This window comes from Netta rufina, assembly GCF_964035555.1.
Source record: "Netta rufina genome assembly, chromosome: 20".
Classification (NCBI taxonomy): Eukaryota; Metazoa; Chordata; class Aves; order Anseriformes; family Anatidae; genus Netta; species Netta rufina.
Genome location: NC_140144.1, coordinates 9,316,104 through 9,443,836, shown reverse-complemented (window position 1 = coordinate 9,443,836; position 127,733 = coordinate 9,316,104). Strand labels below are relative to the sequence as shown.

Genomic DNA, 127,733 nt, shown 5'->3' with positions numbered 1-127,733 from the left:
GGTTATAAAGGAGCCCGGCTGTAATTCCCTCCTCCCTGTGCTCTCCAGCAGGTTACCTGGAGTGATGCAAACGGAACATTTAGCATTAGTCTGCAGCTCAAGGAAGGGGAGTGATTTCTGATGCCAGATTAGAAGGCAGACACGGGCCTGCACGTCAGCCAGCAGAGCTGTCCCTCTGGGTTATTTCATAAGGAAGGTGGTTGCGCTGACAGATGACGACAGCCCGTGTATGAACATTATCGTGCCAAGCTGCTTTACGGAGCAGGGCCCGCACACCCCAGTGCCACAGGGGTTGTGTCAGCAGCCCCGAGCCGTGGCCGACCCTGGGCAGAGGCAGCAGCAACCCCTCCCTGCCCGCTCTCGCTTCAGCAGCCAGAAGAAAGCAATTCCAAATGCTTATTAAAGAAAAAATCAGCTTACTAGATTGCGCTGCATGTTTTGCATATTTAAACTACCAACTGAATTATTTAGATGCATTGCAAGCGTACCCTGCAGGTAGTCTAGCTGAGCAGGGTCCAGAAACGCTGGCAGAAACGAGCACCCAGCCAGCGCTGAGCACACCACAAACTCTCAGCAGCAGGCGCTGCCTGTTCAGGTTGCGTGCAGTGCCCGGTGCCCTCGAGCATCCGCAGCAGCAGCCTGAAAAAGCTGCCTGAGATGAGAGTGCTCACAGCAGAGCACGGTGCTGGGACCTACATGAGCAGCAGGGTCCATGCAGCATCACCGACGATGGGGTTTCTGTGGCTGGGTCTGCGAAACACCACAAAGCCCAGAGCGTCACTGGTTGGCTTCGGTCGTCTGATGCCTTGTAGTAACCTGGCGCTGTTTTTTTAACTCTTATTTGACTAAATGTATTGCTTCCCATGGAAACAGCGTGTGTGACCTCACTTGTGATGACTAGCTCCTGCCTGGAGAAGAAACGGAGCCGGTGAGAACGTCTCCCACGCAGGCAGCGCGACGAGCAGAGAAGGGCAGAGAGGGAAAGCACTTGGGAAGGAAGGAAGGAAGGGAGAAAGGAGAGACGTGTCCCTCGTTGGTTCCCGAGTGCCTGCCCTTGGCTTCTCCCAGTGCCTTTGGCAGCGCTGCCCAGCAGCCCGTTTCTCCTCGCCTCCTGCCAAGGGACGTGCTGAAAACAGCAGCTGGTTTTGGTGACATTAAAAGCAGAGGGGGAGGGAGGAAGCGACCTGCTGAGCTTTGTTCTCAACCCTGTCAAGGCACACGCCGGTGACCTTGGCCTGGGAGCCCTGTGAGGAAGGACTGATAGCGTGGGCAGCACGGAGCCCTGGGGTGCTGAAGTACCCAGACAGCAACCTCCTGCTGCTGAGGGATGCAAAATAACCTCACCTGCCAGAGACCTGGGAACCGTAAGGTGATCCATGCATCTGATCTAACCTCTTCTGGACCTCTGTCAGCCTATCCATCCACGCACGGAGCCATCCTCTTCCCTCTTTTATTGCCTGTCTCAATAGCAGCTAGCTGAGGTGCCTCCCAGAGCCTGCTGTGGCTTAGTGTCACCTCTGCGTGGCTCAGGCAGGGGACATAAATTGCACAGCATCATGATATTGATGTACTGACTCTGCTAGAGCTTGCTCCATGAAGGTATGGGTACAGATGGGTAACCTGGGCCATCTTTACCTCAATAAACAAGGCTGCCCTAAGGCTGACACTGCCTGCTACGGGCTGCTCTGCCAGGCAAGGACGGCGGCTGAGAGCCGTTTGTGCAAAGGATGTGGGTTCATCCCCTTTCCGTCCCGCTCGCTCAGCCTAAACGGGCTCTGGGGCACCCGAGGCAAAGCTCACCCTGCCGTGGGGATGCTGTGGCGGTGTCCCTGGGCTGCACCCACGCTCACAGCCTTCCCTTTCCCTCCCCAGCTCTCAGGATGGCCGGGCAGAGCTTCAGGCTGACCTCCAGCTGCCTCACGAGCTCCCGGTGCCCCGTGGCTGTGCTCCCTGTAGCTGCTGGGCTTTTAGGTAGTCACACGTCAGCGCTCTCATGACAACAGCGTAAGCACTCGGGGAGGAATTAGGATGTTGACTCAGTGTGGTTTAAATGCGAGCGCTGCAGTCACCCACCGGGCTACGAAGCAGGCGGGTTGCACAAGAAGCTGAAGGCTGGGACTGCCAAAATGCCCTGGCAGCGGGGCAGTGGATGTGCAGCCTCCCCTGCTCTCTGGAGAAAGAGAGCATACAGGAGGTTGTCTGTAAGAACGAGCAATTAAAAAGAAAAAAAAAAAGAAAAAAAAATGCAAAAGTATGTTAGGTAACTGGTTTTCTTCACATAACCTTTACCCAGCTAGAGATAACTATTGGGAAAGTGACTTCTTTATCTTCTCGGATGTTAGCTGCGGCCAGATGTGGTTTTATGGTCTCTTGTGTCAGGGGACCCAAGCACTTTGCACGTCTCACACCACAGGCTCCATGGCGGCTCCATGGCAGCTCCGTGGCAGAGACCTGCAGAGAACAGCCCCGTGTCCTTTGGACACCCGGAGCTGCAGAGGTGGAGGTCTTAGAGCACAGCAGGACCAAAAAGGGCCAAGGGGAGCAGCAACCCCCTGCTGGTGTTTGCCGTTTGCTCCCCAGAGATGCCAGCCTCCCCACCTTGTCCCTAAACACTCCTTGCCAGGCTTCTGCTCCTGGCAGACAGCGCAGAAAACAGCAGACAGAAAAAATATAAGGCTGCAAGAGCTGCCTGTTGCATTTGCATTTGCACACTGAGGCCGGAGAAGCTCCCTGCTCCCGATGCTCTGCAGGACCTTGCACCACGTGCAGCAGGCGGGGTGCTGGGTGAAACGTGAGTGCCCTGCACGCGGGGCACAGCCTCGGAAACAGAGCTGAAAGGTTGGGACCTTTTCTTTTTTATTTTTTTTTCCCCAGTTGCAATAGGATTAGGCATGTGTAAAAAAATGAAATCAAACTGACCGTTTCTGATGAATTTTGTGCCGATGGAAGTGAGGGGGTGGTTGACCCAGCTGCGCAGGGAGGGCAAAGTCACTGGCCCAAGGTTTCTCCTGATGGCCAACGTGGGACCGAAGAGGGGATTGCTCTATCTCCGTGTCAGAGACTCTCGTGTCAGGGAGCCACCAGACAGCAGCAGAACTCCCCCCAGCAGGGCTGGATTCAGGTGACAGCGCTGAGCAAACCTGCAGCTGGTCCTGCAAACAGGGATGGGAGAGGGCAAAGATTTAGGGACGGGAATGGGTGGCTTCCTACGTGCAGTGCCAGGTGGCCAGCGGTGGCTCCTGCTATGGCCAGGAGCACCCCGAATGGAGGGGAATGCGAGTGTTTGTGGGTGTGTGAGTGTGAGAGCAGGGCTGAGGCTGTGCTGGCTCCTTACAGCTTGTGTGATCCTCCGAGTGTGCCTGCTGCTGGGAGGGCAGGTCCCCATTGCTGCTTCCCCTGCTCCCTTTGAGCCCTTTGCCGTGGATGTGCGGCTGTAATTACAGCACAGATGAAGATCCCATTTCCCCGGGGAGCTGCAGTAATTACCACAGCGTAACGGCCCAGGAGAGCTGGAGCAGCGGGCCACGGGGGTTTGGGAGTGGAAGCGAGGCGTGTACGGAGAGGAAAGGGAAGCTCTCTCCTCCAGGATCTCCATCCCCTCCTCCAGAAGAGCTTTCCCCTTGCTCTGAAGCATCCCTCGGTACGTACACCCTTTGGACTGAGTCCACAAGTGCATTCAGGCACCAGCCCAGCTTCGGAGCCCTGGGGGCCGGTCCTCAGGCCGCATGCAGGAGGCTGCAGCTCCATCCACAGCCAGAGCCCGTCCCTGCAACAGCACACACCTCTTGCAGCCAGCCAGGAGGGCAGGGGACCACAGCAACTCCCCGCAGCCCCCTCCAAAATCCAACCTGTCCTCCTGCTCCTGTGCAGAGGGCACCCAGCTGCACTTGCCGAGCTCCAGCTCTCCAAGATGGGCTCCAGCACTGCCACAGGCACTTGCTGGGGCTGAGCGCAGGAGCTGATTAAGAAGAAAAACGGGCACACAAATACCTTGAGGGCAGGGAGGAGGGAGCGGTGCAGCCCGGGGCACTTTGAGCACAAAGAGCTTTCCTTGCAGACAGCCCCAGGCTCCCCGCAGGGCCCCGGAGGCTGAGCCACCCTGCATGGGACGAGCCCAGGCTGGGCGAGGGCTGGGACACCTCACACTGCTGCCAGGCTGCACCGGATTTAGCAAAAGCATGATGTGAAATCAATACCCAGCAAGCGGGGCTTGTGAAACCAGAGCCCAGCTCCTCCTGGGGCACCCGCGTGGGATCAGGGCTGGGTGACACCGGGGTTGGGTACCTGGGGTCGGGTGTCACCAGCTCCCAAGCTGGACCCCGCTCTTTGCACGGCCTGGACGGAGCTGCTGGGTGCTGCAACCAGCTTGGGATCTCCTCCAAGTGCCGGAGTCCAAAGCAAGGTGAACTTTTCCTGGCAGCCCTCCCTGGCTGGCTGCTGGAAACGAACCAGGCGCACCTCGGGAGGCTAAAATCCACACGGGGAACACAGCCGCGTGAAGTGAGCAGCTTGGCTCTCCGTGTTTCCCCTGTTATTGATTAATGCCTCTTAATGACTCCAGCTACTAAAAAAAGAAATAAAAATCTCGTCGTTGCCGCCTGTCACAGAAGATCAATGGAGCAGCATTAGCGAGAGACAGAGAGGCAAACTGTCCCGGGCGAGTTCTCTGCAGGAGCCGTCTCTGGGAGCAGCACGGCCGCCTGCTCGATCAATAGTTCATCACCACCTCTCCCCTTTGCTTGCTTTTTTTCCTCTGTGAGCTAACTGGGCTGCAAAGCCCGCTCCCAGCTTTCCCAAGGACTGGATTATAACCGTCCCCATTGATCTGATATCCGCGGAGTGAAAGGGCCCCTTAAGCCAGCTGTCTGCGTCGGGAAAACTCAAGTGGCTGCGCAGCCGGGGTCAGGCCCTCATTAACGCCTGGGTGATCGGGAACCCTGCTCACACCGCAGGTGAAACCTGCACCGCGGCACTGGGGGGAGCCAATTAGGGCCAATTAGCCCTGATGAGCCCAGCCAAACCCGTTCCTAGAGGTCTGCCAGGCAGCTGCATGCACCACCAGCACCTCATCGTGAGCCTGTGGCCACCGGAGCCACCGCAGCCTGTTCTGGGCAGCCCTTGGAGCACCCCATTTGTGCTGCCTCCTCGTTTCTCCTGTGTCCCTTTCTCTGGAAATCACAGTGCTCAGGGTGCAGGGAGGACAGGATGCCCACCAGCAGCTGGCTGTGGGCAGGGGGTAAAGGGATCTCCCCAGCTTCTTAAAAACCCTTCCCTTCTGCACATGGAGCCTCCGGGCTGGAGCCTTCTCCTGCAGGCAGGTGAGATTAATAAACAAGCAGCACCTGGAAGAGGAAGGCTGATTTGTAATCCCAGGATCTCCATCCATCTTCTCCCAGCACTGCACCCCTTAGAGGTGCTGTCGTATTTCTCAGCCATGCCCAGGGCTGGGCTCAGGATAAAATCCACATTTTGCTCCGTGTCAGCTCACTCCTTGCCACCACATCACCCAAAGGGGTTTCAATAGCACCACGGGGTGAGGTCTGCCAGCCTCTGCCCTGCTCTGGATGCTCGTGGTGCTGGGGACAAGGCAATGTCCTGGCTCTTGTGGCCACAGGATCCCAGCTCCCAGGAGGCAGGGATGTGGGGATTGCCTGCGGGCACCAGCGAGCCAGGGATCCCCCGGGCTGTGCCTCCGAGCACAAGGCATGACGACGAATCGCTCCTCCACCAGCTCAGCCCGGGCAGGGATCTGCTTGCTCAGCCTCCTTGTCCATGCTCCTTTGCAAGCTCGTTTTTCTCCTCGGCTGGGAAGAGCCAGCACTTGGCGCATGACGGAAATCCTAATGAGAGCAGCTCCCCTTCCACAGCCAGCGGGCACACCGAGCTCCTCGGGTCTGCCCACAGCCACAGCCACAGCCACCACCCTTCACCTCTGTCCCTCTGCCCCTGCCCACCCCAGACAGGGTCAGGGATGTCCCCAGGGTGTCCCTGGTTAAGGAACTGGTGGTGACTGGGAGCTCCCCCTCTCCCCAGCTCTGTAGGGCTGGGTTACAAAGAGCAGGAATGTGGAGAGGAAGCGGAGGGGGCGAGCACAGGACAGATGGGAGGGAAGACTGTGCTGGGGGTGGCAGGGCTGTCAGGCTAGAAGCACCAGAGCTGATTAGCATTTCTAATTATAACTGCCGTGCTCAGCCGCATCAGGGCCTGCCAGGCAGGCGGAGGCAGCTGTGGATGGCGTGCAGGGTGCGGGTGAGCAGCCCCAAACCTTTACGGGGTGCACGGGAAGGAGCACTGGGGCCCCGATCCATCATCTCCCGAGCTGTGGCAGGGCTGGGACTGCCGGGGGAATCGCAGCCCCCGGGGGAAATCGTGGCCGTGGGCAGCAGGGCTGGGGCTGAAGGCAGCACTTGGAGAGGAGGGGACGTGGGCAGGGGGTGAGCCCGTGTCCCTCGGGCACTAGAGGGGCAAAATTCGGAGCTCCTGTTTTGGTGCTGGGTGCCTCCCCGCCCTGCCCAGCAGTAGCATTTGGACGGGCTGTCCTTGGGCTGTCAACCAGAGCGGACACCCACAGCCAGGGGGTGCTGTAATTAATTAATTGAACAATGTCCTAGCACAGTCGGGTGCATGGTAAGGGGCAGCAAAGGATTGTTATGGGGCCGTGGGTGCCCAGAGAGCTCCCGTGTCCCCGTGACGTGGCTCCAGGACATCCCCAGAGAGCCACTGTGAGGCAATCCCAGGTGATTGTGCCACACAGGATGGGTTTAGCAGACATCAGCAGAGTTTTCGTGGGCTGAGTGACCCAGGAGAAACCAGAGCAAATTAATCCAGGGTGCAAGGGAGAGATTCCCATGGAGGAGATCAGCATCGATGGCTTTTGGCCTCCTCCGGATGCCGATGGATGAGGGGGGACAACATCCTCCCACCTCCGTGCCACACGGAGCAGCTCCACACGTCTGCCCCAGGGATTTTGGGGAAGGGGACAGAGCCCCTAGCCCAGGGCTGGGGGCAGCCCAAGCCGTGGGAGCTTGCAGCAAAGCCAACAGCTCCGGGTGGTGCCCAGCTCACCACGTGCCTGGGATGCGAGCGGGGAGACCCCCGCTGCCCTCGCTCCCCGCCTGGCAGATCAGCTCACATCACACCTGCAGAATTTGTATTACCCCTCTGATTGGATTAATTAATCATTTGGCAATAACTGCTCATTAAGCATTCCAACGATCAATACTAATCACCCAATTACTCGGCGTATTACAGCTCGGGAAGGTCTGCTCACTCCTAATTAGATTCTTTGGACAATCCACCCCCGAGCGTTGCAGAGCCCCGCAGCAGAGATCCTCCCCGGCACTTGGAGCCTCGCAGCTTTGGCCCAGACGTGGCATTTCTCATCTTAAACCCCGAGGACTCCAAGGAGGGTCTCGTCCTGCCCGTGTGCACCACGCTCGGCCCCAGAAATGAGGGAAATTAGGAGTTTGTTTGGCTACAGGGCACCGGAGCGCTCTGCCAGCAGCCCAAGGGTTTGCTCGGCCACATGTTGCGTGCTGCAGGAGGCACCTGGAGCAAAGGGGGGAAAGAGCCAAAGGAGTAAAAGAGCAATTTCCCCGTGGCTGCGAGGGAAAGCAGCACGTTGCAGCCCCAAGACCCCCAGGACCCTCCTCGTCCTCACAGCTGGCTCAGCACCAAGCCCCCTTGGGGTGTCCGACACTGGGGTAAGTGTGAGCCCATGGGAACGGGCTTGGGGCTGGGCTGGGGGCTCTGCCAGACCCTGATTCTCGAAGGCATCATGGGGAGATCCCACAGCTGGGCACCCCCATCCCACCCAACGTCTCCCCCCGACACCCAGCGAGGCACCTCCTCATCCCCCTTATTTTCCAAATAAAATAAAATAAAATGAAATCACTGCAGCTCACTGTTACTGGGCTAATTAACACCAAAAATAAGCCGTGTAAACTCCAGAGAACCATCCTGGCTCTAGCAGAACACAAAAGCCTGCGGGACGTGGGAGGACGTGATGCTGACCCGGCCCTGGCACTGAAGCAACGCCACTGGCAGCGGTGGCACCGCACAGGGTGAGAGCAGCGGGGACGTCCTCGGGGCTAAAGGGGGCTGCAAACAAGCTGCAGCGTTCAGGGGCTGTGTGAAGCAAGCAGCCTGATTTCAGAGGTCATTGTGAGCCAAATTCAGACGGAAGGGAGCAATCTGAAGCAAGGAAAAGGGGACGAATGGATAACCTGAAGAGCTGTTAATAGCAAAGCGAGGAATTATCTGAAAAACGGCCTTGTGAGGAGTCTTCCCTGAGCGTTTCCCATCATATTTCTGCCTCTTTCTGCTGAGGCTGGCCCTGGCCTGTCTGCTCGGGGCCTGACACAAAGCAGCCCCTGTCTTGCCTGGAGCTTTCCCTGCCCAAACCCAACACAACCAGGGAGGGCGGCCGCTGCTGCTGCTGCTGCTTCTACTGCTGCTTCTACTGCTGCCTCTGCTGCTGCCGGGCTTTCAGGAGGAAGAAACGCAAGGAGCGAGCGCAGCAGCAGCGATGGCTGCTCCTGGCCCTGGCAGGAGAATGCAGCCCCTGCGTTTAAATAAAAAATAAAAATAAAAATAAAAATAAAAATAAAAATAAAAATAAAAATAAAAATAAAAATAAAAATAAAAATAAAAATAAAAGACCAGAGTAGCGCTGATGCTGCCCAAGGGGAGGCACCGCCGGGACCCCCCCGGCTGCCCAGGGCTGGGGGACCGCGGGGACATCCCCGCCTGGGGACCCCCGGGGGCGGCTGAAGGGGGGGCCGGGCTGATGCTGCCCGCTGCGGGGCCGGGCTCAGCCGTGCCGTACCGAGCCGTACCGAGCCATACCGAGCCGTACCGAGCCGTACCGAGCCGTACCGAGCCGGGTCTCAGCCCCCCGCCTCCCCGAGCTGCTGCGGAGCTGCGTGCGCCGCCCCGCGCCGAGCCGGGCGGAGCCGCGCCGAGCCGAGCCGGGCCGGGCCGGGCCGAGCCGTGCCAAGCCGGCTGCGCTGCGGAGGGCAGAGCGGGCGGCTCGGCTCGGCCCCCCTCATCCCCCCCCAAACCCGCTTCCCCTCCGCTTTTTCCTCCCGGTGGCCGGAGGAGAGGAGGGGGCCGCGGTCTCCCCGGCCATGCCCCCCGGTGCTTGAGGCCCGCGGCCGCCCGCAGCATGCGGAGGATCCGGCGGCTGGTGCACCTGGTGCTGTTCTGCCCCCTCTCCAAGGGCCTGCAGGTACAGCACGGGGATGAGCAGGGCTCGGGGGGACGGAGCCCGAGCCCGGGGGGACGGGAGGGGAGGGATGGAGGGGGTGAGCACGGCGCTGGGGGGGATGCTCGGAGGTGCCCGTGCCCGCATCCCGGCACCGGCAGCGCACAAAGGGGAGCAGGGAGCGGGGGGCGCTGCTGGCAGCGGGATGGGGACCGGCACTAAGGGACAAGGGGGTGGCATCGGGACACCCGGAGCGGCATCGGGATGTGGGGTCCGGGGAGCGGCACCGAGGGGGTTGCATAACCCGCGGCTCTGTGGGGCTATGGGGTGAGATGCTCCACCAGGCAGCCCCAGCCATCTGGCCGTCCTTCCTTCCATCCGTCTGTCCGTCTGTCCATCAGGCAGCCCCATCCATCCATCCTTCCTTCCATCCATCCATCCGTCTGTCTGTCCGTCCATCCGCCCACCCACCCCGCATAAATAACCGAGCCGGCCAACGCAGCAGTTGTAGCAGCACAGCCGACTCCTTCCCCTCGCTTTATTTCTGTTCCTTCTTCTTTATTAATTAATGAATTAATTAATTTTCCCCCTCCTCAGCCACTGGCAGGAGCGCCCTAGCCGTGATGGGGCCGGGTGTTCCCCCTGCAGCGTTGGGATGGGAAAGGTCCCGGAGCAGTGGGGTTACCCCTGAGGAATAGGGAAGGGGGCAGAGGATGCTGGCAGGGGTGGGAGCAGAACCGAGAGCCCTCGGGGAGGGGGTTGTGTGGCCAAGGGGGGCATTTTGGGAGCTGGCACTAGCCGAGAGCCGGCTGTCACCTTCCCAGCCCTGCAGCCTGAGCAGCGGCTGCGTGGAGCCGTGCCAGCGGGCAGGGGCCGGGCACTGGGACTGCCAGGGGTGGCCGAGCCCGTGGTGTCAGAGCTGTGCTGCTCCGTCTGGTTTGCCTTTCAAGGCAGCTCTGGCCCCAAATCACTTCTACGCCTCCTGGAGTCACCCTAAATCTAAACACAGAGGCTCAAGCAAGCGGAGGGCAGCGGCCGCTGGTTTGTGCTCCCGGCCCAGGCGGCAGGCAGGGAGCCCCGGGCCTCAAGCCTCAGCCCCCACAGGAACTGTAACATCAGCCACGAATGCAAAATGTTGCCCAAACCCCGTGGAACCTCCCGTTGCAAAACATCCCAAACCTTCCTGCTGCCTTCCACCCTCTGAGGGGCAATGTGCCACGCTCAGGTTTCAGTCCCGACCTCCCTCCTGCCTGGGAAAGGGATGGGTTCTTGGTCTGAGGAAGCCAACGGGGATATTTGGGCTGTTCCAGGGCTTTATCACCCCAAAATGGGGGAAGTCCATCAACAGGTCCCTTTGCTGAGGGTTTTGTGGGTCACACCCCTGCTGCTGGGCAGTTTCGGGGGGGTCTCCTAGGCCCCAGGGACTCGTCTGACTGCAGCCACCAGAGCTGCCCTCAGCCCCTGGGTGCAGCCCTGTAGGAAAATGCCGCCGTCCTTTATGTTTGCCAAGTCCTCGCTGTGGCTGGGTTCTCTTCTGACAGGCGTTAATTAGCGGAGCACTTGCTCAACAGGCAAAAAGGGCACCACGGGCCGGCTCACACTTGGGTATTGCCAATTAACCGTGCAAGGTGTCGTGATCTCGTCTCACACCCGGGCGGTTTCACGCTCCCGTTCACCCCGGCTGCGCTGCTGGCTGCAGCCTGGCACAGGAGCAAGGCAGTGGATGTGCTAGGAGGTGTTTTGGAGCTGGGAGCAGTTTTGGAGGACAGGATCTGGACGTTTGGAGGACAGGGTCAGGACGCGGAGCCCTGCAGGCTGTAGCGGTGCCGCATCCCCTCGGATCCAGCCCCAGCAGGCGTGCAGCACGGTGTGGTCTCACGACCTGTGTGTGCGAGGAGGGCTTGGAGGCAGCCACCAGCCAAGAGCTCTGTTGGCCTGGCACGAAGCAGGGACTTTGCACAGACCCCAGGAGAAATGGGGTCAGTCCCCTGCGCTGAGGAGCCACAAGGGACAGCACCGTGTGGTGCTGTACGGGCCACCAAACAGAGGGCAGCGGTGCTGCTGCAAGGTCAGACGGGAAGAGTCAAAGCCAGGAGGACAAAGTCATGCTGCAAGCCTCTGTTTCGTTAGCACAGGGCATCACCCGGGCACTTACAGGTTCGTTACCCAGGTGGGAGGACAAGCAGGGTCCCCGTGGGCAGGAGGGGGCCGCTCACTGCCCTGGCAGCGACCCTTTGCGGAGGGCAGCGGCTCCCAGGCGCGTGGACGCATGGCAGGAGGCTCCTCTCAGCACTGTAATCTCCCTGCTCGTAGGGAATTTTAAGTGACCTACTTGCAGCAGGAGTTGCATAATAGGCTGCTGAATATACATAAAAAATGCTGAAGGTTTCATCGGCGCTTAGCTTGGTTTGTGGGGAAAAGTTGGGGCTCGGCCTGCGCCCGGGTTGGGTGGCACCGATGGGCACCCGCAGCCGCCGACCTTTCCCCGCGCTTTCTTTCCCTTCCAGAGTCGCCTGCCGGGCATCAAGGTGAAATACCTGCTGGTGGTGTGGCTGGGCATCTTCGTGGGCAGCTGGGTGGCCTACATGCACTACTCCTCCTACTCCGAGCTCTGCCGCGGCCACGTCTGCCGGATGATAATTGTGAGTGCCCGCAGCAGCACCGGGCACGGGGGTCCCGCTACGGGGAGCCGGGGGGAGCTGGGGAGCTGCTGGCTGGAGCAGGGATGGGAGTGGGATGGGATGGGGGAGGTCGTAGGAAGGAGGGAGGATGGGGAAAGGGAGCTCTGAGCTCGGTGCCGTGCTCTGCGCCATCGTGCCCAAACGCCGTGCCAAAGAGCTCTCCTGGCAGCTGCTCCCCCAGCTCCATCCCCGGCGGCACAGTGAGCTTTGTGGGCTGAGGAGGTGACCTTCTCCTGCCAGGGCGGTGGCAGAAGCTTTTAATGGGATGTTAGGAGGGAAGCAAGCCAGGCTCTGGCAGGTTGATGCCTGAGAGGGGAAGCTGCAGTGAGGGGGGAGCTGCGGGCGGGCAGAGCATCGCGCCGGGGCGCTCTGCAGAAGGAGAAAGGGAGCAGGCAGGCTGTGGGTGCACCTCTGTAACTGCTGTGCCCTACAGAAAGCAGCAGCCCGCATGAAGGGGAGACCCCGTGTGGGTTCTTGGTCAGCTGGGGCTGGTGGGGGGCTGGTGGCCAAGTGGGGACCCCCCCGGGTCCGCTGCGGGTGTCCCGTGGCAGGGCTACAGGTCCCAGCGAGGAGCAGGACGCCGAGGCTCTGGCTGCAAACGCCTCATTCATCAGTCCTTCAGCAGCGAAGGGAGGCAGGAATTGCCATAACAACAGCAACGATCGTTTAATTTGATTTTCTGCATGACTCCGACCACGGGGTCTCGGGTGCTAATTCCCGCTCTGAGCTTGGGATTTCAGACACCGTGTCCAGCCGTGGCCCGTGTGAGCAGGTCCATGGGTTAATTCCCATCCACGCTAAAAAAAAAGGGAAAAAAAAAGGAAAAAAAGATGCTGTGAATTTCTGCAGCTCCTGTTTGCAGCCCCGAGGCTGTTGAGCCCTCGCTGCTGACTGCAGAGCTGCAGCCTCTCCTGCCTGCGGCTCGCCGACCGAGCTGCCCTGCGCGTGGATCACAGCCACCGTCTGGCCCTGGCCCTGCTGCCGCCTGGATCGGGGCCAGCGCATCTCACAGCACGGGCTGCTGCTCTCCGAGAGCGTCCTGAGCCCCTGCAGCCTCATCTTCCCCCAGCCCCAGCCCCACTGGGTTTGCAGCAGCAAATCCCCTCCAGCAGCACCTCGCCGACAGCAGCTAGGATTTGACCCAGCGATCCGCAGAGCCTGCTTGCTGGAGCCAGGAAGCCAAAAACCTCCTTTCCCCAGTTTCCCCAGGACAGGACAGCCCCTTGGATTGCTCCCTGCCTGCTGGGAGCAGCCGGTGTCAGCCCAGCCTCGTTTTTCCAGAGGCACCAAACCCTCCCCAAAGGGTCCTTCCTGCAACTGCTGCGGGTTTTGCAGGGGCTCAGCCCCAGGTGCCCCCACACACCCAGCTCACATCTCCCCCATTAAAAGCCTTGTTCTGGGGCCAGCAGGACTCCTTCGGTATCGAAAGTGAGAAGATTTTGGGTGGGATTTCTTCGGGAGGCACAGAGCAGGGAGGCCGGGGGGCACTGCAAGGGGCTGGACTCAGAGCAACGAGCACTGCAGCTCCCTGACAAACCCACGCTGTCGTTCATCGGTGCTGGGCATTTTACCTCCTCAGCCTTGCCACCCCCTGGGCTGTGAGGGTGTTAGAGGGGAAACTGAGGCACGGAGCCATCCCAGCACCCGCTCTGTGGTGTACCAACACAGCCTGGGGGGACGCTGTGGTCCCTGGCACCGCATCCTGGTGCTGAACCCAAGGCTGGGGTGATGCTGGGCTGGAAATGAAAACTGGAAAAACCCCAACTTCTGTATTTGGGATGCCCCAGGTGTCACGGGACACCCCCTTGGTTCCGAGGTGGATGGGGGAGCTGCACTGCACAGCCCCTGCTGAGCTCCTCTCTCTGCCTTCCCTCCCCAGTGCGACCAGTACAAGAAGGGAATCATTTCTGGCTCCACGTGCAAAGAGCTGTGCGAGGAGCACAGCCTCCTCTTCCAGCGCTGCCTCTCCTCCTCTCCCACCCAGCAGGTAGGTCTCTGCCCCGCTCCTGGGGCCACCGAGCGGCTGGGGGTGGGTGCAAGTGCCAAAAAACGGGACCTGGGGGGTGTCCTCCTCCACCCAGCCACGCTTCTGCTCCTTGCCCATCACCGTTCCCCGTCAGGGTCTGGCTGCTGCTTTCCTCCCGCCTTTTTCTCCCCTCTCCTCTGCTGCAGGTTTACAGCGGGCTGTGGAAGGAGAAGGAGGTGATCATCAAATGTGGCATCGAAGAGGCCCTGAAGGCAGACAGCAACCCGGCCTCGGTGCCCAGGAGGGATGTGGTGCTCTTTGACAAACCCACTCGGGGCACATCGATGGACGAGTTCAAAGAAATGCTCCTGAACTTCCTGAAGGTGAGCCAGGGTCCCTGCGGAGCCTGCCTCCTTCCACTTGCTGCATGGAGGGCTGGAGGAGCTGAGAAATCCCCTCACTCCCACACAGGAATTGCTATTTGCAAGATTTCGGTGTCACAGCCCTGGAGGAGGCTGTACCAGGGGTGCCACCAGGGGTGCCTGAACCCTGAGCTCGTCCTCTCCCAAGCCTGGGCGCTCAGCTCTGCCCTTCCCCAGCTCAGACTCACAATACTGAAGCTGAACGCAGAGCTGCACGGCTCTGATGACAATTCTCTCGTTCTCTTGCAGTCCAACCTAGGAGACCAGCCCTCTCTGGCAGCCTTGGTGAGCCAAATCATCACCATGGCCGACGTGAACCGGGACGGGAAGGTGTCCTTGGCGGAGGCCAAATCCATCTGGGCGCTGCTGCAGCTCAACGAGTTTCTCCTCCTGCTCTCCTTGCACGAGAAGGAGCACACGGCCAAGCTGCTGGGGCACTGCGGGGACCTCTACGTCACGGAGAAGATCCCTCACAGCTCCCTGTACGGGACGGACGTGCCACCTTTCCTTCAGCCCCTGCTGCCCGCGGCCGTGCAGCGCGTCCTCCATCAGTGGGTGGCTCCGGCCTGGCCCCGGCGCGCCAAGATCTCCATCGGGCTGCTGGAGTTTGTGGAGGAGATCTTCCACGGGACCTACGGCAACTTCTACATCTGCGAGACCAGCGTCAGCAACGTGGGCTACAACGAGAAGTACGACTTCAAGATGGTCAACCTGCGGAAGGTGGCGACGGAGATGGCCATCAGGGGGTTCCTGAAGGGCCGCCACTGCGAGCAGAACGTGGACTGCACCTACGGGAAGGACTGCACGGCCACCTGCGACAAGCTCCTGAAGCAGTGCAAAGGCGACGTGGTGCAGCCCAACCTGGCCAAGGTGTGCGGGCTGCTGCAGGACTACCTGCTGTACGGGGCCCCGCCGGAGCTGAAGGACGAGCTGCAGAAGCAGCTCCGAACTTGCATGACCCTCAGCGGCCTGGCCAGCCAGATGGAAGTGCACCACTCCCTCGTGCTCAACAACCTCAAGACCTTGCTTTGGAAGAAGATCTCCAACACCAAATATTCCTAACGGAGGGGTGGGGAGGGGGAAGCACAGCCCTGGGATTTAGATTTCGGATTTGAGATCTCGGAGCAAAGCCCAGCCAAGAGTCAAGGGCCTGCTTCTCCATCCTCTTCTCCCCCGCAGGAAGCAACCCGCGCTCTCCGCCTGGAGTTCAGCGTAGCTGCAGCCCCGTCGCCTTCATGGAAAACCAAATCCCGACGTCCACCACCATGGAGCCAGTCTGCAAGAGCATGCTGCGGAGCTGGGGGACCAGGAGCTGGGCTGAGGAACGGGCTGGGGGGAAAAAACAACGACACAGGAGGAGAGAAGGGAGCGGAGCCCAGCTGGGTGCCTCTCACTGTTCCTTGATTAAGAGGAAAACAGTGCCGAAAGCCGAGAATGAATCATTCATGCTGTACTTGTCGCATCTTATTTTGATGAACATCTCTGATGTAAATAAATAGCTTTTCTGTGAATCACGCCAGTACATCAATAGTGCAACAGCAGCCTTCTGAGCACCAGCTTGCTTGCGAGCTAAAAAGGCGAAAAAGGTAGATTTTTCCTATTCAGAAGCATCTCCCTAAGTATCTGAGTCAGCTACCATGAGATCCAGCTGCAACTTAGGCAGCGGATAAGCTGTCTTTTCCAGGGCAGAGAACCCTGGCAATTGTTTTGCTGCTTTTTTAAGTGCCTGACCCCATGACAGTGATGCAAGTGCTTGCGTGAGGCTCTCCACCCAGCTGCTTCTGCCTGTGGGCCCAAAGTGGCTGCCGGGAAGCCCAGGCCATTCCCCAGCGTGCCAGGTTTTGGGGCATGTAAGGCCAGGACAGCTTAAAGGGAACGTAAGGGCTACCCCGTGCTCAGTTTGGACCAGCTACCACTAATTTGTCCTTCGTTACTGCCCACCATCCTCAGCCACCTGTGCAAGGATGAGGCAACCTTTCCCTTTAATCCTCTAAGCCAGGCTTGCACTGCAGAGGTTAAAGATTAATGCCAGAATAATCCAGTGCTTCTCCCATCATCAGAATGAATTTGCAGAGACTCTTTTCGGCGGCGACCATTTGTTTGTCTGTGCAAATAGCACCAGGTCTCTTCGCCACAGGCTGTTTCCTTTAAACACTCGGCTTTATACAATCAAGGGTAGCGAGGAAGAGTTTCTGTGAGCCACCCTGAGCCCGCTCTGCTCCCAGGATAATCGTATCGCTGCCGCTGGAGCACATATGCTGGTGCTCTTGCCAACAATTGCTCAGTGAAGTGGAGCGTCTATCTGAAGTACAATCATCGAGGGAAAAAAATACATCTGGCAGTATATATAGCCCGCAAAGGCAACGGGTAACGTCATGGCTGCAAATTTATGAGCCCTTTGGAGGAGAGATATCAGTATTTCCTTCTATTAGTTCCATAGGATCATCATTACCTCTCACTGTTATTTATGGAGGAAATGTTTCAGTGTCAACAGTGCTCTAAATCTAGCGCAGAGCCAGCCGAGCTTGCTCCCTGCAGAGGAGTCGGCTTCGCAGCATAATTCATCTGGGGTAAGGTTGAGCATTTGTAAGGTTTCTTCACTTGAAGGGTTGCGAGTTCCTCAGCCCACTGGAGGTGCCCTTAATTCAATATCAACATCACACAGCGAGGACTCCACCTCCAGGCACCGCACCAAGCACAGGTACAGGTCCCTGCACAGCACAGAGCCTTTGGGGGAAGGCAAGGACTGGAACCCTTTTAACGAGGCTCCACCAAGCTACCCCAGCTCCTCGTCTATTGTCCTGTATTCCCATGGCAACTAGCTCCACTGACAGATTAATTTTCTTCTGCCATTAGGAAAAGAAACCTAACAACCATGCCAAATCCTCTCATTTTCAGGACAGCCGTTTTTCACCCTCCCATCTGTTTGAAATCTTAAAAGTAAGTTTGGTCCTGATAAATGGCACTCCCACAACACTTCATCCCCACTGCTCCCTTCCCCAAAAGCCGCATTAGATAAAGCAGCAGGTAAAACAAAAGAAAACAAATGCATTCTGTACTTATCCACATCATCCCAAGCATCAGAACCTCTTTATGCATTTATGACGAGTTGTTCAGGAGAAAGACAGCCCGTGTATTTAAGAGGACTAGCTAAGACACTTCATTCAAATAAAGACTTTTGACAAAAATACCACATTACCATGTTATTCATCTGCAAACCCCAGGAACAGGGCTGGACACTCATTATGACACAGACCCCAAGAACCCAGTTTTGTTCATCACTAATACAACACACAAGTGTTTCCAAACAACTGATTATTGTTTGCAAGTTATGGTACAATGTGAAGTATGACTAAAGGCAAAGCTATTTTACCCTCGTAAAGCCTCCTTCCAACTTCCCACAGCAGTTGGAAAAGGAGGAAGAGCTGGAACAGTGAAAGGCTGACAAATGGATCTCAACAGATGCTGCTGCTTGAGCAGCACGGTAGATTTAGGACTGCTAGAAGAAAAACTTGCTTCTTAACTCAGTCCTATGTTTCATTCTTCAAGGTTGAAAAAATATTAGTTCTCATCTGCACAGGTAAGTCCTAAATCACAATAGTTTACGGTATTACTTTGGGTTGTACTATTACACAAGCATAATTCAGACTTGTAGGTAGCATTTTTATAGTAGTTTTATTTTAAGCCTCTTCAACCATATGGAGAAAACACATCAAGACAACAGTGCTTCAAAACAGGGGCGTGAATATTTTCACATTGTGTGCGAGCCAAGATTACTGGCAGAAATTGAAGCCTACAGCCTTTAAGGCTCTTCATCAAGAGTACATGAAAAGGACACTTGGAGCTATACATTTGAGTTCACACGTTACAGCAAACATTCAGAGCTACATTTAAGCAGCACTGCATGAGCTTTCGCTGGCTGTAGTTTGCTTGAACCATGTAAGAAAAGATGAAGCTTTAGGAATCTTCAAATGCAGGCACTTCTAAACCATTTCTTCTGCTGTAGCCAGGTTTGTGAGCAATTTTAAAATTCAAGGCATGATCTGCAAATAAAAAAAATACCCAAGATGTTAGACAAGAACTTCAAATAAATACAGCCAGCAAAAGTTACCAATAAATGTTAATCCTAAAAAGATAACTAATCCATACCATTGAGACTCCTGCTCCTCACTATGGTGTAGTATCTAAGCTCAAAAATTATACTTCAGTCCAGAAAAAAAACACACATGAACTCTGCAATTCACTGGCTGAAACCACTGCAGTCAGTGGAAGCTGAGCGCCTGGAAACTTGCATGGATCAGACCTAAAGCAGTGACAGAAGGCACTAATAAATTAGACTACTTTAGGAGGTTCTATGCCACTGCATCAGGAAGGTTTTGAAGCACTTTGGTTGCCCTTCAGCTCCCTAAAACTCAAAGGGGAGCTTGCCAACCCCAGTGCAGAGGCAAGCTATTAATAATGCAAAGGAAGAAAAGCTGGGCTTCTTCCAGTGCTCAAAGCCATGAAACAGTTATAAGCAGTGATGGTAATATACTTTTTTTTTTTTTTTTTTTTTTTAAATCAGAACCACTTTGATACAAAATATTGATCTTTTCCAAAGCCAAAAGCTAGGTAATTCTTTCGATAAAGAAATACTCATAGCCCAGGATTGCTGCTCAGTCTTGGGAAGATGGTTAGCAGCAAATGCCATTGGGAAAATTTTAATAGATGTTCTTTCTATGCCTCACAGTAAAGGTCTAAAGAGAGCCTCATTAGGTACTCGCTACCCCTACAGGACCCTTGATGTGAGTGAAGTCTAATGAAAAAAAATCCATTACGTATTTCAGCGTTAGAAGAAGTCAGGAAATTTAAATGGAAGAGTCGCATCTTAAGGCATGCCTCCCTGCATACCCATATCCCCAACAACCTTATTAGCATTCTTTTCCAACACCACTGCTGGTAGGCAGTGACTTTTCCCAATTAAATGGCTCATTTTGCAGCCAGCAGCTACCCGCTTGGTTAATGGCACCTTTGGCCCTCATAATGCCCATTTAATGAGGACATTTTCCAACATTTAGCACTGCCAGATTTTGTCAAGCTATTAGTCACTGCAAAGCCTCAAGAGTTTCACAAAGCTACATGTAGCCAAAGCTTCTCTCACTTCCAGCATGCTAACATACAAACACAGCAGAAAACAAGTAAAAAGTTGCATTGTTCCCAATGATATTTTTGCTTTTTGTCTAATATGTTACCAGTTAGACCACCATAAACAAGGAAGCTGCGCCCTGTCTCAGGAAGTACTCTCTTCTACATTTACTGAAAGGCATTGTAATCTTTTTATTTCTACAGAACATCTAAGACATCATCTCGTCACTTGCGGATCTGTGACATTTTTTCCAGTAGCGTTGTGTCAGATTGCAGCAGGAGATCCTGTTTTGATCATTTCTGACACTTTACAACACAGAGCATGTTCTCAGCAAAGTGTCTTTGATTAAACAGCACTTCACTGTACAGACTCTTACAAGAAGTGCTGTGCTGTACTGCTGTTATTTCTGTAACCTTTATTAACATCAGCAATCTGAAATTGCATAGCTCTTATCTGTGCCAATGACAAAGTAATTTTCATCTGTTGAACTTCTGGTTTCTCAAATACCTAAAAAAAGATTTCTACATCTAGATTTCTACACCTCCCCCAACCAACTCTTACATGCACAACCACTTTACCAACCCAAAACACCTACCCTGACGCTGCTTTAGTAACACGCTGATGTTTGTGTATGTTTCCAAGAGATAATACTTACCTTCAATATTTGATGCAAACTGCAGAACAACTCAGACCCGTTCTCAAATGCAACTGTAAGAAGAAAAAACATCTTAAGTTGTTTTTGTTTTTTTTTAACTCACCAAAGCAAGCGTGATTTTATAGCCACACTTCAGAAGATTGCCAAAGGTGCTGATTGCATCTTTTGGTCAAGCTGATTAGCACCCTTGCTAGTCAAGAAGTTGTTGGCTGAGAGTTCAACAAATGTTAGGGGAAGGTTACCATTTTCTCCATATCCTGAATCCACACCCAACTGCTTCTAGGCCATGCCAATACTTTGAAAACAAACTCAAGTGCCTGCTTCCCTCATCTACTCCACTCCCAGGTAGAGTGGATTCTCAATATCCACATGCTAAAACCCTGCAAAACTCAAGAGCTGCATTATGTTGCTATCCTCCCTTTCCAGATGGAACAGACATCAAAGCAAGGATGTCTCACAGGCCACAAAGGACTGCGTTCAAGGCAAAAATAGAACTCAAGGATAGAGCTGTCACTTCTGTTTGTCCTTGCAAAAAAAGCAAAAGGACCTTCCTCCCCGATGTGATTAAAACTGACATCATCCTAACTATCTTTCCAAGGAAATTTGCTCCATCTTCCGCTGATTCTCTCTCGAGAGGTACACATGTGAACAATGTCAAGTTAAAATCTCTGAGCAGTTGCAAGTTTCAGGCACAGGAAGCCCATTCATCTCCGCCCCCTAATGATATTAAGATGTCATGACATCAAACTCTCCAAGGAGTCAGGACTATTAGAATAAATACTGGAGTTGGCCATCTCTTCATGCCAATAAAAGACATGACATACAAGAAACCTGAATTAGCTTTCAACACAGAACATGTTAGCAAAATTTAAGTTCGGTTCTAGCTAAAACCAAAATTCAGTTGCTTTTTATCACAGATTCCAAAGCCTCACCTTTGTTCCGTGGAAGTGTCTTCTCAAACAACTGCCTTCAGAATTTCCTATTAAAGAAAAGACGGTAATTAGATTCATAGCGAAAGAGATCAAAAGCAAGAAAAATGGATGTAAGCCACAAGTTAAACGACTCTAAGGAATTTTAAAGACACAGTAGCTAACTTGGAATTCAGGCTCAGTGTCCTCCCTCTGCCTCATTCTTAGACAATGCAGCAGAAAAAAGCAGCCTGGAAAGAAAAATACTCTTTGCAGCCCGTTATTTCCATGGAAGCAGAGCGAGACACCAAGGAAGCTACTGAATTTTCAAGACTGCAGCTCAGCATAATGAGCACACAGGACTGCTGACATTTGGTAGTAGATAAGTCAGTCACATCTCTCATCTGCTACACAAACAAGGTGCTTATTGACAATGACTGTCACACCAACAGATAGGGCTAGCTTCCGTACCCTGTCCCTACACAGCTGTCCAAATTGCAAGATTTAAGATTAACATTAAAAAAGAGCCAGCTAGAAAGAAGTGTCAGGTTGCTCGCCATTTCTGAGTGCTCACAGGTTTCAGAGCACTAGCAAAGACGTCGCCTTTTCCTTTCTGCCACCTAATGACACAAACATGGCACTACAGCCACATCTGCAACACGACTGGGGCAGGGCATGGAGCCTCTCAAGCACATGAACTCCCATCTGCAACTGCTCACCTCAGGTCTTGGAGAAGACCTCCCGTCTTGGATAAGACCTCCTCGGTCTGCCACTTCACACACCTTTCTCTGGAAAAGGAGAAAATACACGAAGAATTTATGATAGCTATTTAGGCATTCTTCAAAGCCTGGTTATATGGTTATTTTCACTAAGAAATTGAAAGGCCCAGCAAAAGAAAGGAACTAGAGAACTAAATGCATAGTGCGGGCATATTTTAGACAGCATTAGGGTTGGGGCTGCCAGCATGCAACCCCCAAGACTTGCACATTTAATACAGCACATACAGAACAGCTTTCTGTTATATTACATAGAGCTCTCACACTTCAGGCAATTAGAAAAAACAACAAAAACAGGAGAGATTTAGTTTCTCAGAAGCCTCCTAACGTAACCAGCCTATCTGCAGTGTCAGGCTATCAATCACTCGAGTGCTCACGGGTTTCAGAACAAGCGAGCGTAGAACATAGCCTGTCTCTCTCTGCCACCTAATGACGCGGAGGTGCCACAGCAGCCACCTTCGCAACGCCTGTGGCAGGAAGCAATTTCAAAAAAAAACAAGCACACAAAGACTGCAGGGCAGCATTACGGGTATTTATAACAAGATTCTATTGCTTACTCCTAAAGTTGTATTAGAAAGGTTATTTGGTGCAGATAGTGACACTAAATGTAGCTCAGCACTTATATAAGTTTATGAGGTGCCTGAAACTCGTTTGCCAGCAGCAACCAGCTTTTCCTCACAGCTTAGGATCTGGAGAGGCCTCGTGTTCAGCGTTACTTACCCTTGGTGTTTCATGCCGAAAGATCTTCCTCATGCTGAAAAATCTCGCTCATTTCACCCTCTGCCTTCTGCAAGAGAAAAGGAAGAGGAATAAAAAACGAGGAAGAATGTGATGCTTTGTTAATCACACAACAAGCTTCTTTCTGAGCTATACCACTTCACAGCATCTCAGGAAAAAAAGATTAAAACCAAAAAATGTAACTTGCTAAGCAGATCCCCTTAAAATTACTCGAATCTTTAACGTTTAAATCCCGAGGAGGCCACAGGCCTCCACAGCACACCCCAACCACGCTCCCTGTCCCCCCCGATCCCGGTCCCCCCTCATCGCCCACGGCGGCTCCCGACCTTCATCTCCCGGCTCCTTTCTCCTCCTCCTCCTCCCGCCCGGGCCCCCTCAGCGCCCATCCGCGGGGCCCCGTGGCGGAGCTGAGGCGCCTCTGCAGCTCGGTGCCGGCTCCCAGCACCATGGCGGTGCCTCCCCGGAGCCCCCTCATCCCTGCCCGGCCCCGTTCCCTCTCCTCTCCCCGCTCCCCACTCCGAAAGGCCGAGCCCGTGCCCGCCTCCCGCTTATAAAGGGCGGGCGGCGGGGACGCCCCGTGAGGGACGCGGCCGCCGCCTGCCGGGCCGGAGGGCGAGAGGCGTCCCCTAAAGGACACGGGGAGATGGAGGCACGCGTTGTAGGGCTGCAAAAGGCCTCCAGGATCTGCTGGTCCTGCCACCAGTACCACCACTAAACCCTGTCCCCAAGCACCGCGTCCAACCTCTCCTTGAACACCGCCAGGGATAGTGACTCCACCACCTCCCTGGGCAACCCATCCTGACGCCTGACTACTCTTTCTGAGGAGAAATGCCTCCTCATTTCCCACCTGAACCTCTCCTGGCACAACCTGAGGCCATTCCCTCTGGTCCTGTCGCTGGTTATCTGTGAGAAGAGGCTGCCCCCAGCTCCCCACAGCTTGCAGAGAGCAGTACATCTCCAGAAGGAAGGCAGGAGAGCACAGGAAAACTACATGCTTGGTTTAGCTTTCTCCACTCCTCACAAATTGTCACATATTTTTAAAGTTTGGCACTATAAAAAGGTAAAAGAATTCATAAAAAAAACACCTGAGTGGGAGAAAAGCATGTTTAGGTAATTATACAAATTAACCTCCGCTTTGGGTAGGTGAAAGAGCTACAAATTGTCACCTTCTTCTGGAAAGAGAGAAAAGAGGCATCCGAAAGGTCAGGTTCCCACTCAGCAGGGTCACAAAATCAGGAGCTTTATTGCTGTCATTGCTCTCATGGGGACACTGGGACACCTTCCCCAGGGGCTCTTCCCCTCCCTGTGCCTGACACCCACGCTGTGGGGCTGCCCTAAGGCCTCCATAGAGGCACAGGGCATGTTAGGGGCTGGGTTTCCCTTTTCTTTGGGAAAAAGGGAAACCTTTTATTTCTTTTCATCAGCCTGTTGTGGTGGATGCTCAACCCTAAGGGGCCCGGCATCCCCGTGATGCACAGGCCGGCCTTGCACAGCCCCCTGCCCCCTGAGGGTCCCCAGGATGGAGCACCAGCAGCCCATTTTTCCCCTCATCTTGTGAGCATGAACGTTTGCCAGAGATTTCCCCACCATCACATGTAACAGGAAGAAAGAAAAAGGATCAAAGCCCTTTATTTGTCACATAAAGAGGTGCATGATACGCATGGTTTCATGCCAGACCATTAGCTCGGGAACAGGACGGCCTCAGGACAGAGGTGCCTCATTGCAACAGGGCCAAACAAGGACAGAGCTGAGACTGGCCCTGCTCCATCTCCCCTCAGAACGCTCCAGCCAAACTATTTCTGAGCTGGAGATGTCCCTCAGCACTGCTCTGCTGAAAGCTGGTGCTCTGGGTGCAGGACCAAAGCAATGCTGTGGGTGCAGCACCCATGGGAGCAGAGCAGGACACCCATTTCCAGCTGCTGGGCACAGTCACGTCTGTCCCTCAGCCAACACGAAGCGGCTCTAATTGTCCTCTTCTTTGCTCTGGAGCTTGTGGAAGACCTCCCTCTGCTTCCTGTAGTCCTTTGCACGAATGATGGTCATCTTGAAGAGCTTGCAGTAGAGCTCCATGGCGCTGGGGCTGTCGTCGTTCCCCGGGATGGGGTAGGTGATGAGGCAGGGGTTACAGTTCGTGTCCACCACCCCCACCGTGGGGATGTTCATCTTGGCGGCATCCCGGATGGCCACGTGGGGCTCAAAGACGTTGTTGAGGCTGTTGAGGAAGATTATGAGGTCGGGCAGGCGGACGCCGGACCCGAATTGGATGTGGGCGTTGGTGAGCAGGCCGCCCTGCCAGTAGCGCGTGTGCGCGTACTCCCCGCACTCCCTTGCCGTGCTCTCGACCAGGTGGCAGAACTGGCGGTTGCGGCTGATGAAGAGGATGATGCCCTTGCGGTAGGCAATGTGGGCGGTGAAGTTGAGGGCCAGCTGGAGATGATCCATCGTCTGGTCCAAGTCGATGATGTCCTGATCCAGGCGGCAGCCGAAGATGTAGGGCTCCATGAACCTGCGGGGGCAGAGGGCGGGCGACACACGGGGCCGTGGGGCTACATCGAGCAGAAATTCCTGGCCCCACACCCCAACTCCCAGCCAACACCAGGGCTGCTCTCTGCATCCATCCGTGTCTGTCCCACCTGGGTGCAAAGGGGCTGTGGGTCTGACACCTTGCTCAGCTCGGGGTCCCTGCGCTTTTGTAGGGCACGAAACGGGGAAATGGATGGAAGCGGGGGGCTGTGTGAGCTGCCCCAACCCCTGCCTGGCTCAATGCCACCTCCAAAGGCTTGTGTAGACTGCGGACACGCTCCTGATGTGAACAAGTGCCGGATGACGAAGACGGGCAGCACTCACCTATGCCGACAGCCCTTTTTGTGCCCCAGGTGCACCCGGGCGTTGAAGAGATCCTTCATGGAGAAGAGCTCCTTCACGTTGAAGAAGTCGGGGTGGGCGAGAGGCTCGCTCAGCAGCCCGTCACCCGCAGCTGCGACAAGGACAAAAACCCCAACCATCGCTCCCAACCTCCCGAGCTGGCAGGGGCAGGAGCAAAGCCCTGGGACAGGGGGAAGGGGCCGGGGCTCGGCAGCACTCACCGGGACCGGGGGACCGGGCGGCTGGGGCCGGGGCTGGGACCGGCACCGGGGCTGGGAGGCTGCTGTAGAGCCGGGGGGCGGCTGCGGGGAGAGAAGGACAGCGGTCATACTGCCGGACACGGCTCGGTTTAGCCCAGTTTAGCTCAGTTTAGCCCAGTTTAGCTCGGTTTAGCACTGCCCGAGTCCTCACCTGCCCGCAGGATCCGCGGCAGCGCCATGATCCGAGCCCGTGGGAGGAAGAGGAAGAGGAGCGGAGCCTTCCGCTTCCACCGCCCCACGACCCCTCCGTGCTGCTGCCCCCCTCCGGTCCCTCCCGGTCCCCCCGAACCCCTCCGGTCCCCCCAGGTCCCTCCAGGTCCCCCCCGGTCCCCATGTCCCGTCCGGATGCCCCGGGAGTCCCCGGCTCCCGGTACCCGGTACCCCCGCACCCCGCCGGCTCCCGGTGAGCTCAGCCCCGGCTCCCCCCGACTCCAAACCCTCCCCGGTTCCCCCCCCGTTTTGATGCTCTGTGTCCTCCCCCCCGCAGGCAGCAGCACCCCCTGTACCGGACCAGCAACCAGGCTTACGGCAGCAGAGCCCCCACGGTGCACGAGGTGCCGGTAGGTGCCAGCCCGAGCCGTTCCCCGGGGTCCCGGTGACTCCAACGGGTCCCGGCCACCCCCTTGGGGCTCCTGGGGGGCTTTTTGCCACCGTCCCAAGGCAGAGGGGCACGGACATAAGAAATGGTGCCCTGCTACGACTCGGGAAGCCCCCCCCAGTTCACAAAGCCCCCCAGTTTGGTAGAAGGGAGAGCTGGTGCTGGCACACTGAGCTGGAGCATCCCGAGGGTTTGTGGTCAATGACACCACACTGCCAGTGCTGGGTTCATTTTCTTCTTCCCAGGTCCATGTCCTCCATAAAAGCTTCCAGGCCAAGGCAGAGCAAACCTCCCTCCTGCCCCAAAGCCACCAGGCTAGGAGGTTTTGGTGGCCACATCTCAGAGATGGCATCCAGCAGCTCTGAGCCATCTCAGACCCCCATCCCGTGACAATGAACTCCTTGAGATGAAGAACCCTTACAGCTTTGCCCAGACTTGTGCAAACTGCAGGTGCTGCTGGTGTTGGCGTGTAAATCATCTCCTTTCTCCCGTTTCTCCTTCCCACAGACCACCTTGCACGTCACCTCGCACGCGTTTTCGAACACTCTGGCGCAGTGCGGCATGTACAGGGACAACGGGCTCAACACCTACCTGGAGAAGAGCCACGTCACCGGCCCAGACAACTTCATCACCCCCTATGACACCCTCAACTTCCACCCCAGCTACAACGCCAGCGGGCCGTCGCACTGTTAGAGCTGCAGCACCAGCAGCTACAATGCCAAGCCACTTCAATTTAGTGCTGGCTGCATAGGTAAAAATAAATATTCCCCCCGCAAAAAAACAAGCAGGCAAACAACAGCACCGACCTTACCCTAGATCTGTTGTCACAGCAGAAATGTAGGCTGTGCGCAGGGAAGTAAGTGTGTAAGCAAGCTGTATGACATCCACGGTGTTGAGAGAGTCCTAATCTAGTGTTTTGGAGCTCTTGTCTTAATAAAGAAGCACATGCCCTAGACTCTTCCCATTCTTCTGGCTCTCCATGCACTGCAACTAGCAGCCAAGGCAGCCGTGGAGCACAGCTGCCGCCATGTGGCACGTTCCTGTGCCTGCTGCAGACTCACCAAGGGCAGTTTGCTCTTAGCTGGCTGGGTTTGTGTGCGCTCATCCATCATGGACAATGGATGGAGATCAGGACACCTTCCACTGATGTCTGTCTTGTGCTAACTGAAGCGTAAACCATCCCTGCAGAAGCGTGAGTCTCGGAGCTGGCAGAACGCCGGCACGGCTACAGCTGCACCAGCGCTCCTAGAACTGCACCAAGTAGCCAAATTTAGGCCGTACAGTCACCCTCAGTCCTAGCACCTGACATTGAAACATTCACGCTCTCAACACAATTTTGCATTTTAGGACACTGCTCACTTTCAGTGACTCTGCATTTAGAATTGAGCTAAGGGAGTTCTGCCCCCAGCCATTACTGTCACACTGCCTCCACTAAGTGTCCCCAAACAAGATCTGAATAATAGATCTCAAAGTTGTCTTAGAACACATTTTCAGGATTTGTTCCCCAGTTCATTGCATGCTTCCTAGGCTTTTAAAGTGAATTGCTGAGAGATGTGAGAGCTGCTTTATTCAGATTGGGTAGTTCAATACAACTTCACATTTCACTGTAGAAAGGATACAAAAATCTCTAGATACCTGAGCAGTTAAGTACAAAAATATAAAACACTCAAACTTCTCCAGATCCAATCCTCAAAAGCAAAACAAAACCAAACAACTTCAACCCTCTGCTCTCCCCATTTCTGAGGGTTTCTCTTTTCCTTCAAAGTAGCCATTCCATTGCACATTCGTATGCCCTCACTTCCTCCATCCATTCAGCAGCTCTTCCACCTGCAGATCAGCATATCCAAATAGACCCTGGATGCTGAAGAGAGGTAAAGACTCAATGGGAACAGTCTTTGCACCAACCTTGCATTACATTTCCAATAAAAAAATAAAAATGGTGATCAGGTAGCATACAAAACCGAATTTATCCAGAAGGCCACATCTCCAACGCCCCTTCCCACAAGCAGGAACCAGTTGAGAGATTAATAATTTGGCACTCCAAAGCCTCTTAGAACAAGGCTGTTAACAGCACTCCAAGTTTACACACACACACATCTGAGACAACCTCGTGCTGGTTCTAAACAGGAATGACAGCACAAAATGGGCCAGTAACAGTCATTGCAGGATATGGCAGCCTTCAGGTTCGGCGCTAGTCACTGAGCTCCAGATCATATTCAGGGTACAGCTGCTTTGTAGTAACCCCTCGGATAACAGCTAGAAAAGAAAGAAATACCGTTGAATTCATTAAACAAAGAGCAAGTCATAGAACCTCCCATAGCTAAGAAACCAAAGATTTTGCAGCTATGCCCCCTGCTTGCCCCACTACTTTTTTTCTTTAAAGCGTATGAATAACAAAGCCAACAGAAATTAGCAAGATGTACCAAATTTCAGTAATCCATACATGGACTAAAATACCTCTAAATGCCAAATTTCATATATTCTAAGTTCTAATTTGAATCAGTTCTAAGAACATTCCAAGAAAATAACAAGAGTAGCATTTGTGCTTACACAAGCACTTTTTTAATATAAGCCTAAAATTGAAGAATCTTTAACACAAGCTCTGCCTTCATGCACTTATATAAAAAGACTTCGTAAGGAGTTCTTCAGCAGCCTTCCCTTCCTTACCCAGCTTGCCCAGCAGCATCTGACCAGCATCTTTAATATCGTTATACTCATGGAGCAGAGCGATGTGTTTCTCCAACTCCTCCAGGCTGTAGCCTCTGCAACAAAACCAGAAAAATCAAAAATGACACAGAGGGATTGCTGCTGCTGCACGATAAGCACTTTATACATAGAAAGAGTGCACATTGCTCCAAGAAGGAAAAACAAAGGAAGGTTATCCAGGACTAGATGTGGCAGGCCATACAAGGCACAATCACAGTTTTAAGCCTCACGTGAACAAGCACTTCAGGTGGCATGACATCCCATAGTACCACAACAATTAAAACTATTCGTTTCCAACATACGCTTAATTCCCTCAGCAAGATCCAAGGTAAAGTTAAAGTTTCCTTAACCAGGCTCTCAGTAGAATTTGTTCTCCTTTACCAAACGAACCACAAAGGATCCTCTGTTGTCTTTAACAGTCCTGCAATTCAAACCAATGCTGTAACCAACCCTGAGCAGCACCGGGACAAGAACAGCACCACCACAGACCCCTTCAGCTCTAATTACCGGACCACAGCATGCTTTAAACCCAAAACAGCAGAGACATCGCGCTCCCGAGGACATACTCAGCCATCAGCTGGGCAATCTCCTGGTCCAGAGCGAGCTCCTTCTGCCGCAGCTCCTCTATCTCACGGCGCAGGGCTTCTCCGGTGGCCTCGGGAGGGCGGCAGGAGGCTGGGGCCGGGACCTGGGGGCACACACACGGACGGACAGACGGACAGAGCCACGGACAGACACGTTACAGCACCCACCGACTGCTCCCCAGGGGCTGGGACCGAGCACCCCCCGAATACCGGCGGGGCGGCCGCTCCCGGGGCGTTCCGGGCTCCCTGAGGTGCCGGCCCCACCCGGGGCAGGCCGGCAGCGCCCACCCACAGGCTGCGGCCCGGCCTCGGGCACTCACCGGGGACTTGAAGCCGCCGCCACCGCTCCTCCGGGGGCCGCCGAGGGGCCTGCAAAGCAAATGGCGGCTGTCAAGGCCGGGTGGGGAAGGGGGAAGGAGAAAGGGGGGGAAGGAGAAGGGGGGGGAAGGGGGCGGCGGGGCCCGGCTCCTACCGACGGGCCTGAGGCGCGCAGCGCCCCGAGCCCTGCGGGAGCCCCTCCGCCAGGGCGGCCGCTGCCCGCCAATACCACAGGAGCCGCGGGGGGCGCTGGGAGTTGTAGGCGGCCACCGCGCGGGGCACGCTGGGGCGGGTAGTTCTCGGCGCCTTGAGGGCTGACAGGGCCAGGGTCGAGAATAAACGTATTTGTGTGTAATTAGAGGTGGTGTTTATGTGGTATAATAAATGTATCTGTGTGTGATTAGAGGTGGCGTTTAGGTGGTATAATAAACGTATCTGTGTGTAATTAAAGGTAGTGCTTAGGTGGCACAATGATGTATCTGTGTGTGAGTAGAGGTGGCGTTTAGGTGAGGCACAGCGTAATTATCCCAATTAACACCGGCACCCAGCGCTTCCAGAAGCGCCTCAAAGCCCCTCAGCCGCCCCCAGCCTGCTGCTGTGGCAGCCTGAGGGCTCTCAGCAGGAGCTCTGGGGGCCGTGGTGAGGGAGCAGCCAGCACCCCGCCACCGTCATCGCCAACCAGACCCCGCAGCGCCCCTCAGAGCACCCCTGGGTGCTCCCCTGGGGACACCAAGCAGCTGGGGCAGAGCCGAAGCGAGGAACGGGGCTGGAACCGATGGGTTTGAGCCCCTGAGCTGTGCCTGGAGCTGACGGGCTCGGCACCCCGAGCCGTGCCTGGCCACCCCCGCTGCCAGCAGCTGCAGGAGGGGGTGTCCGGTCCGTAGGCTCCGGGACGGGCCGGTCCCCAGCCGAGATCGGCCCCATTAGGACCGGGAGGGGACCGGGAGGGGCCAAGGCGGAGCCTGGCGGCTGCCTCCGCCGCTCCCCTCGGCGGCTGACGTGGCCCGGGCCCGGCCATGGCGGACGGCAGCAGGCAGAGCAAGCTGGCGGCGGCCAAGAAGAAGGTGAGGGAATAGGGACGGGACGGGACGGGACGGGACGGGAGCCGCCGGGCTGCTCGGGCCGCGGCGCCCCGTGAGGAGCGGAGCCGCCGGGCCCGGCCCGGCCTCTTGCGGTGAGGGGTGAGGGGCACCGGGAGGGCCCGCTCCGCTCCGCCGGGCCCCGGTGGGAGCCCCCCGGGTGTCCCTGGATGTCCCCCGGTGTCCCCCGGTGCCGGGCCCTGCGGCCGGGCCTTCCCCAGCCCGGGGGAGGCGGCCCCGATGAGGCCGGGCCTGGTTCGGTGCTGCCCTCCCGCCCCGGTTCCGTGTTTGTTTGGCCTTCTCTTTTCTTTCCTTTTTTTTTTTTTTTTTTTTTTTTTTTTGATTTTTTCTTTTATTTATTTTTTCTCCGTCCCCACCGGGCAGCCCCAGCCCCGTCCGTGCCGGCGGCTCGGCGTGCCAGTGTCAAAGTCAAAGGGGCTACGAAAGTGTCCTGGAGCGGCTCGGGCTTCCATTTTGAAACCCTGCGGATAAAAAGGAGCCCTCGCCTTAAAAAGGAGCCCTTTTTATCTCGCCTTGCATTTTTGCCACCTTGGCTTTGCCACCCGGCCCTGGCCGGCTGGGTGGTGGCAGCACTGCCAGCTGCGGGGCCAATTTGGGCTGCCTGGCAGGGGGCTGCTGCCCTCAGCACCCCACGGACACTCCTGGGACCTGCTCGGGCTCCGTGCGCCACAAGACTTGGCAGGGTTCAGCTTCGAGCTTAGCAGCTTTGCCGAGCTGAAATGGATATTATTTTAAAATCAATTGGAGGTGGCTCACCCCCTCAGTTCACACTTAGGCCGGTGTCTGTAGTACTGCATCATCTATGAAGATTGCGATCTTTCTTTCCCCGAATGGAAGCTCTTCCTCTCAGACTGCTTTTCCACCTTGCATTTAGGCTTAATTGGTGTTTATTTGTTTTCCTTGCTGCTAGTTAGGCTTAAAAATATTTTTTCATCTCCTTTCAATTACAGCAAAGGCTATCAAATTCTTTGTTTCCCAGGAACTTCATTAGTTGTATACAAAAGTTATATATTTACTACTCTATAATACTTGTGATAAACCTATCATGCTAGTTCTCACTTCCAAGCATCTCTGAATTATTTTTAATGTGTTTTTTGTTTGTTTTGTTTGTTTTTTTTTTTTTTAGAGGGTGATCTCTTTCAAGACAGTTTCTCTCATTCTTATGTTTTATCTTTTTATCCTTTTTTGTTTTTGACATTATACTCATAGAAGGCACATTCTGTTTTGACTTCAGATTATTCTTTTTTTTTTCACAGCTGAAGGAATATCAGCAGAAGAATAGCCCTGGAGCAACTGCGGGAGCCAAGAAAAAACGAAAAACTAAAGAAGGAAGTAGGCCTGAGACTCCCACAAATGATGACAGACAGTCTCCAGAGAACGTGAGCGTCTCATTCCTTCTCCCAAATAATTTGCCTCCGCCTTGTTCTTTGGCTTCCCAAACAGCATAACCACAGCTGAAAGAGGGTTATGCCAGTGTAATATTAATGGCTCGTGTGCCTGTATTAGCAGCGTATGAAGTGTGCTACAGTGGTTAGCAGCTAAAACTCCTGAAAGGTGCATGCTAGAGGCAGGGTACGTGGCGAGGCGGTGTTTGATCATACGATGCTGTAGTGCAACCCTGGGTATGTCCAGAGCTGCTGCTTTGAGGTGTGTGCTCCTACGGAGCTGGAGGATGCCAGTTTCTTTGGCTGCCTTTGATTGACATTTTTCTCCCTGTCCTTTTCTGAGCCGTTTCTCTTTCCACTTTTCTTTCGCCTCCTTTAGATTCAGAACATTCTGAAGGTGCTGGTGTCAGACCTTAACCGCTCCAATGGGGTAGCCATACCCTCATTGGACAAGAGGAAGGTGAGGCAGTGCTCGTGTCCCTCTCAGTGACTTGCTATCCCCGCTGCATGCTTCGGGTTCTGTTTAAACTGACCTTGATTTTCGGATGGAGCCTTGTTCTGGCATTATCTGCTGTCAGTTGCTTGAGTTTTTGTTGCTGTTTTTATTAACATGGAGCTGTTTGTTAACGCACATTTCCATTGCTCGTAAGTGCTTGTTTCCTCCTGGTTTCTGTCAAACCTAACACGTGCAAAAGTGAACCTTGTCAATGCTTGTCCTTGAGACAGTTGAGCTGTAAGGAAAAAGGAATCTGGGGTGAAGCAATAAATTACCTTCTGAGGAACACCGCGCTAGGAAGAGGTAGTGCCTTTTTAGTCTGCATTTCTGCTGTTCCGTGTGTCACTGCTTTATTTACTCTCATGCCTTGCTTCTGAAGGGCATGTTTCTGCTCGTGCCTCGTCAAGCAGCTGCCCTGAACAAGCTTTGTAGTCATTCCAGCCAACCCATTTTATGACGGGTGATGAAACTGGCACAGGTGATGTACAGTCTGGCAAGTACCACGGTTTTAAATATGTTTAGGCAGGAAGTCAGGTATTTCAAGTCAGGCATTTACAGGCTTTAGCGTCTTCCTTAGCTACTGAAGAAGAAAGGGCAGGAAGTATTCCAGCAAGTAATCTACATGTGCTCAGGAGCAAATGGCAGCAAACCGCCTTTAAAAAAATATTTGCAGACAGTTTAATTAAAGAAGGATTTAACTGCGATAGAAACTAAGGAAAGTAAACTTTTGTAGCCCAGATTTTTCTTTTGTTTTTTGTTGTAGCAAAGCTCAGCTTTTCATTTTCCCTTGCACCATTTTGGTAGCTTATCTACCATTTTTTTTCTAGTCTAGCTGTCACAAAGTAACCCCTTAGTATACTTACTGTGTATCCAAGCCTTTCCACCAATAAATACAACCAAGTGAATCACCAGGGGTACCAGAGAGATGGAGTGAAACCTGCAGGATGGAATGGAGCACAGGCTGAACTACTTTTGGGTCCATTTTCTCCTTTTTTTTGTGTGTGTGGATACTGCTGTTGGGCAGGACAGCTGCTGGAGAGTGAAAGCTCCTCCATCCGGACCTTAGGTGTGTAGGTTGTGTGTCAGCTGAGCTTAAGTGACACGAAGACTTAGTGTAAGGTTTGTGGGTCCTGGCTTGTGCCTGAGCAGCGTCAGAAAACACGCTGACGATTTACCCTTGCCAAAGGGGCTGATTTCAGTTCACCTCCCCAGCTCTGTACGTTGGATCTCAGTTTGTGCTGGAGGTTGAGGTGAAGACGGGTGGTGCAGTGCTGCTGCTCAGGTGGCATCTCGTCCTGCAGGGGAGGCTTACCTGCGCCTGCATTTTCAGTTCTGTTGTGAAAATGGAAAACTTACTGCTTCTATTCTTCTGTTTTCATTTTTCTCTCTGCTTCCATAGCCCAGAGAGATGCATTTTGAGCTGATTGTCTGTTGCACAGTTTGTGGGTTATTGTGTCTGGGGTATTAAGGATATCTTGAAAGCTAATCTTTAATTGCAATCTGTAATGGGAGAAAGATTTCTCTTTCCAGTTGCTGTCTTGTGAAAATCCTGAGTCAGGAAAATGCTGTTCAGAGCCTCAACTGATGCTAATAGGGCAGAAAAGCTGATCGTTAGCATCTGAACTGCTGCTGCCATTGGTGTCTGATGGGAGGCAGACCCCTCCCACCTCACCCACTTCAGCTTTCTTGGCTGTGAAACGCAGAAAACCCAACAAAATAGGAGCCTTTGTGTGAAAACAAATGGATCCTACTATAGGCTAGGCTGAGCAAAATTACCAGCTTCTTATTCTACCGTATTTGAACCTCATAAAGCATAATTTCCAGGAAAGTAGTTTGCTCCCAAACCTTTCCATCTCCAACAAATTATGCAGTTCATTTTTTTTTTTCCCCTTTGATTTATTTACTTCAAAGCTCTTTCTTTTGGAGGCAGAAGGAAGGCATTCTGTGGTTAAGGCATGTTACCTGGTTTTGCATCTCGAAGTCTTAAGCAAAGAAAAGTCCCAATCAAAAAAATTGAGGAAATGTTTTTAAGAAGTATCTTGTCCATCTGGTGCTCTATCCCAATGAGTGCCTGAGCAAACAGAGGCGAAGTAAACCTGAAGCTGGAAGAAGTAAGGGAATTCCTGACTTTCCTTTAAGCACCTAACATAGATTGCTCCTTGAGAGTGCAAGTGTCTGTCCTGCTAAAACGAAATCGAGACGATTCCATTTGTTTCCCCTCTGCAGTTTTCCTGCTTGTTGCTTTCACTAAATCTGTCTTCCCTGTTACTGTCACCTCCCGGCTGCTTGAGTCATGAATGGAGCGCTGAGCAGGTGAATAAGGAACGCTGAGAGAGAAAGGGAGCTCTGCTTTCCTGAGGGCTGCCAAGAAGGAAGCGACTGAAGCAAAAGGGAACTCTGTCAGATGGAGTTGCAGAGAGCTGCAGTGTGTCAGTGGGGTTACCTGGTGAAAGATTGTCATTTGCTTCACAGGGTCGTTAAATGCTGGCTTACCAGAGCTGGATGATGAAATAAAAGCAATTGCCATAAAACAGCAGAGTGCTGCTCGGGGTCTTTACAGCTCTCTGGTGCTGTACAAGGTTTGTCCAGTTCTCTGGGGCCTGGCAGAGGTGTCATCAGATACTGTTCATCCTCCCACGAACACCTGATGAGAACTTGCATCGCTGTCCAGAAATAGTTTGGGGCCCTCTTCTATTTAGATTCTTGTAGTCACGGGATTCATAGCTCCACCGGGGCCAGGGGCACCTGCTCCCAGCAATGCTGGGCTTGGCCTGTGCACAAATGTCCCGTTTCTAAACCGGGGGCTCGCAGCTTGCCACAAACACCCCTGAGTTCAGGATGGAGCAGCTGAGCTTGGCTGACCCAGTTTGCAGGTAGTCACTAGGCTGTCCTGCCCATCTCAGTGTGCGTACGGCAAGCAGTGTTCCCAGAGGCATCCCGAGGGCGGTGCATTTCAGAGCAGTGGCAACCACCTGGCTTTGACCTCGCTCACTTTTTGACAAATCCTTTGCAGAAAAGCTGGTCGTGAGCTTAGAGTCGGGTGGTGTTACTGCCCCACATACAGAAGTGAGCTTGATTATGGGGCACCAGTTCTTCAGGCTGGGTCTGGGATGATGTCTGTGGATTGATGCAGTCTCCTGTTTGCTCTGGGGCGGGCACAGAGATCCCCTTCCACATGTTTCTAAATGATCGTTCGCATCTGTCTGTTTTTCCTGGGCCTTACCACAAGGCGAGGTGCTCGTGTGCGTTCCCTTTGTTTCGCATGTCGGCTGTAATTCCTGTGATGTGTTTTGTGACAGGCGTACTTTGACAGTGATGTTGCCACTCGTAACGCTGAACAGCTTGCTGCCGATGTCCCTGTGCTATCTAACAGCAACAGTCTACCTAGTTGTGGTTCTGTTCTGCCTGCTCCCGGGAGCATGCAGCTGACACAGGTTTGTGACTCACCCCCGATATTGCCATACTGGTTAGCAAGGCCACGTTTCTGCTGAGAGAGACAATCTTTGTAACTACAACATGACTAGCTCAGATTGTCTCCTGGTAAAAATACTGCATTCTCCACATCATCTGTCTGAGAGAGCGGGGGGCACGAGCATGCACGTGCCTCTGCTCCTTCCAAAGCTGCCGTTCTCTTCCCCTTTTCTCCTATTTCATGAGCAGAAAGCTCTCCTAATAACATAGGTCTCCAGTGGGAGCAGCCTGCACTTCCTTTCACTACTTAAAAGACTCAGCTGAAGTTTTTCCAGCAAAGCAGTGTTGATTATCCTGATAATTGTAACAGCAAACACAAAGCCAGTAACGCTTAACTCTTCATTCCGTGAAACCCGGGCTCTCAACACTCAGAAATTATGTGCAAGCTAGGAACTGAGTTGGTGGTGTTAAGTTTATCTGTCTTTGGGGAGCAGTAATTACAGGTACTGTGCAACCTGAGCCCACACGTAGTCAAGTCTTAGTGACACACTCGCAAATGTCACTCCCATCTTTTTGTACAGGCTTGTAATTTTTGTTTCAATCCACAGATTCATGAAGCTGAGGATCATAAAAATGCTTTGGATGAGAACAGGTGAGCGTACGTTTATTAAACAGCTTTGCAAAAGGATTCCCAAGTGTCCAACAAACTCAAGTTTTATTACTCCCCACTGCTGTACTGATTGGGGCAGTTCTTTGGGAGAAATTTTCATCACAAGGCCTTTCCTTGTTCCCAGATCTCTCTCGTCAACAGAAAGTCTCCGCCAGTTGTCTGAACAACTCAATGGCCTGGTTTCTCAGGTATGGCCTCGTTTTGGTCCATTTGTCCTGATAATTTTCTTGGTATCTGATGTGGAGCTTTCAGCAGCCAGTTCAAGAAAAAGCTCTTCAACCTTGGAGATGTCTACAGCCATCCTACTGAACAATAAGATATTTAAGCATGGAGAAGCAAAACCTCCAGTTTTAGGAATGTAAAATTTCAGCAGTAGGAAGAGGAGCAGAGTGGGATGAATGAACAGCACGTATTCATGGAAAGATGTATTCTTGATTTAGTGGCAAAGAATCTGAAGTCAATCTGCATAATTCATATCAGCTTGTCACAGGGGGGAGTCTGCATCTATCCTTAGACACAGGAAAAAATACTCTTCTGGCTGGCTGTGGTACTTTGAAGTGAAAGGTGCTCTAAGAAGTATTCTGGTAGTCAGTTTTTAATGATTCGTTGCCTGGGGGAATAAAACTGACTTGGCTGTTTTTCTTCTAGTCTACATCATACGTGAATGGGGAAAGTGCTATTTCTTCCACAAATATTAAGGAAATGGAAGTAAGTTGTTCTCAGTCTGTTTTATTTATTTATTTTTTTTTTTTGCTAGTCTTGATGACTGACTTGGGACTCTGTGCTTACAGCAGTGTTAACGAGACCCAATTGAATATACAATTCACATACATTGCTGTCCAGTGTTGCCTTCCTCTGTAATCAGGTAGTTGTGGTCAGCGGGAGGAGGCAGGTATCTGAGCTATTTCCCGTTTGGGGACTGGGGATAATCTGGCCTCCACACAGCTCTAGTCCTTAGTTTTGGTGGAGTTTTATGTCAAAAAGAAGCTTTAGCAGCAATTGATGAAATCCGTTGATGTCCCAGCTACTCTTGTTGAAACCATAGATTTGTTTGGAGAATCTGATTTGTATCAAACTGTGATAATGATTTATTTTTCTGTTCTTTTTAATTATTGCTTTTTTTTCCTCCCCTCCTCCTTTTCTGCCCCTTCCTTTTTCTCCTCTCTGCATGTGCCCATCAGACACGTTACCAGGAGCTGGCAGTAGCCCTAGATTCCAGCAATCTAACTAACAAACAGCTCATTACAAAGATAGAGGAATTGGTAAGAAACAATCCAACCAACCAGTTTGATATTGTCTCTGCTGCTCCTCCATGCTCTCTGGGTGTCTGCAAGGTTATGGGTTCTCTTATAGTGCCACAGGGAAGGCTGCTTATACAGCACTTCGTGTGGAAAACCTGTTCAGTTCCAAGTCTAAGGCCACATGTATTGGCTCATCCAAGGAACAAGAAACACGGTTTTGTTGTTTCCACTTAAATGTGCTCTGTTGATCTCATCGTGCTTTCCCTGGATGAGAAGCATCCTGATAAAACAGCTATTTCTGGTCTGAGTCCCTGAAATACAGAATTCTAGTGCCGGCAGCACTGCGAAAACCTATTTCGGCAGGTGGTGATGTTGTTCTAAATATACCAGCAGAGTGGGAGCAATAGGTCTAAGAGAGAGCCTGGTGCTGGTTTCTGATCATATCCTCAGCTTCTCTTGGCACTATGAATGAACTGCTTTGTCCCATGGCTTGCATGGATTCCTGCTGCTGCTTTTCAGCCTTCAGCTTGAACGCCGTATGAAATGTAGCTAAGCGGACTTGTTTCAGTCTGAAAAGAGCCTTTCTTGGTTTGAAGCACTTTTCCTCGTTTTGTTCCTCTCTCACAGTACTCCTTTTCCAAAGTTCAGCATTTCCCAGTGTACCCCACAACCCCTCTTGTGTTATTTTTGGTTTTGAGTTACTGTGGTTCCATTCTGTTCCTTTTTGTCTTTTAACTGGGCTGCAAAGGCACCTGGTAGGGGTATTGCCCACCCAGGATTCTCCTTGTTTGCCTGCTTCTGACAGGCATATGAAACATGGTTTTGCCTGGAATTATATAGGGTCTTTGCTGCATTTGTGGTCCTGTCTTTGCTTTTCCTGGTTATGTTTTGCACTGGCTTTGCTAGAATCAAAACCTGTAATCCATCACTCTTCCATCTGTAGTCATGTTTCAAAACATGTTTGAAATAGTGGTAGTAAAAATTGAGCAATGTCCATCCTTTGGGAAGGGGAAAAAGTATTATTTATGTAGTTCTGTAGAGAAACTGCCACGAGGACACCAGCAGCAAATAGCAAACACTCCACCCCACACAAATTACAAAATTCTAAGGTCTTGTCTGAATTAAAACACTATGCTGTGTTTTCTTTTTTTCTTTTTTGAATGCATTTTGGTCATTATCCTAATGTATCAGGATTACAATTAACTTCAGAGATGTGGGGTGCAAGTTTAACTCAAGTTGGATGCTCAGACAGGGGCTGCATTAGTGGTATTTGGGACCAACTGTGGTAATGTTCTGAGCAACAAACCACACCTGGCGTATCAGTGAAGGGAGCCCAAATCTCTTATTTCTGATAGATAAGACAAACTTCTTAGTCTTCTACAGAAAAGGATAATGGAAATTGTTTGCATTAACTGGGCATGTGTCCTACTTCGTTAAAGTGGAAATGTGTTTCAGCAGTATGAGAGTACTCGCTCTTAATGCTGGTGCATCTGTTTTCTTCCACAGAAACAACAGAACCAAGAAGCAATGAATCAGCTGGAGAAGGTAAAGTGTGTCCTATTTTTGGATAGATACAGAAGTAGGTATCTGTTTCTCTGAGGAGCAGAAAGCATAGTGGACTTTGGCACAGGCCTGTGTGATCTTGTCTTACAGAACGCAGAATCATTTAGGTTGAAAAGGACTGCAATGGAAGCAGCAGAGTACAGCTTAAGGCCCTGTCAGTAGTTTGTATTCCAAACACTGGCACATTTATGCCAGCATAAGGAACCCATCGTTGCCATTCTGGGGTGGATAAACAAATAAATAGTTCAAATAATGTTATGACTGAAGAATGTCTTTTTAAAATAGTGGTATGGGTTAAAAGCTGGAAGTACTATCAATGAATCACTGTTTTTTAGTTTGACGTAAAACAAAAAGGGTTAACTGTTTAGAATTTTGTGCTGAACAGGGATCATTTGTTCGCACAGGAAAAGAAGGAATTTGAACAGAAGTTTTCTAAAGAGCAAGCAGCACTGCGGGAACAGCTACAGGTAAGACAGAGCTTCCATTATAGTAATGTCGCTTGGCTTCTGCATTATTTCAGGAAAACTGGGAGAGCCAGTTAGCCAGACTCCTAATTGCAGGAGTTCTTTACTAAATTATCCTTTTGTGGTAACAGTGGTGTTGCAGTTAGAAGCAAGGATTTTTTGCACTGAGCTCATTTTTTTCCCCCAAAGGTTCATATCCAGACTATTGGAATTCTGGTTTCTGAGAAGTCCGAGCTGCAGACAGCCCTTGGACATACTCAACAAGCTGCACGGCAGAAATCAGGTAAAGGACTCCAAAAACTCCAGCTCAGGCTGTTGGCTAAATTGTGGATTTCAAGTCACAGGCATGATAGTTGCTGGCAGCCAGCTCGCCATGCTCATTGACTCCTTAATGAGCCATTCTTGGCACCGTCACTGCTTCTGTCATCATATCTGCCCCCAAACTGGAGCATGGTAATCCCACGGCAGTTGAGGTTCTTTTGTGCATCATTACAGCCCTGTCAGCCCTGTTTGGGCCTGGTGACTACCCCAGACTGTTCTTTTCTCACTTTCTTCAGATTCTTTTAAAACTTTGTTCCCTTTTCTCCACCACCCCTCCCACACAGCTGTCATGTTAGTGTAGGTTTTACCCGAGGCTTTCATTCTCACCTAAATTTCAGCAATTTACTCTAGTAGAAAAAAATAAACATACTGCCTATTGTTCTGCAAAGGAAACTTCATCTCCCTCTAAAATTGAGGAAGGTACTTACAGAGAGCTTTACTGCCCCAGGTTGCTGGTGAATGACCTGTATAGCCAGGAGTAGAACCAGGTCTACTAATTTACAGAGCTCTGTGGTGTGCTGCCCTCTCTGAAGTGTTTAAGAGCTTGTTAACAAAGTAGAAAGTGCTGTTCAGCCAGCCCCCAAAATCCCTTTGTGGTCTGCTCTCAACTGTCTCTGCTCTGACTTGCTCAGGAGAAGCTGAAGACCTTGCTGCTCGTTTACAGTCATCTCGCCAGAGGGTATCAGAGCTAGAACGCACTTTGTCCTCCATCTCTATGCAGCAAAAACAGGCAGAGAAGGTAAGAGTCACCTCTGTTTATGCTTAACCAGCAGCTCTGTGCTTGGCTATTTGCTTGTCACTATACTACTGCAAAGTCTGTAGTGACTTACTTAGAGAGGAGGTAGAAATTAACCTTGTTGATTGTTAATTAACCTTGTAAAACCCTGTATTCTCCATGATCAAGGCAAACTTTTCAGGTTTCTGTGACCACTAATTATATGGTCCAGTTGTTGTCTTCAGATCTGGCACCTTCCTGCGTTAGTTCTGCCAGCTCTGCACAACAGAAGCGTCGCTGAGACCTCGTCCCAGGAGGGTCTCCGTCAAACAGACACTTCAGTATTGACATTAATCCAGAAGTTTGCAGAAATAACCTCATGACCAGTTAGTAGCATCACATTTGAAAAGACCAAGCAGATAAATTCCTGGCAACTTCATCATTTGTGCAGGCTGATGAGTACAGCACTAGCCAGCCTGCTGTAGCTATAGATGAGGTTCTGAGCAAACCTGTCCTGAGGGTTTTATTGAAGTTCTGACCTTTTCTGCATTAGCTGATCTGTTAAAGGTAAAAAAATTGTAATCTTTGAACATTTTATGTTACCTGTTTGTTTATTTGATTTAGATAAATCGATCATTTGCTTTTTCTCCAGCATAATAAAGAGTTAGTGAAGGAGCGAGACAACCTGAAACTAGAACTGTACAAACACAGGTAAGCCCGTTCTGCATGTTACTCCAGAGTAATGCTCCTCTTCTCAATACAGCCACAAAACTTAGCAAGGGGCACTGACCACAGGAGGTGCCTTGGAATGCTGGATATTCAAAGTAAAAATAATAATAAGTCACTGGATATGTTCCAGTGCTGTACACATATTGCCCAGGGTAGCTGTGGAATTTTCATCCTCAGTGTTCACAGCAACTACACAGAGCTGTGGCTGACCAGAGCTGGTGTTAGCCTGGTCCCACTTTGAGTAGGATTTTGGCCAAGACGACCTCCAGAGGTCTCTTCCAAATGTTCCTATGACTCCAGCTGCTGTGAAGAACCAGATTGTAAATTTATGACATGGGCATCTGCAAACGCGTAGACAGTACAGTGTTGCCACTTTAATTTTTTGTGTGTTTCTTTCAGCAAGGGCAGTGAGGAAATAAAGCAACAAAACTCGGAACTGTCTGAGAAACTCCGCTCCCTGGTTTCTGAGAACTCAACTATGAAGTTGGATGTGGAGGACTTGCATAAGAAACTGGAAATGGCTGAGCTGATGATTCAGCAGGTAACCATACTACTGCTGGGATGTGAGGGGAGATCGCACTGATTATTATAAGGCTTTGCTCCTGAGGGTGAAGTCAGGACTTAACTATTGTTTCTAAAGTCAGACAAAATCTCATCAAGATGTCCTTTTAGTAACAGGTTTTCAGTGATACCCCTGACAGTAGAAAGGCTATACTCTAAGGAGTTGGAGCAGTAGATTGAAAGTCACTGTGACCGTTTTTTTAAAAACAAACAAACAAAAACCACACAACTTACACCATATGAGAGGGTGACTGAATGTACCAAGTGTGCAAATGCAGTGAGTTTTCTTGTCACTGTTCAGCCTTTTGGTTACCTGGCTGTTGTGCAGTCTCACAGAGACTCCAGCTGAGAAGGAGTAGGTTTTGTACCCATCCTTAGAGAAGGAGGTGAATTGAACAATGGCAGCTCAAAGGTCAGCTCGGTAAAGTTAAGACAAGCAACCCAGTTAGAAAGGGGATGTGTAAAGTAAGCTGTTAACAGTTCAGACAGCAAGTTTAGTGTTAAGGTGAGCCCACCATGGAAGAAACTGCTCTTTTTCCATTTTTTGGTGGTTGATTGCTTTTGGTTTTAGGCAGTGGCTTAAATTACCCTTGATATAAAGCCAGTTGCTACTCTTCTGGGGAAAGTATTACGAACCAGCCTTGTTGCTTAGTCCACTGACATGTTCCAGGCACTGGCTTTAAATTCCTGGCATGTTTGTCAACTTTTAAGGTCACAAGTTTTTATACCATCTGACCGGTCTGTGTAGTACAGACTCTTGAAATGCATGAAGTTTCTGAGCCAAGTGATTTGACTAAAGCCCATTTTCTTAATTAAAAAAAAATACTAAATATAAAATTGTTAGGGAGGAACTGCCCAGTTGAGCTTGTTTTACCAGGCTAAAATCTAAGCTTTCTGATTTTAATCGCTACTTTGTTGATACACATACTTCAGTATGAGTTGGAGAACTTTAAAGAGCTAGAGAGTGTTGTAAAATGGGTCACGTGGATGGTTAAAATCAGGGGAGAGACTACACAGAAGTTGGATACTAACATTTTGCCATTGTTTCTTGATTTTTTTGTGGGCAGTTCTCTAATCAGTCAGGGAATCTGGATGTAAACCAGCAGTTGCAGATGGCACTGGAGGAGAGGGCAAGCATGGAAACCCAGATTGCTCAGGTAAGGTGTTGTATTAAGTACATTGATGATCCAATTCCTGACTTCTGTAAAGAAACTTGTGTGGCAGAAGAACGCAGCCTGAGCTTTGTGCTGTTTTTCTCAAGCTTTATCCTTTACGCAGTCAGCCATTTAATTTATTCAGCTGATACAATTTTCTTTGTGTTCTGCTTTGCACAGCTCTCGGAGTCACTTCACCAGCTCCAGACAGAAAGAGATCAGTATGTAGAGAAACTGAAGGAAGAGGGGAGCATTTGGCAGCAGCGAGTACAGCAGCTCGCTGAGCAGGTAACCTCACGGGCAGCATCACAGCTGCTTTTGGTGAACACAGGAGTGAGTGCACCATGTGTGCTGTTTTAACCTTCACCTCTGTGGCCTTGCAGGTCCACACAATGGCAGAGGAGAAGGAGAAGCATATGGCCCAAATTCGAGAGCTGGAAGCCAATGTTACAGAGCTATTAAGCAAATCAGGTAGGGCTTGCAGAGTGGGACTTCATATCACAGAGTACCAGCAGGTTAACTCTGTCCCTGCTGTGCCAGAACTTCTGCGTATACACGTAGGTCTGATGCTCTGAAATCATGAAGGTGGTGGGAAGAGTGGTAATCGTGAGAAACCTTTCATCCTGTCAGAGAGCAATTGAACTACCTCAAGTAATTGATAAGCAGAAGGTTTTTGTCTTTAGTATCTGCCTGGCTGTACTGTCAGTCGCTTGGGCCCGGGAGATCAGGCAGGTGGGATGCTCTTGCTAGGGCTGTGAGGGAGAGGGCAGCACACAGCTGGGTGTTGTGCTTGGTTTTGGGGTGGTTTCCTCCCTCATTCCTCTCAATGCCCTGCTCTTCTAGATACTGTGGCTGGTTATACCTTCTGAGTCCCAGTGCCACACGCTGGGGTATGCTTTGTATAGCTCTGATGTGTATTACACAAGCAATCCATTCCTCTGACTGATCTGTTTTTATTTCCACTTCCTTAGCAGTAAAACCCATGGATATTGAGCCTTCCTCACCAGCAGGGCCTACAGAGGCTGAGTTGAGTCTGCAGGAAGAGATCCAGCGGCTGCAGCAGGAGAAGGAGGAACTGCATGGGCAATACCAGGCCCAGGTCCGGGACAACGAGCAACTGAGCCACCTCAACAGGGAGCAGGAGGAGCGGCTGCTGGAGCTCGAGAAGGCCGTGCAGCGATACAACGAGGAGTCTGTGGACAGACAGCAGATCCTGGAGAACATGCAGAGTGACAAGGCCACAATCAGTAGGGCACTGAGCCAAAATCGGGAGCTGAAGGAACAGCTGGCTGAACTGCAGAACGGGTTTGTCAAACTGGTATGTCTCTTTCATGCTTCTTTTCCCACTGTTACCCACACTGGTGCAATCCTTTTGCACAGATGCATATAAAGAGAAAAAACAAACAAACAAACAAAAAAACTATCAGAAGCATTTTCTTTCTGGTCCTTTGGGGCTATGGGTGCTCCACCGTCTGTGATTTATATTGCCATGCTCGGGGGTTCCCTCTCTGTACTCTTTCAGGTGCTCTGACAAACAAAAAAGTATCTCTGTCCAGAGCAGTTTCCTCTTAGTTCTCCTCTACTGGCAGTCAGGCTGTTTCTTCCCCTGGAATATTCTTACAGCCTTTTTACCCTTGAAGACACCTGTCTTCTGTTCCCTGTATTTGCCTGTGAGGAAGAAATTTTCAGCAGTCTTCTGTCCTGCTGCTGTCATTGTTTCTGTCCTGGAGCTGAATTCTCACTCTTGCTTGTTTCTTTCAATGTAGCAGCTTCTCCTCTGGGGCCCTGGCACACTGACAGATGGCCTGGTCACTGGTTTTTCTTTAGTCCTTTCTGAACTTCTCGTCTTATTTTTGAATGCCTAGTGCTTTATTTGGGATATTCATGTCACCCATCTGCTTTGGAGCTGACAGGCTGTGTGATGTGCCAGGCCTCCTCTTGGCACTGTCCCAGCACTGATTCCCCTGGCTCTTTCCTTGCTCGTCTTCTGAACCTTTTTTTTTTTTTTTTTTTTTTTTAAACAAGTTATTAAACAAATATTAATATTAATAAAATATTAAACAAAAGTTATTTACTGCCCTGAAGAGTCAATTTATGGCCTGTATGTACACCTCAGATTAACAAGGGATGGCACCCTGTTGTATCAGGGAATGAACAGGGTTTACTGATACAGTTTATAAGAGAATATGCTTATGGTGGTTGGGGCAATTTCCTTATACAGTGGTACTGGATTTTTGCAGACAAATGAAAACATGGAGGTTACAAGTGCCCTGCAGTCAGAGCAACATGTAAAGAAGGAGTTGGCCAAGAAGCTTGGGCAGCTGCAGGAGAACCTGGGGGAGCTCAAAGAGACAGTAAGTAACAGCAGTAGGACGGCAGGACAGGTGTGTAGCAGTTTATGCAAAGAAGAGCTGGCAATTTACCAAACTTTGATGGAAAGATGGAAATTGGTATTGTAATGATCAAGCTGGGAGCCTCCCCACATCATCTGCTGTCTGATGTGGGGGACCAGCACGTGGGGGCAGATGGCGGCTGCCTGCCTGGTTGGTGGTTTTGGGGCAACATTGACAGTTTGGATTATGCCACATGGATCTTTTTCTGGCAAAATGGTCTGATCTGGTGGTTTTGTCTTGTTATGTTAGCTGGAACTGAAAACACAGGAGGCTCAGGCTCTGCAGGAACAACGGGACCAATACTACAGCCACTTACAACAGTACACTGTGGCATACCAGCAACTGGCTGCTGAGAAGGAGGAGCTGCACAAACAGTACTTGCTTCAGACACAGCTTATGGATCGGCTGCAGCATGAGGAAGTTCAGGGGAAGGTGACAGTGGAAATGCACCTGAAGGAACTGCAGCAGACCAAGGTAACAGTGCAAAGGGGCAAGTGGGAAGACTGGAGGCAAAAATGATGTCTGGAGCAGAAGCACTGCTTGCTTTTTGCGTGTGTGTGATGCTGCTGCCTCAAAATGTAGTGACTGTCTACAGTCTGTGCGGGTTTTAGGTGTAGAACTCCTGTGAATTTCTGCTTCTCTCTTGTAGGAAAGTCTGGAAGCAGTAGCTAAGGAAAACAAAGAGCTGCAGGCTCAGATCAGTCAGTTAGCAGCAGAGCTGGATGACAAGATGTTGCACAGACTAGAAGGTGAGTAGCTGCAGCTGGTCTCTAGGGAGGAGGTAGAGCTGGGCTCTCTGGGGCCTTAACTCTCTGTTCGCCTTCCCTCTTTTACAGGAGATGGAGTTGAAAGCGAAGCAATGACTGAAGAAATCCCAAAACCTTCATTAGTGATCCCAGAGAAGTTTGAAAGCCATGAAGAAATGGTGGGTCTTGATGTGTAGAAAAGCTTTTGTTATCAGTTGTGAACAAATGTCTAGAAAAGGAGGTAGATTAAGCTGCAGAGCGGTTCCACTGCGTGCATCACATAAGCTGTTTATCAGCTGTGATCCCTACCTACCGAGGCACAATAGTGAGGGAAATGTTAATAGTCCCTTGTGCACTGCAGCTTAGAAGCAAGACTTCTGCAGCATTCTTGAAAGACAGGCTGGAAGTCCAGCAGTGGCTTTATTTAATTATGAAGACAATTCAGCTGGCAGTCGCTCTAATTATTGTGTTGCTAATATCCTCCTTAGTTTGGAAGGCAATTTGGAAATGGTGTTGAACATCTATTAGATTTTTCTCTAAGTGTAGTCATAATTGGAAAATATTGTGATCAAACAGTTATCATGGGAGTTCAAGTTTAATCTGCAGAGAAGAAATGATTTGTATTACTTGGGGATGAGGAGACATGCAGTAGTTGCTGCCTGGTGTAATCCCAGGGCAGGGTTTCCTACCCATAAATAACATAGGGTAGATTCTCTTATTTTGTTTGCCCTGTGATGTATAACTGATCATACTTCACCCAGGAGAAACACTAACCTGTATACTTGGGAATTTATCTCAGGTTGCTTTCTTGATGTCTGCCATGTCTCAAGTGGAAAAGGAGCGAGAAGATATGAGGCAGCAGCTGGCTGCTCAGAGACAGCAGTGCAGAAGCCTCTTGCAGCAAATAGCAGCTCTTCGGCAGGAGCAGCAACGTAACGTGCTGAGTGGAGGTAAAGTTTCGTGCAGTTTGGAGACAGTGTGAATATTGAGGTGTGCCCCAGCCAGCTGACCCTGGCCTCTGTGAAATAGACCTAGGGGTTTTATGAGTGCATCCTGACCAAGGAGGCTGTGTAAATTACATGTGTTCCTTCCAGATTCCACCATGGATACTGTTCCAGTGGAGGTTCACGAGGCTTTGAAAACTGCCATGGAGAAACTACAGGTAAGTAAAGGATCTGATCTTCTTTCGGCCCCGCTATCCCACCCAGCTAGACTTTCAGCCAGTGTCAGACCCTTGTAGTACACACAACCAAATTGTAGGGGAATGTGTTGCAGCTGTTCTGTAATAATAAGCTATTTTCCAAAAAGCCTATTGCTGCTTGTCTCATCACAGGAAGCTTGGAGTAGTAATTCCCTCCTATACTACCCTAAAGACTGTAAGGGCCTAACGCTCGCTTATTTATAGTTTTTTTTTTTTTTCTGAAGAAATAAGTGAAAACCAAACTATCTTCACCTTGCTGAGAGGTGCAGTCCTGGAGCTGAGTATGACCGGAGTTGTGCTATCCCTGCAGTGAGAAGGCTGAAAGGCACTTTGTTCCATCTGCTGCTCCCCAAAGTGCAGAGCCCTTCTCTAGCTCTCAGTTCCTTTTTACCACCAAATCACAGAGTAGTTGTAAAGGCAGCAAGAGCTGTTCCTAGGTTCAGACCGTTGTGAACGGAGGGTGTCTTTAACATGGGTATTTCCTACATGTGAGCAGCTGAAACTAATGCCAATTTCTGTGTTCAGTCCCGTTTCACAGATCTGATGCGTGAGAAAGCTGATCTGAAGGAACGGCTGGAAGAGTTAGAACATCGCTGCATACAGCTGTCTGGGGAAACAGACACCATTGGTATGTTTAGGCAACACAAAACTCAAGCTAGAGCTCGCTCAGTGCGTTATTTGGGGACTAGCTTTTGGAGCTGGAGCCTCCCAGATACCAAGCAGTTCAAGTCTCCTGCTGCTGCTTAGCTAGGCTAAACTTCCACTCCAGGGTTGAATTTGCTGGATCCTCATGCAACATAGCTCTGTGCTTATGGTAAGGTTTATGCCCTAATCCCGTTAACACCTGTTCCTTATGCTTCTCTTGTGCTCCAGGGGAGTACATTGCATTGTACCAGAGTCAAAGGGCTATCCTCAAACAGCGGCACCAGGAGAAAGAAGAGTACATCAGCAGGTTGGCTCAAGATAAGGAAGAGATGAAGGCAAGGAATCTTTCCTGTAGTACTAATCCAGGCAGGGCACACATGGGAGGCTGGCCTGGGGAGCACCCACACAGTATAAACCTTCCCAAGCTGTTGTTCAGCTAGCTTTAATCTTGAAGTTGCTGATTTCATGAGAGGCGGGACAACAAACTATAGCATAGTTTGTGGCCTCGGGGGTGCGTATGCTTCATAGGTTTTCCTTTACTTTGGTACAGGTGAAATTACTGGAACTGCAGGATTTAGTGATGCGCCTGGTCAGGGAAAGGAATGAATGGTACAGCAAGTACGTAGCAGCTGCTCAAAACCCAGAGCTGTTAGCAAGCCAGAATGAAAGTGTACTGCCCGTGGAGAGGCGCATCGAACTGAATGCTACCGATGGAGAAGGTAAGCTGTAGCCAGAACAAGCTACATAAAATGGAATAACCCAAGGTCTCGCTGTTGTACGTGGATGGGAAGAGTTACCTGCCTGCCTTGTCTTGTGTGCCTTACAGGGTTACGAGAAGTGAATTTATCAGATGAAGCAGAACAAGAGGCTGCCGCTTTTCATCAGTCCAGTTTCTCCCCTATTGACACTAAAGCTGCTCAGCCAAGCCAAGACGACCCCACAGCAAAGCAAATAATGCAGCTTCTCAGAGAAATCCAGAACCCTCAGGAGAGGGTGGGCTCCTTGCTGGAAAACCCCTGCATTCCATTCTTCTACCGCGCCGATGAGAACAATGAGGTCAAAATCATGGTGGTTTAAGTGGCAACAATTCTTACAGCAATTTTCTATGAGCCTGCAAGGACTAAACTGACTTGTATGTGCCCATTCCGCTGCTCAGTGCCCTTGGTGAGAACAGAGCTCTGCTCTAAAGACAGCAGGAAAGCAGGATTGCATCAGATGGAACTCGAGCATCAGACCTCATCTTCCTTCTGTTCCGTGGTATGCTTGGAGTACAGGCTGGCTCAAATTAGGGGGAGGCAGCAGGTGCCAGCACATCACCTGGGCCCAGTGTGGGTTGGGGGAAGGGACTCCATGACTTCGGGCAAAATTCCTTGAGCCTTTGTCCTGTATCCCTGCCCAGGACTCCGCTGCCAGCACCCAGCTTCACAGCAGCAACTGAGCAGCAGCTCTCATCCAGCATTCATGACTGTAACCTGCCTAGTTCCTTCCAAGGCTCCCCCAGTAACTAACATCCTCTGGTAACAGAAACTCTTTGGATTCTAACCAGGTTGCTTTTGTTTCACACCATGTATCTTAATTTCCCATTTTCCACAGCAGCCTGCCTCTTGCAACTGTATCTGAAACCAGCCTTGGCGGTCTTCAACAGCCAAAAGTTCCAGGCTTCTGGCTAGCTAGGCAGCACTACAGACCCATTTATTCTCATCGCTAGGGGAAGGGGCTGAGGGTTGCCTTTTGAGTCTTTTTGGTTACTTGACAAAGCTTTATGTGATTATTGGGAGTGGGGTGGAAATGTAACTGCACTTTGAAGGATGACGTGTTTCACTTGTATGTGTCTGAAGGTTTTATTTATTTTTAAAAAAATGGGAGAAATAAGTAAAAGGAAACCACTTAATAAACATGCTTTGTTTTGAATTTCTGGGTTTTAGGGGGGTATGGTTCTCTCTCACTTAAATTTCTTCTCCCATTTTGGTAAGAAATACATTGAGCAGGTGGCAAAGGTTGTTGTAATCTACCCACCTCAAAGGGGGTGGTACCTGACACTGCCTTGAAGCAAGAGGAAAGGGGAAAACATGCTGTGAAGAGAGGTCCCCAAACTGACAGCAAAGCCCTTAGGTGTACAAACATTCATGCAGATACCTTACAACTAAGTCTTTCAGACACAAACTCCCTGTTCTTAATACAGTTACAGCCTCAGCAATGAAGTTTTAAAGAGGACCTGACTTCTACAGCTGTGCAGCCCAGAAGTACTAAGCTGGGCTAGTGCCTGAAGGAGCAGGCTGAGCTGTCTCAATGAGAGGTGCAAGCACACAACTGCAGTATCAGTTTTTGCATTTGTCAACACCAGCCTGTGTTTACAGTGGTGTCTGAGTTAGGTGAGCTTTACTAATATAACAGAAGTTTTCTTCTAATGCCAAAAGTAGGTTAAGGCTTTATTTTTTTTTTAAATGGTTCATTTTGATTTTTCCATATACAACTAGAAGCGTACATGGAACAACAGATTTTCCTATGAACCCACCAGAGGAAGGTGGAAGCTGTTTTTTTGACTTCCTTTCACTTAATTGGCCCTATTGTAGTCTGTTAATGGCACGACATGAGTGATAGGGGCCCTCATGCTCCTGGCTGCATAGGGTTGTGTACATAATGTTTCTGTAAAATGCTGTATATTCCTTGAAGGAAGACCAGCCTGGTACAGTGTTTATACCTGCTCAGGCTACTCATGATCTGTATCATAATAACCAAGGGGGCAGGGTTGTGATTTAAATGCAGAACATTATAAATGGAATAAATATTTATTAAGTGTTCTTCTCCATAGCTGTGAAGGAGAAGAAGCTGTTGAAGAAACTCTGCAGGCTGCTGCAAAGGTGACTTAGTCCTGTTACAGACATGCTTTCTGAATAAACTTATTCAGATGGGTACTGGCTAGGTGTGTATTTCTTCTGTTCAGATCACTTTGAAGTTTGGTTAAAACAACTATAAAGAAAAATTACTTCAGAAACTCCCACCTTGGCACTGATGCCCTTTCCACTTAACTTTTATGAATGTTCTTTTGTAGACAGACTGCTGCCAGGTCTAGATGCTTTTCCCTTAGCTACTAATTTCACATATGAACTCCAGATTCTGATTTTTTTTTAAATCCTTTTCCCTCTAGAATCATTTCCCCAATCTCACCTTTAAATGTAGTACACTAAGATGACACTGTTGTTCAGCTGACATACCTTACCTTTAACTTACAGTAACTGAACTGCCTCTGCCACCTCTGGTTTTAGGAAGAGCAGGAAAATGCTTCCTAAAGGTCAGAAGCACCAAGCAAACAGGAAACAGCTGGAGCCAGGACAATTTGTTTGACAAGGCTGTAGGTCAGGGGTAAAAGTTTCTCTTGCCTGGGCAGGGTAGCTGGTATTTGCATCATAACATACTTAACCATTGACAACCAGCAGATCAGAGGTTGCAAACTAAGGCTCCATTCCACTACTCACTTGAATAATTAGTTTAAATTAAAATAACATGTTCTTTAAGAACAGCCCTGGGGTAGTACCAGGTATAGGTAGAAGAGTTCCAGTGAAGAAAAAGAAACAAGGTAGGACAAGCACTGGGTTGTTGGCTCAGTTGCGTAGAAGCTGAAATTACAACTCAAGAATGTGCAAGGACAGAAATAGCTAGAAGATGCAGAGGAAGAAATCACTAGAGATCTATTCTATTCACCCAACCCACACCAATATCCACTGTACATAGAAGCTTTGAGGAAAACTTCAGATTATTAAAAATATTACTAGGGAGATTTAGACAAGTACCACAGCCAGCTGCAGCCAACAGCAACCAGGACTAAATCGGGCATCAGCATTGCAGTGATGCAGGTCAGAAACCCCAACCTCCTTGATTCTTCCTGGGGTAGTTGTGCTGGAACCCTGCTCCACAGGGGCCTAAGGAATCCATTGTGATTGTTAGGAGAGCAGTGTTAAATTAGGGAGAAACAGGGTTGTTGCTGAGAAACAGCATGACCTGAAACCTGTAGCACTGTTCTGACACGGAGACAGTAGCAGGTTTACCCAGTTTATACTAGGACAGAAATGCCACCTCAGATTAAAAGCAAATTCCAAGTAGAATCCATCCCTGTGCATTAAGACTGTTTAGTCTGTGCTTCGGATACGGACCCAGAAGGCACCGCTTGCCGCAGAAACTACAGCTCGGTGCCTGCTTGCTGTGTTCCACAAATAGGCACATACAAAAATACCTTTTTAAGAACTAAGCAATTGTGTGTGCAAAACTCCCACCTTCTGTGTGTCCAGTCACTGAAGCACCTCACTGCACTTTCCAATGGAGGAAGGGAGTTAACGTCTGCACGTGATGAGCTGTTTCACTCAACTGCAGCTCCTGGACACCACTGTTGATGCAGATCTGTTCCAGCATCCCTATTAGTGAGAGCACCTGCTTGCATGTCTAGCTTTTTAAACTCTACGGGATGAAAAGATCAGGTTATAATTAAACAGTTTGAAATTCACCCAGAGAAAGAACAAGAGCAAGAGATGGTTTTATTCTAGTCGTGGAGTCCTTCATTATACAGAAATGATAGTTTATTTCATCCAATAAACAAGAGTGACAGGTAGATCACAAACTGCATCACAGCTACTACCAGCACTGAGACAGGTCACCCACAAGTCTGGGGTAGTACATTAACCCAACTGCACACAGCAGAGAATTTAACAATCAGCTCAAAAACTCAACATCAGGATTTGGTTAACTTTTTTTTGGGTGTATATATATATGTATATAGATATTCTTTCCCTACTTAAGCATTTTCTAAAATCCACATGGAAGCACAAATGGCTTTAAACACCTGGACATATATAGATTTTCCATCTTTATATATATATATTTATAGATATTTATAACAGTAAAGATATGTTTCTCATTACTACAATATACTTGTTTAACTCCTTTGAAGCAGCTGGGAAGAGAAAAAAAACAGTTTCACTACAGTCACATCTGATAATGTGTGTATCACAAAATACAAACAGAACAAGCCATGTGTGAGGTTTGAGTCAGACCATTCCAGGACAGAACAGCTAAGAGGCAGGCAAAGAGTCTCAGAGGGAGCAGGCCTACATGTCAAATGGTGGTTTTGGGCTCTCCGGGCGGGAGGGACTGGCCTTACCCGGCCGGCTGGAATTTGAAGACAAGAAAGAAAAGGGGGAAGGGAAGGAAGAGGGGAAGAGGTAGTAAAACAATAGTTAAAATACAGAAAGGAACTGTCATCAGAACAATAGAGGATCCACAACAGAAATTCATAACAATCACACTGGAAAGAGAGAACTTAAATCTGAATCAGACCTAGTTGGAAGTCTGCAACACGGGTGGCTCATTTCTGGTAGAGACATGACATCCGAGATGTACAGGGTTGATACATTTTTAATTCTGAAGTCTTTTTTTGTAGTATTTTTAATACACGTAACATGAAGAGTAAAAACCAAACCTTAAGAAGATGAGTCGTGATAAACAACAGTTACAAGTTTCCCCAAACACGTACCATCCACATGCAAGAAAAGGCTACGGAAGAAGTCACCACAGTACCAAAAACACTGAGAGATGTGCTTATTCAAAGCAGAAATATTTTCAACAAAACATTACAAAGCAAACTCCCTGAAAACATTTGGTTGTCCATTTGCAAGGGGGGAGCAGCGTATCTATTCCCCTCTCCCTGCTGGGTTCAGGAAAGTCAGCCAAAAATGATGATGCAAGACAGCTGCTGGCAGGAGCCAGTGCTTCACCAGCAGGATTTCCCCAGCCCTTTCGGAGAGCTGAGCACGAGCAGGTCCGTGTGCTCCCTGCACGCTGAGGTGTGTGCGCTATCTCAGACTTCACTCTAGAGGACTATGCCGATCCATTGAGTTCCCCCCTTCTCCATCTCCCTGCCTCGCTTTGATATAAGGTAGATTGCACTGTTCCCAACATGAATTTTTGCACCTTAGAAGTCAAACTAATACACAGGACACGTAATCTGTTCCTAACAGTGTCACGTTTGACAGCATTGTGCTCCTAAGTCACACTTTTATCTTCTTAACTATGAGAAAAGAATAATTACAGATCAGTCCTAGGTGCTACAGCTAACTGATGCAGGCAGGACACTTATCCAGGCTAGACCAGGCAGATGAAATAACTGGACGGACAGCCACCGCTTGGACTTAAGGATGTCCCTGCGGCTGATCTCTCCAAGGAGCCTGTGTACTTCAGGGATCCGTGCCACTGAATGAAGGCTACTCTACGCTCACAAAGCAATACAGGACGCACGAGTGAAGACGAAGAGCTCAATCACTAGGCTAGTGTTTTACGACACACCAGGAAGGGGCGGTGGGAGGCAGATGTGGGATGGATGAGAGGAGTGACTGTGGCTGTGGAAGGGAGGGTGGAATGGGGAAGCCGCCAGCACGGCATTCGTCGCCAGCTGTCTACAGCCTCGAGTTATAGATCTAAGAGGGACGGTTCAGCCGGTCGGATTATGGTAGGTCGAGTAGGTGAGGCAGGGCCCCTTCTGCTGTGAAAAAGCAGAGAACAAAAACAAGAGAACACACACTGTGGTTAGCACAGCAATCGCAGTCACAATCACGCATGCTTCTCCACCTCGCCTGAGCCAGCAACAGGAAAAAAAAACACTGAGGCACAAACTTGCACAGGAGTGCAACTCCATACAGGAGACTCGCATGTTTTATCAGGCCTCACACTGGACTTTCTGCACAGTATGGGTCACCATTCAAGCAGTCTGCTGGACAGCCAGTTTTGCTTTCCCTCTGGAAATTTGGAAATGCAGACTTACTGCCAGTGAGCGCCCTGGCTCTGGGATGAGAGTTGAGAAGCATGGCCAACAGTGAGCTCCTGTATCAAGCACATGACAGTCACACAGCATGGATGAGGTCCTCTGAGACACGCTGCCAGAGGGTCTTGGCTGGTTTGGAGGAGCACCTACTTCCCCTGCCCTGGAGGCTGCCTGAAGCCCAGCTCTCTCTATTCTAATACACGACACTGATCCTTGATAGAAGGGCCAAGCCTGCTGCCTTAGTTCTCCAGCTCTTGGGCTCAGCCAATGCAACTTCTGACTTTAATAGAGGTACTTCAAGCATCGCTACTGTTTCAGCTCTTTTGCTGGTACTTTAGGTATGTTGGCAGCAATGCAATCCATGCAGGGGACAGACACTTGTGTTTTAGGATCTCCTTCTTGTACAGGACTGGGGGGAAACAGCAGAAAGTACAAGACAACACCTCTGCTGTCACTCCCAACTCATTACTTGAAGGACCACTTTAGGAGGCTCAGACAACAGGCTTTAAGGAAGCCTACAAATAACTAAGAAAAAGGGGTGTTCTGCAAGTCGGTAAGTTCATCCTACATTCTTCCTTTAAAGCACGCTCCCTGCAGTGTCAGCATCATGACTGTGTACCATAGTGATAATTAAATTGTTCAGGACCAAGTCAGTAGTTTTACAGTCCAAACTGCCTGAAATGCAAAGAGCAAACCAAAAGGCCAAACGAAGAGGAAGCATTTGCATTAATCAAACAGAATCAGGTGTCACTGAATTAACACCAGAACATTTCCACACTAACAAGCTTTAGTTTAGATTACAGAGAATCAAGTGACTGCTGGAAATGAAGGCCCTCCCAGTACAGGGGGAGCCTGGGGGAAGGTAGGGAAAGAGGCAGAGGAAGATATTTGTACTAGTATAGTCTGAGGTAGAGAGGCCTTGCTTTGCACTGACAGCAAACCTATAATCATTGCTTCTACCAGAGGAGCTATCGCCTTATAAACTGGGGCAAGCTCCCTCATCTCAGCAAATGAACCAGAGCAACTCTATAGTCCTGTTTATTAGGCCTCAGCAGAGTTTATTGCTCCATATTGATTAAGCCTCAGATCTCAAAACAATTACAGCCACTTGTTCCTTTGCCTTGGGTAATGATACATTTAAAAAGCTCAGACAGTAAAAACATTTGGAAACGTTATTTCCTTGATTGAAAATGTCAATTGGGAGTGCAAGACCCTGTCATCAGCATGCCACTCAAGTTACTTCTCCTGTAAAGCAAATGATGGGATTGAGTGAGCCTGGAAATTACAGCTATCTTGGATGGATGCTGAAATAATGCTAATCTGCTAGAAGCAAAACTTGCAGTAAATTACAGCTAGGGAATCTGCAATCCTGGGCCTTCATGACATATGGGATTTGTATGGTCTCTCTAGAGGGTGCTCATGGTGTAGATGTGGCCATACCAACCATTAATGGCTCCTTCTCTCACTGAACACTAACAGACTGTTGAAATTGAAACTTTACAAACTCCAGCTCAACCCTTAGTGAGACACCGGTGTGCTGTTATATGTGTCAGAAAGCATTTTTTGAGAAACTTGAAGGGCTTTTTGCATTTCAGGATTTTGGACAGGTTGTCCTGACAGCCTCTGGATTTAGACAAAAAGGATACTTGAAACCATTGGACTACATAAAGCATTCTGGTAAGGGAGGCCACTTGACCCTACCAGAACAAATAGGGCTCAAAGGAGCACAAACAATATTCTGGTAGACATGCTGCTTTTTGTGATGTACTAGATTGGTCGTTTTGCAAATAACTCATTCCTCTCACCAGTCATAGCATTTTAGGGGTCAGACCATCACTTTTTAAAATTACGTGTTTTAGCTCTGCTCAGGTTTTCTGGAAATTTTCTTGAGGTGTTTGGAGGATCTGCCTTGTAAGGTTACAAAGGCTGAAAACTATTTCCCAGAAAAAAAAAAAAAAAAAGATGAAAAAGTTATCTCAGGCACCATCTACCCCCAAAATGCTGCTTCAGTTTGTCTCTCTACATTGCTAGCCAAGCCCTCTTACACCACTGAAAAGTATCTGTTCTTCTCCTGACAGAAGAAAGAGTTCTGCTCTCGGGGAAGCTCCAGTACGAGGTAAGACAGACCCTGGCAGGAGCCCGAGCAGACCAGCTACACTGTCCCCTCCCTTGGGGTCAGTCTTTCAAGCCATACCCAGAGTAGAACATTGAGCTAGTCATCTCCAGAAAACAGCAGGGTAATTATGAATTCTGCTAATGAGAACCTACCAGGGATGGTAAAACACTACATACATTCCCCTGGGCTGCAAAAGCTTGCTATCAGAGAATTGGGGTGCTTTTTAATTTTTATTTCCTTGGTGCTCTTTATGCCAGACTAAGAACAAAATACCCCATAACAGCAAGTCCCAGAAAGAGGTACAGACAACAGCAAGCCTCTTTCCTTCAGTATTTTACCCAGATGCATGTTTCTAGAGCTGCTAGGGATGTCTGCGGTAGGCAGAGTATTAGAAAATGCTGATTTGCTCCAACACCTCTGCAGTATGTCATCAGTGAGGACTGACAGATGACATCCTCAAAGAGCATGTCAATCACTGAACAATCCCTGCATCGGTTTGATGGGATGTGGCACCTCTCAGCTCCAGCTCCATGCAGCAGTAGCAGTCTCCATTTGCTGCGGGATGGTCCTAGCTGAGAATCTGTAGACTCCCCACTAGCCCTGAGCTCTCCTAACCTGACACAGGAGCTTGAACTGCTGCTATTCCTATTAGGACTTCAGGGCTCACTCCCCCAGCTCAGCCTCCCAGGACCAGCAGCAAGGGAAACTAAAGGAGCTGCTGCTCCACTCCTCTCAGATTCAGACATTTCACTTCGAGGAACAATGTCCACAAAGAAAGGGAGAAGGAACCCCAAACACTCACACCTGCCCTGTTCTGCCCCCTCTACCCTTTTGTTACTACGGGCTAGAGGTTCCTACGAAAAAGACTGAGGAGAATTTGCAAGACGTCCTTTTTCATACCCCCACCCTCATCATTCAGGGCACAAGGAAGAGCTGATCCTTGAATATCTGGCCAGCATAATAGACACTGAGCCTGCCCCAGTAGCCTGCTATGTCACTGAGCACGTACAAGGCTGCAAAACACAGGGAGATGGGAAAGGGAAGCAGGCAGGAACCTGGGGCAGAGGTTAGGGGAGGACACAGATCACTAAACCCTTCCCTCTTGCAGTGGCAGAGGAGGGAAGGCAGCTTGAACGGAGGCAGAAGAATAATGAAAAAGGTAGAGGGTCAAGTGGAGAATGAGCAAAGGGAGTTTACTTCTAACTGGCATCATGGGATGCAAGGATAACAGGGAACATTCAGTGTCAGAGGCATCCCGTACTCAGGCATGGAAGTCCTGCTGTTAATGACCCAAACTCCTCCTGCCTTCCATGAGCACTAGGGACACAGAGAGGAAGGGAGCACTTCTCCAGCCAGATGTTTGAATATAAGCAGAGGAGTCTGAACTAACAGCTCCCCAAGTCTCTATCTCACCCTTAACACAGCTGACAAGATCAAAACAGAATTCACTCTGTTAGTCTCCCACTTAATGTGGATATAAGCCAAATGAAAAACACGCTGTTTAGACCTTATTGCCAGCACTCATTCCCCCATCCCAGCTCCTCTACCTGGAAGCAGAGAACGGGTCCTCTAGTAACCCTACATCAGGTAGGGAGGCTTTCCCAGCTCCTGCAGCTCAAGCAGCTGCGCTGTCTCTGATCAGCCAGCTTTTCTGTTCAAGACTCCTCCCTTTATGAGATCCTGGCAGAGGTGGTTCATTGGACAAGGGACTCTTACTAATACAAGAACACGGCAGCAGTGCTAAGCTGCAGAGCAAAGTGATGGAGGATGGGGACACAGTGACTCATGCATTGCAGGGAGAGTGCAAAACGTACCGTGGCTGCCAGTCCTCAGGGGTCACTGATAGTGATTCTGAAAGACAACATGAAATCAACATGGCAGTTCAGACAGTTCAAGGCAGAGGCCACACAGACTGTCAGGAAGGCGGAACAGAGATAGACATGCACTTGCACAGAGCCACATTCACATGCCCCCCCTCCCAGAACACCACACGAGTGTGCACTGCTGGGTAGGGCTGCACTCAGTCATGCAGGACTTCGCACACATTCACAGCCTCATCTTTACACACATCCAGAACCCTGCTGTGCACGAGGGCGTGCTCAGATCCATTTCTCTCTTCACACACCACCAGCTGCTGCTCACTCTCCCACCCAGCTGGAGACACAACTCTATTCACACACATCCAGAGACCCCAAATACATTCACACTTGCTCAGCCTGGAGCATACCTAGGTCTCAGCACCAGGCAGCTGGGCACAGGTGGGTCGACTTGTCTCATTGAGAATTCGTATTTTTCTGACCATATTAAGTGTTAGAGTCAAAACAGACAGCTCAGGAAAGAGGGAGGTAACATGCCATACTGAGCACTGAGTACTACCCAGAAGAGGGAGACAGGGGAAGACATTTAAAAGGTCACTAATTATAAGATCAGCTCCTTTCACCTAATGAGTAACTCAAGTGATAAAAATGTGAAGTTGTTTACCGTGATCCAATCACTTGAATTTTTTTCCTCAGACATACCAACGAACAGAGAACTCACTACTGCCTTCAACAGATTTTTCCAGTGGTTAAGTCGTTCTCATTTAAGTTTCTTATTTCTCCTTTGAACTTGCCTGAACTTTCACCTATAGTTTTTGTCAAAGAAGTTTGAACTTGAGACTAAGTGCCTGGTAGGATACCTTTATGGTTTTCTCTCAGACCAAATCCTTCTAAATACCCCAAATGAGCATACAGTCCTAATACACACAGTCCTTCATTACACAGACAGGACCTTCTATTATTTGCAGCTTTCAGCTCCTAAATGGAGGAGCTCCATCTGGTAATATGGACTTCTGTAGTAGATTGAATAAACGCTAAGTACAGAGGCAGGGTGCAAAGCCAGTTTGAAGAGTACTTAATCATATGCAGAAAGACCATCCCATGTAAGAAAATGGACCATGTGGTGTTTGTATGTGAACACATGTCTATGCAATTGTATTTATGAGAAAAGTGGAACAACATTTGTCTTTAAGTTCATCATCCATAAAATCAGATGCTCACACAAACTGGAGGCACAAACACACAGCTGAACTTCTACACAGGTATCAATGTGCACATGCACACTAAGTACACCCAGCCACCACCATGCACTTCCAGTTCACCGCAGAGCACCAACTCCTAGAGCACAGCCCACTCATGCCATCTACAAGGGCTTTGTTTCTCTCACACACACAAAATAGTGTAGCCCAGTTAGCAAGGGAAAAGATGGGTATTAAAAAAGCAAAAGTGGAGATGGCATTCGTTCACCCATGGCAGAAGGACCCGAGTCCAAGTGCTAGCAGGGAACATTCTTATTCTATATACAGGAGAAGAAGAGAAAGAGTCCCTTGTCATTGGAAATTCTCCATTCATCAGTGAACTCAAATGACAAGCTGGTATCAGGATCCGGAGGAGTCTATGAACGACTGGAAGAATCAGAGAGGGGGATCAGAGAAAGAGCATGAGAACTTCTTCACTTCACAACTTCAGGAATTACTTTCTCAACTCCAGATCAGGGCAGTCAGTAGCATGCAATTCAACCTACTATCTCTCCTTCTAAAGCAAGGGATTGCTAAGTATGAAGCACTTTCTTCTGCGCCAGTGCAGTTCCCTACCTTTCCTTAAACCTTTCTATTTCATGCAAATGGCAGAAAAGCCAGTAAAGTAGGCTACATCATTTCTTCCAAAAAAAATAAAATAAAATAAAAAGCCAATTAATTTCAGTCATTTGGGGGATCCTATCATGACAATCAGGTATATAGAATATTTTTCATGAGTGAAGAAATGAAACCGTGACAGAAGATGGAGACAGAACAAAGTTTAAGAAGTATACTAAGAACAAAACCACAAAATAACACTATATGGAAAAGCAGGGTCACAAGAAGCAAGAGCCAAAAATACACAGCAAAAGCATGCTGACATCCATAGGTGCTACCTATGGCAATACTGAGGCATGTGTGGACAGGTTACTGTGGGAGCTGCATCAAGGTATGTAGGGAGAACTGGGGCAGAGGCACCAAGAAAGTAAAACCATTTGCACACACCAGAGTCAGTAACTGATTTGTCATTTCTTTAGATTCACCAGCTTCTGGGCTGGATACAACCTGACAGAGAACACTTCTCCAAACAGGCAGTTTGTGGGGCGCTACCACAAGGGTATATACCATCACCACCTATCGACAGGTTGGGTGTTTTCAAAGAACATGGCAAAGCTTCAGACATGTAGCACCAGCACTCACTGAAGAGGATGCACTTTCCAAGAGGGAAATGTTCTTACAGACATGTATCACTGGGTGGGGGTTCTGGTTATACTCATTCTATATTCTGCAATTGCCTCCACTTTCTCACAGGGAGACCAAGTACCAACACATTCTTGGTTCTAGATTGCTTCCTAACTCCTCTTCGGGAAGATGTGCATGGCTGCATGGGGGATAACCACTTATGTTGAAATGTGTATGAAGTGACTGAACAGGAGAGGAATTAAGTTTCCTAATGGGAAAGCAAAGCTGTGTCTTCTGAGCCCTTTAGTCTGGAAAATATTCAAGTTGTCTGCAGAAGCAACAAAAATGTCTACAAAAAATTAACTTCCATTCTAGTGATATGACTATAGTCTCACAGCAAAAAAGCACCTAAATATCCCAAATGAAGATCCCTCTATGTTGCCTTGAAAAGCCTCTGTGCCAGGAAAAGAGGGGCAACTTCAGGCTTTGGGGAACCCCACACAAAGGGGAATTGTCTTGAAACATACACTATAATTCTAGTCCCATGATTTTCTGGTGACCACTTCCTACTTACAAGCAGAATTATTGGTATGTTTGTTTTAGTAAAGCTCTCAGGTACCGGGTCCTTTTCCCCCAACCACTGCATGGAGGTTGGTGCAGAAGAGGCTGCCCCTCTATTCCCAAGAGCTACGATGGCATTGCATCATTTGTATAATATCTGAGTGGACAAAGATGCTCCTGCTTATGGACCAAGTTCAAATAGCTGAGGACTGGACACAAACCAAGAACTCCTCTTGTCTTCTATGGCCTGGGCAGACACAGTACTGTCAAAACTGCAACCCAAATGCTGCGCACATCCCACTTGCCTCAAAGCGGTGTTTCAGGACTTACCTGGGAACACCAGGAGGAGCACGATTAGGTCGAGAAGGAACCTGAGGAGGGGGTCCAAAGGGATCAGGAGAGGCACCTGGCCTGGAGGGCACAGGGGGTGCACCACCCAGTGTTGACCCACCAGCAGGAGGTGGCCCAGGAGCTGGGCCTCGAGACCCAGGTCTGGCTGGTGGCACAGCGGGAGCTCTCCTTTGCGGCGTGGGGCTGGACGTAGGAGACCTGACAAACAGAGAAATTCAACTGCAACAACAGGCCTGGAACTCCTCCTGTTTTACCACCAGGTCCCCATATGCTGCCTTCAGTGGTCCTTCTTCAGTTTTGTGTCACTTTAAGCACTACCCTTGGCTCTCAAGAGCTGTGCCAGGTTTCAGTTACCTTCAAAGCTGCTTCAGGCCCCATCTAACCTATAGGTTTAGCAGCTTCCACATCTTCCATAAAGATATAGCAGCCCTACATAGCTTTCAAGGCATAGAAGCTTCCCAACGCAAACACCCAGAACTCTTCATCCACAGGGAGAAGAGAAGAAGAGAAGGACTCCCTGTCTCAGTAGGAGGCCCCAGCTAGCCACTAAAGAGGCATCAGGCAGGTCTGTGGGGCTCTCCCCCTGAGCCTCTGGTACCTGCGTCCAGATGGTACGCTCTGCACCTGCAGCCAAGAGTCGTCCACCGGTGGGGGCATTGGGGTGCTGATAGTGCTGGTGTTGATGTCCCCGATGATGTTGAGGGCCTCTTTCAGGGCATGGTACATGCGCAGCATTTCATCACGTCGCTGGGCCTGCTCTGCTGATTCCTCCATCAGCGTATTCTGGTCACCACAGGAATACAGGTTCGCCAGCAGCTCTGAGTGGATGAAGTCCTTGGTCTGCAGAGGAACAGAACAGAGGGAATCAGTTGCCACTGTGTCCCAGACCACTCCATTCTGCCCCCCACCTCAACCTCCTTTCAAGCTGCCTTCAGTTTTTCATACCCTCCCTACTTTTCCCCTTCCCTATGGCTCTCCACCTCTATCAACCAGTGGGATAAGTACATTGTTTATCATGAGGTGCATGATTGTCTTCGGCATGAGGTCTCTGATGGTTTTGTTGACAATTGCCATGTAGGAATCCACCAGATTCCTGATTGTTTCCACTTGTCTCTCCAGCTGAGGGTCCATGGAGTGCATGAAACTGTCTGATCCATTCTCCTCTGCTTCGCTGGCCTGCAGAGAGAGGCAGAAACAGGGCAGTTCTTCAAATGCAATACAAAATTATTTTTTCATGACAGTTCAGTGAGGACAGAGGGAAACAAAGGAAGAGCATGCAATAAAACTTACACTTGCATTTTGGGCTGTGATTGTCAGTACGCAGTTCAGCCTGTATATACTTCTCCAGCTCAGAGCTGAGGAATTTTAACAGTAAAGCTGCTCTTTTAGTGCAAAGTTACTACACCAAAGGTAAAAGGCAACAGGGACTCCTGGCTAACGTTCACAGGCTATGACTCTAGTGCATACTCAAAGCTATATTTTTACTTTTAGTGTTTACAGCTTCATGGAAGGTTTTTCATTTGAGCTCAGCTTTCCATGCTCAGATTCAGTTCAGACCTAAGAATCACTTACCATAAATTAAGCCTTACAGGCTCTCCAACATACATCATCCTTACCCTCATTATACAATGAGGAAACTTATCTGGAGAGGTAAAGTAACTGCTCAGACTGCAAGTAGGAGGTGGAATAACCTAGAAAACCTTCCAGATCACTAACTGCAAATTCTACATCACGGTTCCGAGCACCTTTTCTTCCACACAAAGCAGAAGAATCTTGCCCTGTCTTCCTGAAATTCATTGTTTAGATTTCTGTAAAGTAAAACCCAGAGCATGCTGTTTGACAGTAGGCAATTGCCAGAACTCACTCATTTGAGATCAATTTCAAAGTAACAGACCATGAAAGCCTTTGCTGCCTTTTTCAATGCTTATTTAAAAACTTGATTTTTAAAAGGAAAAAAATCTCTTAAACCATTCCAGGCTGACTGATTTGCAGCAGTGTAGGAAATTGCTTATCAGCTTCTGCTTCAGGGAACAAAATATATGAGAAAGGGCAAATTCCTTTGAGCATCTGAGCTTTTCTGAGGAAGATCTTACATAATGAATAAATGGAAAACCTTAGTAAGAAACATGAGGTAAAGGAAGTGGAAGTCAAACAAGATGACTCAAAAAGAGGGTCAAAAAAAAAGATTTTCACCAAGATTCAGAAATCATACAAAAAGAAAGAAAAAAAAGGAAAACTCAAACCAAGAACAAACAAACAGCAGGATCCAACATGAAGTACAAAGAGAAGAAAAATGCCTCTTGGGAAATTGTGACAAAAGAAAAAAAAAAAGAACTATCCAGTGAGAGCCCCAGGGGACAACACAGAGAAGGTCACTTACTTTGTCCTTGTCCTGGCAGGCCAGTTTGAGCACACATGAAAAAAATAAAATAAAAAAGGACAAAAATGAAAAAAGATTTTTAGCTGATCTTAGAATTTAAAGAAAATCTTAATTTAGCACTGAGCAGACAAAACCAATCCCACTAAAAATGTATAAACACTTAAGTTACTCTGGAAGGAGAACAAGTGAATTGCTTAGTTAAAATGAAAATCAGAATGGAATGCTCTGCAAAGGAAATTGCGTTATCAGCAGTACAGTGCAATTTATACTTACCTACTATCGTTACTTTTTATTCTTTACATAATGTTTTGAGACTGTCAAAATAGAGATCAGTATTCCTATGTGGAGCCACTCCATTTGCTCACCAATAGGTGGCACACATCCTTTATGAGTGTACGTTTAAGAGGCCCAGTCTGGTCCAAAGTCGATTTGAAGTCACATCACTGATAAGGCCCAGAGTCCCTAATTTCATTTATTTATAAAATATCACATCACTTTGTCAGGAAATGCATTAAGGCAGAAATATAATCTTGAAGTGTAACAGGAAGGATGCATGCAAGAAGTCTATTGGAAGCAACAAATACAAACAGATAAGCAATTATCACTTTTCTAATGGGAAAAGTATTTATAGCAGCAGCTTCTCACACTGAGAAACAGGAAAGCTTCAAACAGGAACTCGTACCACAGTTCTCTTTTAAAGGAGAGCAGAATGCTGACTGCAAGTGCTGCAGAACAAGGCTATGTGAAGAGAAGGAAAAAAGAAAATCCCTTCCCAATTGGGAAAGGCAAGGAATGGGCGAACTATACAAAAAAAAAGTTGTGAAGCTCCTAACAATGCCATGCAACAAATGGTACCAAGAAGCAATGGTACCTTTGCTCAGCAGACACATACCACTTAGTAGTCAGGTAGTTAAGCATCCTTGTACTAGGGATTTACTGCCTGCAGAACAGGAGAGCTAGGAGGGCTCATCAAGGCAGTCTTTGACTACTTTGCCTCCCATCTGAGGTTGCCAGTTACTACATCCCAAGCTTCCTTGAAGGAAGCATCAGCACATATCAAAAATTTAGATTTGTTCTAAAATATCCCCACCTCAGGAAAAAGACACAACCTTCATAGACTTATTTTTATCATAAGAGTACGCAGCTATCCTTAAGATACATACTGTGTTCCTTCCCATCCCATTATTATTGCTTTAACTTACCCCAACACGTTCTGGGTAGACCCCTGCACGAAGGAAGGAAGCCTTCCAGCTATCCACTTCCTCCTGGGTCTCACAGGCCAGCTCCAGCTGCCGGTAATCCTTGTAAACATTTCTGAGAGGAAGACAAACATTTTACTCTTATCCACTGCAAAAGAGGCTGTTGCCCATATTTGACCAAAGTGTCAAATGGCTAGGGTATCTTCCCATCATTTTCAGGCAGATTACTTGCTAACATCCTTCTGATGTCCTTGCAGAGGGACCAGTAAATAAGTTTTTCATTAACAAGGCTGCCCCCACATCGGTTACTCCCTCAAACCTCTGGCCTTACCCTAAAAAGCCCCAGTTTCAACAGGGACTAAAAGATACTCCCTTTTCAATTTTGCTCACTACTGGACTTCAATCAACCTGTTTCCCTTTGTCTGTTATGGATTTCCCTATTTGCTCACTAAGAACAGTAATGTTTGATAATAAATATGGCAACCATGGCCACACAGCCACAATAAATAGCTGAAGCTCACACTGCAGACCACAAACTGGTGAATGAATTGGCAAACAGTTCTAAGACCAGAAGAAATGAAGCTATACGTCTCTTTAAAAGTCACCTATCTCCTCAACAATTAGTTTTAAAGGACAGCCACCAAAGGAAGATGTGTGTATCAATTGTTTGGTGTTGAGGTGTGAGCTTACCTCTGTTCAGTGTTGAAGAGAGCAAAGATGTGCTTGCTGGACATGAATCCCTTCTCAACATCTCGCAGTTTCAGGTTATCCACTGGCAGCATGTACTTCTTCTCCTTCTCCTGAAAAAGGGGATCAGTAACAAGTCACTCGCTGCTCCAGGTGAAGCCTCTGTTCAGACAGCAGAGAGGAGGCTGTCAGCAAGGCAGGCTGCACACCACCAGGGAGGCACTGGGAAGCACTCCCAACTCAGGCTGGGCACAGCAGACAAGTTTTCCTGTTACCCTTCAGTCATTCACACAGAACTGCAGGCATCCACCACACAAAAAGCCTCACCTCGACCAGAGCTCCCTCAGCCTCACTTACCAACACTGAAAAGCCAGCCAAAGAGCTCCTCAATGCATGACACTGCACCAAGAGTAGTGTGCTTCAAGCCCCATTCCCTCCACCTCCCAAAACTGCTGGTAAGAAAGTGCTTGGTCTTCGAGCGTCATTTCCCTATGTCCCTCACAAACAGACCTCCCATACCTTGCTGCAGCATCTCCTCAGGGACTATCAGCACTGGGGACATGCTGGCCCCATCCCAAAGACTCACAGAGAGGTTACTGCTTGCTCTGTTTTACACCACAATTGTTGGGCAAGGAGGGCTCAGTATGAGCTCTCTTGCCACATCCAGTCAGTCATATGCAGCCCTCACAGCCCACTGTTGTCATCTCAGTGTTCCTTTCTTTCTTTTTTTTAAAATTTTATTTTTAAGTCACTAAAAACCTCTGATTGGTGTTCAAGAAAAGCCAGGCGTGTGATAGAGAAGCTGTTTTGACACACATTAGGGACTATATCAACTTAAACTCATCCCTTTAGAGAAAGTGACTTATTTCATCCTGTCACTGTCCTACACTTTAAAAGGGCTCACAGTACCCAGTACAGTATTATTTAAGCAATAATAAATACACACCAAAAGAGCAAAGAGTAAGTCTGACTACAATAAAGGATACTGTAAGGCTACCTGAAGGCCTCCTGTGTTGAGAAAGACAAATAATTATTATTAACAGAAATCTCATGCACTGAATAGTTAGAAGCTTAAGTAATATGGGAACTTTACTGCCTGGTGACTGTTAAAAGCCACAGCCTAAAGCTGTCAGACTGGTCACCTGGAATTTTAAAGGGACCCATTTTTCAGAGTAACAGGATCTATAAGCTTCCTGTACCAGTTCCTACGAGGTACCTCCAGCTAGGAATAGAACAAGGCATCCAAAAGACAAATGCAACATTTTCAGTCCTAGGTATCATCTTTTAAAGAAAGAAACTCGATCTTAATTTTGATACTCACATCCAGAAGCGAAGTCAGAAATCATTCTCCCTGCTTAGTTTCAAATCTGAATCGACAGCAAATTAACATAGGGAGTTTGGTTTAGAGTCCTCATTTTGAGCATCCTGTTCCAGCTAGATACTATACACCAAAACAACAAGAGGGGGAGCCATCACACTGGTCTCCAAAAGGCAGAACACAGCTATCCAAGACTCAAGAAGAAACAGAGCATACTTGTCTGTGTAAGCATGCATATGTGGCTGTTCCCTTGTGAGCATCTAGGGTCGGTAGGCCTTTCTTGATTGGAAACGAGAAAGTGAGATTGCTCTTGTGGGAAATGAGAATGAAAAGCAAGATTGTCAGTGAGCAGAGACCCTAAAGATCCAGCTAGAAGACAAGGGCAGGGCAGAGCAGCAGATAAAGATGACAAAGCTGCTGAGCTCAAACACACACAGGAGAGCAAGACCAACCTTAATGCCCTCCTAAGTTTCAGTTAAATCAATTTTGTTAAGAATACCAGACGTGACACAGTTCAGGCGAGCCCCGAAGATTAAACTATACCAGCCAATTACTAGTTTTATGCAACAAGAATATCCTTGGAGTAAGTGACATCTAAAACAGAGATGACTTGGGTAGCTGCTAAACTCTCCATTCCCTCCCACAAAATATATTGGGTTTCAAAGGAGGAAAACTATTCCAGGCAAGCTTCCCTGGATTTTTGAATATTAACAGGGAGGTAGGCAAGCACTTTTGTGAGGAGACATCTGTCATCCAGGTGCTGGTCTCAGAACCACAGAGACCACGTTGGGCTCTATAAGCCAAACAGCTTCCAGCTTTCTACTGCTTTCAGTTATTATTATGCTAGGTTAGGTTGAACTAGTGACCCAGAAGCGAAGTACACTCACTGCTGACTCCCTAGGCAAGACGAGCCCATCCCATTGCAGTCTCACTTCACTGGAACTCCCTACATCAACCGGAGTCTGAGCTAGTCAAAAAATAACAGACGAGAATGCTGTCTGGGAAAAATCATTCTGTAGCATTAGAACCACATTATTGCTAGATTTCTACGGAATGAAGTCATTCTTCAGGGATAAGAAATAATCAAATAGTAAGGGAATCCCACATCCTGATACAGAAACGCATGCTCTTTGCCAGAGTTTCAACTTTCACTCCTTCTGAGCTCTCGTATAAATGCTGCTACACGATCAAGACAACACTGTCTCTACGTGCTGATCTTTCCATACACCCATCTAACTGCCTGCCAGCATGAAACTTTAGTCCTCTGGCTTCAAGGTAGAAAAAAAGCAATCAAATTGGAGGGCGCTGCTGCAAGGCAACAACCCCCAGCCCACATATATTGCACACAGCGTAACGAGCCCCTGCTGCTCTCCATCTCCCCACACCTCCCCCCTTTAAGTCCCGTCCACCCCCCCAAGTCTTTCCAGCTTCTCAGTTTTCAGTCCAGCCTGTTTTATATCAACACTCTGACTTCATTTCCTGAATGTAGAGACAGGAAAATGAGGAACAAGCTGCCAAGGGCTGAGCCTCTCAGAACTTTGGCTGAGCCTTCTGCCCATATGTTAGCAATCCGGCAGTATGTGCTGTGGCTGAACAGCATCCTGGCCAAGGGGGGGAAAGGGCTTCTCTTTCTAGCTTTCCAGACTTAGGGGGGGAGAGAAAGAGCCAACACACATCGAAACGGGAAAGAGTTTGTGAAATACTATATTGAAAGCTTGTCTGATCTCAAGAGGCTTACATTTCTCTTATCTCCCCTCACCTATAAGAGGAAAAAGGGAAGACAAAACTCTCAGCAGCATAATATAGGTTCTGTAAGATGTGCTTACAGGCTGCACATTAATCCATAAGGCCAAGGAGAGGTAGCAAAGTTGTAGAAGCACTAAGACTAGCTGTAGGAAGCAAAACAGGGATGCTCAGTGTTGGCTAGGGAATGTCGCAGACACGGGGCTAGCTACCCCTGCTTGGTGCTGCCGTGCCTAACCAAGTCACACCGCTTGCATGGAGAACTGCAGGAAGATGACTGCAAGCTACTCACTCAGGCAGGATACGTGCCAGAGGATTGCTCCCCACCCCCGGCGTAGTGCAGAGACAGCCATATGGCTCTGTACTTCACATCTACCAGCACAGAAAGAAAATTCACATGGCCAGGAAGGAGACCAGGGTCCATTAGCCATTTGTAGTTGTGGAGTGTGAAGCACAGCAGGGGGGAAAGGGAGAGGGGAATGCTGCAGTTGCATCCTGATGATCTTGCACATCTTATTGTGACTGACTCCAAGATGTTGGCTCTGGCCAGAGATGGAAGCTGTTTGTACTATCATCTGAATAGCTGTTGCCATCTTGTATATAATAACAGAGAAGAAACTCACAAGACTCAGCAGGCAGCAAGCCAGCCTGACTCAAAGCATTTCCTCCATTCAATCGGACAGTCTCAATAGCCAGTTACATTTTCCTGCTCTTGGATACATGTGAACTGAAGCTGACAGATGCATGTGTGGGCTCCTCTAAGGTTGGAAATTGGCACTCGCAGTACGAGAAAGTAATTGGCAGAATTATTAGGTCTCATTGCATTCAGAGACCAAGAACTAATTAAAGATTTCCCTGTAGCTGCTATGACAGACACCTCCTCTTGCACAGAGGCAAGGGTCTACAGATATGGGAGAAGCACTGTCATTGTTTTAATTGCTGGCTATGTGAAATTAGAAACAATTCATCTTACTCAAACCTCTTAATCTCCCTTCCTTATTGTAAGATGTAAAGTTCCACGAGTAAACAAACCTGCCCCAGAGATGACTGGAATTTCAGTCAAATTCTTTACGGCATTTTGGGATCCCCTGTAATAATATTCAAATGGAAGAAACATTAACATCATAATTAAGAACAAACACACTGCGTGGATACATGCCCACTACACAATTGCTAGGAATAAGTGTCTAGAGAACAGACTGCATTATGTGAAAACAAGTTAGCTGAACATTTTAAGTTGAACACCTCCAAGTGAGGTGCTATCAAGCACTCATCAATTTCTTGTTTTTACAAGAAAGATACACAAGGAATTTTTTATTTTATTTTTTGCTAAGAAAGATACACACTGAATTCCTGAGCTGCATTTCTTTCAGTAAGCCCCAGTCACCCATAACACACAAGGTCATCTTTCCAAAACTCAGCCCACCTGTATCACTTTTACCCTCAGAACGTATTTACTGGACACTGATCACTAATCCAAGCTGCAAAGCAGCTGTAATGGCTTGTTTACATAGGAAAGCAACGTGGGTTTAAGTTAAACAACACACCCTAAGATTTTAAGCTGATTTGGTTCGAAAGCTCTGTAGACATTATGCCTGGACTCATGTGATTAATCACAACTGTTACTGCTGGCTTAGTGAGCACAGCATTGGTAATCAGCTGTACTTGTGTTCCTCACCTGCTCATAAAGTACAGGATGAGACATCAGCTGAAGTGATGTGCAGACCGAAACGTGCAGTTTAGTGCATGGCGGCCACAACCAGCTGCCTGCAGCCCTAGGAGGCCATCAGAGGGTGGACGAGGAAATGCATGCAGAAACCAAGTAGCTTAAGAACCAGAGAGGCTTCAAAGCCTCAAACCTGCACCTTCGTGACCTCTGAGGTCACAGTAGTTCCTGCCATCCTCTGCAAAGGACAATGCACTTCCTCCTATACCTCCTTCTGTGCCAGGGCAGAGATGAACCCTCCTCAAGTATTTGATTTGGTTTGATCAGCAAAGCACAACGCACGCAATGTTGTGCCCCTCCAGGAAAAGGAGCCTTGGCAGTCCTTCTCCAGAACAGGGTTAGGGCCAGGTAGGAGCTGTGGGTGTCCAGATTTGTGGCTAGAAATCTCAACTGTCCACCAGCGTGCACGGAGGAAAAGGCAACCCTGGAAGGGAGACGTGCGGCACGCATAAAGCCCTCTTTATCCCTGCAGCACCAGGGAGAGAGGGAGCAAACCGCACAGGCTGGGGAACATCTGGAATCGTTAGATGGGAGCCAAGCAGCACAGAAAGCGGCGGCATTCCTCAAGTTTCCATGCGAGGTAGGGAACCTTCCTTTCCCCCGCGCAACCCTATCCGCCAGCCGGCTCACTTCCTGCCAACCTCCGGCCTTCCCAGCAGCCAGCAAGCTCCTCCCTCGAGTCTAGTTAGCTTTCCACTGCCACGTCAATTGAGGCAGAAGGACAGAAGGGAAGCAAGAAGGGAGGGAGCGAAAACTACAAGAGGGAGGGAGGCTCGGCAATGCCAGACGTGGTGGGGGGAGAAAGACGGGCTATGGATTGCTGCCGCAGTAGCTGGAGGCGAGCTGCAAAAGGCAACTGGCCAAGGTGGGTCAAAGGACCCTTTTGAGGGCTTGGAAGCAAAGGCTGATCTTGCTTGAGCTTTGCTCCGGACTCCAGGCAAAGGGGTTGATCTACAGGACAGGGCTGGGCAGGAGGAGATGGTGCATGGGGCCTGGGAGCCCTCCCAGCCAGCTCCACTAACTCTTGTGCCAGATATATCAGGGGGAGAAGAGGGGTTGAATGAAGCAACAAGTTCTGCGCACCTACGTGGCAGCCAAAACTTCACATTTCCTCCATGAACTGCAGTAATTGATTTTTTTTCCCCCTCCTCTTTCTAAAAAAGGTGCAGCAAAGCCCAGGTGGAAACCAGGTACCAGCCTTCTGACACCGGCACTGCAAGAAGGGGCTTGGAAGCTTGCTCTGAACTGGAAACACGCAGGAGCAACATCTCTTCTCAGCTGCCAGAAGAGGACGCTTCTTCGCTCAGGACTTGGACCTTCTTTCACCCCATCTCTGCCCCCCAGAGCCCCATCCCAAAGGCAGGGAGGGGAAGGACTAATGAGCTGCTGAGAGCCGGAGAGCAGATCACAGAGGCTCCACTCCGTCTGCCCAGTGTTCAGACTACCTGTTCAGGACTACGAGATTGTACAGTAGTCTGCACATTGGTTAGGCTGTGCTGGGATACACCACACACTGCCAGTGCTGCACGGGGACGGCAACACCTGCACGGCAGAGGGACATGCTTGGAGAGGGTGGTGGGCTGCGGGAACAGCTGCATGCAAAGTCCATCCCTCAGCCTGGGAGGATAACAACCCTTTGAGGCCATGCTTGATCACTTTTACCTGCCTCTTCACCAGCCTACTCACATCCTTCTTGTTCCTTCTCTCCCCTTCACCTCCCTTCTTTTAGCTTCACGCACTCGTCCCAGGGGTGGCTGCATTCAGGATGGCTTGTGTTTTACGTACTAAGCTTTGCCATAAAATACAGGGATAAACCTAAGGGCCTGGTGGAGTTACAACTGCCTTGCACTTTGCTACCTGAGAAGGCATGATCAAACAGAGAAAGGTGATTTTACATCTTAAAGAACGTTGATCATTTACAAAAGAAAGAAGGATTGAGAGTTGGAGGTTTGGATGTTCTGGAAGTTGTTTGCTTTGTTTGTCTGGAAAAGAAAGAAAAGAAACAGTGAGTGAAAGCATAAGTAAGGACTGGGTAAGAGAAAAGAATAGAGTGTTACCCAGGAGAAAATATGCACTTGAGAAGAAAATAATGAATGAAAGAGTTCCACAGATGATGTAAAGAGAAGGAACATGTTTCAGAGAGCACCTGAAAACAGGAGAGGAAGCACCTCAGAGCAGACCTGCTCCTATGGCCTTCGGACAAACTGGGTACAAAAACCAGGCTGCAGCTGGATTGTCAGTCACCACCTCCTTACAAGCTTGTGATGACTTGTGGGGATCAGCACAGAGACAAAAGGATTTCTGCCAGCTGAGCTGGGCCTTAAGGACAGACTGCTGGTGGCAGGGGGGATGGTGCAAGTGGGGGCTGCATGCATGCGTAGCAGGGGAACAACTTCAGTATTGATCCATGTATCTATTTTTAAGCTAGAATTGGACACAAGACACTGACAGGTACAGAATAAGCAGCTATCTAATGGCTGTCAGGAAGGTCACATCTTCCCCAGGACAAGGGAGAGTACCTTTGTACTTTAAGCAAAAGGGAAAGCAAAGAAAGCCCAAGCACAACTGAGGCAGCAGGAATCAACATGATGCATAGGGTTATGAAGCATCCCCACACACGCACCTGAAGGCGCCTAGAATTTGCACACGCAGGAACCAAAAGGCACTGCTACTGCATGCAGCTCACCGGTACTTCCACACCAGCAAGGCCATATTCTTCTCACGTAGTCACCTGCTACTACAAACCCCATATTTCTAGTCCATGATTTACCCAAGGACAGAAGGTCCCATCTGTGTTGTACATTCACACAAACTGCCAAAGGAACAGCAGATACGTACTCTGTGCCTGCTTCTCCACAGAGGTCCCCCTCCAGCAGGGAGCTTTATGAATAGGAACCACCAAGCACAGGGCTCAGTGCATCTTGCCTACAGGGTCCTCATCACCAGAAGCTCCAGCCCAGCTCACAGCCCCTCTTTTGCGGCCAGAGGGAAACCCCTGTGGAGAAGCAGGCACTGAGGATTTCATAAGGGATTGAGGCAGGCCTATTTGAATCAAGTCCTTGAAGCGTGTCCACTACAGCGCTGGTCAGTGTGCTGTGGTGCTGCACTGATGCTTTGGCCCTGGGGACACTGTGGCTTCCCCGAGCAGGGAAATCGTGTTCTGCATTGCCAGCAGGCAGAGCACGCTCCTCTCTGCCTCCCACAGCTGGCCTGCAGCACAATTCCCCAGCGTTCAGGAGGCGCAGGTACCTCAGGAGGGTCTCCAGGTCTTGGGAGGCCAGCTTTCTGTGGGGCCACTCTCCATAAGGCCAGCATTTGACTCATTGAGAGGAGACAGGAAGAAAAACAGAGAGCCCAGGAGCACACACACACACAGAAATGCTCTTGGCAGCAGAGCAGAGTGGGGAGCCAACTTTCCACCCCCGCCTGGCCCGCTCTTTCCTTCCCCTCCCATTCCCCAACACACTCCTTCAGGCCCCTCCAGAGCATCAACAGCCATGTCCCTGCTAACATGTGATGCTGGGCCCTTTAAGACATTTTAAGTTTCAATTCCTTTCTTCAGAGGCAGAGGAAAAACAAACCAGCATTGCGGAAAGCCTGGTATTTCACTAATGGGGTCCAGATGTCTCCATTCCTCAGACTCTGGGTCCTGGCTTGCAAAACAGGGCAGGGAGAGGCTGCGCCCCTGCTCCCCCCAACGCCCTGCTAGCTTAGCCTTTCCCCTGACCCCACCACACCATTTCACCCTGCTCCTTCCCCCATTGCCACCCACAGCCCTGCCACCAGCACTTCTCCAGAGGCACACAACAGATTCGTCTCCCTTCTCGTGTCCTCTGGAAAGCTGCCAGAGCACAGGGGAACTGGGACCAACGAGCCTGCAGAAGCACAGAGCTGGGCAGACAAAGCCTCCCCCTTCCTCAAAAAGCTGAAGAGAAGAAAGATCATTGTGTACAGCCTTAAAAAAAAAACAAACAGATTATTTCAGAAACCATACGGGACATGGATCCTCCTGCTTCTGCATTAGTGGGGAAGCAGAGATCTGGACAGGCACACAGATAACCCTGTCTGACAGAGGGCCGTGCACTGCAGACAACCCTACAGGATGGAGCCAGCCACACACAAGACTGAGGTTTGGGATGGGAATTCCCATGTTCAAGGCTCTCCAAGCTGCCACTGAAACACAAACATTTATCTTCACTCTACTATGGAAGTCCAGGTGGAAGCTGCTTTATTTCTGCCCCCCCACCCCCCAAACAGCCAGTGATCAAAGAGCTGAACCTGGGGAGGAATCAAAAGCACGCTTCCCTTTCCCCTCTGCTCCTGCTCAGCTAAAAACAAAAGGCTCCTTTCTCAGGAACTGCTCAGACTTTGCCAGCACTCCCTCTCCTGTGTTTAAGGGACCCAGGCCGGCAGGGGATTGCTTTAATTAGGCAACCCTACCTCTTGCTATGGAGAAGGGAAATGGAGCAGACCTCCAGTTGCTATTGACCCCCTAGGTTGCACTCCCCCGGGAGGGAGGAGAGGTCCAATCCCCATCCCATGCAACTGGAATCTATCAAGAGTTTGTTACAGTCCTCCCTCCCACTCCCCAGGGGAAAAACAAGGAGTTCTGATCATCTCTGCAATACAGATGTAGCAGTTGGCTTTGATTAAACTACTTGGTGTTTATAACCACCCAATCAGCGTATGTAACCTGGAGGAAAGTGAAGCCTCCACAAGCAGCTCTGAATACCCAGGTCAGGAGTCTCAGAGCAGAGACGCACTGATTTAGCAAAAAGACATCTAATGCCCAGCTCTTCAATTATGAAAGCTCTGTCTGCTCATCCATAGCAGCACCACAGCAGTCTCCAAGCAGAAAGTGATATTTAGAGGCTGATTCATCACCATATTTGTCATCACTTCCACCTGCTGAGAATGAAACAGACCCACTGATCTCAACTAGACAAAAATCCAGGCTCAGCTACAGCTCCCAGGCACACTGTGTGCCTCAAAACACCTGAGTGACAAAAAACAGAGTGAGGGACAGCAGTTTGATATCAGAAGCCTTCTGAGCACACTATCAAAATATCAATATCACACACAAAATATCAACTCTGAACACATGACTACACCATAGCAGGCATTTTTCATCTCCCAGCATACTGAGTGGGGCTAACTCTTGTGATTACATCCTTATCAAAAGCATCCAATTATTCTTTTATTCTTTATTCAGTATAATCAAAGACAACAATTATCTACCTTTATCTTGCAGAGGAAGCAGCACACTTGACAATGCCACTTTCTTTCGGGACAACTCTAAATGTTTACATCATTTCCCTCATTTCCCACTGGAGCAGAAAGACACCATACCACAATGCCAGAATTCTTAATATTCACCACTTTTAAGCAGCTCTACAGAGTAGACCCATGTTCCTCTCAGTGATATCCTACACATTACTATTTCAATCATCAGTACTCCAACCATTCACAGCTGAGAATTTTACAAATACACATTAACTGGTTCTATATTGAATATAGCATGAGACTTTCTTGCTTTGCAGGCTTAGGAACTGAATCCTGGGGATGTTACTTTACCAAAAGTCAGAAGGAACCAGCATTTGAGCTGCCCCTTCAGCTCTACGGCTCCTGTTGCTGTGCACAGAAAGGTGACAGCTTTCTTTGTAACCAGAACAGACGCATGAAAATCTCTGCCGCGCTCCTTCAGAAAACTCACCTTGGCTGCCCCACAAATACCAAGAAGTCCAGACCTTGGACTAACACATCACCCTTGAATATAACTGTGACAGGAAGCCAAAAAAATATCAGATTCATTCCCAGTGTCTGTCAACTTCCTGCTGAGCCAGGGCTTCAGGCACAGGTTACTCCCTGTGCATCAGGGAGGCCAGACCAATTCAGAAAAGCTCAGCAGTACTAAAACTGCTGGTAACCAGGCCCAAGGATGGTTTAATGGCTTCTGCTTATGTCAGAAGCTGCAGACAGTACTCAGAAGGCACACCTGGAACAGCAAGAGCTGAAGGCTTAATTCTAACAAATACCCAAGACTCAAGTCTCAGAGCTGAGCAAGCTACTCACTTCATCATCCTTATACCAGGAGAGGTTCTCTGCTGTCAGGACAAACCAGTACTCCTTGGAGCCACCCTTCATGATCCCAATGTTGTTGATGGTGAGCCAGCCCTTCCGGATGACCTAAGGGGTTTGAAGCAATAAGTATTAATAACATCCGTAAAAGCACAGACTTAAGCGACAGAAGAAAGAGCAGAGGGTACCCCTACACACAGAATCACGTGGAAAGACAAGGAACACCGTGCTCTCTGCTGCTGCCAGAAGAGCCCCCCACTCAACTGGCCAGTGAAGGTTTGTCTCAGAAGGGCCAGGAATAGCACAAAAAGGATGCAGGAAGGAACCTGGCTGTGCCTTATATCCTCTGCCAAGGGAAAGAGATACAGGAAGAACTGTATTGAGAGCGCCTGGGACACTGGCACAACTACAGAAGCACCAGGTCACAGCAACACACCCAGAGAAGACCATGCCCAGAGAACACCAAGGCAGCAGTGCACCTTTTGGCACACTGCACGTGGGGTGTGCTTCACCCAACTCAGGAGTGTGGGAAACCAGTGCGAGAGGAAGAGATGAGCAAATAACTCAAGGAATTGAGTTTAATAACAAGGATACACTAAGTACAAGAACAAAATGGTGCATCTGGAATTAAAAGGCTGGACTTTAGCATACCCATGTATTCAGGTAGTAATTAACATAGAGCAATACAAGTTCCTTTATGTAACTCTGTTGAGAAGCCAAGCTGTTACTCTGTGAAACTCCAGTTCACCACGCGCTGCTTTAGAGCCTCGCACACAATAATCAAACACAAGTAATAAAATACAAGTATGCATCAGCTTAAGGCATTAGCTTTTATGTCTTACTGCACTGTTAACACCCAGGTACTTCTGCATGCGCTGTGTGTACCTTGTTGAATGGCTTGCTTGTTGAAAGTGACTGCACTGCATATTAGGAAGTTCCACTGTGTGAGCAGCACGGTCCTTTTACCTAATTTAACCTATAAAGGTAAACGTCAGAGCATTGGATCTTCACCTCAATGCCCACTGATAAACCTGAGATAGTCCTATTCTCTCTGTGGACAGGAGAGGGCAGTGAAACAGAACTCCAGAAGCCTGGATTACTGCTTTTTATTTCCACCCACTCAGATGTGCCAGCAACCCTAGGATTTTTCTCAACATACTACCTTTTCACCTCATTTATGCTTCACATGTGCCTAGTGCCAGCTGCCTTCCTCTCCCCATTCAGCAGCAGAGGGAATAATTTGCCTGTGCACTGCTCTTGCCTTCCCAGATGCAACATTAATGTTCATTAGCACACCCTGCTGAGTGGCCTTCTACTCACCAGGATCTCATCCTGCAAAGGGGAACCATAGCAACAGCAGCAGAGCAGAGAGCAGGAGAGGAGCAAAGAGAGGAGAGATTGTTACTAGGAAAGCTGGAGCAGGAGAAGAGAGGCTCAAAAATAAATTGGAACCCAAGTCTTCTACTCCAGGCATTAACAAAAGTAACCCCCATCCCAAAATAAAACATAAAACCTGCTAAAGGGAAAAGCCCAGGCACTTTACAGGTTGGTCCAAAGCTTGCCCTTTCTGCTCTTTTGCAGTCAGCTCTTCAGCAAGGCATACCACAGGGTTTGAGGCTCCCTACAGCCGCTCCGAGATCCCATAAAGTGGGTGGTTGGGCAGTTCAGCCTGATGACCTACCTGCCAACAACACTGAAAGAGTCTGCATGTTTGTGTGCAGGGAAAGGCGATTACACAGGTTCTGAAGCAGATTGATGTTAGGAATGAAGGTCTTTAAAAAGATTAACTGAAAGCATTTGTTTTTATTCTCTATCAAACTGCTTGTACAGCTTTATTTCTACAGGATCTTCCAGCCTAGATAGCATTGTCATTTTCCTAGCAAATCTGGAAGGTGTCATTAGCTCCTTTTTAATTGGACGTGCAATCCTTACAGTTCCTGAAGGAATAAGCAGACTCCTCCCCTCCACTGCTGTCTTCTCCCAATGGAGATGTTCTTATATATAACCAGTGCAGCCATGGCTATACATATCTGTCTCCCTGTACAGGGGGGTTAACTATTTCCAGCAACATTTTCCATCTGAGTGCCCATGAACTCTTGAAATCCCTTTCCAGAAAGAGTTTATTAGTAAGTGGCTCAAATGTGAGTGTATCTACAAGATCCTAAAGTGTTCTGTGCTACCTCACTTCAGTGAAAGAGCTGGCACAGCTAGCAAAGGGGCTGAACACCCAGGGATGTACATTAACAACATTAATAGTTATTCCTACCAGAAAAGAAAGACCAGACAGCAAGCAATGAGCTTACATAAGGTGGTGTACCCCTTCTGGCCATAAAAGACTAGATCTTGATTATCAAACTTATTATCAAAATTATATTATTTCTCTCTATGACGCTTTCTCTCTGTTGCTACACTTAGTTCTTTGACTGCAGTGAGCCTCAAATACTATCCTCCAGGTACAAGCAGAGCTTGATCAATATAAAAACCAAAAAGCCACAGCATGGAGCACCACTGCATTTAGCCCAGCACTTGTCCACCTGGCAGCTTCCAGGTAACAAACATCCTTCTTGCAGCAGTGAAGGAGATGGAAACGTGGCCTACCTGGTTCCCAGCTGCCTTCTTCTTGCTCATCTGGCTGCTCCTCTGCTGAGCACTGCAAACAACAGTAGAGATATTCAAAACCCCCCAGACTCTTCTTCATCACCTGAATCCTGCTCCCATCAGGTAGCTGTTACAATGAATTGAGACCTCTCACCACTAAATTCCAAGTTTAGATACTCCAATCCACCTCAATCTGCTCTCTCAGCCTTGATTACTCATCTGCTCAGTCCCACACTTGGGTCACAAACCCTCCACAGCTTGACATAATGCTCTAACTCCCCCTTCCTAAGCATCCCTAATTCTCCTCCCCTGCCTTGTGGTATGAAGCCACTGAAAAGAGAGACAATACTGAGGGTAAAGACATACTTTGGGGCAGCACCTGCACTGCTGCTTCTGAAAAACATTTATTGGAGCAGCTATGGGAGAGAGCCACAGGAAACACATTAAGATGAGACAAGATATCAGTGCTTACTTGGCAAAGCCAATGAAATCCTCATGGTTTGTATTCATGTAAGCCAGCTCAATGTCTATTAGAAGCATGACCTGCCAAACAGAGGCACAGACAGCACAAGACAGATGTTAGGTGACTGACATTGTCTTAATCAAGGCTCACAGAGAGAGCCTTTTATATAGTTCATCTGATCAGCCTCTGCTGCCAGACTCTCCTTGGCTCAGAGTTTGGCTCAGCCCCCTCTAGCCTAGACCACCCTCCACCCCACATCATCTCCCCACTCGCACACCCTCCTGATCACCTACCTGATCTTTGGTCCTGCCTTCTCGCTCACGGATGTGGGTAGTAACAATCCTCTCCATCTCCTCACGCAGATGAGGGTACTGGCTGAGCTGCAGGAGAGAGAAAACACGTGCACATGGGAAAGGGAGGTATAAAGGCGCGGGGGGAACAGCCCCCTGCACGTATGCATGCACATGTACACCCTGCAATCAGTTTTTTTTCCTAAGGGAAGTTCTGGGAAGCTGGACTTGCAGACAGATTTTCCAAGATCCTGGAAGCCTGCCAAGCACATAGTTCATTCCTTTTTGCTTTAAGCTTCAAAGAATGGTCCTTCTCACTCTTACAGCAACTTTTGTGTCATGGAAAACCTGTTCCAAAACCACCATACTCTCCCTGGCATATGAACAAGCCAGATAACTTTTTTTTTTTGTTTAACAATTGTTCTAGATGTTCGACAACTCATTGGCTAAAGTAGACAAATGGCCCATTGCTGCAGCCTGCTAAATCTTATGAGAAGTCCCCTGGGAAAAGTGGGTTTTGATCCCCATTTGCTGAGGCACTAAGTGAAAGCATTTAGCCTTCCCCATCAACACCTGCAAGCAGAGACAGAGGACCTGACTGACTCAAGGGGGCATATCTCCAAGGAATGCTGTGCTCTGGGCATGCAGGTGCAGCTCCTACCTCCTCTCTACCTGCATCAGGGCAGGATTACATAGCTGAAGTCCATATTCACATACAGTTTCTTTCAACTTCACTGAGGAAGGAATTCTTTCCTGAGTGCACTGAGAAAGAAGTGCAAGGACTTCACTGGCTGTGGATCAAGAGAGAAGTACCCAGAGGTCATACATGAGACACCCTTCCGAAGTGAGCACCTTAAAGCTCCCTTTCACACAGTGCCTACCTACTTGCCTATAATTCATAAGCCTCTATCAATTTCAATAACAGTACCTGGATGCTACTCAGTTCAGGTTCAGCATGGCCAAAAAATGGATTTTCCATCCCCAGGGTCTAGCTTTTTAACTCTTCACCTATCCCCCTATGAAACTCTCCCCCCCTCCTTTTTTTTTTTTTTTTTTTAATTACTCTTAACTACAACACCACACAGCATTTCCTAGCATCAGTCTGTTTTTAAATATACCCCCTTGAGGGGGATAAAGAGTCCTTTGCCTGTTATCTGTACTAGTTTTGTTTCTCCAATTTATAAGAGCTTTTTAAACTGACTTGCCCACAAGCAATTATTTCAAGCTAGAAAGACTGGCTCAAAAGAGAGTAGCAGCACTCCTGAAAGCCAGATCTTACACTAACCAGCAACAGCTCTCCTACCATCTGACCACAAATAGCATCAAACCCTTGCAGTCAAGCAAGTTGCAGTAGCCTGGAACTGAATTTGAGAACTAGCATTAACACTGCCTATTTTCAAATGGGTCGTTTGTTTTGAACACCAGTGACCCTGCAGAAGCAGGAAAAAAAATATGGAAATCAACATTCCCCACCACCACCTTGTCTTGAGAATGCAAACTGGGTGTTCTCCGTGATCTTTATGATTCAGGCAGCTGGTTGCTTCAGAGATACATATAGGCAAAGCTTCCTGTTTCCTCTGAGGGAAAGGAGGGTTGGCAAAGGATTGACAGGAAAGTTAGGTCAAAAAGGAAAACAGGAAGTTGGAAAACCTCTAAGCAAGTCTCAGCTTCTTTGCTTCAAATAATAATAATAAAAAAAAAAGTCAAACACATCAACCCTCTCCCTGCCACCCCCACCCACCCCAAAGGCACGCAAAGAAAACACACTGTGGTTTATTCAGAACCTTGGTCATCCAGCAACATTCGTGTGCAAAAATAAATTGACAGCATCGGTCCCCATGCAGGAGCTTCCGACCCCAAGCATGCACAGGAGAAGCAAGGGCAGGCAAAGAAAAGTGACACCGACAAGCCACAGACATCCACCAGGGAACATGCAATAAGGCATAGAGGGACAAGGAATTATCATCAGCAGTACGAACAGCACCCAGAAATGCCATGACTCTGAAAGACAGGAGAGCAGGGACCCTTCGAGGGGCTACGTCTGTCAGCCTGGGATCACATCCCAGTTCAAGTGGGTTTTCAATCCTCTTTTAGCTGGATTTTCCTGTTTTAAATACAAGCTCACAGCCCTCTTTGAAAACCAATTTGTCCCAACGTTCCTTAGTTCCCCTCTTTGCACATTCCAGGAGTTCATGCCAGCACACTGAAGATCAACCTTCAGCCAAAAGGATGCTGACTTGCAAGTCCTTCCCTCCACTTGTGAGATGCTGCAGTGCAGCCTGGCACAGAAGGTTCCTGATTCTGGAAAAACACTAGCTAGGACACCAGGCGTGCAAGCCTCCGTACTTGCACCAGCTTTCTGTTTATTTTGGAGCTACTCTCCATTTAACCAACTGGAAGAAGCTCAGAATCAGGCCAGGCAGAGAATGCCTGCTAGTGGCTAACTTTGTTTCAGTCCTCAACTCTAGCAGCCAACAGATAGTCAACTGGAACTCTCTCCGTGCAGGGAAAGCTGTGCTTCTGTAGCACATGAGGAACGGATGGGTTTGCCTCCTATGTTCTTTGTTAATACACTCCTATTATTCCATCTATGCAACTTTATCAACTGCACACAAAGATTTCTTCACCATCTGGAGGTGAAATGAAATAATTGTGACAGCACACAAACACCACCACAATAGTTCAGAACAGCAACAAACCAAGGCTACAGGACTGGTAAGCTAATTCACAAGGTGTTAGCCCAAGCTCTCTTCTTTTCATGAAACCTTGCAGGACTTCATTCCAAGGTTTGTTTTTGACCTCTGAAAGGCTGCATCAATCCACAGCACAGCAGACTGGGTGTGACCTTACAATTAGCATCAGTCCTGAAGTAGCCTTTTCCAGATGCCTCCCCTAATAGCACATGCTTTATGTCCAGATGAAGCAGCTACGGCTATAACATGCAAGATAAATACTGCAAATCAGTTAACGCCCCTGTGCAATTATTACCCTTTGTCTTACACCATCAGAAACCACCTAAGACTTGCTGCTAACCTAGAGTGGTCTGTGACAATTTCAGAGATCTCCTGGCTTTTCTTCCCTCTTTCAGAGGGAGATACAGGCAAGATTAAGTCTTCTTACTATGTGTAGACATTCACCTTTAAATATTATTAAAGCCTTCCTTTCAGATTTTCCAATACTATCATTAGATACAGCCACTCAAGGAGTTGTCTCATCTTTAACATTCATCTCCCTGGCCTCCCAGGCTAAATTTTATTATAGCCATTAGCTTTCTACAGTGCCACTGCTACTATTGACTTCTTTATAGCATATATATCATCTTTGAACATCCCCACGGGGTCCTCCACCACGTCAGATTAAAATATACGGAGCCAGTGGGTGTCCAGCTGCTCTAATGACATTGCCCAATACAGCTGTTGGGTATCAACACACGAGGTTCTCATAATTCCTCTCCCTCCCCTACCTACAGGATACATCTCCTGCCAGATATAGAAAACAGCGTAAACAAAATCAAAACCACCAAAATGAAACCCACAAGAGAAACAGGCTGGAAAGGAGTTACTCTGCCTTGCCACAGCTATTTGGCAACAGCAGCACTCCACAAGAAATACAGCGGACAGAACTCAGGAGTTGAGCTCTGTGTTCCCAAGTACAATTAGTCCTCAACAGCTTAGCTCTCAACTTCACTCTGAACTCAGTTATCCTCCCTTCCCAATTTTGGGCTGTATGATTGCGAGTCTGGCTACAACCCTGCAAGAATAGGATTGTAATTTTCATGTCTTAAAATAACCAGTGAAACAGCCCTTTCCAACTCAGTTCCAGGAGCATACCACTATTGTGCTACAGACCTGTTTCTGGCCCCTCACATCTAAGTTCCACACAAATTAATTGCCACTCTCCCTTTATTTTCAGGAGGCATGTGGTGCCCCCTCCTGGACAAAACTAGCCTGGGAACCAAACCCACTCCTGCCCCAACCTCTAAGCAGTATTCATTTGACACCTTCCATGTCACTCAGCGAGCTGCTGCTGCCCTCTGCTAGCTTAAGGCTCTTGCTGTTTACAGTGTAAAAATAAAAAATATCTACACTACCTCAACTGAGCATAGTCCATGGAGCGAGGCATCAGCAGGAGAATGATGTAAAGGGTGTAATGTATGGAAAAGCCCCTACCTCCCCCCCAGGTCTTTTGGGCCAGTAATCTGTTGACACTGAATCTCTTGCACCTCAGACTTTAACTGATGGTTGTTTTGTGCCTGATACTGCTCAGCACAGCTCTGTAGCCAAGCTGAAACCTGCAGACCGCCTGTGCTGTGAGGGAAAAACACAAGGTCTTTTCTGGCTTTTTATTTTTAAATATTTTTCTAGAGTATTTTTTTTTGTTTTTTTTTTTTGTTTGTTTGTTTGTTTGTTTGTTTTTTCCAGGGGGTCCCATTAAAAAGTAAGCAAGAAGTTCCAAATATGCAGGCAGTGGCACAGCAAACCGGGCTTACAAAGGGTTTGATCCACACTGAGGTGAGTGCCACTGGGCCAGAAAGAGGAAAAGGGCTCACTACAAAATAATCCACTGGATCCCAGCTCACTTAACAGCTGAAGAGCCCATCAGCTAATTTCCACTCCTCTTGGCCTGTTTTTGAACTGCACTGATGCCTGCAGGCTGCTGCTCTCCTTTAGCTGCATCTTCATACCCATTTTCTCTCACTAGGTTTGCTGAGTTCCTGTGGTACGTGTGGAGAAACAGCGTGAATGTGTGTGGGAAGGGGCGTGGGCGTTGACCTTTCTTTGTATTTTTGGTTTCTTTACCTTTTCGCTACACTTTCTGATGGTGGATGTGAGCTCACTCACTACCATATCCACACACTTCAGACTCGGCTCCTTCAACTTCTGCACCTGCTTTTTCACTATGGCTTCAAAAGCGAGGTCAGGCGTGAAGAGACCCGTTCTGCATGGCAGGGGCAGGGTGGGAGGAAGCAACGGGGAAGAAGAGAGCGAAGCAGAGAAAGAGCAGGAAGAAGGAGAGAGGAGGAAGGAAAAGGGAAAAGAGAGAAAACAAGGCAAAATGAGAAGTGAGATCTTTGGTTCTCTCCATTAGCTTCTTGAACCAGGTGAGCATTGCTATGGGGCCTGCGCACTGCCAAGTATCAGGAGAGTCTACAGGCAAATGGAAGTGGCAGAGGGAGGGAGGGAGGAAGAGCTGGCTGGTGAAATGGTGAGCTGTCGAGAGCAAAATGAATGGATGGAAGTCCCCAGGGATCAAGTGATCTCTTCCTGAAGGCAAGCTTATGCAGATTTTAAGACGCAGCTGCTTGCCACAGCAAGCCAGACTGTTTCCTAGAGGCTCACCGTGTCTTGTTTCCCTTTGTCTCTAGGTATTCCCCTTTCCTTCCCGCTGTGATTACCCCTTTCATGCTTTCCTCATTTCAGGTGCAGGAGGCCTGAACAGGAGCCAAGCCAAGACTTGCAAAGGTCTGTCACTTGCACCTTGTGCTGGCCTGAGAACTGAACTGAGCGGATGTCTCGATTTCAGAGATTAAGATAACTGCTCCACTTACACAGTGTCTTTTATCTCATTCACCTTTCCCACAACAGCTAGCTTTCTCAGTAAAACCAGAGGCAAGCCAGTGTTTAGGGAAAAGCAAACATGCTACAAGGCATCCACAGCTACACAAAGCATCTGTCCTGCATCAGCTAACCTGCAGCGTCAGGCCCAAAACAGGCTTGTTGAAGTATATAACCAAGTATGAGTTTCCATACTATCTGATGCTATACAAAGAGCTCTGTATTCTCAGTTCCTTTACTACGACAGAAACAGAAAATCCACAGAAACTACAATTACTAAAATGTGGCCAAGTTATTCCAATTCAAGGCTATTACCGCAACCAAAGAAGTTTCTCCAGCACATCCATAACACTTCAGAGCTTTTACTGGGGTGCTTTTTGTGTCACTCAGGAACTCAGTTCCTTCTCTTTGCACAGCATATAACTGCTTTGAAAGTGCTTTCAAGGGGACAACACCCCCTTGACACAGGGGTGGGATCCTGCTTTTTTAAAGGCGCAATTAATAGTCAAACTGTGGCATCTGCAGCTCACAATTAATCCAGGTCTAGCTATAACTAGACATCACTCCATCTAAATCAGATATTTACCCCTTCACATCATCTTTCATCTCCGTAAATAACATCTGCAAGACCCCAAGTGACACCACTCTAATAAAATACTTCAATGCATATTATAGGACCTACCGTAATCTGCATTTTAAGTAGCAGAGAGGGTTGGAGTACACTAGAGGATTCAGCTTCACCCAAGGGCCTCTCTCAAGGTGCCAAAGCAGCCTCTTTTGATCAAAGCAAAGGCATTTTCAGAGCTTCCTTTGCACCCTCTGACTTGATTCCTTATTCCTACTAATCTAGTCAGCCCGCTAAACTCAGTGCACGCCATTTCCCCTATGTGCATCGCTTCAAAGACCAGTCTCAGGGGGCCTTTCACAAAGGAGAAAACCAGTTCCTTCAAGTACCTGGGTACCACCTGCATGCCAGTATTTTGTTTCTTCAGACACAAAGCTGTAACCATGACTACTAACACACAACACAGCAAGCAGCACTGCAGTCAGCCATCAAATGCTGCTTAGCAGTGGGATCTAAATTAAAACACAACACTAATCCTGAGTCTGTGAGGTGGCCCCTCACAGATTCCCCTCTCCAACCCCCCCACACTCCATTCCTGTGGTCTTCTCCTCTTATTTCCCACCCTACTGTACCCACCACCTGATGACTAGGAAAACCTGTTGCTGTCAGAACAGATGGTCTCTTCACTACTAGAAGCATCAGTAAAAGAAGAAACACAGAGATGAACAATGAGAAATGGAGGGAAGGATGCAAACAGAATGAATAGGATGCTTTGAGCAACAACTGATGGATGAGGAACAAACCAAGAGAAGCTTCAGAGGGCTTGAAAAGGAATGCCCTTCTGATCCAATTAGCAGGTGACTCTGGATACTTGGCAGCCTGAGGGCCTGTGCTTACCTGTCACCAGGCTCTAATGGCAATTTTCTGGGTGCTCCCCACAGTCACATACCCCAAGAGAGAACAGCAGGACAGAAAAAGGAAGCTCCTCCAGCACTCTAGAAACCTGAGCAATATCTCACTGCAACTGCTTTGCTCTCCCAGGCTGCTCTGGGAGGCAAAGCATGTGTCTGCATGCCTGAGCCCTTCTACAGAGGCTCCCGGCCCTAAGGGCTAAGCATTTCTCCAAGTGATGGCAGCTATCACCACTTGGGCACCTCTCCCCACCCTCACAGGGAGAAGGTGTCAGACTCTCCAGACACCTCCTGCAATGCCCATTTACCTGCACCTGAACAGCCAGTGGCGATTCCAGTCCCCAGTACCCATGCTACCATCCTAACTCAGGTGCCTTTTCACCAGTACCCAGCCCTGGCTGAAGCAGCAAGCCATGGCTGAGAAGAATGGCATGTGTCTTCCTATCTTGCTGCTTTTCAGCCCCAGCCTCACACAAAAGCTGCCATATCCAGAGCGCAGAATCAAGGCAGGTTCCTTACCCCAGCCCCAATAAATACCAGTATGAATCCCAAAGGACAAAGCTTGAAGTCCTCTCTGAAGGAGAGGGCAGAAGAAGCCCAGAGGTAGATTGACATTTCTAACATGATCCTTCTCAGCCATGTGCTGCTCTTCCAGAATGGGATATGGACCAAGCCAACCAGAAACCAAGCCAAACACCACAGGAACGTTCCCCTGTGATACAGCCCACAGCTGTAACTGTGGTAGCCTCCAAAGTTCAGCCCCATACACCCAGCCAGCAGCACCCTGCCCTGATACTAAAGGCTTGTTTGGGATTAACCCTCCTATTTCTAGCAGAGGAGAGGGGACATGAATTAAATCCCAGTTTCTGGCTTGGAAAATAAAACCAGAAACTAAATTTAAGTCAAATGTGGCCCTATAAGAAATACCCTTGGTTTGGGGAGGAATCAGGAATCATGCTACAGACTGGAGGTGTGTGGGGGGAACATCTCCAGCACCCCTTTTGCTGTAAAGATTTTTGGGAACAAGCCCATAGCCCATGTTCCACAGTGCTTTTGTTTGGCTTGTTTGCTGGATTGTCCCAGGCTGGTACCACTCAGGTCTAGTCATGCTGAGGAGGTGGTCAGAAACACGAGTGTCGCTGCAGGCAAGTCCCTGCCCCAGTCACAATGCTGTGCCGCAGCCAGAGAGGGGGGTGGAAGGTGCCAGCTCCATGCTGCCTCCAGTTACCTTCTTGGTGCACTGTCTAACGGTATTGATTAACTCCGAAATAACCATGTCGACGCATTTCAGGCAAGGCTCTTTAATCTTCTTCACCTGCTTTTTCACAATGGTCTCAAAGGCCATGTCGGGTGTGAAGAGACCGGTTCTAAACACCCAGGATAGGGGACAAGACAAGGCAGGAGGGGGGGAGAAGGGGCAAGGAGAATGTCACAGAGTTACACACACATCTCGGAGCAGGCACCACCATCACTGAAACCCAACAAACGGGGCTAGGGGAGCATCATGCCCCTCAGAGAAGTCCTGCCTTGGAAAATGGGGGATGCTTGGCACCTCCCAGGAGGCAGGTGCTGAGGGCAAAATGGATCCAAGATGGACACCAGTGCTGCCCCTGACAGGCACTAGAGGCCAGTCACTTTCCCAGGAGCAGCATGACTCAGGGTCTCAGAGATGTGTTTTCAAGAAGTTAACTGCCACTGAGGAGAATGCAACTGTATTTACTACCTGCATACTGGAACTCACATCCTGGGGCCACTGGGATCCTGGTGATGGGCACCCTAATGCTCCCTTCAAATTTCTAGGGAAGTAGGTGCTCAGCACCAGCAACTGTTTTGCGTAATGGTTAGAATGGAAGCAGAAAGTGAAAAACAACATTTAAAACTAAATGAAGTAGTGGTATGGGCTTGCAACCCTGTCCTTTCCTACACAGGAAAGGAAGATGGAGAAAGTAACTAGTCACCAAGGCAGTTTTACCTTTTAGGCTTCTGCAACTCACGTGGGCACAGAAAGCAAGCTACTTTGTCCCTGTTCCCAGATTCAAGCCACTTGGGAGTCCAAGGAAGTTATCCCTCCCCTCTGGCTGACCTACCGTACCTCTGAAGTCTTCAACTCCATTCGGAAGGTCTAGAGGTATTTACAAGGCTATGCAGCCAGTGGTCTGCCTAGTGCATGATACGTGCCTGATACCATGGATGTTCTTGATGGCATAGCTAATCTCCCGTCGCAGCTCCTTCTCATCAAACTCCATCTGCACCAAGAGAGAGTTTTTAATCAGAAACAGTTTGATGCTGTTGTCTGCACAACCCCAGGATACATAACAGCATGTTTTTGTAAAAAGGTCCCATGCCAGTACCATCATGTGACGGATGAAATGTTAGCCCAAGTGTTGGATACAGAGTACAGCCATAAAGCTTCTACTGTCAGTACAGATATCCTGGACAAATATGAATAGCTAAGGGCCTGCATTTACAGGTGCCAACCCCTCAGCAGCTCCCAAGGAGCTATTTAGAGATAAAGCAATAGGACTGAAGCGCTAGATTGCTTTCTACAACGAACTGTTTTGTCTCCTGAGATATAGCATAAGGTCTTGGCAGCTGTTTTTCAGCTAACACCTCAAGCAGATTTACAATTCACATACAAATATATATTGTCCAATATGAGGCACGCTCTTGTATTTCACTAACAAGGCCTCATCTTATTTAAACGAAAAAGAAGGCAGCAAAATGTGGGAGATCCAGTGCTAGAATGTTTTGGCTCCCAACTTCATTCAAACTGATATTAGAGGATTTTCTCCCTATCATTTCTGCTCAGGTTAGTATACTTGGCCATCCAGGAAACCTATCACTCACTACAGACCCTCTTCAGCTATGACAACTATAGAGCAGTTTCTACACCATTCTCACCCCTAGGCCATTTTTAAGAGAACAAATAAGCAAGGCCAGGTATATCTACATCCTCTTTCCTGCTTCTTGCATATGCATTAAGGAGGCTGTATGCCCAGCCTGATGCTCGGGATCAAGGATGTACAAGTTTCAAAACCACTTGCATTACGTGCAACTTAAATTAGATATCTACATATCTGCAAGGACAATCAGACATTGATTTGCTGTTGTCTGTGTTAAAAAGTTATTTTGCACATTTAATTTAGCCTTTAAGAATTAAGCATGAGTGACATCAGAAGATGGAAAACTAGATAGTGAGAGATACTAATACAGGTAGTAAGACAGGCAGGTGAAGAACAGGCAAGGAGAAAATGGATCTCAGCAGTACCTTCACCAGTTCAAAGGGGAAACGCTCATGGAAGATACGGTTAATCCTAGCTCCTCCTGACAGCTCATAGGTATCAATTTGGTCGCCGGAGCCTTCGATACGTTTCTCAAAGTCCACGGCAAACTGCTGGACCATCCTAAAAGAAAACAAAAAGCATGAAGTAGAAGGCATGGCTGAACAGTTACTTCCAGGGAGGGACATGCAGTTAAGGCCACTCACTGAAGCAGAGCTTTAGTTTTGCGAGCAGGATCATCAGGACGGAAGTTCTTGTACTCCTCTACCTCCTTCTCAATGGAGAGAAGCTGGCTCTGGAGCTTGTTCCTCAGCCCTGGCAGGGTGTCACGGATGTGGTTGGTCAATTGCTGCAGAGGAAAAAGGTTCAAGATAAAAGCTGTAAACAGTTAGCAGGAAGGGTGTGCTATGTCAGCACCCCAGAATAAAGAAGAATATTCCTCTCTTGCTGTGTTTTCTGAGTGGTCCAAATAAAGAGTTAAACCCAGGACAGATACCAGTTATAAGCTTGGTGTATCCTGCCTTCCCATCTCCTACCTATTTCACCCATTTATTCTTAATTTTCATTTTTTGTTTTAGCCTAACACAAACCATCTATGCTGACAAGCCTGTCAACTCCAATCAGGAATAAATTTCACATACAATTATTAGCATTTGTCACACCAAGGTAAAGGCTGTTCTGTCTGCAGGTTATCACACCACTGACACCCATCTTTGTTCTGCACACATGAGGGTGGTGGTTAAGCCCTTTTTCAGGGAAAGGGTGACAAGGCAAGGTGAAAGGAGCCAAACACACTAGGGTCCAATAAAGGGGTTTCCACAGAGCACAGATATTGAAATATCCAACTTAAAGAGAAGTAATTAAAGAAGAAAGACAGAACAGTTCTTCACTTAAAGAATCAGTCTTAACGGAAGGGAAAATGACTACCAGCATCATATTTAAATCAATCTTCACAGCTTAGTATTAGGCAAAGACCTCTAGAAATTTATAAGTTGTCTTTTAGCTTAACTAATAACACCTTGCATTCATTCCAGTAGTGTAAATTCAGACAAATGCCATAAACCTGCTACTGATTTTGTACCAGCATCACTGAGAGGATAAAGCAGTGTTCTGCACTTGGTGCGTGAGCTCAATTATCAACATTATCCAGACAAAGCACACTTCACAAGACCTGGCATCAAAATGCTTTTTATGAGTCAGAGAAGGAAGAGTAAGCTAATCTTCAAAAGTCCCATGGCACCAAAACAACGTTCAGAAGTTTTATGTTTTTCTGTATTTTTCCATCCCAGGAGAGCTCTGATGAGCAACCTAGACATCCTTTTGGCATAGTGGGCAGCAGTTCTCAACTGTTAACAGTACCTGGTTCAGCACTTTCTGCAGGTAGGGGGTTCCCATGCGATCAGCCATGTGTCTGTAGGCGGGGTGGGAGAGAAAAAATTTCCTCTCTGCAGCCAGAGCTGCCTGAATGTCCTTCTTTCCATCAATGTCCTTCTGACTTCTGTTGACTACACCAATGTAACCTGCAGGAGTGGGGTTAAAGAGCAGATAGTTGCAAGCATGAGAATGTAAATGGCATTCAGATTGAGAAGGAAGTTACCCAGCTGTTAACATTGACAAAGGGAAGTTTTAGTAGCAACACTTTATTATGTACCAACTGGAAACATTTCAAACTACAATTTCCTCTGAACACCTCATGTTCTGACACTTTGGTGTGCGGGATATAAGTGCAACTATACAACTGAGAATTAGCTTATTTAGTAAATATAAGATATGAGTATAGGGTTATGCTTCTGCTAGGACTACATATCACCTAGGACTACTACAAACATCTAAAAATTTCCTAGGTGTGACTAATCCCCATTCCCCAACTTTTCTCAGTTCCAGCTTGGAACAGAGATGGCCTAAGCACTAGCTTTAACAGATGTTCCAGGATCACGGAAGGCAAGGGATGAAGCCAGGATACCTTACACAGGGAAAATAAAGGAAGTAGATCACAAACATGATAGAATATACCTCTACGTAGAGGAAGTAATTTGTTTTCTAGTACATCTCTTGCATCAGTTCCTTCATCCATAAGATCCAGCTTAGTGATGACTCCAATAGTGCGTTGCCCTTCAGAAAAAAAGTGAATACAGTTGATCAAGCAAAATGATTCATGTTATGTTTTCCTCCGTTCAAATAACTTACAGACTACCCACCTTGGCTACTAAAGGGCTCCTGAACTCAAACACTACAGTTCCCATCATTCCAAGAGGTCACAACAGCAGACCAGATGATAACAGAGGTCAGTTCTCAGTTACAGCCTGCCAAAAACACTGACATGCTATGCCACAGTAGAGAGGGATTTAAGTGCAGGGATTTTCCTGCTTTTCCTCTAGGCACAAGGTGGATGACTACAGTAAAGGAAGGGAAGTCTTTTACCTCTTCAGAAATAGGGCTCAAAGGAAGAAACGTGAAGTAACAAGAAATTCTACTGTAGTAGCTATTAAGACTCACAACCACCTCTCAGAAGGGGATATGTTGGTGAGGATACCACCACCTACGACAACAGGCAAGATCTCACACCTACTGGACTAATTGCAGCCAAAAAGGAGAACTGGGCCACTGGCTAGTAGTCCACGCTAAAATACAAGATTTACCTTGAGGATCCACCTCCTTTGCAATCTTCAGAGCATCAGAATTGGCCAAATCAGAGTTGGCTGGGGATACCGCCAGGATGAGACAATTCTCTTTGGTGACAAATTGCATAAGCATATCTCGGATCTGGAACTCTATGTCAGGAGGCTGGTCCCCTACCGGGACTTTTGTCATACCTGGTAGATCCACCAAGGTCAGGTTCAGGACTAGACATAGGAAACAGAAGACAGAACAAGAGTGTTGAGGTAGGTATGCTCAGGTCAGTAGAGTACCTGTGGCTTTAGTGATTTCAGTACATTAGAGGTGTAAAAGATGCACACGACTCAGAAGAATTCAGAGTTTCCCAATTCCTTTTTGTTGATGCTCAATAAAAAAAATATTTTCTAGTTATCATTAGTCATGATTGTCAGTGAACTTATTGCCATTATTCCCTTTAAATCAGTTGCTCACACTGATCAAGGACTGACCTCAAAAGTCCTTGGATAACGGTATATTTTTAATACTTCATATCAAAGGCTGGACTGTCAGAAGAGTTAGTTTGCATTAGCTGTCCCCAGTATTAAAATATTCAGTCCTGCAGCCCTTACTCAACAGGCTCTTGTCAAAGTTACATAGGCCTTCTCCTGAAGGATGCAACATGCAGTCCTTTAGCTGTTTGATTGTCTCACTGAGGAAAAATTAGAAAATAAAAATCAAGCAGAAGTTCTATGCAGCCTACTGCTGATGTAGTGCCAAGCTGCTGCTTTCCCAACAATGCCCAAAGAGCCATTCACATTTAAAGAGCTTGCAAATTTTGTGCCATTCCACTCACTTGTTTAAGCAGAATTCTTACACTGAAATCAGAGGCTTATGGTTTGAACATTATCTGAAGAGCTCTATGCAAAATACATCTTGACATATCAATAGAAGGCAAATGCTCTGCAGGAAAGCCACCCTTCTCCCATCATTTTTAGTTCCATTTCCTTGCCCAGAAAGCAGGCAAGAAAAGTAGAACTTCACAGTGATGTCAATACTGATGGAAAGGAAAAGTCTAAGGAAGAAGGTTCTGCAGACATCAGTTGCTTCTAGGAGCAGCTCTGTTAGCAGTCAGATACTTCACTTGGCAGACAACTTTTAGAAATATGGCAAAGACTGGCAGGTTGATGCACCACAGGCCAGGCATATGGGGACTGAAGTGGAAAAAAAAAGGGCATGCACACTCGCCAATTCATCTTTCTCTTTACGTTATGACAAATAGGCAGTAACCTGCCTCACTTATCCCCTGACTTCAGAGAATGTATTAAGACTCACCATGGGGAGAATAGACTCTGAGGTTAATGGGCACAGGGGAAATCCCTTTGTTGGAGCCAGTAACACGATCCGTTTCAGCCTCAATCTCCAAACGGACCTCCTCAAAATCTGTGAATTTCTTTCCTTTGCAGTGTAGGAACTCACCATATTCTGTTTAAAAACAGAAGCAGAGGCAGAGATGGTCACTAGAGTAAAAGAAACTTAGTCAAAAGTGTAACAGAAGTTACAAGTGTGATTTCCACAGCTGCATTGAGATACCTTTGTATTCAGAACTTGGACTAGCTCTGTATTCAAGTACTGGGGGTAAATAATAGTCTCATTACATGATAAGAACAGACAAGAGAGCCTCAAAAAAAGTAAAATAAATAAAAAAAACATCTACTGTCAGTTTTTAATTGGTTGCTTTTTTCCTATTGTTTGGTTTTGGCCAGTCATTGACTAGGCCAACTAATTCAAGAACCCTCCATTTCAATTTAAAAAGCCTCCCAAAAGTCAAGCTGTCTTCGTGTAGGCAAGAGGACTGTTGAGAACAGGTCAAGCCCACCCAACAAGAGAAAAAGAATACCCTGAAACAGTCACTTGTCAACTCCTCCTCAAGGAGTTCTTATAGGAGATCTTATGTTTGAAGGGGAACAGTAATGAGAACACCCTGCAAGCAGAGAGCAAAACACTGAACAACCCAAAAGACCAGCCACAGAACTCTACGGCCATTCTTCAGATCCCAGCATTCTCACATTTAATTTAGTGCAATAAGTCATCTCACCCCCTTATTTCAGAGGATTATCAACACGGTCCTTTAGCTTTTGGGTCTTACCCATTCATAAGAGCCACAGCTGCACAGACAGAAAAATCATGACAACTATATGCATGAAACCCTGCTTAGATCAAACAAAGTAACAGAGAAGCATTTTCCATCTCAATATTTAATGCATCAGATGTTAAACAGGCAGAACTGAAAACCAGCTGCAGGTCATTTTTATGGTGAAAAGCTGTTTACTTTTTTACATTGTGCATTGTCATTGATCAAACGAGACCCTTCTAGACTAGCACAGGAATCCAAGCTGGACACACGGGGAGGCAGCTCACATACCTGTGCTGGAGTTTACTAGCTGCAGGACCAGCGGGCGTCTGGTTACGATGCCAGAACCACGTGGCAGAAAGTCCCTGAAATGAAAGAAGAAGTTTCAGATGAGTGAATGATCGTTTCCTTCCCTTTTCGTGGCTTTTCTGCTTCCATTAATACTCATGGATTCCAGGGTGCTTCAGCCACAGCTATGATAGAGTTTAATGCACTAAAAAACAAGCACTCCTCCCCAAGGAGAGACTGTTGTTCTGAGGAAGCCTGTGCTTAAAGCACATTCCCTTTAGCCCCATCTGCAACAACTATGGTCCTTTCATCTGAAGTTCCATGCTAACTAAAAAGCCCAATTAATACAGCTATATATAATTTAGTTTTGTTATCAAGGTACAGCTCTGTTTCATCAGAAAGAAAAGCTGAAGCAGAGACTGAATACTAGTGTCTTTTGACAAAAGACAGCTAGCTGAGCCACAACAAGATCACTCACACCCTGCACACTGGGACATGAGGACACTATCATTCCGGCATACAACCACTGTATGACCTGAAAGAGAATAAATAACAGCCAAAGGCTTGCCTCCACTCAGGGCTTTTGCTGGCTAACAACTCAAAACCGGGTATTGCCAGAGCTAGAGCAGCAACAACTTCCTCCTGAACTAAAAAGAATCCTGAAATTTTCTGTACTTCAAGTCATTTCAAGGGAAGGAAGCCTTTCACTATCCTTTTCCTAATGCTGACTTAGCAGCCACAGCCCACAAGTTCTCCTTGCTTTTTCTTTTTTCAAATCCGAGCGCTCCAAGCAAAGCTAGGCACGCTTACTTACATCTGCTGATGACCTTGCTAGTTTGTGGCCTGTTTTCGAGTACTCAGCTGTTTATGTGGCTCTTCAAGAGTCACTGAGCATTTCTGAAAACATGACCAGTTTGCTTCCTTACATAGCAGAGAAGCACCACTTCAAAAATACGGTGTCTACAGCATGAATACAGTTGTCTTTGTTAAAAGAAGCCCTGCCCGCATTGCTTGGTTGCTGGCACGCAGTCCTCTCTGTTGATAGCTGTGGCAATGCAGAATTTTGCCAATTCAGTACTGACTGTAACTGCTCCACTTACAGAAATCCAGGCCTCTCAATTTTCTATCGTGCCCTTGTCCTGCATGAACTTAATACAGGCAATGGAAATGAAGACGAGGAAAGAGCTTTTGTTTTTAACACCTCAGACAAGGGCTTGAGCAGTTGTGGTTTCAGCTCCTACTTTGGCTACTGACTTCTTATATTATCTTATGCAGCTTTTTCTACTTCCCTATATTTCCCTTTCCTCAGCTATAAAGGCAATTCCAATTCCTGTGGCCTGCCAGAATAACTTGGTAATCTCAAAAACTGCAGAGGGGTTTCAAGTGACGAGAGGTACGGAGGCGTCCTACAATCTCTATTGCCTCAATAGAAATATCTCCTGTAAGTTCGGTCTGCAGTAACGTGACTTCTGGTACAACTCCACTACAGTTAAAATAAGACTGTAACCCACTCTCATTACTTTAAACTTGTCAGAAATATAAAGTGTTAACTGGGATCTTTCATTTGTTTTTCAAATACAGCTCTTTTTTCCATTCCAGGGGGATTAACCCTGGAATCTTTGAGGCATTGCATCACTCTAGCAGTTTTCTGCTGCCTCAGCTTCATTCCTATAGATGTCTGTGGTCAATATGTGAAAGAGCCCTACTCTAGCATCAGTTCTTTTAGCATTAAAAAAGATCCATCCAAGCTGCACTGACTTATTTTGACCTTATTGCAGGTGAGGAAAAGGTATAATGTAACTATAGATTCCCTTTCTAGGGCACTGAGATTCTATTCTAGCTATTGATCTCCAACTTGCAGCACCAAATCCTACCTTGCTGTAGAAAGAGCATTGCTTGCTTTTATAAGAATAAGACCTCTAGGAATTAAATTCCCCTCGTATCATGCTCCCTGTTCTCCTGAAGCTTCCTGCTTTGGCCCAAATCCTAGTTTTTCTGTTGTCCTTGTCACAATTAAAGGAAAAAACCTCAGGGCAAAGACAAATGTAAAACTGATGTGGCTTCTGGATTCCAGCATTACACAAAACTCATACAATTTATTGCATTAACTGAGTAACTTCCAGACTGCTCCTAGAAAAAAAAAAAAAAAAAAAGAAAAAAACAGGAACAAACACTGAGTCCTCACAGAAGGCAAGAAGCTAAAAACATAAGAATGATAATTCAAAAAAAGTTTTCTGCCAGTCATTTTTCAACAGCTTTCTCCTGAACACCAGGCAAGATGTCATTTGAGTCACTCCACTGCATTCAGTCAGGCTAGAACAGGCAACATTTAAGCCTCTGACTTTCTGCCCTTGTTGTTAACCCTAGCAATTGCATCCTTTAAAATACTAACAGTATGCTAGTTTACTGTGATAAGTAAGTTATTTTCAGTAAAGAACACATTAACCAAATACTTTCTGGTTAAGAGTTCTTCATTCCAGAACTGCATGCTGTTAAGTTTAAGTTCAACCTTTCCATAGCAGCATTACTAAAGCAGCACCTCCTCAGTTTCTGTGTCAAATTCCAGGATGCCTAGCGTCGGGAATCTAGGGCTCATCTACACAGGCATTTACCCACGGAGTTACACAATTATATTAATATTAAAATAAGTCAGTATAAATATACACCCAGTGAGCTATTTAGGAATAAATACACATCGATTCTCTTCCATGAAGCCTCCCTTCCTAGAGAGGCTCAGGGTTAGTTACCTAAACCCATAGCTGGTCACCTATCAGTTATCTCAGTACCGTTTTCAGTCTGAATGAACGCTTCAAATTTGAACCCTACATGACAAAAAATGAACGTGTTGGTATCCACAAGCTACCAGAACGTACATGCGGTTCAACTTTCAAATTTTCCTTACGGTCAACCCCCATCAGGAGTTACAGCCAAAAAGCTTTATAAAAATGGATGCACTATCACCCCATTGCATCTGTATCGTTTCCCTATTGGGTTAGCCCCCTCCTTTCTCTCTGGGACAAACTCTTCCCTCTCCTGCTCAGGCTAAGCCTTTCAAATCGGACACGAAAAAGCCCAGATTAGTGAATTCTGTGGCAAGCTGGCTGGGTGCCAAGGGGAATGCAGCGTAGAGCAGCCTTGCCTGCCCTCTTGCAGTAGGCATAATAAATTACTTCTGTAAATAACCTACAGTGGAGCACGTGTGGCATGGACAGCACGTGTAAGCCCAGGTTGAGTCCATTTATCAGCCAGGGGAACAGATTCATCCTGATAGAGCTGCACCAAGAGACAAAATTAATCCCAATAGATAAGAACGACATGCCAGATGAATGGGGCAGACAGGAGCAGAAAGGTGAGATAACCTGGCTTATTCAATTCTGGAACAGGAGATGAGCAGTAGCAAAGCTGAGAGCAAAGTGAAGAAGGAGGGAATACATCTTTGGAGATAACGTGCTGTAGTATGCCCACACTGGGATGACAAGGGCAGCCAGGATTCCCCTTGGAAAACAAGGCAGGCTCTGGCATGACATTAAAAACAGCCTCATTACATAGACTGCTGCACAAGATGCTGTGCCTGAAACATGCTCTTCAATTAGGTTAAGAGCACCAACTGTTTTCCTCCTTTATTTTTTATCTTAAGAAGGGAAAATTACTTTGTTGTTTTGTTTGTAACACGCAGGAGTGACGTGACATTTGATTTCCTATCCTTTTAAGCACAAATACCACCCTGGGACACTTCTTTACGCTAAGTTTCACCCAGAAAACAAAGTACATAATAAAATAGCAACTAAAAACAGGAGTGGAGATGCTGTACTCAGGAAATAAAAACCTACTTAATTTGCTTATATCTTTCACTTAGGTATTGACCCAAAATTCCCCCTTAAGACACAGAGGTATCAGTTCTAGTAACGTGATTCCAAGCATTTTAGCAGAGCTGGAAAACTAGGCTCAGACCAGCTTTATTCTCCAAACTGTCAGTTTTTGGAAGACTCAAGCATATGTTTCACACTCTTATTAGTAAATTTTTGTTCTGACAAGTAATAGCTCTCCTCTTCAAAACTAAAGGATGAAGAAATAAGGATGTAAATCCTACTGGGTCTCTAAATCCTACCAGGTCTCAGGCTGAAAAGGTTCAGGCAGGAAGGAACAATAAATACCTTTTCAGGTCACATTTGCATTGCTCGTTTCTGAAGTACTTACACATGTTCCCAACTAGCTTCACAGCTACCTCAGGGCAAAGCCAGTCACATCATCCCTTCCAGTCTTATTTCTATTTTAGTATGAAGAGCTGCATTAAAGCGCAGATTTGGGCTGAAAACTGCATTTGTAATGCAGTAGTCAAAAGATATTTGAGGGATGGAAAGCAATCTAGCAGTTACTGTAGAGCAATGCTCAGAGAAAATCCAAACGTCACTGGCTGAAGCATTAAGAGAATCATGCAAAAATTTGTAACATTTATCATCAGGGGCTTGAGGGTTCCCTACTGTTTTTTTAAATTAAAGTCAGGCAACTCTACAAAAATCATTCATGCATCTGGTATCTTGGCATCCAACAGAAGAAAAAGGTGCTATTATAGAGTAAATATCTGCTTGTTCTATCAAGAAACAAGTTCCTTTCTGTCAAGGGACTGAAACTTTCAGACGAGTTGATTGTTTATTCACTGCTCCTATGCTCAGGGAGCACTGACTGCCCCATTAAAAGATGACACTCGTGTGAGCTGGATTTCTGCAGTATGACCACTTTTCTTCCTAGAAAATGCACACAATGCAATAGTCAAAAACCGTACAGGTTTACCCCTTTGATCAAACAGTCTGATGTTTTCTTGTTAAACAAGAGACTGTAGTAAGGTCTTTGGAAGAACTAGTCTTCCTCTTAGCAATGATTAGGAGGATTATCACAGGCATGGCACATGGTTCCTAGTTCACCTGCTTTGTTAGAATAAACACTTTCAAACCTGATAAACACACAAAGAAAAGTGAGAGCATGAGCAAGTCTGCCCCTTCCTGCTTTGCTCAGAGCAGATTAGCTGACTGTTCTGGTTTTGTGCTCTAAAACATAGATTCCCCATAACAGTTACAGTGGCATTTAATTCCAGCAACAGAGCATTTGCACCTAACCTGCCCATGACTTTGTGGCCATGCCATTCTGTCAAGGCAACCCCCTCTTCCTACCATGGAGGAGGGCAGCGTATGAACAGCATCCCTACGTACCAGCTCAGACTGCAGCTGCTTCTCAACACATGCTCTTCCCAAGAGGATTCATCAATCCAAAGGATGTGCAGCCAGGACTCCTGGACTGTAATATTAGGTTTGTAATTGGTTTATTAAGCCTCACAAACAAGTTATAATTAAAGCATTTTCACACCTTTTCCTTCTATTGGTAACCTGCACTTCTGAAAGAACATTGAGTCAGAGCTTTTCCATACACGACTTTAGTCATTGGCAGTCAGCAAGCAAATCAAGTCCACGTCATTGTCTTTTTTTCTAGGTGGAAGAGACCAAATGCTTTTGCTACACCACTTACATTCCCTTTGGACCTCCAGGGAAGTTGGAAGGCTGTGAAGATGTCTGTAGCAGGCTTTAAAATACAAGTCCAGTATATACATTAATACAGCATCCTTGCAGTTTGTCAGTCCTTTGAGATTCTTGGATTAGATTGCACTAAAGGTGGTAAAGCCCCAATTAGAAAGCCAAAGTAGTAGCTTATGAAGACAAAAGGAGGTCCAAAGAACAGAAGAGTGAACACCATCTGATCATTTAATTTCCATTTGATTACTTATTAAACATCTGCAGACAAGTACGTTATTAGGAGATGTGATTAATCCCCAGTTTGGATTATATTAGCTTCAGACAATTAAGATTCACAGTATTCAGTTTCACATGGCTGTTTCTGGTTTTAAAATACAGTATTTGTTATTTCCTGTGTTCTGGTGGTGCCCGGGGATAACAATTCAATCAGAACTTCATTGCACAAAGTGCTATGCCATTACACAGCACGAAATACAGTTCCTGTCCCTGTGGACTTCACTGTCTACTTACACGGTTCAGATATGCCCCTGTTTAGGCTTAGAACTAGATGTGGTTTATCTGTCAGGTCTTATAGCTGATCACTTACACATCCAGATCAGGAGTTCTTTGTTAACTCACTGTGGGATGATGCAGGACAAGCAGCCCAGTGCAGTCAGGGGGTATCAGTACCTCCAACTCTCCTGATAATGGTCCTGACTGCCAACACTCACGTCTTCCTGCAGACTGCATTTTATCAACAGCTTGCAAGCCTCTGTAAACAGCACAACAGCTATGCTTTAAGCATTCTTACTCCATCTAACATGTCTCAAATGAATCCTTAAAAACACAGGCTGACACCTATGCAGCATATTAGCCACTGAATATTTATAACAGTAAACATTTTTAGCCTCAGACTTACCAACTGCTAAAACAAACACCTCAGGAATGATAGCTTCCTACTTCTTACAGAAGCACTCAAGCCTGGGGCTCTTTCATGACAGACAGTACCAGGTTCAACTGCAAGGCAGAGGCCAGATGCAGGAACTGCCCTGGGGAGCACTTCATGGTCTGATCCTTCAAGTGACATGCAAGTACATGCATAAGCAACTCCGTAACTTAAATGTGGGGCAGGAACAAGGGCAAGCGTGTCCCATCCTCTGCCTCCCAGTCAGCTAGCATGAAGGCTGTGTTACAGATTCAGTCTTTCCTGCTGACTGTGGCCTCTATAAGCTCTTATCTTCCCCAAACAGAAGTGCTGCTCAGGCAAAAAAAAAAAAAAAAAAAAAGACAGATTGCCCAACATGAGCAGCACGAATTTAAATGCAGGTGTATCATGAACAGAAGTACCCATCCCCATGCTGTTCCAACTGTTTTTTGTCTACCCCTTATCTTTCACCCTTCCTTCATGCTCACCATGTGATCTTGGACACCAGTCCTACAGGCTCAATCCCACGGTAAGTCTCATTCTTAAGTAGCCACATCCTTTCCAGCAAGGTTATTACTTGCCAACTCAGAAATTTAAGTGAGGTGATGCATTATCTGTCAGTCTCCGCAGCACCACCACAAGTCTAGTTTTGACCCATAGTGAAAGACAGCAAGTCCATAAGCAGTTGGTAGAATATTTCCCAATAGTGTAACCAGTACTGGTCACACAATGGATGCATATAGAAATAGAGATCTATTGTAATTACATCCATTCCATCATACTGGCAGTGTTACTGTACACAGTCATTCATTATTCACAATGACAATTGCGAAATCAAGACAGGCAATACTTCGTGTGTCTTCATAGCATACATGCTAGCAGAAACAAAAGAGAAGGCTTTCCACTGCCTTGTACCTTGAGTTCCTATTTACAGTTGTGCAAAGGGAGGTTAGCACTATTGTGCTGGCTTACAGCCCTTACAGTTGCTTTACATAATGCTGGCTCTCAAGCAGCATCTCCAACACCTAGCCACTTCTCCCCAGCACTGCACAGCTCTCCAACCCAGCAGCAGGAAGGGCCTAGCAGAGTCAGAGGGGGATAGATAATTAAATAGACAATGACTTCTGAAATTCACAACTTCTCCTAACCCCCATCAGCCTTGAGTTCTGCTCCTCCACACGGTATTGCAGCTGACACCAGTATATGCCCCCAGCAAATGAGAGGTGCTGTCTGAGAAGCCTTTATTAAGGTTTTCTGCAGAGACTGAGGCACTGTGCTCTTCAAATGCTAAAGGGTAACAGCTAGGTTAATTTACTGTAGGAAAAAAATACGTGTAGAAATAGGGTATAACATCTTCACATAGCATTCTGCTCCAGAATGGATTCTCACTGTGAGAATCATGGTACTGCATTGCTTCCTCTGCCCCTTTCACCTCTGACCAGGCTGTGCGGTGTTTCTGGACCTCTGGTATCTTTTTCCCATGCTATACTCTCACTTTGTTCTAAATAAAGAAAAGGTAGTGTTTTCAGAGAGTTTACACAACGTAAAGTCACATGAGAAACCTACATTTACTGCAAAAGGCATATTTTGAAAAAAAAAAAAAAAAAGTGACCTCACATCACAGACTTGGCCAAAGAGACAAAACCTGTCAGGAGACTGTCCCCTCCAAGAGAATCCCCCTTGATAGAAAATTGTATGGCTGGCTGTTTAAAACCTTGCATACAGTAGGCTTAGAGTCAAATCCGTGTCCTCATGAACAAACATAATGGTGAGTTTTGTTTCACTGACACTGGGGACTAAATGTGCCACAGAAAGCCAGCAGCTAACTGGGCTCCCACCTCAGCCACAGGGTTTGTCCCCTCACGGGAGGCAGCACAGCGGCCTAGCCACTGATCTAGGTTACAGAAGTGAAGGTCTCCAGTACTGCCCCGTGTCACCTCCTTGAGTGAAACCATTCTTGGAGCATAGATCTTCTCTTCCCTACAGAAGAAAGGCTCCATTACTGAAATGCGTTGTCGTATTTACGTGCTCTTGGAGGTCTCTGGGAGGTCCCACGTGCCTCGAGGACCAGGAATGTCAGTTAAAGTGAGTTTCCTCACTCACAACACATTTGTTGAGCCAAACGTGGGCTGAGGGGGCTCAGACAAACAGACGGGGGCCAGACCCTGACGTGTTTCTTCACATCCCTGGTGTTTCAGCCCCAATGGCTGGATTCAGACCTCATTCTGCAGCACCTTTGCGCACACCACTGCCACAGCAAAAAGGAAAGGGCACAATAATTTTCACAATAACATTTGCTTAGAAGCAGCTCTCTCCCTTACCCTCTGCCAGAGGGCACTAAGTTGTTTCTCTGGCTTATCTCTGACTGCACAGGCCAGCTCCCCGGAGTCACTGCACTTACTGCCTTCTTTATTCACCCTTTCCACACCTCCCTCCTTTGCATTTCACTCAGCCTCTCCTGCACATGACTCCCTGCAGGTCTCTGAAAGTAGCAGGATAAGATAAAGGTTTTTTCTGCTGTTTATTTTGGTTTGAATCCCTTGGGCTGGTTTTTCTGTTTCACACTCCACTAGCTTCAGGGTACATCAACATTTGGAAGAGAGCTGTGTGTACTATGCCAAGTCACGGCTGCACCAGAGCCTCTGCACACCAGTCAGACTTGTGGGGAACTTCAGAGCTTCACGGCTGTGCTGCTTCCACAGGGCAGGAGGTACACGAGGAGGTGATGAATATTCTTATGCTTTAGGTGGTCCACTTTAATCTGATGGCCTGTGAACCCACAGAGAGAAGTGGCAGAGCCTAGAGACTGCCCCACAAATTTCTGCTGCTACATCTCTGAAGAAATTCCAAGAAGTCCACATACCCTAGGTCAACAGCAGGGTCTGGCCTGGTTTTCCAGGTGCACCATGTATTTTTTAGTTGACCTGAAACAAGGGTAGAGAGATGTTGCTGCATTCTTCTGATGCATCTGTGTATCAAACTCAAAACCAAGGGTGAATGCATTCAGTCAGCTCGCTGGCTGTGCTACAAAGCGTGACGCAAGGATTTCTCACTCAGAGCTGCACTCCAGCCATAACTCAGTTTACATATTACGTATACTGAAGTCCTCACGTACAGTGAGGGGAGGCGGATGCTGAGCAAACAATTCCTCTCCATTTGAAGATTATCCAACCCTGCACCCTATTTGTGTAGAAATAACAAAATGGAATTCCTCGGGAGGAAGCCCACAGCCTGAATGCACTCAGGAATTCCCATTCTGCCAGTTTTCCATGGTCTGCGCTTTCTTCCTACCCAGAAAGGTAAGCTTTCTCTCTCAGTCATTGCCAGGAACAAGTACCTTTAGATTCAAGTTATCACCTGAAGCCCCCGTCTGTAAGATTTCAGCTTCTCCCGGTCCCTGGGGACACCACAGATAGCTCCCAGCTCTTGCTAGAAATGCACACCTACAAGAAGGTACGCTGAAGTGTGAGCACAATTCATCACCTTCATCATCCTAATTGGAAAAAACTCTGCACTATGCAGTCACAGATGCTGTGCTGTAGTACTACAGGCTTCCTTTCCAACTGTTAGAGACCACAGTCAATCCTTTGTTTCCAAGTGCCACGGCGGGCTGTGACCTGGGGAATCCTGGCACGCAACCTGGTGCTGTCCCTGCAGGGGAAGCCCACGGTGGGAGCGGATTGGATCCACGTGCTTCTCTCCCTGCTTGTGATCAGGGACTAGATAGATAATCCCTTCATGGGCTGCTGCTCTACAATTGCAGTGCAGCAGCCAATCCAATCTGAGAGCCAGAACCAGGCCCAGGGGGATAATTCCCCTCCTACTTCCCTCCAACATGGTGAAATCTACTTGTTACTATGGAAACAAATCAGTTTCGTGTCCACACAGTTCCCGACTCCCTCACTGCTGTGCATCAGCCCCAAGCTGCTGAGGCTGACAGATTTAAAGCAAGTGTCTGCAGCTATAGGTCAAGAGTTTGCAGGAGGAACAAGAGGTATTCCTGGCGCACAAACCCCACCACCTCACCCGAGATTGCATTTGCTTCAGTTCATCTCTGCCGTGAGAGAATTAATCAGGAACATCCTTCCCCTCCTCCATTTCGAGGGCTGACTTATCTGCCAGATCCCTCCCTGCTATCATCCTGCAGATGGGTTAGCCCAGAACATGTGAGGACATAAAACACAGATGGGAGAGGAAAACAGGGCACTTCAACACCTCGAGTGCACTTGTGAGCCAATTTCCCCCTTTGTATTTTTGCAGGTAGCAACCGTAAAAGGATTCTGCTGTTTGGAGCTCTGCATTTCACCAAGGAAGATTATTGAGAGAGTGGTACAGCCTACGGTGCAAAGCCTGGTCTCAAAAAGTCACTGCCCATTATAGCAAATGCCGCATTGACTCCAGGCTGCAGCACTGGGGAAGGGAAGAGCCTTGAGAGGCTGGAGAACTGCAGCAGCGCTGCGTGCAGCTTCCTCCGGGATCTTCTGGGTAAGAGAACCAAGTCCTGCATCTCGCTTGCCACCTTGGGATATTTGAGGTAAAGAACAACACAGCACTGATTCTACACGACAATATCAGGAACTCAAGGGAAAAAGCAGCCCAGTACATCCTAAGTGGATGTGGCAGCAAGGATTGCACATTCATGGAAAACGCAGCTTCGATTTCAAGGGTAACAATCCCAGGAGAACGAAAACAAGGCTGATTTCACCTTCGGGGCTCTGAATTTTCAATTCATTCATGAACAAACAAACCCACCTAACAGTAGATCTGGGCAGCGATACCAGGATTCAGGGGAATAGCAACCACAGCACTGGTGAGGTCCAGAGGCCTCCACAGCCACAGTTATAGGAAATACAGCATGAACAGGTCACTCTCCACCCCAGAAGCTGTAAAACAGACCTTTGTCTGCCTTGCTGATTTTTCACCACCACCACACAGAAGCAAGTTTGCCTTTTGCTCTCACTGAAGCACATATACACTGGCAAAAAAAAAAAAGACACAGACAGTACCAGGCATCATCAACAACCTAGCAAGTCCAATTAGCCCAGTCCCAATTGCAATAGTAAAGAAATCCAGTTTTTATATCCACAGAGGTAAAGCCATGACCCAGCATCTTTGCTGGTATCCTCAGGCTGCACTGATCTGTCATAATTCTGCAGTAACACCGCGCTGCTTTGGCACAAACAAACCTACTGACAAATCCTGGCTTTGCCATAACACAACAGTTGCAGCCCTGAAAAACATGACCCACACAGCACCTGCAACTTGAGCAGGGAGGAAACAAAAGGACAAGCTGTACAATAAAACTCTGGGGCGGGAATGAGTAACTGATGGGAAAGCAGAGCCACAAAAACACGGTAGGATTAATGCACGCTAAGACTGACAAGCAACACGCTGACCCTGCGATTTCCCCACCACCAGTGGGGAAATACCATCTGTCCTACCTCTCCAGAGACAGGCTGCAGCTGAGTCTAGACTAAAAGCTGCCCTGCAGCAAAGGCTGTCTTGTGCTGGGGGACACCAACAGACCACGTAGCAGTAACCAATATTCCAGCTGTTCATCACATGGAGGCTCCAGATATCAAGGGGTTTATCCCCTTTTTGCCCTCCTCTCCGGAGAGGGAAACCCAGTAAAATGGTAGAGTCAAGGACACCAAAGACTCACGGTGTCACCTGGGGTTTCTTGTTAAGATTGCCACCTCTGGAGTCCTGGGGTTTGCTGCAAGGAGAACAGAGATGCTCAACGCACTGCAGTATGACACGTCCTCCTCCCCCAGGCAGCAGCATGTGCCAGGGAAGGAGACAGTCTCCAAGAGGCAGAATGTCACAGAGGGTACAGGGAACTGAAAGGGTTCACTAGAAAAAGCAGAATGGTTTTGGTGAGCCCACTGATAACCCAAACGGAAGCTGTGTGAGGAAAAAGGGTGGTATCTCGAACTGTGATGTGCTATCAGTGGCCAGACAGAAGTGGTTGGTTTATAAAATTGAATGTACGTAGCCTGGGAATTCATCTTGCATCAGAGGTAAGAGGCAGAGCACGCTGTGGGCAGTGAGGCAGGCCAGCTCCCTACTAACAGGCCAGGCAGGCAGGAGTTCCTCAGGGTAACTGCATCATTCGGCACCCAGGCCAAGCTGCCCGAGGTGCAGGGCTGTCCTGCAGAGGGGATTTAAGATGCCAATTTACATCTCTGCTCTGTCTGGGGAAGCACGCAGGAACAGCGCCAAGCTCCCTGCTATGCGCTGCACCTCTGCAGTTTCAGATATAATTAGGATCACCCTGACGAGAAACATGGTGCAGAGGGACTGCTCCTTAAGCCCTTGAAGGAGAACAAGCATACGGATTGCTAGCACCTCTAGAGCAGAGGCATTAAACTCTACTTTAAACTCTAATTACCACTGAAGGCATCTCCATCGCCAGGCTACACCAGAGATGGATCAGCAGCCCCAGAAGAGGGAAGCCATCCCCTTTCTGGCTGGTTTCACCAAGAGGATGCATTCACCAGAGCCTTTCTGTCCAGCTGGTGGGGCAGCACTCCTCATGGCCCAGGGAGTATCTTTCCTCTGGGCAGCTTTAGGGGGTGACCTCTAAAGGAGCCCATACCTTCATGAAAAACTTTGAGAGCTTAAATTCAAGAAGCGGTAGAAGGTCAAAATTGGTGTTGCATGTTACCAGGCACTCTGATTCTAAAGTGAAAATGTGGTGTGATGACCAGGACAAACAGACCAGAGTCCTCTGGTCTTCCACTCCTTTCTCCATTTTCCACGAAGTGTTTACCTGAACCCCTTCCCCTGATATCTTCCCGTCACCCCTTCAAACCAACACACTGATTACTAACACCATGTGCTTTTGCTTGTCCAGTTCAAGGTCAAAGGTGTTCAAACAGAAGATAGCAAAATACCATGGTAATGCAGGTCTTCGCTTGTTCTTTTGCTCTAAGCATTCTTTAAATATCATTCTTTCAGTTTCCTGAATGAGTTTTTATAGACAAATAACCTCTTTTCTCTAAAAAGAGTCTGGAGCGCCAGGTATTTTACAGCCCTGGCATAACAAATACATCATGTACAAACAGGCACACACAGAGCAATCCCCAGGAACACGAACATCAAACCAAAGCAGCAGAGCCCCACCAGAAGAAATATGTTGCAGGGGTCCCATCCGAGAGGTGTGCTGATGCAAAGAGGTGCCCCAAGTGCCAGCACCGGGGCTGCAGCATCGTCTCTGAAGCATGACACGTGCCGTGCACCGATCCCTGGAGGATGTTCTGCATTTTGGTGTGTACCAATCCCCCCTTTGCCTCCAGCTATAACCCTGCTGCAACAGATCTCCTCTCAAAGCCATCACCACGCTCAGGCAATTCCCAGCTATTCATAGAGAAGCTTCTATTAAAAGTAAAAGCACAATCAGCTTAAGAAATATCCAGAGATTACTCAAGAGATCACAGCAGCCAGAGAGAGGAAAACCTAACATATATTAGAAACAGTGGGCCCCCTCCCCACTCAGAGGGGTAGACATTCAGAGTGAGTCAAAGCAAGATAGTGGAGACAAAAATTAGCAGAAAAACTGTCCAAGTTTGAGCTTTGCCTTCTACTGGCTTAATTCTGAACTAAAAGGTCACCAGGTGTATTCCCCTGCTGACAGGGAGCCGTTCCTGCGCCGGCAGGCAGGTGGCAAATGGACAGTTATTATCATTACAAGCCTCCGTTCATAGAAGTTTGTAATTACCCAGATGAGGAAGAGCTCTCAGAGCTGAAATGGCCTGCTAATTTGTTCTCAGAGCCCCGAGCCAGATCCTTCAGAATTTACTCTGCCTTTACACATGTAGGAGTAAGAGGAATGCAAAGAAGAGGAGCTGAGCAGAGACTTGTTCGAAGGCTTTTGCCTTTAGGTATCTCCTCCTTGTGCTAAGAAATTCAGCGTAGTCTCCCCCAGCCCTGGATCTTCTATCTCAAAAAAAAAGAGAGGTTTCTCCTAATGCTCTCCAGGGTAAGTTTGCTCTGCTGTAAAAATGCCTGCAGATGTTGAGAATCAACTACTCAGCATCTCTGTAGACTTCTGCCTTGCGATGCTTTCAGAAAGGGTTTAAATGCAGCTGAAAAACTGCTCTGAAATATGGCCGCAGCTTATGCTCAGCCTTCATACGGCATTACAGCAACACTGTCTGGCTCTTGCTCTTCAGCCAAAACCTACTGCAGTGTCAGTTTAAAGTCTGCTGTGTCCTTTCTCAGGCATCCCAGTGCAGTGCTGGCCATTCTTACATCAAAACTGCTTCACATACAGAAAGCGAGTCCTAGCATAGTAAGGATCCCCACAATTCTCCTCTTTGGTACGGAAGCATTAACTCTTCACCCTTCAACACAGCTGCAAAAACACAACCTAGAGCCATAAGAAACAGGAAAGGGAGTGTTAAAGGGGACCATCGAGGCAATAAATTATTAAAATAGTATTTTCACCCCCAGAGACTTGAGTTAAATTCCTGTTTCAGTCACAAGTAAGGAACTGGGTTTATTCCAAGCTTCATTTTGTATAATTTTTTGTTCATTATGGCTGCAGTACAAGTATTTTAACAGAGCTTATAGTATGGGGACATAAGCCCCGATTTTTAGAAAGGGAAGGCCAACATTTTACAATGCAGGCCTTACAGAAGCACTGGAATTCTTTATGCTTCTCCTGGAACACTTTAAAGCAGTAATCTTTAAAGACAGCTACCCCCAGGCATCCCTGTTAGGAATGGATATTTTCAATACAAAAATCTGCATTGCTCTCCTATTAGCCGAACTGCTGCGTCCAGGCCTCTGAGGAAAACCACACAAGTCACAAGATTTGCAGAAAAGTGGCAGAAGTTGGCAAGTTTGCTTGCAGTCAGCAAGACAGTTGGAGGAGCTTGCATAACGCCTGCTTCCAACAGGCCTCCCAAAGCGTGGTGTGCCGAACTGCAAGAAGAGACCGAGCAGGCTCCGAAACACCACCTCGCTTCCATTTGGTCCTGGCTGCTTCTACCAGGGCTGTGAGAGCATCGAACACTGCAGAGATCTGAGACGCTGTTAGATTTCAGGCTCAGGGCTCCTTCTTCCTGTATCGTGTCTCGAAGGGAAGAAAAGCAGTTATCTGTTGTAGTCAACACCAGCCCGGGGGCTGTGACAAGCCCGAAGGTCATGCAGGAAACAACCCTCAGCAACTTAATTGTTGCTTTTCTCCATCTATACAAGAGCCTAAGGAAATTGCTGGGCTGCCTTAGATTTGATTTTTGATAAAAAGCACTCACTAACAGGACTTTGACAACAAAGTTCGGACACAAGTACAAAGTATAAATGAGTCACCTGGCATAATTGCTTAATTATCTAACACGAAGTTGTGCTCTGGGCTGCCAGTCACGATGTTTCGATGCACGCTCTCACCCGCTCCTCGGTAAGCACCGAAGTGTTGTCTCAGCCCTCTCTTCACAGCCACCCCAGTATTTATAGCAGCTAGTCCTGAGTAAGACACCCAATTTTCACGACTAAACTCCATCGGGTCACACAAAGTAAGCATGATCCATGCTTTAGAAGGATCATAAATAAACATAAATAAAGACAAACAGCATTTTGGAGCTTTTCGGAACGTGGCTTGCTTGCAGACTAACCTGCTAGAGGCCCAAGCAGCCACCTGTGAGCTTAAACACACCAGGCACAAAGCCCTGGGCTCATTCCTCTCCAAAGCCCGTGCTCAGTACCCATCCCTGCCCTACCCAGCCAGGCTGCTGGGTTCAGTTCAGGTCAGTGGGCAGGAGATTACACAAAAGGAGCTAAGGTCCATGCTGCAGCAGGTGTGCAAACAGAGCCCCAAGAAGTTCCCAGCCTACACAGCTCTCTCCATGCATCTCAGTCTACACTCAAAAATTCGAGTGCTACCACCCCATCTAGCACAGCCTCTTGTTCCCCAGCGCTTTCCAAGAAATCCCCAGCTCCTCACACCCAGGGAGTGGTCTCTGCCAGCAGCACCAGCCCCAGTTTCCCAGATCTAAGCAACCTGTGATGTTCAATACCAGTTGGCAAGCGAGGCTGCAGGAGCAGCTAAGGCCCCTGGCACAGCAGCACTGTACGGACAGCAGGCCCTCCACAGGGCTCAGGCAGGTATCGCCACATCGCCCCTGTACAGCTTCCATTTACTCTTAATAAAAATAGCTCTATTTCTTCTGGTTGACCTTTTCTAGTGTCATTTCAAGCATCTGTTAACGATAAGCATATGTGACATGGCAGAGACCGACAGCCTCACCTTTCTGCAGGAAGGTGCAGTAAGTGAACCCCACGAGAACCTCGGCTCAGAGCTGAGAGCAGGACCCTGACCCCACAGCCAGCCAGGCCTGCCCGTCAGACAGCACGCCTTGAGCTTCCCTGCTCAGTCAGGGTGTGCAAAACCAGGTCTGAAATCGGGAAAAATTCAGTTCAGGTGCAGTGAGAAACGAGCCCACCAGTGGGCTATTTCCCCACCATGCATGACAGGATTTTTTTTTTTGGCATATTTAGTTTTAGCTCTCCTCCCAGCCAGCAGTGCTCTGACTCATCCAGTTACACATTTGAGAGTCCAAGAAGGAAAGTATTACACCCAAAGGTTTTTTTTTTAGTGGCATATTAAGAAAAAAGGGTTGCTGTTCTTACTGCCAGTAAGTTCCTTTTCACAGATGCTGCCACCTCAAAACCAGTTTTGCACTGGGCATATAGGCCGATCACGATGTGCTTCTAGGTGACTGCCTGCCACCCTTCAGTCAGATTTCTGGTTTTGCTGCTCAGATGCATTGCTGAAAACAAAAATCTGAGTATTGGCTCACACGGGTGGAGCACTCACGGGTTTGCATCTAACAAACTTGCTGCTCACTAACAAGTTTCATGCCTGCAGCTAATAAACAACAAGAGCTACGTTTCCTTGATTAACTTAAACTAAATTGTCAACTTCTTCTGTTTCCCCTCAAAAAGGGTTTTCATAAAAGTGTTATGAAATCCTCCCTCCAGAATTTTTACTCACTCTTGGACTGCCAGGCTCAAACTTGAAGTCCAAAGCAGGAAGGTTTGGGAATTCACCCGATCAGGAAGGGGACCAGCTTCCTGCCTTAGAATAACATTTTCAGAGGCTGCCTCAGACGTGAGGCGCCTCAGACAGACTCCCACACCTTCTATTTCAGCCTGGCGGAGTTCTGCCTACTCACGGCATCTGGGGAAGGTAGATTCAAGGACATCACGTGGCATCCCCAGCTAGGTATTGAACTATGGCTTCTGAAAACAATCAGGAGTCTTTAAAAATAGAAGCTTGTCTTCATAGTATTTGGGGTTGTCTTTTTTTTTTTTAAAGAAAAAAAGTGTGAAAAGTTCAAGCATGTCAAGTTTTGAAGAAGAATAACAGCTTTAGCATATAGGAATGCTTTTGGGAGCTTCTGCCTTCATTCACCCCCTGGTTTTGCAGACCCTCATCAGCCCTGTGCCGCAGCACGCTGTTTATAGAGCAAGTACAAGAACACCTCTTACCTGTTTCAAGGCACAGTAAGGACTCATTATGCTTAGGATGCCACAAGATCCCCAACACGAAGGTTATCATGGTAGGTTATCATGGTAACAAGGAAAAGCCCACTCTAGCAGAGAAGGCATCCTCCCAGCCTGCTGGCTCCCAGGTGACGACCGCCAGCCGCGATAAGGCGACCTGTCACTTTCACACACCAGCAGGTCCACACAAGCCCCACCTCGCACGATACCGAGCATCACCTCCCAGCTCAGCAGCACAGCTGGCTTCCTTTCCCTGCGCAAATTCTGGCATGACCCAAGACGTGCCATAAGGAGCTCGTTCCCTACTGAATCTAAGGCTTGTGGCGGTTACCAGAAGCGTGAGATCATCACTAAAGAGTTAAGCTGAAGAATACGGTCAGACAGCAAGATCTGCAGAGAACATCTAGCTGCTGCAGGAAGCAGAAAATACATCAGCCTTGTGTTCGCTTGAGCCAACCCCTGTAAGATTAACACAATAGTCAGAGGATAAACACAAGCAGACATGGCTGCACCTACAAACACAGATTCACGCATTTTATTTTTCTTCCTACAGCCACTCATGTTATGTTTAAACTTAATTACCCATGCCCTTCTAATTATCCTCCCCCACAAGTGTTTGCTAGGAGCTATATAGATTTTTCTTACGTTAAAATAATTTATCTTGTGGTTTATTGAAAGACTACTCATTTCCTCCACTGCTCCACACCTTTTTTTTCCTTCCCCAATTAATCCAGGATGAAAAGAGGTATTTTCTTCACTATAGACCAAAGGCTTGCTGCCATTCGAAGGATTATTATTTGGCCACAGTACACATCCCTAAACAGCAGAACCCTACTCCTGGCTCTTGGATCATCCTCTACAACCCCAAATAAAAATCCAGACAATGCTTGGGAAATGATTTAACTTGCAAATACATAACAGCATTTGGCCAGCTCATAGATGTATTTATAATTAGAGACCCTTAATTGTTGGGTGAGTCTCTCTACCAGCACTCTGGGCATGTAAGCGTATCTCAAAGCAGAACAGAAAAAAAGAAAAACCAAAACAAACATTTAAGGGCCCATTTTGTGGCTAGAGGAGATTAAGTCGGTGAGTGCATCTTCTTGGTTAAATTATCTGCTGCTAAAGTACTGCACTGCTGCTCAGCATTACCCGGTACAGTAGACAGCCTTGATCTATATGCAACATAGCTATGATTTTTAGATTTAATCCCTCAGTCCCCTTAGACAACCTTCAAGCTAACAAAGCAAGTACTGCAGAAGACTGAGCAAATTAAAAGCGTGAGGATTATTGACAAAACTCGTTTCCTGCAGTACCTGGACTGGCCAGGTATCTGCATCTCTGTAGGCATCCCCATAGGATCTTTCACTTCTGGGTAGTTGTTAAATGCTGCTGTTGACCTCTGAAGGTATTTTGTTCAAGAAGCTTCCCACAGCAAAGCCAAGTACATGTTATCAAAGAATGAATGCCCTCATCATATCGTCTGAGTGGAAGTATTTCTCTACATGGCTGAGGAAGGTTGAAACATGAAGATACTAAGCTATTCCTCAAAATTAAACCAGTAGCCAAGCTAAAGTCTGTGGCTTCGTGGTCTAGCTTCGTATTTTCAGTATGTGACACAGCAAAACAAAGACAGTCGTAGCACATTGCCTTGCCCTGTCTTGTTTTGTCAAAGCAGCCACTGTACCACAAGTACCAGCCTTTATTTTTAGGTATTTATCCTTACTACTGCCACAGATATTGCAGTGCTGCATTTCCCCTGCTCTTTTACCCATGTTAGTGCATATTACAGAAGACCTTTTTATTGTTGAAATCTGTTTGCTAGTAGAGATGGGGCTAGCTCAACACAACTGAGTTTTACGCCCATACCTGCCTCCAGTTTCCTTCTAGGCAATTTACAAACATCAGCTAATTCAGCATGTACCATCAGAGCCTGGTGACAGCCTGCTAAGCCTATCTATTTGGTTTGGAATATAAAAGTTCAGAAGAGAGGGGAATGCTTTTGAGGCTAGCGCTCAAGTCCGGGATCAAATAAACACCAATTCAGTTCCTGCAGCTTTGGCACGGCTTAGCTCCCTTGATCAGAAGCACGATGGTTTCACCTCCATTCAAGTCCTTCCACCTACTGTTCCCAGCTCTTAGTCATCCCCTTCTCAGCAGCCCCCTTAGGCCATCTGTTCTCCAGAAGTCAGAGGTGCCTTGTTTTCTCCATGAAGAGCAATGCAGCTGTCCTAACGGGGCTGAGCAGCACGCTGCCTTGGATCAGCCAACGAGAACACAAGGCACAGACATTCATGCAGCCATCTGAACACAGTCCAGCGCTTTCAGTTCGTCCCGTTTGTAAAGCACAGATAACAGCAATACTTCCACAAATCCAAAGATTTATGTAACAGTGGTTTGACATCTCAGGGTTTTAAAAAGGCTCCTGGTCATGATTTATTTTCACACAGCAAAATAGGAGTAGCGTGAACATGGATGATTTTACAAACAGCTCTGTGGGCTGTCTTGTATTTCCCCCCTTCTCAGTCCTTTTGTCTCAAGTCATACAAGCAAATATGACTAGTTCTTTTTTAATTAGACTGATTTTGCTGGTACTAGTACGAGCTTTAAGACCACCTAACGTAAGAAAGGTGGCAGCAGGGAGGTAGCAACACCGTAAGCGTGGACTAAATGACCCCCTGAGGTCCCTTCCAAGCCGAATTAGCCCGTGAGCCTATAACCACAGCAGCAGGAAATGCCTAGAGCTGACCAGATTAACCTTCCTTCCAGTTCTGAGGCCCAGGATAAACCAGTCTATGAAGAGATGTGTCACCTGTCTGGTTTCAACACAGCTTCTCTTGTCTCTTCAGTGATTTTAACACCATCAGCCAGTATCCTAGTCACCATGCTGAGTCCTCGGCAGCAAAAGCACACATAGCTGCCTCATCGACATCTGGTCTTACAAATACAGGCTCTGCACTGTTGGATAATCTGTTAACAGCAGAATAAATGACACTGAAAGAGTAATTAGCAGCAACTAGGAAGCCTTTGCGTTCAGGAGGAAAAAAATATTTGTTTGGTAAGATACACAAGTAAACACTGATTGCAGTCAGCAATCCTCTGTGCTTCAAGGTTTGCAGCGTGCGTGGGACTTGGTGCTACTGCAAGATGCCAGCAGCAGCCCTTGGCTGAGCCCTGCACAGCCAAAGGCTAGGTCAGACACAGAGGATAAGCATGCTGTCCTGCCACGTGAACATGGCTTGGTGACAATTCGGAACAAGTCCCATAGGTACGAGCAGGATGTCGGCCCTGGCAGGGCCTCCAGCCCCTCTGAAGTGCCCGCACCAAGCACATCAGTCAGTCCGACTGCATCAGTGTTTGTTCTCGCACAGATTTCCATCCACTCCAGCTCATCAGCACCCGCATTCACCGTGTGGTGAGCAGCTGCCACGCCACCATCCCGGGATCCAGCTGGAGCAGTGACATATGCAGTGTCCACACCACAGCCGTAGCTGTATTCAGTCACAGTGGGGCTACACAGTTTGCCTTATGCCTACTCAGCCAAGAAAATAGCACCTACCACAATGACATGGAGGAGCCATGCTTCTTCTAGATACTATTTCATAGCTTCTTATCATGGGTTCCAATACCTCCACAGAAAGATGAGGCAATGCACTACAGCAGGGCCCCAACATTATTTTAACAAGATTGGGTTCTGCAGCATACACGCATTCATTCTGTGCAAAGAGGGCTCATGTTACTAGTCTCTAAACTAGCCAGCTCTCAAGGGTATCAAATGGAGAAAGACTTCTTCCCTTTGACACGTTTTCCATTTCCACTCCAGTTATTTCCTCTAACTGCTTTGCTACAGGCAGCTTCACTCAGGCCTCTCAGCTCCTGCTCGGGGACCCACCAGTATTTCATTTTCTAAAAGCCACAGCCCCATGCACACTGCTGCAGAGACAACTGATGGTGCACAGTCAGGTCACGAGTTCTCCCAGGAATCATCCAAAAAAGGCAGAAAACAAGAAAACAATTGAACTCATTTGATCTCCAACAGGCAGACAGACTCCCCAGTTCTCAACTGGAACTAGTGGAGATGCACCAAGGATTAAGATACCCCCTTGTGTTTGCTCAGAGGGAAAGAAAGGGGCAGCATACCCCAATCCATCGGCTATCCTTCGACAATACCTGTGCTGGCCCAACACATTACGCCACTGCAGCACTGACTGCACAGATCCTCCAGAAGGGATTTACGAGGTTAGGCTGCCAGCACTTAGAAAGCATGCAAACAGCCGAGCCAACAGGTGAATGTTTTGCTTACATATTCCAGGGGACTTCTTTTCCCCTTCTTAGTAAGCTATGGCACTGCAAGTCTCTCGCTTTGGTCATGGGAATCATTTTTTTCCTGGGTCTATGGATAAAAAAAGTGGATTGTGGCTGATGACCAGAGGCTCAGTAAAATGTGTTCGTGCAGTGTCCTTCCCTTGGCGTGAATCCTGGGATGCCTGGGGGATATTGCATGGACTGTTGGAAGTTGGCTAGAAAGGATTCCAAGCCCTCTGGATGTATACCTGTATTTTATTATTATTATTATTTTATTTTATTTTTTTTTAAGAAATCTCACTCCAGTGGTGCTTTCTTTGAACCATATGCAATCCTGGATCTCCCAAGAACACACACTGCATTCACTGCTCGAGACAGAGGTCCAAAATTCGGGGTGCTCACAGCTAAACAAGCTGTGCATACACACTGCAGACCCTGCCAGCAGCAGGAAAGCATTGCAGGCCATTCCGTACTGCACAGATTACTTCAGAGGAAAAACAAACGGGGGGCGAGGGAACGACATCCCCGAGATGTTGTCATAAATGCAGCTTTCTGAAAAAGAAAAGCCCACGCAAGCACCTGACCAGGTATCGCAGCGCTCGCTGCTTTTCAGACAAGGCAACAGCAGCCCACACGCCGCTCGCGGCGTGAAAAAAATACCTTGATAACCAGACCTGCAATTAATTAACGAGGCCAGACACGAGCTGCGGAACAACCCCCACAGCAACCCCCTCCCCAGGTGCTGCGTGGCTCCAGGGAGCAGCAGCCGGGCTGCGGATCGCTGGGGCTGCGGAGGATGAAGGCGAAGGTCACACGAAGGGAAGGCACCGCTACGTCGCCCGCCACAAAATGGTAGCGCCACAGCAACCCGAGGGCAGGGGAAGGAGATAACCCTGGATCCCCCCCGGCCTCCCCGACACGGCACCCACCAGGGTGGGCTGCGGGGTTAGGGGGTTAGACCGGAGCAGCCCCCAGCCCCTAATTGCATCCACACATGGGGGACCCCAAACCCCACTGGGAGGTGGGGGGATGCTCCTGTCGCCTCGAGGGGCCCCCTACGGAGGAGACAACCCCCGCACACCAGAGATAAGCCCCCCAGAGAGCAGATAAGCCCCCCCACACCTCGCACCGCAGTGCCCCGGCGCTCTGCAGCGCTGCTCACACGCAGCCCCCCCCCGGCACTGCGCTGCCCGTGCACTGCACCGCACCGCCCGTGCGCCCCGAGGCGCTGCCCCCTGCAGCCCCCCCACCTCCTCCATCCCCCCGCATCCCCTCACAGCCTCTACGACCCCTTGCAAGCCCCCCACACCCTCTCTACTCCCCCCCCGCACCTCTTTTCCTCACGACCCCCCCCCCCCCCCACACACACACAGAGCCCGGGATCCCCCCCTCCGTCCCCAAACCTCACCTCCCGACGAAATTCTCCAGCACCGAGCTCTTGCCGGCGCTCTGCCCCCCCACCACGGCGATCTGCGGCAGGTCGAGGTTGGCGTTCTGCCCGATGGCGGCGAAGGCGTCCTGCAGCCGGTTGACCAGCGGGATGAGGTCCTCCATCCCGCGGTTCCCCATGGCTGCGGCGTGGCACCGACACCCCCCCCTCCCGAGCTCCTCACACCGCTGCTGCTTCCTCCTCCTCCTCCTCTTCCTCTCGCCTTCACCGGCGGCTCAAGCCCAGCCCTCACCGCTGAGGCACCGGCACCAGCCCCAGCCCTCGCCCCGCTCGACGCTGCCCGGGCTCGGCTCGGCTCAGCTCAGCCCCGCCGCGCCTGCACCGAGCCCCGAGCCGCCGCCAGGGGGCCTTAAGGGCGGCAGGAGCCGCGCCGCAGCCTGGGAGTTGTAGTTCGCTACCTCAGGGGTCCGCCCGGTGCCAAAGACCCCCCCCCATCGGTGTCGTTCAGCCGCCCACCGTCGTTGTCCACCCTTGGCAGGCTCCCGGGCACGGCCGCAAATGTGGCGGGGAGGAGTGGAAGCAGGGCTCGGGGCTGTGTGGTGCCCTGGTGTGGTTCAGCTGGGCACCTGTGTGGGGCATCGGGTACCTGCCCGTGGGCCTGTCCGGCTCTGCCGCTATCCCTGTGTGGTTTAGTCACTGTGTGTGCACTGTGCAGTCAGTGTCCTGTCACGATTTGGTCAGTATGTGTGTATGGTTTGGTTCCTGCACCTGTATAGTTTGGTCCTGAGTACCCACGCAGGTGATAAATGTGTGCTCAGCCGCTATCTCTGGGCAGTTTGGTCACTGTATATACACTGCACAGTCAGTGTCCTGTCACGATTTGGTCAGTACGTGCATACGCTTTGGTTCCTGCACCTCTACAGTTTGGTCTCACAGGTGATAAAGGTGTGCAGCTGGTCAACGTGCCCTGGGGTTGGAGAAGGGGTTGTGTCAGGATGGCACTCATGGAACTACCAGAATACACAAAATACTTGATACAATTCAGCTAGAGGCTTATAAAACACTTGTGCATTTCTGCTGCTGGATCCTCATTGAAACATGGATGAAAAACATAGATTTCTGTTTACTGCTGCAAAAAGAGTAGATATTACTGTTGCTCTTGTCCTTGTTTTACACAAACACAAACAAGTGATACATTTCACACACTTAGATTTTCATTTTTTAAAAGTCACTCATCTGCAATAAAGAGAAAAACTGATTTTAGGCTTTTCAAATTATTGCTTTTTTATAAAAATATGACGTGAGGCCATATTTGATCTGAAGCCGTAGCAGGGAAAACAAGCATTCAGAAAAGAAACTGATGGCTAGCAGTGACTCAGGAGAATGCTGCATTTCAAACACCTCTCAGTTCGTGCTACCCAGTACTCTTGTTCGCAGCTTAGAGACAGCTGGGGGTGGTGGGGGAAAGGAATAACAAAAAACTGCAACAGATTTGGAGCTGTATGTTTTGTTTTAAACAGCAACTTTTTATTCGTAAGGCTTCTGAGCAAAATTTCACAGATGTCCATCAAATTTAATCTGTACAGAAATACCTACCAGGGTGAACAGAGAAACTGGAACAGCCACGCTTGATCGTGAATTTGCCTCACTGTGTCATGGAAGATGCCCAAGGAAAATGCTTCAAGAAGATCATCAGTATGCAGGTAAGACAGCTGAAGGAAGGGAAGAGAACAGATCTGCTCCATCTGTATAGGTAACATTATTGTAGGCCATACGTGGGTTGTTTTGGGGGCTGTTGATGCTATTTTTTCCTCTCAGCAAATCTCAAGAAACAAACTTAAGAAACTCAATTGATGCTGTGGACAAATGTCTTTGAGCAGATGCTCCAAGGTATTCTGATCACTTACACTGAAGGACCCTAAAAAAAGAACATTGCTTTTCCTTCAAAACTTGATAGCTACTCTTTGTTAGAGGCCACCACAAAAAGAGCATCAGAGACTTAAAGAATAACGTCACCTTCTTCCCTGGGTCAGAGCTAACGTTCAGAGTACTTCACACCAAAAGGATCTTTGAAGCTTTATCTGAAGAATTATGAGAAGAAAATTGTTTTTTTCCTAGAGGTTGGCATAGCCTGAAGTTCACCCACACAGGTCCAAATTCAGTACAGAGAAAAGAGCTGCCCAACTACATCACTGCAATAATATCTCATAGTATAACAGCTGTGCTAAAAGCCTTAATGGCCCTGACCAGCTTCATCTGGTGCCTCTCCCCACACCTGTGGGCTTAGGAGCTCTATTTAAACTTTAGCCCAGAATCATGGTTGCTTGGTTTAACTATGGGGGAGTGTTGTTTTCCAGCTCAGTCATAGTCTTTTATGCCTATAGAGCTATTGAATGCTGGTTTCAATTTGGAGGTTGGCTTCTTAGCTTGTTATTAGTTATGCCTTGTTACTATAAACCTACCTGGAAATCACTAGACCTAGTCTTAATATTGGCCTGATGGTTGGTTTCCTAACTTGCCCTTTTATGTGTCTCATCACTATGCTGTTTTCTTTAACTGGGACTCTTTGTTGAGTCTGGCTGTTGTTTTCATCTGCCCTGCTTATCTCCCTAGAGTGTTGTAGGACTGGACACTAGTGGGCAAGGCCCTTGCTATGTCACCTATGTGTTTTATCCCCTGTTTTCTGTTCCTTTGGGGAACAGACTTGTTCTTGCTGCCCCCTGGCATCAACATCTACTGCTTAGATAGTGCTCATAGGGACTTGACTTTGCTCCCTACCTCGCACCCACTCCTGTGAATCCACACCTGCTTTTAAGGCTTCCATTAAAGCAACCATATGTGACTGTAGCAACTGACGTTTCTGTTAACTATAAAAACATCAAACTGCAAATACAGTGTTTCACCCCCTGCTTACTGTTCTAACCAGTTATTTTGTTCTCAGTGAGCCCACTCCAGCCCAGAAATAATCATTCTGTATTATACCACTAGAAGCAAAATCTAAAGATTAGATTAATGCATTTGTTTTGCAAAAAGGTTTGTGGAAGAATATTGACAGCACAGTAGGTCAAAAGCTGATATTTGAGACTACAGGGAAAAAAATAGGGTTAATGTTGCTGGTTAAGGAGCTGCTATAGCAGAAAGGCTTGAGTATGACTTCTTTGCAGGTATTTTTCAAGTATTTTTTTCCCCTATGAACTAACAAACTGATCTGGGGAAATATGTGGGCCTATCATCTAGGAGTCCTTCATCTAATTAACTGAGACCTCAAAGTCCATGGGAGAGATATTAGGGAGCTATTAGGGTGTTCTCCAAGTAGACGAGAAAGGAAGAAGGGAGGAAAGTGGTAAAATTCTGTAGAAATATTGGCAAGCTTCACACATTTCTTAGCAGATCATTATTAGTGGAACACTGTAAGAGGGACAGAACATGTTAAAGTCTCCAGTTTTGCAGTTGTACTCAGAGGCAAATGAGGACACACTACACGCCTGCAGCATTACTCCTACAAGAATTCATTAATATCATGGAGTCTACCTAAGCATTTCTGTAGCGATTGTAATCATCCAGCCCAGACAGACCCAAACAGCACTGAAAGCAGCGAGGCTTGATTTTTAAGAAGCTTTAGATACCTACACCTCCCATTGATGAAAACAAGAATTGCAGGCACTTAGAATCCCAATCCTAAAGCCTTCCATTTTCTCTCCTGCAAGAAACTGAGTTATGAGGATGTTAGTAGCAAACGGGGCTTTTGATTCTGTTATACCTCCTCTCTATGACTTAGGCAGCAGTATGTAGGAGCTATAGGAGTAAAACAACTATGTGATCATCCTTCAGGGGAAATGCTGAAGAATAGCAATGTCTGTGAAATAAAAAGGGGTTTTCCAAACTGGAGCACACAGAAAAAGCTATTTGTACCTTAGAAAAATTTATGACATCAGCAAAGAAAAAATAAGATTTTTTTTACAGGTATAATGAGTATTTCTGGCCATACATTGATATGAATTCCTATAAATGGGCATAGGCATAATTATGTTTCTATGTGTTGCTATAAGCGTAAAGACAGTTGTGCATTGATTTTTGTTGCCTCGTGCAAACAGAACTCTCAGTTTAGTTATCATAATGAGACGTAGACACTTGAGTGATAGATTCTGTCCTTCATTCCTTGCCCTTGCAAAAATAACACATCTAGTCCTTAGAGAAAGGCAAAATCATGAAACACAATTAGCTTGATCCTCCTGGTCACCTGCAAACTGTTTCTCAGAGATACAGATGTCACACAGTTTCTGTTGACTCCAGGTAGAGCTATGAATGTTTGGAACTTTTCATGATGGTTCATGAGGTGGATGATCCTTTGGTTGCTAAGTGGTGGTTCCTTAGGTTCCTAAGAAATGTTTAGAAATAGAGGTAAGAATATACATTAAATGTTCATAAGTAGGGGTGAGAATATAAGTTATAAAAAGGGTTGGGGATAGGATTATTGCTCTGTGTATCAGTATAGAGTATATTACATAGCCAATTAATAGTTAAAAAGCTTAATTAGGACTACCTTGTTAAATTTTTTCTCTATAGGCAGTTTTATAATTTGTATTTTTTTTTTAAGTATTTTATAGGTACTTAAATACTGCTATAGTGGCGATGATGCTATAGTAGCATCATTGGTCTGTTCAGGTATCAGTGCTCAAAGAAAAAGTTTCCCTAATGTTCCTAATGGTTAGAAAAAGCTATCTGAAAGAAGAATAGCCTTTGATTTTGTGATTTTAAAATAGTCTTTCCTTGCAGCACAGAATAGTGAAATACTTTTACCTTCTGAAACAGGAAATCTGCTGAACTGGTCTGAGAATCCCTCAAAAAGAGTATAAGACTATTGGTAAGGATTATCTTTAATGCAGCTCCCCAGGAGCCAGTATATACATAAGAAGCTGAGCATTATAGTTCATTAGAAAAAGGATCTGGACATAGATGTGAGTTTAAATGAATATTTTAAGAGTAGCAAAGCTGAGTTCTCAGCTTTCCACATACAGTGAGATAATACAAGATAGTTCCTGGAATATATTTTATCTTTTGGGACTGAAAGTCGCTGGTAGAAGCAGATTAGCCATATAGTGAAATCGTGGTAAAAGTAGTATCTTAGTTTATACCTTGTGGGCCTGCCCTGCCAATCAAGAAATATTTGGAATAGGTTTCTAGAGCAATAAAATGAAGAGTGGGTGCAAATATCTCACAGATTATCTTGCTTTGAAATATTTTGTGCTATTGCTTTCACACGTGTGAATGTAGTCTTCCTACAGATAAAATAGACGTAGAAAACAGTGTAACTCCAGTAACTAATACCAGCCTTTGAGGGCAGACCTGGTGAAACCTGACATTGTTACCCATTCTTTCAATAGATAGCCCCAAAACGCAGGAGAAAAAAATAAAATAAAAAAGTACTTTATAGCTCCATGTGCTTTTTTTTTTTTTTTTTCTCTGAGGAGTTTGGGAGGTTTAGAGAGACTGAAGTGAGAACTAGAATATATCCTAGTGAAATGGATGAGTAATAACGCCCTCCTTGTGGATTTCAGAGGAAGTTGTGGGCACCAGAGTTTCTTGGTACTCTTATAGGCACTGAGAAACTGAGACTGCTATTGAAAATCTGAGTGTGCACAGCTTTACTAAAGGTTGCGTAGCAAGTCTTGGAACTAAAATTAAAATGTACATCTGTACTATCCAGTTATGTTCTGTAAACTAGAAATGTCTGGTTATCTGCAGGCCCGATCTGGTCCCTGGAACAAATTCATATAGCCCAGCAAAAACTTGTCTGACTATGTAATGCAATCCAGCTCCTGAATAAAAAGCTTTCCTATGGTCTGTCCCCTTATCTGCCAAGAAATTTCATAACCCTGATCTAATTGTATAGAGGTGTAATGCAGGTTGCCTTTTAGTGATGATCCAAAAACCCATGTTAGTCGCTTTATGGAAGAGTACTTTCTGGGTCATTTTCCTGTCTTGATCTTTTGGTCCTCATAATGCTGTTTGATTTACTCCCATTGTCAATGAGATGACCTGTGTGTAATCATCCCTGGCCCTAGGACACCTAGGTTTCTGTGCCTTGAAGGGATTGAGAAATAACATTGTTCTCTTTATTGTAGATCTAAGTTTTTAAGGTTCCATGTATTCACACATAATGATATGTGTTTACCACTGTATCCCAAACATTCAGCAGCAAGTTGCTTAATAGCTGAAAGGGAGGTGTTCCTCACAGGAGGGGAAAAAAAACAACTTGATTTTCAGCAGATGAGAGGTCTATTGTGTACCAAAAAACGTAAATTTATATGTAGCAATGCTCAGTGAAGATCAACAGTACCCTTTAGGCTGTCAACGTAATAAATGCTGTTTTGTAGTCTGTAATAAAGAAAAGAAAGAATCCTAGCTCAATTTCCTGCATTGTTAACTTGCATCTATGTGTCTTCAAACCGAGCAGCAGGATGAACTGAATGTAGAACTTCTGTCTTCTGGATTCGGTTAAGCAATCTGTAGTAGGTACGGTGTTTACATCTGGCACATAAAGGCATTTCTGAAGATCAGCCTATGGAGTATGGGACTAAATCAACATTCAGATTTGTGTCCAATGCAGTAGTATGTGCATTGAATTGTAGACTTAATGTTTATAAACTTATTGAAGAAGGTTTAATAATTTGTGTCCAGGACAAAGCAGAAGAAAGCCTGTCTTTAATGTATCTGCTTAATATAGGGATTGGTCAGGCATATACAGGATCGTAAAACTATCCCTCCCTTACCAGTGAAGAACAGACTGGTAACCGTTGTAATAGGATGATTACAGAAGCAAAAAGGATCAATTATGCAAAATGATTAGAAAAAGATTCCACATGTTTTCTGCTCCATGTATGTATTCCCTGTGATGATACTTAAGCTTTAATGCTTAACAGGAGAGCATTTTCTCTGTGTGCAGACAGCTGTGACAAGACAAACGGCTCTGGGCATTACCATGGCCAGTCATTGATTCATACGGTTGGTCATCTCCAAACTGATTATTGTAAAATCAGAACAGTATAAAAAGGCCCAAAGGAAAAATCAACATATGCTGTTGCATTGAAAATTATTAATGCTAACTGTATATCACCAGCAATTGTGTTCAGCTTACAACACTTTCACCTAAAAATCAATTTTGAGGCCTTTAATGAGTCTTTATTAGCATGAATAAAGCAGTTTTTATTGGCGTGAATAATAAGACTAGAAAGTAAATTATTTCAGGATGGATTCTCTGGAATGGCAAAGAGCAGAAATGCATCTTCACCCTTGCTAGGTTTGGTATAAGAAATGACAGTCACGATATATTTTTTTTCATGCAGAGGTCGTGTGAATTGGACATACTTAAAATTAATTCACCACTGACAGAAAACAAGTGCCGCAGGAAGGGTTTTGCTGCAAACTCTCACAAAAATAAATAAATAAAAAAGTGGATGGACCTGCTAGAAAAGTCATCTCAGCCTACAGCACAGCATAACATTGCAAAAGTCACTGTTTTTCTTCCAGGTTCTCATGACAAGCTTGCCAAGATGTGACCACAGCAAACGGCCTGAGGCTGTTGGTTGTTTTTTCTTCTCCCATCCCTTCAGCGAGA

The 127,733-nt window shown here is 47.8% G+C and overlaps 6 protein-coding genes and 1 long non-coding RNA gene across 17 annotated transcripts; 3 read left to right on the top strand and 4 right to left on the bottom strand.

Moving 5' to 3' along the window:
* Window positions 1-9,067: 9,067 nt before the first annotated feature.
* On the top strand, window positions 9,068-15,638 carry DIPK1B (divergent protein kinase domain 1B). Its single transcript, XM_084299320.1, has 5 exons — window positions 9,068-9,229; window positions 11,713-11,847; window positions 13,766-13,873; window positions 14,059-14,235; window positions 14,524-15,638. The coding sequence occupies exons 1-5, from the start codon at window positions 9,167-9,169 to the stop codon at window positions 15,334-15,336; spliced, it is 1,296 nt and encodes a 431-aa protein (XP_084155446.1). The 5' UTR covers window positions 9,068-9,166; the 3' UTR covers window positions 15,337-15,638.
* Window positions 15,639-17,952: 2,314 nt separating this feature from the next.
* Window positions 17,953-22,938, bottom strand: LOC311217289. Its single transcript, XR_014619017.1, has 6 exons — window positions 22,803-22,938; window positions 22,459-22,525; window positions 21,682-21,750; window positions 20,987-21,033; window positions 20,055-20,107; window positions 17,953-18,317 (listed from the first exon to the last, which is right to left on the bottom strand). It is a non-coding gene; the product is annotated as an uncharacterized lncRNA (long non-coding RNA).
* Window positions 22,939-24,089: 1,151 nt separating this feature from the next.
* Window positions 24,090-25,790, bottom strand: MRPS2 (mitochondrial ribosomal protein S2). Its single transcript, XM_084299009.1, has 4 exons — window positions 25,753-25,790; window positions 25,563-25,643; window positions 25,324-25,453; window positions 24,090-24,982 (listed from the first exon to the last, which is right to left on the bottom strand). The coding sequence occupies exons 1-4, from the start codon at window positions 25,778-25,780 to the stop codon at window positions 24,439-24,441; spliced, it is 783 nt and encodes a 260-aa protein (XP_084155135.1). The 5' UTR covers window positions 25,781-25,790; the 3' UTR covers window positions 24,090-24,438.
* An 81-nt stretch (window positions 25,791-25,871) lies between these two features.
* PIERCE1 (piercer of microtubule wall 1) lies at window positions 25,872-27,135 on the top strand. Its single transcript, XM_084299288.1, has 3 exons — window positions 25,872-26,004; window positions 26,089-26,161; window positions 26,707-27,135. Exons 1-3 carry the CDS (start codon window positions 25,934-25,936, stop codon window positions 26,890-26,892), a joined length of 330 nt encoding a protein of 109 aa, XP_084155414.1. The 5' UTR covers window positions 25,872-25,933; the 3' UTR covers window positions 26,893-27,135.
* A 609-nt stretch (window positions 27,136-27,744) lies between these two features.
* On the bottom strand, window positions 27,745-30,479 carry SWI5 (SWI5 homologous recombination repair protein; the record flags this gene model as incomplete). Its single annotated transcript, XM_084298817.1, has 6 exons — window positions 27,745-28,455; window positions 28,867-28,961; window positions 29,472-29,593; window positions 29,810-29,858; window positions 29,962-30,113; window positions 30,474-30,479. The coding sequence occupies 6 exons, from the start codon at window positions 30,477-30,479 to the stop codon at window positions 28,391-28,393; spliced, it is 489 nt and encodes a 162-aa protein (XP_084154943.1). The 3' UTR covers window positions 27,745-28,390.
* Window positions 30,480-30,750: 271 nt separating this feature from the next.
* GOLGA2 (golgin A2) lies at window positions 30,751-50,513 on the top strand. Of its 3 annotated transcripts, none has more exons than XM_084299020.1 (27): window positions 30,751-30,871; window positions 32,164-32,286; window positions 36,088-36,222; window positions 36,808-36,851; window positions 36,994-37,057; window positions 37,518-37,577; window positions 38,051-38,131; window positions 39,617-39,655; window positions 40,078-40,140; window positions 40,327-40,420; window positions 41,091-41,197; window positions 41,826-41,884; window positions 42,302-42,443; window positions 43,531-43,620; window positions 43,798-43,905; window positions 44,001-44,088; window positions 44,592-44,935; window positions 45,858-45,971; window positions 46,260-46,484; window positions 46,660-46,759; window positions 46,847-46,935; window positions 47,556-47,706; window positions 47,851-47,918; window positions 48,483-48,585; window positions 48,831-48,937; window positions 49,153-49,321; window positions 49,429-50,513. In XM_084299020.1, the coding sequence occupies exons 1-27, from the start codon at window positions 30,824-30,826 to the stop codon at window positions 49,677-49,679; spliced, it is 3,066 nt and encodes a 1,021-aa protein (XP_084155146.1). In that variant the 5' UTR covers window positions 30,751-30,823; the 3' UTR covers window positions 49,680-50,513. The 3 variants fall into 3 exon arrangements, with proteins under 3 accessions (XP_084155146.1, XP_084155145.1, XP_084155147.1); XM_084299019.1 differs by having other exon boundaries at window positions 44,589-44,935; XM_084299021.1 differs by lacking the exon at window positions 36,088-36,222 and adding an exon at window positions 32,672-32,752 and having other exon boundaries at window positions 44,589-44,935.
* Window positions 50,514-53,388: 2,875 nt separating this feature from the next.
* DNM1 (dynamin 1) lies at window positions 53,389-120,294 on the bottom strand (the record flags this gene model as incomplete). 9 transcript variants are annotated; one of them, XM_084299175.1, is made up of 22 exons in its annotated part: window positions 53,389-53,762; window positions 62,655-62,873; window positions 63,274-63,515; window positions 63,681-63,851; window positions 65,056-65,067; window positions 66,258-66,369; window positions 66,945-67,054; window positions 77,801-77,914; window positions 79,127-79,138; window positions 80,405-80,456; window positions 80,877-80,947; window positions 81,161-81,247; window positions 89,417-89,555; window positions 90,367-90,434; window positions 91,457-91,592; window positions 91,676-91,818; window positions 92,829-92,989; window positions 93,483-93,581; window positions 94,109-94,312; window positions 95,397-95,546; window positions 96,487-96,560; window positions 120,134-120,294. In XM_084299175.1, 22 exons carry the CDS (start codon window positions 120,292-120,294, stop codon window positions 53,702-53,704), a joined length of 2,598 nt encoding a protein of 865 aa, XP_084155301.1. The 9 variants fall into 9 exon arrangements, with proteins under 9 accessions (XP_084155301.1, XP_084155302.1, XP_084155298.1 ...); XM_084299176.1 differs by lacking the exon at window positions 89,417-89,555 and adding an exon at window positions 85,957-86,095; XM_084299173.1 differs by lacking the exon at window positions 53,389-53,762 and adding an exon at window positions 54,702-55,131.
* Window positions 120,295-127,733: the final 7,439 nt, after the last annotated feature.

Coding starts and splice junctions, on each gene's coding strand:
- DIPK1B (XM_084299320.1), top strand. CDS start 9,167: ATGCGGAGGATCCGGCGGCTGGTGCACCTGGTGCTGTTCTGCCCCCTC. Junction 9,230..11,712: donor CCCTCTCCAAGGGCCTGCAG/GTACAGCACGGG, acceptor TTTCCCTTCCAG/AGTCGCCTGCCGGGCATCAA. Junction 14,236..14,523: donor TGCTCCTGAACTTCCTGAAG/GTGAGCCAGGGT, acceptor GTTCTCTTGCAG/TCCAACCTAGGAGACCAGCC.
- MRPS2 (XM_084299009.1), bottom strand. CDS start 25,780: ATGGCGCTGCCGCGGATCCTGCGGGCAG. Junction 25,644..25,752: donor GCCGCGGATCCTGCGGGCAG/GTGAGGACTCGG, acceptor CTCTCCCCGCAG/CCGCCCCCCGGCTCTACAGC. Junction 25,454..25,562: donor CGCCCGGTCCCCCGGTCCCG/GTGAGTGCTGCC, acceptor TCCTTGTCGCAG/CTGCGGGTGACGGGCTGCTG.
- PIERCE1 (XM_084299288.1), top strand. CDS start 25,934: ATGTCCCGTCCGGATGCCCCGGGAGTCCCCGGCTCCCGGTACCCGGTA. Junction 26,005..26,088: donor CCGCACCCCGCCGGCTCCCG/GTGAGCTCAGCC, acceptor TCCCCCCCGCAG/GCAGCAGCACCCCCTGTACC. Junction 26,162..26,706: donor CCACGGTGCACGAGGTGCCG/GTAGGTGCCAGC, acceptor TCCTTCCCACAG/ACCACCTTGCACGTCACCTC.
- GOLGA2 (XM_084299019.1), top strand. CDS start 30,824: ATGGCGGACGGCAGCAGGCAGAGCAAGCTGGCGGCGGCCAAGAAGAAG. Junction 39,656..40,077: donor CAATGAATCAGCTGGAGAAG/GTAAAGTGTGTC, acceptor TTGTTCGCACAG/GAAAAGAAGGAATTTGAACA. Junction 46,485..46,659: donor AGGAACTGCAGCAGACCAAG/GTAACAGTGCAA, acceptor TCTCTCTTGTAG/GAAAGTCTGGAAGCAGTAGC.